The sequence below is a fragment of the Rissa tridactyla genome, chromosome 4 (genome assembly GCF_028500815.1).
Source record: "Rissa tridactyla isolate bRisTri1 chromosome 4, bRisTri1.patW.cur.20221130, whole genome shotgun sequence".
In the NCBI taxonomy this organism is placed as follows: Eukaryota; Metazoa; Chordata; class Aves; order Charadriiformes; family Laridae; genus Rissa; species Rissa tridactyla.
Genome location: NC_071469.1, coordinates 21,685,807 through 21,803,986, shown reverse-complemented (window position 1 = coordinate 21,803,986; position 118,180 = coordinate 21,685,807). Strand labels below are relative to the sequence as shown.

At 39.8% G+C, this 118,180-nt stretch overlaps 2 protein-coding genes across 14 annotated transcripts; both read right to left on the bottom strand.

Annotated features, from left to right (window-relative positions):
- Window positions 1–34,512: 34,512 nt before the first annotated feature.
- On the bottom strand, window positions 34,513–51,505 carry TESMIN (testis expressed metallothionein like protein). Its single transcript, XM_054197899.1, is given in 11 exon segments — window positions 34,513–36,176; window positions 37,574–37,749; window positions 38,210–38,347; window positions 39,837–40,002; window positions 40,537–40,608; window positions 41,269–41,360; window positions 43,417–43,493; window positions 45,185–45,308; window positions 47,350–47,408; window positions 48,252–48,282; window positions 50,277–51,505. Coding segments are annotated over 11 exon segments (1,701 nt in total). The 5' UTR covers window positions 50,820–51,505; the 3' UTR covers window positions 34,513–35,953.
- A 2,339-nt stretch (window positions 51,506–53,844) lies between these two features.
- Window positions 53,845–96,777, bottom strand: CPT1A (carnitine palmitoyltransferase 1A). 13 transcript variants are annotated; one of them, XM_054198557.1, is made up of 22 exons: window positions 94,459–94,604; window positions 92,896–93,099; window positions 91,508–91,671; window positions 86,881–86,960; window positions 86,588–86,742; window positions 85,321–85,460; window positions 84,763–84,934; window positions 81,539–81,640; window positions 80,715–80,852; window positions 79,784–79,861; window positions 78,952–79,059; window positions 77,853–77,940; window positions 73,503–73,698; window positions 71,561–71,749; window positions 70,369–70,474; window positions 68,356–68,472; window positions 67,299–67,463; window positions 65,952–66,086; window positions 62,429–62,581; window positions 61,258–61,362; window positions 59,077–59,169; window positions 53,845–57,556 (listed from the first exon to the last, which is right to left on the bottom strand). In XM_054198557.1, the coding sequence occupies exons 5-22, from the start codon at window positions 86,726–86,728 to the stop codon at window positions 57,470–57,472; spliced, it is 2,313 nt and encodes a 770-aa protein (XP_054054532.1). In that variant the 5' UTR covers window positions 86,729–86,742; window positions 86,881–86,960; window positions 91,508–91,671; window positions 92,896–93,099; window positions 94,459–94,604; the 3' UTR covers window positions 53,845–57,469. The 13 variants fall into 13 exon arrangements, with proteins under 13 accessions (XP_054054532.1, XP_054054531.1, XP_054054526.1 ...); XM_054198556.1 differs by lacking the exons at window positions 91,508–91,671; window positions 94,459–94,604 and adding an exon at window positions 96,631–96,739; XM_054198551.1 differs by lacking the exon at window positions 91,508–91,671.
- Window positions 96,778–118,180: the final 21,403 nt, after the last annotated feature.

The window sequence follows — 118,180 nt, the reverse complement described above, 5'->3', positions numbered from 1 at the left end:
ATCCATCCGTTATATTTTGCTTGTCTCAGCATGCAGATGCTGTAAAGCAGGTTGCTGAAGTAAAGGGACTTGGTGGCTCGGATCACCCCGCCTTGTCAATTCCAAGGGGGTAGAACAGTGTCTTTTGCAGACCACAGCCTCCATCACACACACTCAGCAGCTACATATTGGGACATATTTAAAACTCTAAAAATGAAAAGAAGTGACAGGTTTTGTAGGCTTTTATCTCCATGAATTATACAGCAGCTATTAAAGCTGACAAATAGCTATTACTCGGTGCAAGTGGCAATTCTTGCTTTTCACTTGCTTTGGTCAAATCATTTTAATGTGTGTGATGATTAAGTAACTCCACTGAATTGAATAGCTCCTGGCTTGCATGTGTCACAATCAGAAGCAGCAAGCTTCAAAAAGAATGAAGTTAAACTGGTGCTATAAATGTCACAGGTGCCACAGAAACACAGCAGCAAGGAAGTCATCTAGACCATCTCCTTGCTCTGAGGCCCAATAAGGAAAGCTGGACTACCTCCTTTAGAGCTTTAGCTTGGTCTCTGAATTACCATGTGCAGCAGTGCTCTGCCAGCAGCACGAGGGGGCTTTGACAAAGCCAGCACTGATGAAAAGCAGTGGCCTGGAGAAGTGCTGCTGATATCATGACAATATGCGAACCTGTGGTCGGGGTCACCCGCAAGCAGCACCCTGATTATCCTCTTGAGGTCTCTCATGTGTGACACTGGCTATTTGGGAGCTTCCATCCTTCAAACGATGAATCTCTGAAGATATTCCCAATCCTTAACTATTTTAAAGACTTCCTGTTCTGCTAGTAGTGTCTGTTGACCAGGCTTTTATCCCATTCACCGTCATGCCCCACAGAGGAAGAGGTGGAGTCAGGACACGTACAGGACCCCTTTTGCAGCCTCCGCTGCCAGCGAGCAGCACCTTTTGTCTGACTTGGTGGGTTAGTGCCTCAGCTCTAGCTCACATCGGCTAGCACAACGCTGGCCAGCTAACAGCCAGGCTCTGCAGGGCTAGAAATGCAATCTGGGGCTTGGTAATTTAGCTTGGGGTACTGATGCTTTCATAATTCAACTTACCTTATCCCTTTCTGGGGATCCTCCTTGTGATAGTGTCCTTCAGCAGCTATAAACTCTCTCCCAGCTCAGAGGTTAGCAAACTCGCTCTCAATTGGCACCTTCAGCAGCTACTTTCTGGAAGGTGGAAAAAAGATTGGCAACACCTTTGGGAACTCAGAAAACCTGAGGATCTTCTGCCATAGATTAAAGCTTAGCGTGGCAACACAGGTTGAGACCATCTCAGCTTGTCACAGGAATGTGTCCACACCTCGTAACCAGCAGGAAATTCTCTCTCTGTCCTCACCACACTGCTGTTTCTCAAGCTCCTTCAACATATAAATTCAGAAGTGCTCATGATTTCCCATGTCTGCCCACCTCAGCAGAGTTAGGAACTTGGAAGGGCAGCAAAGACTCAGTAAACTAGATGTAGACAGCAAGACATCCCCACAGTTGGGTTTGGGTTTTTTTGCCAGATAGGGTATACCTCTCCAGTTTCTTCCTGAGGCAGGGAACATGTTTCATTTACACTGACAGTGTAATTCTGCACCTAGACTGCAAACATCCAAGAGAGAGAACTTCATTTCACACACTAGAGTTGGGCTTCATGTGGCTGAACTAATGCTGTAGGGTCTCTACATGTGGATTAGCAGTCATGGTCTGCAGAGAATTAAGGACCTGCAGAGGGTGAGTTGGCTTGTCCTAGAGTGAGCCCCTGTGGTACAGCTGCAGGTACCTGGTTCTCCCCTTTGCCCATCAAGGGAGAAAGGCCTCGGTCTTACAGATATGAGCATTACACAGCCCTCCAGGAGCTCTGCCTCTTTCTATTCATAGTACTGAACAATGCAAAGACACAGAGAAAGTTGAGAATGCAGGAATTTCTATGCAAAGACTATCAGAATGATAGTTCAGAATCAGAATAAAAAGTTCTGTCAAAATCTAGGAGGCAGGGGCAGTGAAATAATTTGTAGTCATCACAGCTACTCCAGAGTCCAGGCTAGAATACCTCTGTTCTTGCTGTTCTGCAGACCAACAGACTGAATTCATCCTTCCCCCAGCTATTACGCCACTAAGGAGACACTGGCTTTGCTGCGTGGCCTTGCAACTACAGGTTATGTGAAGGTCCCATGGATGATTGTGGATGTGTTGGGAGTAACCAGTAGACCCAATATGACTGCATGCATGAAATTCCATTCGGATATGGAAAAGGCGGCTGGTCAGAGGTAAGTGGAGTTCTTCAAGATGGACAGCCATGTGGACTTGAACTCCTGTGCTGCTGCGCTTCCCCCTGTTACTGTGGATCTGGGAATTTTAGTTTGAGAAGAACTGTGGTCACAAGCTGCCCCAATGCAGTGGGAAAGATGGGACCTGAATGCCCTTGAACCAATAGTTCAAGAGCAAAAAAGTCCCTGGTCTTCAGTAACTGCAGTAGATGGTTAGTCAAAGCAGGAATGTACATAGGTCTCCAAATACTGGCATTTCCATAAAACATTGCTACAAAGGCATTGAGCTAAAAACAATACACTGGGGTTACCAAGTTAGTTCACGTTTGTTTTTCTTCTCACTTTTGGTTTTAGATTTGCTTGTAAGTATATTCTCCTTTCCCCAATAAACACTGTCTGTTAAACAGATATAACCTGTTAGAGTTTAACACGTGAAGGGAATATTTCTTTTGATTTTAGTTATAAAACTTCACGTGGGTGAAATTTGGTCCAATAAAGTCTCATTAGTACCTGTTTTCATTAAATTGCCTGATTACAGAAGAAGAAAAGCAGCACGTGTTCGTATAGGACAGGGTGGGAGATTGAAGGGAATCAAGGATCTGCCAAGTGTGACTCTGTTACCACTGCTATGGCTGGTTAAATAAACAAGGAAAAGGATCTGTGTTCATGGGAGCTGCATGTGGATAATAGGACTGGGCGTCAAGAATTCAGTTGGGTTTTTTTTTCAATTAAATAAGCCAAAATAAACAAGGAAGGAAATTCTAAAACAATGAAAATGATGTGGAAACTCATATGGTTAAAAATACTTAAGACTAAATAGAAACAAAATTGCCTCAATACGTAAAAAGTTATACGGACCTTCTTTAATGCGTCTATCATCCTATTAGTATTTTTAAGGGCTAAGAAATTCTCACAGAACTTTAACCATCAAAGATATCTGCTGGGCCTAAAATATATAACAAACAAGCTTAGAAATTATTGTAAGATCTTGCATTAAAACCCTGCTACAGATAGCAGAATTCTCTATTGTGATGAATAAATGTTTGAAAGACATCTTAATAACTACGTAGACTTTGAAATCTGAAAACAAGACTGGCTGTAGACTTCATATGAACATGAGCTTTCTACACCACAAATACCCACAGTGATTCATAGCACATGGTGTATGTCCTGCTTCAAGGCTTGGCCATCACTTTTCTCAAACACAGAGTGAAATGGAGCAAGACACATGAGCTGAAGGAGAATGTGGGGGAGAGACATGATGAGAAGACAGTGACTGCAGTGTATGCTATGAAGAGATGTGAGGGAGGAAAGGCCCCCCGCCCCGTGAACTGATGGCACTGGTGTATTTGGGCAATATGTTTGAGCAGGATGAGCAAGGATGAGGCAAGGGGGTGTGGGGAATGTTTGAGACAATGGTGGATGAAGAGCTAAGGAAGCGTCAGGAAGCACTGAGAACAGATACTGAGAGCAGGACTACAAACTGACCTCAAGACTTGAGAATGCAAATGCATAACAGAGAGTCTGGCAAGGGCAGAGAGGTACAAAGAGATGACAACAGCAAGAAAAAATGGCAAAAAGGTGAGAGATGGCTGATAGATAACTAAAACCTTCATCAACAGGAGTGGGCGTGGAAAGAGTAGAGAAAGCTGGAACTAGGTCTAGAGGGAAACGGTACAAAAAGTGAACTCAAGGGCAAGGAAACAAAGATAACATTCTGTTTTGAAGAACAGAAATGTCTCTAGTGCTGAAGAGGAGAAGTATTAAAGGAAGGAGAGTTGCTGCAGATAAGATGGGCTTGACCAGACTGTGGTAGCTGGTTGCGCTACCTGAACTGTAGGACAGGATCTAGCAAGAAGGCTCCTTTGTTTGCACGTTTCATGCAAAGAGTTTTCTGCTAACGCACCATGTGGTTGTTCTTGGAAGAAGAGATTTTAAGGGCATACCAAAACATTAAAAACACACCAAAACATCAAACACACATTACTCACCCCCTTTAAGCCTCAGCTATCCAGGAGTAAGATACTACTAAGTGGAAACATAAGTAAGAGCAAGTAGCAACAGCAGAGAGATCCTTGTGTCAACGAAGGTACCAAAGCTGCATTCTGGAGTGTACATACTGGTGCCCTCAGCGTATGCTGATTTAAACATTTTGTGCCCTAACTGATGTAGAACTAGTCTACATGGAAGAGCAGCAACTTTACCAGATAGCTGGGAGGTCTAATGGAAACGGAGTACATAAGCTGTACAGTCCTTCTGCTTACACAATGCTGTTAATACTGCTCTCTAAAGCGTATTTGTCTCATTTACTTATGGGCCAAAAAAGCTGTGAGCAAGCTCGAGAGACTAAGGAAACTGAAGGTTACCAACCTTATCTTAATTTTCGATAAATCACAACTAAATCGATACAATGTCTATCCCACCCATCTCGTGTCTGCCTGTTTTCTCCATTTGCCTTTTCATAGAATATCTCGAGTTGGAAGTGACCCATAAGGATCATTGGGTCCAACTCCCTGTTCCTTGCAGGACTACCTAATGCTAAACTGTGCCCAGCGAGTTGTGATTAATGGAGCAAAATCTGGTTGGCGGCCGGTCATCAGTGGTGTCCCTCAGGGCTCAGTTTTGGGGCCAGTCTTGTTCAATATCTTTATTGATGATCTAGACAAGGGGATTGAATGCACCCTCAGTAAGTTTGCGGATGACCAAACTAGGTGGGAGTGTTGATCTGCTTGAGGGTCGGAAGGCTTTACAGAGGGATCTAGACAGGTTGGATCAATGGGCCAAGGCCAATGGGATGAGGTTTAATAAGGCCAAGTGCCGGGTCCTGCATTTTGGTCACAACAACCCCAGGCAACACTACAGGCTTGGGGCTGAGTGGCTGGAAAGCAGCCCGGCAGAAAAGGACCTGGGAGTGTTAGTGGACAGCCGGCTTAACATGAGCCAGCAGTGTGCCCAGGTGGCCAAGAAGGCCAATAGCATTCTGGCTTGTATCAGGAATAGCGTGGCCAGCAGGAGTAGGGAAGTCATCGTGCCTCTGTGCTCGGCACTGGTGAGGCCTCACCTCGAGTACTATGTTCAGTTCTGGGCCCCTCACTACAGGAAAGACATTGAAGTGCTGGAGTGTGTCCAGAGGAGAGCCACCAAGCTGGTGAGGGGTCTGGAGAACAAGTCCTATGAGGAGAGGCTGAGGGAGCTGGGCAGGTTTAGCTTGGAGAAGAGGAGGCTGAGGGGAGACCTCATTGCCCTCCACAACTACCTGAAAGGAAACTGTAGAGAGGCAGGGGTTGGCCTCTTCTCCCAAGGGAATAACGACAGGACCAGAGGAAATGGTCTGAAGTTGTGGCAGGGGAGGTTTAGATTAGATATTAGGAAGAATTACTTTACTGAAAGAGTGGTCAGGCACTGGAACAGCCTGCCCAGGGAGGTGGTTGAGTCACCATCCCTAGAGGTATTTAAGAAACGTGTAGACATGGCTCTTCAGGGCATGCTCTAGTGCCCAAGATTATTGGTTTGTGGTGGAGTGTTGTGTGTGGGGTTGTGGGTGTGGAGTTTAGTTGGTGGGTGCTTTTTTTTTTGTATGGCTTTTTTTTTTTTTATGTGCTTGAACTCTGTGATCTCAAAGGTCCCTTCCAACCACTAAGATTCTGTGATTCTGTGATTCTGTAAACCATATGATTAAGAGCATCACCCAGATGCTCCTTGAACTCTATGAGCAAGCAATCTTTATTCAGAGGATTGCAGTTCTAAAAAAAGTTCCCAAGATTTTTACTTCACAGACTTTTCCCTGATTCTCAGTATTCTACTTTCACTCAGAAATAGCCAAAGGGTCCTACAGGAGCACTCTCAAATTGATTCAGAGTTTTCTCTCTGTATAGAAGGCTGACATGCTGCAGCTGAACATCCCCAGGTAACCAAGAGCTCTGAAACACACAGATCTATGGATTAGGTGTTTTATGGGCTCACAGTGCACGCATGCACACAAATTTCAGGTTTCAAATAACTAGAGAAAAAAATCCTCTTGCAAAGGTGCAGGGAAGCATTTTGCACGGGTTTAACAAGAATGGGATAATTTTGGTCAGATATATTTAAAACAGCAAGGGAACATAGACTTCCACATGCCATAACCTTCGAAATACCCTGCCAAATGGTAAAACAATCAGAGTAGAAGCATTACAAAATGCTCTCTTCAGTCCTTCACAGACATACTTTTCTACTTACTTCTTGCAGAAAACTCCCTCTTCCCTCCAAGGCAAGTCTCTCGAGATGCCTCAGCAGTCCACTGGGGAGCTGTGCTTCTCCAGCTGGAATATCTTTCTCAAACTCTCATGTTCTTGCTTAGCAGTGTGTTTCCAAAGACAAAATATGCTTTACTTGCCATTAATGTGTCTCACACTTTCAGAGCATGACAACTACTGAAAAAAGTGAGTGAGGTGATCTTTGACTTGAAAATTTCTGGGATTTTCATATGGAGAAGGTGCCCACTGGTCCTAGTGTGGTAGCCCAGCTCCATCCTGAATCTGAAAGCAGCCAGCACCTGATGTTGGAGAGGAGTGGGAGCCTCTTATATTTTGCCGGATGGTGTTTTCTTAAAGGAGAGGCTGTTCACCCCTCCCATAAACTCTTATACCATAAATCAAATGCATTAAAACACTATGATATTATATTAATCTATTTGATTCCATAAGCACCTGGTGCAATGAACGTCACCAATAGCTTCATTTTTCCCTTCCTCAGCACTCTCTCCTTTAGCATGACTTTCAAATCACACCATGGGTTGTCACTTGCTTGATTTCTTACACCTGGGAGCCAGGCTCCTTCTCTTTTCCCTTTGTGCAATACACGCTTTTCACAGGCTAATGCCAATGCTTAGACCTATTGCTTTTCCTCCTTCTGGTACGCAACACATGCATTACGTATTTTGGCATAGCCTCACAATTAGAGCTACATAATCCTCAATTATGATAATCTTTGGTTAAAAACATGCAAGTATTTTAACTAGAGCTGATCGGAACAGCATCTGGGAATGATAGAGAGCTGTCGTTAATTTCCACGGCATTCTGTGTTTTGTTTTGGACATGTTTTAGGTTCCTAGTTTCTCTGGAATAATGACATTTTCACCTTCCTATTCTCAGTAAAAACTACTTTCACTCCCTTACCGCTATCCCCGGAAAAACCCCGACAGTCAACAAACTGTCCCTTCCACGGCTTCAGCAGGGGTAAGCACAGGTAGTCTGCCACTGGGTTGCCCGCTCATCCATGTTACTCTTTGATGGGATTCTTCACAATCCTCCACATCAGGACTAACCTCGACTTTGTGTTACACTTCACCAAGTCACATTTCACTGTTTTTAGGACCCAAGTTAGCCTTTTAAGGACTTTCCCTTTTGAGAAGCTTGTTAACAGCAGCTCCCTTTTGTATACTGTTGTCTTCATACTTTTGAAGAAATCCTTGTGATTGGAAAAACACCATTCGGTTTTGCGAAACTTGCCATAGCTTCTCCCAGTCACCTTAGACTCCTGCCAGTCCTATCAAAATCATAATTTTTTCACCGCTTTCCAGCTGATGCCATTCTCTTAGTTCTTATGGCAGCCTCTAATACCAGCTTTGAAGATAGACCTTCACGACCCAGCCTATTTCCTCAGTCTAGCATCCCTTCATAACAATAATTTCATTTGTTATTTTTAGTAACTGACCTATTTGACTCTGCAATGTTATGTCAGGTTAATTCTGCCTGGTACTGGCAATTTGTAAAAATATTCCAAGTTTTCAATCTTGCCTTGAACATCTCCAGTGCTGACAGGATCTGATATTCCATGACTCTGGTGGGCAGAGAAGCAATGATTAGGATAAAATTTTTTTATGAAGCTTACCACAACTGATTCATCCCCCATGAAAAATGCAGAACTACAATTCAAATGCTCTCAGCACAGCGGGATCCATGTTAGCTAGAAAAAAAAATAAAAAAATTGTGTAATCTTTTTTACATCCATTTAGCATCCAGGTTGTAGTCATTTCACATGAACTCAATGATTTCTGGAGCATTTCTTCCATGTTCTGTCTTGAAGTCTTTTACCTTTGGATGAACTTCTAATATGGCCCCAAACATCTGGATGATCAGAAATAATTTCCAAACACATGGTGTTTCTTGATGTGTCATTTTTCTAAGCTAAGTACTAGCCAGTTTTACAATACACTTACACTTGGAACTTCCCTCATTACAGAAAAAAGTAAATTCTATTTTTCAATTCTTCTGGAGATTTTATGTTCTGAACTCAATTAACTGAACTCAGAAAAGGTCTGTTCACTTCATGATCAGCTTCCAAGTGGGAGGAACCGCTGGAGAATATCTAATAGGAAAAATGTTTCCGTGACAATGTGTCTCTCTAATGGACCTGGGCTTCAGATTCCTTGGTAAGGAGATACTCTGTCACTGCAGAGCACGCAACTCCCTAGCGGCAATTGCCAAAGCAGCCATTTCTTTTACTTCAAGCATATACCATCATCATGCAGTGCATGCAACTTTAAGAAAAATTTGTTTCCTCTCGTTAAACATCTTCACTGACTTCAGAGTTTGAGCACGCTGCAGGGAGCGGGTGCTGCCAACAGCACAGCCCTTGGCTTTCCCAGAAACCTGCCGGCTACTTTGCTGCCTCCTTGGGATAGGATCCCCTTCAAAAATCTGTCCTTTAGTAGAAAACGTGGTCTAGAGAATTAAAGAGCCACGTATACAAACCAAGGCACTCCATTATTGAACGACGTTACTTGAAGCGTTACGTCCAGAACCATTCACAGAATTATTTAGCACACGTAATTTGCAGTCTCCAGAGAGCTCACGCCTCGTCAGGAAACACCAGCATCCTACGGCCCTTTGCCAGGCAGAGCTGGGAAAAGCCCGTGTGCCGAATCCTAGGGTCCCTTTTCCCTGGTGCTCAACACATCCCGGTGCACGGCTGGAGCCGGCGGCTCGCCAGCTTGCTGCCGGCACTCCCAATGGCCAGGCTCGGCCACCTGCCCCACGCACAGCCTGTCTCTGTAGCCTTCAAAGTTGTGCAAATCGAAACAGCCGCTATTTCATCACGCTTCCTCTTTTCTTCTCGGAAGGAACGGAGAAGCCGAAAATGGTCTGTCAGCTCTGCCCCCTCCACTTTTCCCTCACAGAAAAGCCTCTCCTGGCAGTCCTGCTGCCTCAGAGCGGCTCCACCTGCCCAGCTCCACCAGCCCAAAGGCGGGAGGACTTTCTGATTTCTGTCTCTCTAAACACAATTGACTTCTCCCCTGTGTTAGCTTTGACACGCAGAAACATCCTTTTATCCTACTGATGACTGCTCTGGACAGCCCAGAAAGGCAAAGAGCAGCTGTGGGCAGGCCTCGCTTTCCCTCCCACCTCACTTCTTACCCGATGGTGGCTCTTGCCTGGAAGACACTGCATCTTTCAAAGAAGGGTTGAGAACAATTAACGAATTGAGCAGACTGCAAAATGACTGCACCTGCCGTGGCAGGACAGGCACCAATACCAAAATTTTGCTTAATGTTCTCAGGAAGGCCCAAGCACCACAGCACTGTGTGCTTCAAAAGTTGTTCCATGCTATAATGTCTGTGTTTAAAATTATCCCGTACTTGAAAGGCACTATGTAAGTATTAAGTACATTTTTATTCAAACTTGTTAGAACTGAGAAAGTAAATAATTGCAAATAACTCGGAAAACAACAAATAAGATGTAAGTGACTGGGCAGGTATTTATAGCAAAAGCAGATGTAGAGTAACTGATGGCTCACAGGTCCATTCCTCAGCAGTCCAGCCTGCAGGGCAATCGAGCACATGCCTCCAAAAAGGAGATGAAACAAGGGAGACACACCAGTCTTCAGTGATCTGGCCAAGAATCCATATTGAGAGGGAATTTCTGGGAGAATTTCCATTTAGCAAAACCACTCAGTATGTTCTAAAATTACTGTATGCCACATAATTTTAAAATTGTTGCACAACTATGGTTCTCAATTAAAATTGCAGAGAAGGCAGAAAGTTCCTTTTGCCATTCTCCCCATGATGAAAGATGAATAATTTCTCTCCATGTATTTTGTTTCAGTCTTTTTTTTTTTATAAGCAGTTTTGTAGTTTCCAGAATGGGATTACTACATACTAGGTAACAAAAACATCCTCAGTTGAATCGGTTTTAACTTTTACTAGATTAAATCAGAACCAGCAAAACAAGTACGTTTTTAAGGATTTAGTCTATTGCAAGAAAAACAGCTTTACGAACATGTAATAGAATTAAAGATACGCATTTGGTCATATATATATAAGTAGACGATGGCACTCTGGACAGAAACATACGAGGAAATTCTTTGCAGATAAATGGATTTTAAAAAGTATATTTCTTTCACATCTATACAAAATTACTTTGCTTTCTATACTGAGCAAAGTTCTTGGAGGCATAAACACGGATTTCTAAGAGACAAAATCCCACATATATCGCTTAGGACGTGGGCTGTCATGCACGCAAGGATGTAATAACACAATTTACACAGCATTCTTATACAATACTTGAGCTTCTTATATGCATACTTAGAAGGCACTTTTGTATGTGAGATGCCACCTTTGCAACTGAAATGGCATCTCCCCTGAAAGGCTGCGTTATTTCCAGTGTTTGTATGGAAGATAAAACAACTTTCAAAAGGCAGCACCACTTGGCTTGCGGAGTCAAGGATCCACTGAGCTGCAGCTGTAGTGAAGGCAGTGGGTAATTACCCTGGCCTCTCTGTGTTTACACAGTCCCAGCACGGAAGGCTGAGATGTGACCCTTGAAGTCTACATGTTTACCTCTATACAGTGTGGCTGTGGCAAGAATTGTTTTTAACAGCTCCATGGCTAAAGCCACACACTTTTGCTCTTCAGCTTTATCATTAAGCTACTTAAGCCAAGTATCTGGTTCTGTCCTTGGCAGAGAAGTTTGGCTTTTCATTATGGTTACTTATCAATAGTGGGTCTGGGTTCAGCGCACGCACATGTGACCTGTGAAAATCTTCTTTAATGTAGGTAGGAGGGGTGCATAGTGCAGCGATGACAGAGGACCCTGCTAAGCTTCTCCTGGAGTGGGGAATGCTCAGCACCTGTGAGAATCAGGTGCCAAGCCTGCCGTGAGATTAGGTCAGGCTTCCACTTTGTTTTAGGCACAACAGCGTCAGAAGAAGGGCTGGGGTTTTGCTCCTTGTTTCTCTTAATCATACTTTGTCCTACTAGAAAACACTGCCTGGAGAACGTTCAGAGCAGCATGCAGGTGGTGCCTTTTAAGACCTGGCACAGTGTTTAGACAAATGCTACCCAGACATCAGCAACACCAAACACACATACTACTAGCTGCATCCGTGGGTTGCACACACCCATACTCATACCAAACCACCTGCTGATCCCCCTGGGGGCCCGATGACCCGGGAGTGATGTTGGAGCTGCTTCCTCTCACGGGCTCCTCCACAGTCCCATTGGTATCAGCAAACATCAGTGATGGGCTGTCATCTTCCAGAATACAGTTCATCTGGGTAACACTCTACTGTAACTTCAGGGATATAACAGGAGAGAATACCTTGGGGAGATGTGATAGCATTACAAGAAAGTTTCTTTGCTTCTCCATTGATTCTCCTCACCTCTCCCAGTCAATATACTGTATATGTCTAAAGTTGCATGTACAATCTAATGAAATGTACCAAAAATCATTACACAAACGGAAATACGATTGCTTGCCCACAACTAACTTGCAAATTTCAAGTCAGACAATTAACCTGTCAGTAAAAGAAAATATACAATGAATATTTCCTGGGGATGGTCCATGCAATCCAAAAATGGTGATGTTTGATCAGCTGCCATTGGACTTACTAGTATGAGGCATGCTCAGAATAGTTAAGGAACATGCTGTCTTCATGAAAAACATGCTGTAACAAGCTCATGGAATTTATTTCTTTATTTTTCTTTGGGGAGTATGTTAAAGCTTAATATATTCATTTCACTAGCATTCCAAATCTTTCTTCCAGTCACAAAACTCATTTTCTAGAAGTGAACACCATCAATGGTAACAGCGCAGCGGAAAGATTTCTATGCTCAACTAAATGTTAAAGCGTTAGGGTTATTTTTAACTTCACTTTAAACTGCTGTTACGCACATTAACATTATAGAATGACTAGTCCTCCAAAACCACGCATGCTTATGAGCAAGCACTGGAAATACTTTATGAGCAATTAATGCAAGTGACCTGGCAGCCTTTAAAACAACAGCTAAGAGTTACAGGATACTTTGATAGGTATTAATATACTTGCAAAAGCTGTGGTAAGTTGGGAGCTGTTGCCTTCATAGCAAGAACAACAGATACCCTGGGGATATACAGTGAAGTAGATCTATTTCCCCTGCCTGTTCTGTGCCTCATGCTATCGGGACATGAATGACTGAGAATCGATTTGAGTGACTGTGAAGGTTCCTGATGGAGAGAAGGACATAAGGAGTAGCAAGAGGGATACAGTGCATCAGTTTCTAACAGAAATCAGTGCAATGAAATCATTGCAGTCTCATTTAAACTGTGCGGACGCTGAAAAGGAACATGGGTCACAGAAAGAATGAAAATGGAGACATGGTCAGGTAGTTACAGACAAAAAAAAATAAATCAAATTTTAAACATTTCTGAAAGCTAAGAATTGTATTTAGGATTATGAGGGAATAGGAGGTATATTTAAATATTGCTCTGAAAATTCAAGGGCCAGAATTTACTGATGTCATAAAATGGTACAGGTCTGTTGATTTCAATACTGTTACCAAGGCATTCACGAAACAGAAACATCTGTTCACTTACACTGTCAATGAATTGTTCTTAAGATATTAACATGCTCGATACTGCACTGCCTCACTACTGCACTGTCTGAGCAATAAAAGACAAATGCCATCTAGAAAACAAACATTTCATTTCTGACAAAGCACTTCAGCATGCAACGTATTCTTGCAGTTATTGAACCAACAGCACGGTGCCAGTCAGCACACAAACAGGCAGCACGGTGAAAGCATCGAGAACTTCTTTCCGCAAGAAAATTTTTCTCTCTCAAATGCACTGATGGTATTTTCAGATTAGGAGATGGTTTTAACAACTGCGTATTTTGCACTTCAATTGAAGACTGCTGTTAGGTTTCATTTCTAATTACAGATTCGGCAGTTGAAAATTGCACAGAGAACTTATCAGTTCACAAATAAAAATACCTGGATCTGAGAATTGATGATATAATCCGAAACCTCGACCACAAGTGTTTGATATTAAAAAGCCCTAGCAGTCCAATACATAGTACTTGCTGTGCATTATCTGCCTGGCTTGCTAATACACCAAAATAAACTAGCAGAGTGCTGCGTGAAACTTAATCTTGCCTTAGTTGTTGGAACTGTTTCATTCATTTTTGCAAGATTCTCTGCAAGTTCCACACGTATGAACAAGGATCTTCTCATCCTTCCATGTTTCCTTATGCCCCTCATCCCCCTGAATCAGCTTTGAACATCTTGACATTGAGAGACATTTTGACATCTGAGATGGGCTATTTAGCTCTGTTTACTTACACTTGGTGGAGGCAACCTGTTGCTCTCTTCCAAAAACCCTTCCAAAGTTACCGTCACACTGCCAGGTTAGGCAGACCGTTGCCTGCCTGCGTAAGGGTGGGATGGAGTACTCTTCTGAGGTGTATCATAAGAGATCAAACCGTTCCTGTGGGAGGAGGACTCACACCTGCTGCTAGGGCTTCGGATGGCAGAAGGGTGAAGAGTGAAGGGTGAAGGCAGAAGAGTGAAAGGGATGGGTGTCTCAGAGCAAGGCTGGTGCCTCTCCGCTTGGCACCATATCTTCGCTGCTGAGGCTCTCGGTTCTACCATGGATATGATCTAAGGAACCTGAGGAGAAGCATAAATACCATTAAAGACACCGCTCTTCCCTCATTTCAGTAGATTTCTCACTGAGGTAGGAACTTCATCACCCAGGGCCATTTCCACACAGGCTGGCTGGCATTTTTGACCTTACTTTCTTCTCCCACAGAACTCAAGGCAGTCAGAGCTTTGAAAAATCAGGACTAGGAAATGTCTTACAGTCTTTAATCCCCTGTGTTAAACAAGCACAACTACTTGTCCAAAGAATTGGAATAACACAGATAGTAAGGGGGCCTCTTTACCATCTCTGTGCCACTATAAGATCTCCCCGCCTTGGCTGTGTGTGACCTGAGAGCCAGAACCTGCCAGTGGGAAAGCAGAAAGTGGATTTTTTCCAGTGTCCTGGCATCCTTCAAGGATGCTCAATTTCAGCAAAAGCAAATCTCCAGAGCACACTGGTTCCATACACAAGCTGCCTACAGAGTTAGAACAGCAGAGACCTGGTGTTGTAAAAGGAGCCTAGGAGTGGCGTGATACTTCCCACAATACGATGCCAGTCAGACTGAAGCAAAACTAGGCTGCCTGCCTTAAAAGCCACCCCTTGCCAGAATCAGCCTTAGAAATACGCTTCTTGCCAGCAGTTTTGATTCCCAAGAGAGCCATGTCCAGATTGCATAACACAACAATTTCAAAACAACAGTCTTCAAATTTAATTGGAAGGAAAGTGGCATTTTGCACAATCCCACAGTTTCATGGGATTTCAATTACCGTTTTTCAGAACTCAGCTGCAAAAGCTTTACCTTTCAAACTGAGAGGTGAACTACTGCTGGAAGTGTTTCTACTGCTCTCTAAACTGCTGGGCCTGGACACTGAAAAACAGAAAACAAGCATTGAACAAACAGATCTTACGTTCCTCTGATTCTCTAAGAGACTTGGCTACAGTCTGCCTTCTGAAAATAGGACCTGTGCAACTAAGTCACTTTGAAAACATTAACAACTTAATATACACAGGATGCCAAAGGCTGGACAGAGTAGAAACCATTTTCCTTTTCCAAGTCAAGTTGCTCAGGATCCACATTGTTTTTCCCACTTACTTTTTGCACAAAGAAATATGTTCTGGGTTTTGCTTTTGCAGCAACTGTAAACAAAGTAATGTAAATACCGAAGAAGTTCAACAAGTTGCTGTCTCTTTCTCAGTTTGTTTCTCTGGAAGGAGCTGGTAACCAGCCTGCAAATTAAGTCTTCCACAAATTTCTAAGCAGGTAGTGCTGCTGCTGCACCAGTGTTCCCACCATGCACCCACTCACTCCCCACACAGTCATCATCCCCCCCTCCCATATCCCCCCGAATTTTTTTTATTGCTGTTTCACTCCCTTAGGGAAGGAATTGAACATTGTCCAGAAAAATCAGCAACAGATCTGCAGGACATGCATTCAACGGGCTGTTGCTGGGGCAAGGCAACTCGTTTCAGTGTCAGCATTGTTTTTGATAATTTATTTTGGGGAAAATGTCCATCAAAAGCTTCTCAATAGAAAAACAGAAGTACTTAGACTCACGTTCCCAAAATGGTGTTGTGTCACTACATCTCATTATATCATGTTAATTTAACTAAAAGGCTCCAGGACAGTTCCCATGGATGCAATGAAAAAAGTCTTAACGTAGAGGTTTAGGGCATTCGTATACGCTACAAGCTTACCATGCTGTCTGGTGCTTGCAAACTCCACCTCAAGGTACTGTTGACATAGATTATTTTCTGAATTATAGCCTGAAAATAACACAAAACTTAAAAGGCAATTAAACACAGGAAGGCTAATCCTTCAGGTCAGTCTCCAATGCGTTCTAGCACTATGCAAGACTGAGGTGATCAAGGGGGTTTTATAGAGACAACACTCTCTATAGAGTAGAAGCAGCCATCTTCTAACCACTGCTGTGAACCATTGTGCAAGGAACCATAATAGAACTGACATCCAAACGTGGTCTGTCAAGTTGATAACATTACAAGAGTAAGGAAACCCTGTATCTGTTCAATTAAACCAGAAAAAAGTAGGAATGAAAATATTAGTGCTCTGTTTTTGTTCTTGAACGCCACCAGAAGCCGTGCATCACCCAAGCAGGAGCTACGAAGTAGCCTGACTGGTACTAACAGCTGGCACACCAAATGCACCGCACGCCTTTTGGTCTGCCCTGAGCCTGGAGATGGGGGTGGAAGTGTGCAGACGAACAGCTGAGGTTGAGGAAGTCCTGGGACCCAGCTCCACACAGCAGCATTTTATCGCAGTCTGCTGAGATTTCAACATTATCGTTGCTGCCTCCGTGATGGGAATTCCTTTTTTGGTTTTGGTCCATTAGCACTGAGGGGGAGAGAGGTAAATAAATGCGAGTCAATGAAAAATAGCATTGGGAGATTTGTGTTTGCCCATACACGCATGACAAGCAGGCACAAAGAAACTACACATCAGAGGCGCTAGTTTTGCAAGCTTTTCCATAAACAGCTCAGTATTGGATAGGAAACTTCTGCCACCAGTTTTTCAATCATGTGTGCTCTCTGTAAAGTGTGGGAGTGACAAGGGCTGCTTAGTGCCAGTGGGAGGGCTGATATTATACATGCAACAATTACCGTGAAAGGAGGAAGAATAGGAGCAAAGACATGAATGCAGAAAAGATAAGTGAGGTGTGAAATTCTCATAACATTATTCCTTGCAGGTACATTTTATAAGCACTTACTTCAGTAATAAAATAGAATAAGGAAAGACTGACAGAAGTCACGCTCTTATTTGAAGAGAAATAATGCTGATTTGGAAATTATCTAGCATCATCTGCACATAAGCTAATTGCTTTCAGTTTTAGATCTTTGCTGTGTTGAGCTCAGTCTCTATGAGGTTAAAACTCTACTGCTCTTACGATGCTCTGGTGCAACGGTTTTTAAGTGGAATTCCTAGGATCTTAGCATGAGAACAACAAAAACTACCTGCTAGAATACTACTTAGATTCAGAAGGCTGAAGACATCTTTCCTAGCCATGAGGTAGGCTAATTCATTTCTTGTAAGGTAAATGTAATTCCTTAAAGCACACATAAAATAGAACAAAATTTAAAGAATTTGCTGTAGGAAACAACCTTAATGAGATGAAGATCCTCTATATTTCTACGGAGTACTTGCTTAACTAATAGTAAGTAAATGGTGAAAACACAGCAGAGTGCAGTGGTCAAAACGAACAACTTGCAGAGACAACGGACAGAGAGTTCAAAGCACGGAGCAGCGGCAAAGCTGTATTAGAGAAATGGACCGAGTTACTGTCATCTTAGATGACTCCTGGAAGGCGACTTCAGAGACAGCGTTTTGTCCCACAGTCTGTGGAGGCTCCATAGCACATGGTTGGCACTTTCTCTTCAGAATTGAAGTTTATGGCACACCCGTAGGGGCAATTAGTAGCTAAAGCTTGCCATGCAAATCTGTGTTTGACTTCGTAGATGCACTTAACGCCCCCCATAGACGCCAGAATTATGAATTGCCCCGGAGACAAACATTGTCTACAAATCCCAAAATGGGCGGTGACAGGCCGCTGTGCCAGTGTCCTTGGTTGTGCTGCAGAAGGACCACTTCTCAGAGTAAGAACGGAGATGAGATCTTTTGGCCTCTCTGCTGAGCTCCCCGTAGCGTATTGCCCGTGCTGCGCGCATTTCTCTAACACTGAGTGGGGACTAGACCCACACATTCATTTCAGAAGCCACCAGGTCGTGACTCGCAGGCAATAAGAATTCTGGGTGATAGATGAAGGTTACTCCTAATCTTAAGAGAACAAATCTACTTTCTTCTTCCAAAAAAACTTGTCAAAACTGAAGCAGCAGAAACAGAAACTTTAGCTCAATTCAAGATGAATTTTCATAGCTGGAAGTGTGAAACCTTGCTAAACAGCAGGTTTGAATGCAAATGTCAAGACACTTGGCACAGAATAATTTTCCCAGTAGCTTCCACTCTATATTCAAAGCTAGACTATTTAAAAGCAAAGATGTTAAAAACCCTGCCAGTTTTAGCATTTAGTGGCACAGAATATTGGAAAAATCTCTAGGATTTGAGACTGCTTATATATTACATTTTTATTTTAGTAGGACTACAACATTGTAGAAAGCATAGCAACAGCAAATCACTGGACACGATGCAAGTACGTGATTGCAAAAAAATACCGAAATGCATAGCAACTTCACTTACTTCTAACATGCACCACAGCCAATATACATACGCAAACTCGATGCCATGAGGCCCCCTAAAAATGTGCCACATCATTGAAGAAATAATCCACAGTGTGCAATAGTGATTCCTCTTCTACAGGAAAACTTAAGTCCGTGTTCACTAAACTGTGGTTGTATTTAGAGTATTTTAATGACATGCTAAGTATTTCTGTCAAGGTGTGTGTTTTTTTAAGCGCATGGGCTTTTTTTTTTATTTGGTTTAAAATATTTGTCAGAAATAAATGAAGATAAATGCTAAAGAGAAGGTGCTAGAAATCTCCCACTTCCAGGAAAGAAAGAAGTTCATTAGGAGAGGATGGGATGTCAGAACAAGATCAGAATAAAAGCCAATTAGAGAGAGTGATGATTTGATGGAGACTCTGGAGACTTTCTTTTATCCTTGATTTTGTTTCTCAAAAAGGCAATCTTTTTGCACTGCGCACCTAAATTGTTATCACCCAAGTATCCCAAAAAGAAGAAAAAAAAAGTAAAAGAACCCTTGTAAATAAAACTTAACGCATCTTAAAACAGATTAAAGACTACATAACCAATAAAACCAAAAAAGGCTCAGCAGACTAACACGTATATTTAGAGGACTGATTAATGCAGTTAATCACTGTTAACCTGACTCAGATTAATGCATAGATTAACACATATACATAAAATATAAACCAGTCCATTGAGAAATTAGTTAGGTCACCTAAAAGGTTTTTACTTAATAAAGTAAAACCAATAGGTGTACATGTTACTTGGTGATACTATACTCAAATTTCCTACATGTCTTCTAGGCTTTAATACTGATGCTCATCATCTCGGCATAAGTGTTTCATACAACATCAAAAAGAATGAAGCCCTAGAGCCCTTCTGTTACCTCTGGCACTCCACAAGGGCTTTGTTCTGCGGAAACCCAAGCCCAAATTCCCAAGCTGAACTTTGGATGCATGTTAAACACTTAACATCTCCCGGAATCACATGGATGATCTGAGACATACATTTTTATTTTAAGTGAATCACCGACCTCAAAGAATTAGAATGGAGAAAGGAAAATATAAAACCCATTGAAAACAAAACCTTCAGTCCTACAGACACTCACAGTGGTTTATAACAAGAGGTCTACCCTCCTCAGTTGCTCTTCTGTTTCCCACACTCCCTAGTGGGAAGACAGGAGTTATTATTTAAGGCTGAATTTCAAAACTGTTTCTTGAAAAGTATTCCTGGAGGAAAACGATCTTTATATAGAAGCTGACAGAAGTGACCTCAATAGAATAAGCAAAGCTTGGGATACATATTACCTTTAATAAAGATCACAGAGTATTTATTTTGAGGAGCTTGCTTTAAAATTTCCCATCATCAGGAACACCTTATTTACTGGATGAACTAACTAAACAGAAAAAGAAATCATTCCATCTTCCTTACGTTTGCCTTAAAGCATTCGAAAACTCATTTAATCAATTTACATTCAGAAATCATTGGTTTGATTCAAAGTCAAGACACGGTATCATCCTCCAAAATAATGAGATTACAATAAATTAGCATTTTCTACGTTATTTCTTTTGCACGTGCGCCATCTCCTGGCTCTGGCTGTAAGACCAGCTATTACCTATTTGAAGAATAGTTGCTAATGAACCATAACATTATTTGGTCCAACTTTAAACTGCTTTGTTGCAAAACCTCAGTAAATGAAGTATTTCCACCAACTTATTCAGGAACATGCAATACATTCAGGCAAACCAAGAAACTATATACAAAAGCCGAAGGGAGAAGAAGTAGGTAAAAGGAACAAACCACACCACAAACAACACAGGCACACACCCAGCCCCCTCACCTTTTAGTTTACTCAGCTTTTTAGTTTAGGGGTTTTTTGCTTACTAAAACTTTTAGTTTACTAAAGAAAGGGATATAAAACATAATGTGCTGGACTATTAACATGCCATATATTTTAAATATTTTAAAAATCTTTTTTAAATAATTTAAAAAATATTTTTAAAATCTTTTTAAGAAATACCGTTCAGCTCATGAATTTAGGCTGGGCGTTCCTTACCTTTGTTGGAAGAACCCCCAGGGTTGTCTCACTCTTCCATAGAGGTTGACCCTTGAGAGGTATTATCCTGAGTTTCTCGATGTTTCAGTTTTTGGGAGGCAGATGGAGAGTTTACTGTCTCCAGGGATTCAGAATGCCGTGGAGGGCTTGCTGCTGCTGCTTTCAGCCGCTCCCTTGTAGTCTCCTTCTTTGGCTTGATCAGTTTGACTGAGGCTTTGGCTCCAATCCAGTGTTTTTTCCTGATAAAGCAGGTTCTGTGAACGGGATTCATAAAACACTATAAGAAATACTCCCTGAAGAATTTACAGCTGTGCTAAACCCACCACGCCATCCTACTGTCTTGTTTACTGCCGTGAATTGGTTGGAAAGAGGCAGCATGAATTTCACAGATCTTGAGATCCACTTCTCTCCCAAAGTCAAAATTATTTTACAGAAATATTTCTTCAGCATGAGAAATGTGAGAAAGACAACTGTTCCCTCTGCTGGAAATCTGAACTACACATACAGACCCACATACGACATTTTAATAGCCTGAAAAGCTCTACCACAGGAACAGACTGAGAAGGAAAGATGAGAAAAGTGATTTAAGGATGAATCCTTTTCTTTGCTGAACTATGTGTGGTGGAATTAGCTTGGATCGTTTTTGTTGTTCTTAATATAATTTTTTTAAGTTCTTTCTCTCCGATGGACTGCTTGTCCCCTTTGAAAGAGCAGCTCTGGAAGCTCCTACTGCTTTTCCAATTAATACTGTTTCAGATTCCAGTGTTAAAACAGAGGGCCCCACATGAAGTACTGTGCTCTACATTAACACAGTCTGCTGTAACACAGCCTGCTGCTTCAGCGTACGGCTTGTGGAGTAAGAGTGGAGAGACAACTGGAGATGACATGTCTCTTATTTCAGCTGAAATTTCTGTTATATCCAGTTACAGAGAGCCCTTTCTCACCCTCACAAACCCATATGACAATAGCAGAACCGAACCCATATAGGGCTTTCGGTTTCAGAGTAGGATCATAAAACTTGTGCTGATCCATTATCTGCTCTTCAAGTGCTTCCTTGTGTCTCCTTAAGGCATTCAATTTATCGCTGTGAGGGGGAAAGGTGCATTCTGAACCATCTGACCATGCCAAAAGTCACCAGCATATTTTTCTGTGACTGTGATAAAAGGATATTGCCCCGAAATATCCCAGGGCAGATACGCCTGTGCCAGTCACAGAGAAATATCCTCCTAAGTAATTTTGAAATAACAACCAGGTGGAAAGTGCAGCATTGCTTGAAAAAGCTAGAGAGAACAAGCATCATCTATCTGCGACACATCCCAGCGGAGATGAATGCAAAGCACAGTTACTCCACGGTCATGAAAACTTCAAAACAAAACCAAAAAGCGGCAGACAGCACCAAATACACTGACTCCTGCCAACTTGTTTTTTCTTTCAGGCTACCAATTCTCTTCATCCCGGGGTCAAATTACAGCCTGTCCCAAATTCCAGGCCATTGAAGTGCCACACAGAAAAGGACCCGTCTCCCAGACAAAAGCTGCTTTTTGCTATTCATTCCCAGTAACAGCAGTGGAGTTTTTTAACCTTATTCATTTGTTTTCGTCCTCCATTCAGCTCCAGGACATTTCAAATTCAATGTCCGTACAACAAATGGAAGAACCCGAAAGCAGAGGGAGGTTTTGCATCCAGCTCCAAGGAGGATTTAAGACAGACTGCGTGCCAATCCAGAGTCTGAGAAGACAAACTCCACAGTCAGTCCCTTGGCAGGGTTACTACGTCCGCCTCTGCAGAAACTCTGTTGTGAATTCTTTTGCCATTTCTGTACGATAGGGCTACACTGTTCATTTTTATCCAAGCCCTCTATTTTTTGAAGAGGCCTACTTAGAGGGAAGCAGTATACGGGGCCATTTTTACCAGCTTGGCCCAGCTCCACACGCTGCCTTTGAGCATGAGAATCCCTGAGGCAGACCACAGCTGCTCCCGAAGATATTAGGTGGAAGATAAGAAAGAAGAGGCTGTCTGCAAAAACGCAAGTGATTCTGCATCTCTGGAGCCCTAATGAAATCCTCAGGCAAAATTTTCTTGTAGTCCGGATTGAGCACGGAGTCTACCATTTAAGCAGGATTTGTGCAACCTGACAAGCTCTACCACTGGGGTCAAGGATACCCATCCTGTAGGCTATTCAACACCCATGGTCACTCAGCTTCTTTAGGCATCAGGCACTTGGAAAGAGGGGGTTTAAAACCATATTTTTATACATGCAAATAAAATCCATTTTGGCTCTGATGCAGTCCATTCCTGGGATTGAACAATCCCATTCCTCTTTACTCCTTTTTGGCTTTCACTCTTCCTGCTGCTTTGTTAGGAGAAATACTGTGGGTAGATAACTCTGACTGAGAGAATTTTAAAAATGCTCAGCTATGATAAAAACCACGTGGCAAAAGGAATCCAGAAAAATAATTAACAGACAGCCTTGGTAACAACATAGTGTATGTCCCTGCAGTATGTAACCCTCCACAGCAGGGATCCTGTTTTTCCAGTGAGATGAGCTTTTCCAGCGTCTCTGCAGGATTAGACTTCTCCAGTGAGACACAAAGAAATACTCTAGGATCTGCTAATCAATTGTAGCTATTAAGTTATTACCTGCCCTTACTGAGACCAGCAGCCAAACACCACAAAGTAAAAAACTGCTATTAATAGTAAATGGTCCTAATATACTAACTAACTCTCCTTTTCTTGCTAACTCAAACCCACGTGTCTGTGGTTTGCTGGGCTATGACAGGCCATTTCACTGCAGTTTCACACAACCATTATTAAATCCCCACTGCAGTGCTAGCACTGTGCAGAGAGAGCTGAGAGAGGATTAATGAAGTTTGCTCAGGTGCAGAAAATATTCTGTGGTTAGAATGCATCAGAGTGAACCCCCCAAACCTGGGGGACCTTGGCTGTGAGGAGTCCACAAGCTAACTAAAGTTGCTGTGGATTTTTTCTAGATGAGCTGCCGCCACAAGATCGTGCAGGAGTGCAATCCTGCCTTAAGCAACAAAACTATGATTACACGGCTGCCACCAACTGAGAAAAAATCAATTACCTTGCAGCTGGGAAAAGAAAAACCCATCTCTTAGATCCTGCACAAGAAAACTTCTCGGCTGCACTGAGCTGCTCAGGGAAAATTTAGCAGGTGGTGCATTCTAGCTGAAATTGGAAGCGAGATATTTCATTTTAGCAGTTAAATGCCTCAGAGTGGCAAAAGAGATCTTTTCTTACAGCTGTTTTTCTAACTGTCTCCCCTCTGCTCCCTCAGCCAGCTGAACTGCACATAGCACATGACGGAAAGAAAACAAAACACACGCACACACAAAGGGACTTGTCTCTTTTTCCTGACAGCCAAATAGAGACACAGGCTGCCTTTGGACAAATCACCTTGATAAGTATCTTTTGAGACCAATCTACTGAGGAGGACACTGCACTCTTAAAACTGCCAAAATCAACCTGCTTAAGAGTATAGAAAAGGCCACCATCTGCTCCCCTGCAACACCTCTCAGTGGCAGTCGCATCTCGGTAAGAGACAGTCCAAATTGTTAATGTTTTCAACGGTGATCTGGGCACTTATCACTAGACATAACCTATTTTTAGAAAACTACTTTTTCCTTAGGCTAGAACTGTTTAATAATTGGTACTCATCAAGGAAAGAAAGAACCCAGGACACTGCCTCCACACGCCACGGTGTGATAATCTCAAGCAAAGCCGGGATCAATGGGAACCATTAATCAGCCTGCGAGAGATTTGGTAAGCAGGAGCAGGGGCTGTGTAATCACTTACAGCTCATTTAGTTGACAGCTAAGCAGCCGTTCTGTCACACAGCCCAGTGTATATTTTAATCAAAATAGATTTATTTCTGTATTTTATCAAAATCTACAGCACATTGTATTGCCAGTCTTTGGGAAAAAAAAGTTTAGTGCCAGCTCGTGGTCCACCCTCAAAGATCACCATTGAATTGCTCTAAACACAAGTCATGGTCTTGCCAGAAATTGAACCTAAATACAGGTATTTTGAGGAAAATCACTGAATTGGATAAGAAAAGTTTTGAGGGGTAGGCAGAGTGGCATTTATGTAGTAATACATTATATAGATATTGTTTGATACATGCACAATTGTCAGAAAATGACAATGACTAGAGACTAAACAATAAACAGATAACTCTTATTTGCCAATTCAATTGAAAGGCCTGAAGCAAAAGCCTTAGATTGTGAGAACTAGAAGAAAATAAATCATACAACACTATCTCATAGGTAGCTCAATATGGCTTCCTTCAGAGAACCTCCTTTGTCATGAGATTGATGGCCCACACAATCTTCAATGCTTTATGACGAGGGGCAATGGTTTTAAACTAGAGCAGGGCAGGTTTAGATCAGACATTAGGAAGAAGTTTTTTACAATGAGGGTGGTGAGACACTGGAACAGGTTGCCCAGAAGGTGGTGGAGGCCCCATCCCTGGAGACATTCAAGGCCAGGTTGGATGAGGCTCTGAGCAACCTGATCTAGTTAAAGATGTCCCTGTTTACTGCAGGAGGGTTGGACTAGATGACCTTTAAAGGTCCCTTCCAAGCCAACACATTCTGTGATTCTATGATTTACATTTCTCAAGATACATACTACTCACACCTGGGTGATTACCTAGGTGACTTTCAGACCTTAATGTATGACTAGAAAAGATACCCCACGCAATAGAACTGGAGAATCTTTTTTAAGGCTACATGTTATTATAGCACAGATTCTTAAATGTTGTAAAGACATTTAAGCCACTTCTGACAAAGCAGCCCCAAGCCCGTGTTTGCTAAATATCATCAGCCATCTCTGGTCTGCCACCTTTAGAGGTCTAAACTCTACAACCTGGCAAATATTTTCATCTCATCTCCTCATGATAGCAAGAATGATAAGACACACTTTCAGGGGAACAACTTACTCAGTAGTTTCCGTTTGTAAGTGGAGACCAACATATAAGGCTAAGATTGTAACCCAGGCACACTCGGGCTACACTACACCCCTGAGCAGTGAGTGTACCTCTCACCCAGACCTTTGTGCTCCAGATACAGGTTTTTGTGTTATGTTTTCAGGCAGCTGTGCTAGTTTATTAGCATTTGATATGCTGCGGACTGTGGTTCATGCAGTGAAGCAAGGTGTTCATGGTCCCGAAGCAGTGACTCATACTCGGCTTTCAGCTGCTCCTTCTGTTTCCGTAGATTTTTCATTCTCATTCTCCTTGGCTGTCTGCTGATTTCGGAGTAAAGCATTCTGGGCCATCAGTGCAGCACTCTGGGAGCTGAGGGTTGAATTTTCTACCTAAAGTTTGTCAAATAAAAAGCGAGCATGACTTATTTACACCTACTGGTACATAGAACAAGCATGTAGTAGCAGCTTATATCTGTATAGAGTTAATCAAGAATGCATCCATTGCTTTGTAGATTTAAGACATTTATGGACAATTTGGCATCATTTTGGTATTGCTGGTAGCATGCACCACATAAAGCCATGCTATCAGCGTTCCGAAAAGTATCAGGATAACCTCCAAACTGAAACGACACTGTTTTACTAGTAGAACCTCTTGAGCCTGAAGACCAAGAGAAGCTGGAATGCTCGCAACTCAGCTCTATCTCTGACAAACATGTACAAAGCCAAAGTTACCCCATGTTTGTGTACAAGTAGTGAAAGCCTAAGTTCACCCAAACTCAACAATATTACCTGTATCACTGTGTCTGGGGACAGCCCTCCTAACAAGTCTGATTTCAGTAGATAGATAGGTAGCGCATTGATTGTATATGTTGCTTATATACTTCAATTGCAGGTGAGAAATAAGTAAAGAGAACCAAAAAAACTGTCTGTGAACATGCAAGAGGAAAAGCTTGAAATGGGAAATTTCGTTCCTGCCCAGAGAGTCTGCTATGATAGATGGAATACAGCAATTATGAACTAAATGAACCTAACAAACTTTTGTGTTTAGAGATAAAAAATATACACAGATACACTGTTTCTGCATATACGTATTTGAAGATTAAAAAAAAAAAGCAGTAGTGATTTGAGCATGACACAAATTGTAAGGAATATGTGGTGGCATGTCCTGGTTAGAGGAGGAGCGGACAGGACATGTGACCCAAAACTGACCAATGGAGTGTTCCATCCCATCTGCATCACACAGTATAAAAGCTGAGGGATCAAAGGGGTCAGGCTCCTTCTTCAATGGCCAGCGTCCAAGGAGGACTCTGTCTGTTCATCTGCCTTTGATCGTGACCCCTACATTCCTGAATCCAGTTCCTGAGTTCGGCTCCTGTCCATCGCTGAGTCTAGTCTGAGACTTTCCCAGTGCCAGCCAGTGACGTGATCATCATCATCCTGGGAGCTGGATGCTAGTTTTGTATATACTGTATCTATTTCATCATTTTCTTTTTAGTTGTAAAGAGACATTAAAGAGAACACCTGTCATTTATCTTAGTGGCTAGCCTAACACAAGCCACGACAGTGGCCAGTCACTGGAACAGGCCCAGGGAAGTGGTTATGGCACCAACCTGTCAGAGTTCAAGGAGTGTCTGGACAATGCTCTTAGCTCTAAAATTTAATTTTCAGCAGTCCTGCAAGGAGCAGCGAGTTGGTCCTTATGGGTTCTTTCCAACTTGAGATGTGCTACAACTCTATGATTCTATCATAATATTCTGAGGGCCATACAAGGCTAGGAAGTTTCATGGTAACCTGGGCCCCAGGGAGGCAGAATCATTCCCCAAAAGGCACGTCTGGTTGGCAGAGCAGGGGAGTAGTGAATGAATTCTTTATTTTGCTTTGCTTAGGCAAGTAGCTCTTGCTTTACCTACTAAACTGTCTCAGCTGAGCCCACAAGTTTTCTCACTTTTTCACTTCAGATTCTCTCCAGCATCCCACTGGGGCAGCAAGGGATTGAGCAGCTGTGTGATGCCAGGCTGCCTACTGGGATTAACCCACACCACCTGGGAAGCCAAAGCCCAGTGAGTCATGAAACCAGAGCCCACTGGCAGCAGCTCTTCTGCAAAACGCCCCCTGACTCTGTGGCAGCTGAGCAGCCAGCACCCTATGCCCGCCTTCCCCGACAAAGTGATGCGCGGCCGCTCACGGACACAGCCTTTGTTCAAACAAGTGATTTATTTACATCTTAGTACGGGCTAAAGTTCCCAGAGGGAATGGACTCTCTCGAAGAGGGAGGGCAGAACCTCATTGCAACATCCTCTTCAGCTTCATTGGTGCTGACTCCCCAGAGCGCGCTTTTGCTGTAGAGGAAAGGTGCAGCATCAATTCCCACTGCCGATTGAGCAGTGTCTTCTCCATGTTCTGCATGCACCAGCTCCATGTCTTGGGAGTCGCCAAGGAAGTCATCATCCACCTCCTCCACCGCCTGACTCCTGTAGGGCAGGTTCTGCTCTGACCACTGGATGCGCTTTGACAAAATCCTGGCCAGTTGCCTCCCATCATCAGAATCTTCCCCTTCACTGGCTTTCTCCTTCTCCTCCTCCTCCTCTTCCTCCTCCTGCTCTGTGTTACTGTTGCTGCAGCTGTCCTCTTCACCGCTGCTGTCTGGCTGGTGGCTCCTTTTACTGAGCCACCAGCAGAGCCTGAAGAGCACTACCAGGAGTCCAAGAGCAACCCAGAACTGCTACTGCTGCAAGGCAGTGAAGAGCAGGGCTTCCCAGTCATTGCCACTCTGCTTCTGGCTCCACTGCTCCTGGCTCCACTGCTCCAGGCTCATCTTCTCCTGGCTCCCCTGCTGCAGCTCCTGCAGCAGTTGAGTCATCTTCTGGCTCAGATATTCTGCATGCTGCTGCATGCGCTCGTGTGTGGCCTCGTCCGGCTCACCACCAACCATCTGGTGGAACTGGAAGATGCTTTGCAGAACAAGGAAGACGAGGAAAACATTGCCAATCATGGCCTGTAGGAGGAGGGAGAGAAGGGGTTCAGTGGGGCTGGGAGGGAGGGAGCTGGCGGTGGGGGGAGTAGGGGCGAGGCAGCGGGGAGGCAGCAAGGTCCGTGCCCAGCCCAAGGGGCTCCCGCCAGTGGCTGGGCCCTCAATGCCGGGTGAGAACCCACCCCCCTGGGGGGCTGGTGTTTCTGCCCCGGCCCTGGTCCAGCCTAGCAGCCCTGCAGAAAGAGATCTGGGGGGTTGGGTTGATGGCAAGTTGAATATGAGTCAAGAGTGTGCCCTGGCAGCCCAAAGGGCCAACCGCGTTTGGGGGTGCACCAGCACCGCATAGCTAGCTGTTGGAGGGAGGTGATTGTCCCACTCGACACCGCACTGGTGCAGCCCCACCTTGAGTTCTGTGTGCAGTTTTGGGTGCCTCAATTTAAGAAGGACATCAAACTATGAGAGTGTGTCCAGAGGAGGGCGAGCAAGATGGTGAAAGGCCTTGAGGGAGACTTAGGAGGAGCACCTGAGGTCACTTGGCTTGTTCAGCTTGGAGAAGAGAAGGCCAAGGGGTGACCTCATGGGAGTCTACACCTTCCTCAAGGGGGGCAGGGGAGGGGAGGTGCTGATCTCCTCTCTCCGGTGACCAGCGATCGGACACGAGGAAATGGAATGAAGCTGCATCAGGGGAAGTTCAGTTTGGTGTCGTGGTTTGGGCTGGCCTGGCCACTAAAACCAATGACAGATGCTCTCTAACTTCTCTCCCAAGAGAGAGAATTATAAGAGAGACTAACAAGTTGAAAAGAAACTAAGCTACTTTTAAGAAATACTAATAATAGAATAATAAAAATAAAAGATAATAGTATTTCTAAGAAAACAATGAACTATATACAATATATACAAAACTGTATCGAGCTCCCAGGATGACGATCATACACTGGGAAAATCCCAGACTGGACTCAGCAACGGATGGCAACTGGGTTCCAGATCTGGATTCAGGAATGCCGGGACTGGGATCAAAGGCACATGGACAGAGTCTTCCTTGGAGGCCAGCCATTGAAGAAGCAGCCCGACCCCTCAGCTTTTACACTGAGCATGATGCGGATGGGATGGAATAATACCCCCTTGGTTGGTTTTGGGTCACCCGTCCTGTCCGCTCCTCCCCACAGGTGCAACCCCTTTACACTCTTCTGCTCCAACCCTCTAACTTGGTACATAATAAAGTGGGCTGACCTTGGTTGTTACAGCAATAAATATAAGCAGGAGCCTCTCTGCATACCATTCCTCAGACCGGCTCGAGAGAAACAGAGCACACTACGAGATATCCTGTAGTTTTGCCTCTGCGACTATGGAGAGGACAAAAGGAAGTGGGATGGACAATCTACCTTAGCCCTACAGGCACGAGTACATGAGTTGCAAAGTAAAACAGACAGAAGAAAGAATTCTTCCAGCAGGATGGCTGCTCCAGTCTACGGTGAGCGATTCTCTGGTCTGGGTAGGAACTCACTTGCTAATTGTGGGTCCTATGCTCAGTATTAGAGGGGCCCTGCCTCCAGCCAGGAGGAGAAGAGGGACAACCAAGTTTATTGGACTGTGTGGATTCGATGGCCTGACACATTAGAGCACAAAAATATAAAGCCCCAATGGACAATGGTGCACAGTGTACCCTATTGCCATCAAATCATGTGCCCAGTACACCTGAAATCCACTGCCCCGGGGGTGGAAACACAGCCCTGCTATTTGCCATTGATTGATCCAGACTGCACTGGAACAGGGTGAAGGCCCAGAACATCTGCAATACATTGATGACATCATCGTTTGGGGCAACACAGCAGAAGAAATTTTTGAGAAAGGGAATGGCCTGTCTGTTCTTCCTCAGCTGTTACATTACACATCTAATTTGTATTAAAGAAAATGTGAAACGTCAGTTTTCCATCAAAGGCATAAAGAAAGGTGAAAATCAAAACACAAATTAAATTCTATAGCATGCCGGCTAATTAGAAGCTGACCCTAGTATTCAGAACAAATTAGTATCTATTTACTTCAGGATAAAGAAAAATCAATACCACCTTCTCTGGACAATCCAGTTCAAAGAAAAATGCATCTTTTGCATAATAAATCTACTTCAAAGACAGACATCTACTACTGTCAAAGTACAGAACACAAACTCATTCACGTATTTCAAACACATTTCCTCCATACCTGTTAAGGAACCTAAACACAAAAGATCTTTTTTCCCCCTTTATGGACTAGGAAGTTGTAGCTTCAAACTTTGATTTTGTTTCCATGCACCTTTCAGATATGAAAACTTCTATGCTCCATCAATAATATAATTATACCTTAATGTTTCTCTTGTTACAAAGAATTGAAGCATTACATTGCCTCATACCAGCTAGGACAGAATACAGAGGGATGTGTTTCTAGCTACAGCAATTACCTTAATTTCGTAGGAACATACGATTGCCGTGTAATCGGCTATTACTAATGCAATTACTCTGAAGAAATGGCTCACAAAGAGATGTTTCAGGGGTGCTTCTACATCAGCACAGATTGAAGTAATTTAATGAGTCACATTTGGTCCCTGAAGCGGGTAATACTGAATGGCAAATACCCGCACTATAATGAACATTTATGAAAGCATTATTTTGGGGTGCGCTTTTAGGATAGCTACTGGGTTTTGCAAATTCACTATACACCTCTTTTTCTCCCAAAAATATTAGCAGTATTTCTATAATGTATATTGTAGTGGAGGCCCCAGCTGGGATGGCGGCCCTGTTCTGCTAGGTACCTGCTCAGGGTCTGATATTCCTTATTCTTTCTAAAGGCCTGACTCAGAGCTTGCGGAAGTAAATGGAGAGACTTTGGATGGGTTATGGGCTGAGCCCTAAATAACTGCCAGACTAAAGGAAAAAAAGAGGGAGGGAGGGGCCTGTCATCCCGCTTCCAAGAGCCTGATTCAAGAAGGTCTTTGACAACATGATTGACTTTATTGTTTAGTATTCACTCAAATATTTTCCTGAATCGAGTCCATGGAAATTCTCTCAAGACCAGCCAGGGAGCATGTAGCAGAGCTTATAAGTAAACTCAGGTCTCCGAACTCCCCCTTTAGCTCCTTAGCCACAAACCACATCATTTCTGTAAATAGAGCCTGTCTGACATAGCTTAATTAGTTATTGACTATGAGTGTAAAAAAGAAGTATAATGAATGAGCAACATAAAGTACACCACAGCAGGTTGCCACACTGCAAAGTTGTAATGAATCACAGAATCACAGAGTGGTAGGGGTTGCAAGGCACCTCTGGAGATCATCTAGTCCAACCCCCTGCCAGAGCAGACTCACCTAGAGCAGGCTGCACAGGAACGCGTCCAGGTGGGTTTTGGATGTCTCCAGAGCTGGAGACTCCACCACCTCTCTGGGCAGCCTGTTCCAGTGCTCTGCCACCCTCAAAGTAAAGAAGTTTCTACTCATGTTGAGATGGAATTTCCTGTGTTCCAGTTTGTGCCCATTGCCCCTTGTCCTGTCACCAGGCACCAGTGAAAAGAGTCTGGCCCCATCCTCTTGCCACCTGCCCTTTAGCTATTGATAAGCATTGATGAGATCCCCTCACAGTCTTCTCTTCTCCAGGATAAACAGACCCAGATCTCCCAGCCTTTCCTCATATGAGAGGTGCTCCAGTCCCTTGATCGTCTTTGTAGCCCTCCACTGGACTCTCTCCAGTAGTTCCCTGTCCTTCTTGAACTGGGGAGCTAGAACTGGACAGAATTTGATGACACCTGCCCTAACGAAACACGGACAAACTCCAAACCTAATAATAGGGAAGGCATGAGGTAGCAACTTTCAATTTTTATGTAAAGATCTCACAGGGTGGATTGTATTGTGTTTTGCTTCTCATCCAATATTTGAGAAATTCAGTTCCCCACATAATTTTTATTCTGTACCAATCCACACCTCTAAATAAGATCTCACATACCAGATTACAATATCCTTCAGTTATCCTTCAGCTGAACTGCATGATTATGAGCCAAGAGAGACCTCTTAGAAGTGTCTGAACTTCTGAATTTCAGAGACTTCTCTGAAATAATTTTAATGTGCTGACTCCTGGTCTCTGCGCTGAAGATCTTGACAACACTTTACCAAGCCTTTAGAGTATTGTCTGATATACCCATAGGTAAAAAATGAAATAGAAAAAAGACATTTGAAGAGAACATTTGCTTTAAGTAACTTTGCAATTGCACCCATAAAAATAATCCCTATCCTTACCTACTTTTAAGATTAGTATTTCTTGTTATTTTCAGATGAGACTGACACATTGCCAGTTTCAAAAAGGTCTTTGTGTTTTATCTGCAAGGTTAAAATGTAATTAGCTCATGGAATTATGAATCCATGAGCTTGCGTGTTTATTCCTGCTTGTTTCCTCAGAAACATGAATAATGTATATTTCTGACAATCATAATTCCATATTCAGAAATTGAACAAATTATAAAATACTGTAAAAAGAAAAGAAGATCAGTTACCAAGAACGGCACAGTAGCTGCTATAAAAAAAGCTACCCAGTCTTCATCTCATAGCTATCCTTTTTATTTATTTATTTGCTGGGGCCAGGATCTCTTTTTCTAGACAAAGCAGCAGTGCCTGAAGGCAATTCTGCTTAGTTCTTCTTGTTCATGTAAAGCCAAGAAGTTCCATTCATCAGTATCTAATTTCCAAGATCCTTGTATGAAACAGAAAGCCAAATTATCAACTTATTTGAAAAGCTATTTCCTCCGTAATAACCCAGATGTTCCAATTCTATTAAGTTAAAGTTTTTCTTCTCAATCTTTTTTGTACAGCTGTCAACGTCTTGACTACTCAGTTTTCACCTTTGTTATGAAACCAAATCTTTCTTTAGTACAAAAGGACTGCACTTCGGTAAGAAAACAGATACATATTTCCTACCTTACTGTTTCAGGAAGAAATCTGTGGCTGTGTCAATGTTGTTCTCAAATAATTTCACCACTGATTGCAAAAAGCATTACTTGTAAGAGCAAAAAGCTAGTTTTAGCTTTCTTTGTTGAAGATATGACCCTCTTTGACAGAGTTTTTCAGTTTCTTAACAATTACAGAAATTGCTTCTGCTAGGCTTGTCTATTGCATTCTATATTACCAACTACTGCTTTGTATTTATTTTTTTGTTTTCAGAATATAATTACAACCCTTGTCACCACGGAGCCTGGGAGTGTTTTTACAGAATGAGTTTATACCCTCTGTAATATAAAAAATGTTAAGTCAAACAGGTTTTACCTTTCTATAATGAAAAAGATAATTAATTTCAACTTTTTACATCTAGCTGTTGGGTTTTTTTGTTGCTTCAGTGTAAACTCTTACATATCCTATTGCCTTGTATTTTTTATTATCAAATTGATATTAATTTCATTTATGCCTGTCTTATTTATACAGTGACTTCAAAATTTGTGTAGAAAAAAATGCAGAAACCTTCCCTCAATGCTTCTTAGCTGGCAGCCTGGGTGAAAGTCTCAGCATTATATATATCACATTTATCAGAGATGAGAGTCTAAGGATGTTGCTCAAAGCTGTAGCTCATGTCTTCTTCATTCATTTCCATTACTATGCTATTTGTATCTCTCCCCTGCACTCCTACCCTTTACTTTTCTTATCTTTCCCACCCTAATTCCATTTCACTTCTCTGTATTATTTCTTTTACATTTTCCCTGTGATTTTTTCCTCTTTCTTTCTTATTTTCCAACCTCTTGACTAGTCAAAATGTTATCATTTTTCTTCCTTATTTTTTCCTCACCATTTGAGCTCACTTCTCTTTTGGGCTTAATAACTTGTCATTTTATATTATGGCATTGTCTCCTGCTGCGTGTATTCAAATTAGGATGCATCTGAAGATGAGAGCGTATTACACTAAATTCAGTTTTTCAAGGATTCTAACAGTTCCTCTTACAATATATTTATCTTTTTTTACTCCTCTGAATAATTTTTAATTTTTTTTTGCATTTATATTCTTAATTGCTATTTTTAATCCATACTTACATCACAAGTCCTAACCTTAGTTTCTTGTTTACTAATGTTAATCCTACTGACCCTCACTCACCTCCACTGGGAATTTTAGTGAGTCGATTTCTGAGATTTGATTTCAAGGCATGATTTAGTAATACAGGCCGGTTTCTTCTTTTCTTCATGCTTTGCGTCCTTATGGAATCTCTATTGACCATACAGCCCTTGTGTGTTCTTCTGATTTATGACCTCACAGTAATTCTATCTGGGGACAAATAATATTTAAGATGATGCCTTTATGTACGTATTAATTCCAAACCCAAGAGAAATCATCTTAGGAACTGGAGAGCCCAGGAAGGGGTGAAGTGTACAGATGGTGTCATATCACTTTTGAGAATCCATTTTTACCTGTAACCTTCATCAACCTCCAGCAACAGTTGTTAAAAAGAAAGATATAAAATGCAATGCATTCTCATATCAATTACCACTAATAAAAGAAGCCCTCCTTCTTATTAAACAAAATTTTAAAATAGCATGCAGTCTCACCAGCAATTTTTCATGGAGAATATCTTTATTCTGTGAAGCATAAATGCCAAAAATATCTAAGCATGTATTATTAACTTAGCATAAAATGTCTAAAACCAAAGAACATTAATTTTTATATAATCTATCAGTTCATTTAGATAACAATTTTTTTTTCTTTTCCAGAAACATGGCATCAAATAGTTTACTCCTGTTACAGAAAACAAAATCTATTATTATACTAACAGTGAGAATGAGAAGAGGATAAAATGTCACAGAGAAAAAGTCCACATAAGAAAAAAAAATAATTAAACAAAAGCTATTCCAAGCTTTAAGAGAAACTGGATTGCAAATGTAGGATTCAGCAAATTTCAATCCTATATGTTATGTGTATAAAAGATTTTCCCACCACAAATTCTTGTACTTTACAAAGAGTAAAAATGGGGTCATCTTCCTCCTATTCTTTATGAGGCTTATCCATCTAACAAATCTAATGTTGAACAAAGTCTGGTGTGGGTTTTTTTTCCCAACAGTAAATACTAAACCTACTGACAACGTTGCTCTGGTTTTTAAAAATAGTACATCTGCAGACAGCAGAAATAAGTTGCCAAAACAGAGAAGACCCAAAGCTAAACTTTGCTGAGGTACTACCACTGGAAATTAAATTGTTTCACAATTCATAAAATAACCAAACTAAGATAGGAAATTCTTACTCAGTTTTTAGTAAATCTCTACTCACATAAACATCCAATAAAGCCTTTTAAATTAAACTTACTTTTAATAAGAGTCTAGGTAAAGACTGAAGAATCATCTCAGAAAGCCCTAACTACAGAGAAAATCTATTTTAGTGGAAAATATAATTAGCTTTCTATAGTATTAAGTTACTCAGAAAAATGCCAGATATGGTGCTGGTTTCACTTACACCAGGATAATTCAGAAATAATTCAGCTGAAGTCAATGAAATTATTCCTATGAAAAATCAAAGTAAGATCATTAAGTAGCAAAGTTGTGGAGACTATAGCAACATATATCAATATTAATACTTACACTTAATGGCTTTATAATGAATTGAACATTATTCAACTTTCAGTCCTTTAAATTTTAATTATGCATGTAGGATCTGGGATAAACATCTCCCAAATTCCTCCATGATCATCTGCTCAGCTAGACAGACAGAGTAACCTCTTTTTTCTGCCTCTTCAGCTTGCACCAGGAGACACGCACATGTGGCTTTCACTTCTTCCAAAGGTATGCATACAGCTCGTTGCCTAACGGGAAAAGAAACTAATTTTAAATACACAAAATAATGTTAAAGACAAACTGCAAAACCCAGTTAATAGCTGGAACGCACAGAGCTGAATCAGAGTACCTGCAATATTACTGTGAAATACATCCTTGTAGGAATTTCACTGATCTACACTGAATAGCTTCTACTTCTAACAGATTGCTTCCAAGATTTTCTAATTTATCACATGGAAGACTGTGTTCACACTGCATAATTAATTTATGTAAATGTTGCCCAACAGGTGCAGACAGAGAAAGGTTATACAACAAGCCTCTTCCTCCATCTGCATGCAATAGTCAGATCCTGCTACATCTACAAGGAAATGCGTTAAAAGGGGATAGTCAGGGTCTAGGAGGTACTAAATGTAAACTCAGTCTACTGCTGCTAAAGAAAACAGCATCAAGCCCCTCAAGGATTCCCTGAATGTCACCTTAACAGCCTTGCTTTGAGTAAACTCTTGAAACTACCAGTCATGAACATCATAACTCATTCTACTATATTAATAATGTACCTCATCCTACTCTGCAATTCAAGCAAAAGCATAGCTTGGCACCATTTACCCCATCAATACACTACCAACGGTGGAAATTATTAAAGCATTTTAAAAGTAGATCATCAGAAAGTATTTTAAAAATGGAATTAAGGTAAGAATTTCAAGGTAATGGTTGATACAAAGAAGCAAAGAAAATAATGTATGCAAACCGAAAGTTTTAGAGCCTGGAGTAAAGCTCCCTAAAATCGATTAAGAGGTGGTTTAATTAATTTTAATTGTTATTAACAGGTGTTTCTATTTATTAGGCAAATTACTATAAACTAATCAAAAATAGAGATTAGGCTACAACTATGTTAGAAAGCATAACATCACAATAGTTCAGCTTTCTTAGAATATTTTACAATCCAAATTGCCAACACAAATAAAATTGACAGGAGGTGGACCAAAGGAAGAAAAGATGGGAAAGAAGCAGTGATATAAACATTAACTGAACATCCCAAACATATTGATAACATAATTTTCTTACTACTTCTTTGGTCAAGGTTTTGTTAGAAATGAATGCTTGAACGTTGGAAAAAAGAATGAACAGAGAAATGAAGGAAAAACATAAAGGGGGAAAAGAGTTGAGAGAATGAAATAAGTGTTTAATTAATAAATAAGTTCTGTTTTGTAAGCAGGACTAATATGCATATCCCTGAACTCTGTAAACTGTATTCTTAAAGAATAGTTATAGCCTCTCCTTTAGATATTTTTTTTATTTATTGAAGCAAGATGGCAAATGTTATGTGAAGTGATTCCTTGTATATAAGCCATCTTTCATTTCAGTCACTATTTCTTAGATGATTATGATAATGGTTATATGAAAAATTAATCAAGTCAAACCAATGGATTATGCATTGCTATTTCCAAATATTCACCTGTCTGTCTTCAATTTTGGTAACGTTTTGAATGTTGATGCTAAAACCAGGCTGTTTCCTTCATTATTCACAGTCTCCATGTAGTTTAGCACATTCAGCTGTTTTTTTTCATCTGGACTTTCTTCATAATTTTTGCAACCAATGCATTTGCAAATAGAGGAACACATAATTTTAGCCTGGCAAATATAGAATACTTAGAATAAAAACTGTATATATCTTACATTAAACATACATTTGAGCAACCATTGGAGCTATTCCACCAGGGACTTATTCTAGATGTGGAGATTTATGTTCTGTGCGTAGACAAATCACTCCTCCGCTGAATTTGTGGATAACTTTGCAAGGTAACAAAATATCACGGATGCAAAAAAACTACCCAGATTAGCAAAAAAACATTCCTCATTTCTTTTTGAGCAAGGAATTAGCTGAGAGCTACTGATTCAGAAAATTTTAGCTGATCAACTTCAGCCAGATTCAGTTTTTTAAAGACATGACAAGAGACTGTGCTTCTTATGTTCAGAAAGTTTTATGATTAAAAATTCAAAGAAAGAAGAAAACTGATTATTTTCAGCAAGCACTAGTTACAGAATATAGTCAATGTTAAGGTAGAAACTAACGAAAGTTCACATGACTCACCTCAAAGCACTCACAATAATTCTTGAGGCATCCTGAGCGCTTGCAATTACATCCTTTATTATGGTGAGGTTTAATTTCTCCTAGGTTCCCTTTCCCAATCTTTGGTAAGAAAGCTTCAGGGTTTCTTTCAAGACAGGCCTAAATCAAAAATTGCTAGATTATGAGAAATTCAAAGAAATGTCTTTGAACACCTGAATGACTGTGATCCAATGTTTAACAAAGAAGTTCTTACTTTTCACTATCACTATCGGTGGTATGAAGCCCATGGATAAAGGAGTCTTCCATGGCATGTGACAGCAGGATTTCAAAGATTCCAGAACAGTAACCTGACTTGGCTGTACCACAGGAAGCAACTTACATTATTTTTATGGAATAACCTAAATGACCCATCTACTACTTAGGTCTTTCACTGCTGACACTACTTTCACCAGAAATAGAAAGTTGCCCGTGAAGAAGGAACCCTTGCATACTTAGTTACATACATCTCAGAAGTTTTAAACATATCGTGTTTTATTAATGGCCCAAGACAAAGACCATTTACTGAAATCAGCATTGGATTGAAACAGCAGGTTTTAATTAGGCCCCAAGACCTCACAATGCCATGGACTACGAAAAGGCAGGTTAAAGAGGTTATATGCTCTTTATGTACAATATTTATGGATGGCGCAGGTATGCTTTCATCAGTGACAAAAAAGATCTATTATGCCGTACAAGATGCCATCTGCGGCAGTGAAAGGAGTGCTTAGACACCAATAACCCCATCAGCTGAACTACAGATGAGCATCTGATTTGAAAACTAGTTGTTCCATATTGAGAGCCGAAACTTCTGTGGCAGTTGGATGTGGCAAAGCTCTAACTCTAGTTAGATCAACATTTTGTACAATCCCAACATGATGTGAATGATACAAAAAGAGTTCTGGAGAGTTGCATACAAGAAGCACAACGCCATTAATATATCCTTAAAGTATCAGCAGTAGAATAAGACTTTACATTATCACTTTTAAACTTACAAAACATAACATATATATTAGATTAAATTATTGCCCATATTGTTGCAATTTGATATACACACAAAAATTAGCCCACATATTATTCTTTATTCCACTAATAAAATCATTCTCCAAATATAGAAGCAACCTGCTTCTCACTAGTGCAAGATTCAGCATCACTGCGAGGAAAGCCAACTTTGCATTGCTGCATGGGTCAACCAGAAAGATTAACACAGACAACTGCAGAAGATCTGACAATGAGAATAATAATTTGGATAGTAATAATTTGTTTTCCTGTAACTACTGTCTGACTTCGCGAATACAATAAATTTTCCTTCAAGTGAAAAAAAATTCTGAAATTAAATTTGTGTTTGAATACTTCCTTGCAAGAATAAAAATTATCATTCAGTTAACGCATCACTAGTTTTAATCCAAAGTATCAGAAGTACTATAAAAGGAAGGAAAAGAAATCCCTAGATTTTCTTATGTAAGAATAATACAGAGGCAACATTTACCTTTAATTAGGTTAAAAATAACATATTTCAAATACTGTAACTAGTTGAAAAAACAATACTGCTATATTTTTCATACATTAAGCTCATCCAATGTGTACTGAATTTTTGTTCTTTTTTTTTTACCTTAATGGCTTTAAATCGCTCACTTTCATGAAGTTGATTGTTGTAACAGTTATTGCAGTTGCAGTTGTTGCAAAACTCACCATTGGCAAAGCAATCACAGTATCTATGATTAACGTGTAAAATTACATAAGAAATGAAAACATTAACTGGTTTAAGTGTAACTTTTTAAATTTAAATTCTATGTCTAGGCAGAATGCTCAGTTTCTACTCATGAAAGATGTTCCTTTTTTTGTAATTTAATCACATCCAAACTTAGGCAAAGAGCTTCTCTCTCTCTTTTAATTTTACGTTTTGTAAAATACACCCAGTCCACCAATGAATCAAACTTTAATTATCATGTATACATCTCTGTGCATATTATTTATATATGAGAGCAGCAGCAAGACAGAGAAATTATATTTTAGTATACAGCATTTACATTCTACGTAGGATTTTCCAGATATTCTTTGAACAATTCTTCTAGCTTCTCTTTTTATTTTTTATACTTGGATTATATGCAATCATCTACACCTGTGCACCAAATTCTGAGCTTGTGTGACACTCATTTACATCAACTGTGGATCTTTCTAACTCAGTATCAGATGAGTAATTTTTGACACGTAAGTACTGTTCATTTTAAAGCACACATTTCTTGTATGTTTGTCCTTTCATCTATACACTGTTATTAGGATTTACTGAGTGTTGATAAATTATTACTTACAATTTAAGACACTGAGATTTTGTGCAGTTACATGGTTTCTTAGACTTTGTGACCCCTGAACCAAAAGGTAAGCTACACAGGTTGAAAAGGGAAAAAAATTAGAAAAAAAATTACAAAATATACAAAATGCTACAATGAAAACTAATTATTCTATAGTTTTGAAAAAATACTGATTTTATTTTTTTACATCAATATCGGTGCTACTTAGTAAGTGTGGCCTCACAGAGCACGTGAGAAAAAGAGAATAAGCATAATCTCCCTCTATCCACCAGATGTCACTACTTGAGACAGGTTTGCCCGTAGTTCTACAACCTGGTAACGGTTGTGGAACTGCAAAGCTCTCTCACCTTTCACACTGGGTTGCATCTGCCTCTTATTTAAAAATGAGCTGCAATTAAATATTATTTTAAAAATCCCATTACTGTTAGAAATACAGACTAAACACATGCTAATTAGATTTGGAAACATATCAATTAACTTAGAAAATTAAATGTTTTTCGGGGAAATGGACAGCACAATTGCACTGACCTGAGAAAACCTGAAACTATGCCACGTAGTCTTGACCACCAGCAACTGGCATCATGACTACCAAGATATATACCCAAAGCATTCATAGAGAACTGCATTTTTTTCACAAGAGAGAAGCAGCTATGCAACATTAAGATGTCTAGGAGTCATTGGAGTTTAAAATTAAAAAGTCATCATGCATGTAAGATGTTTCATGCATCTTACCCCTCTGAGGTCATTGTCACTGGCCCATGCAGATGTGACTCCAGATGGAATGTGGTGGTGCCAGCTACTGGTTGTAAGGGTCCATTTTCAAACTGTTCAAAATAAAATGCTGTTTATGTTAATTTTTTAAAAAAATACTCTTGCAAGTTAACAAAGAAAACACTTCAGGGATAATTTGATTGCTGACGTTACTGACAAAAACTCATGGAAGTAGAGAGTCATGAAAATGGCATGCATCTCCTCTTGGAAACCATTCAGTATGTCAGGAATCACATTTCTCCACATGCAAAGAATGAAAACCAGCTTTCTGTGCTGCAGTGTTGGTGCACTGTTTTAAATTGTCTGATAATTCTAGGTTCAGTTGTTTTAATTCCAGTAGTCAATTGAAACTGGGTAGTGACTTGATGATTTACGTTATGTTCTGCTGCAATATGACAACTAATTGGTTGATGACTACACAAAATTTAAAAAGAGAATCAGCTCACAGGTCAAGAAAACACACTGCAGATCGGTTGTCTCTTCAGACATATGATTAATAAGGGCCTGGTTATGGAGAGAGACAAGGGAAGAACAACTAGTATTATGCTGATATTACCTATTATGGAGGGACAGTGCATAATTGTAAATAACTTATTTTAATAGCTGATTAATCTATCTGACCATAACGAAGAGGAACATTAATACATTTAAAGCAAGAGAAGAAATCCAGGAAATGACTAATTTGGAATAAAGTTACAGAAAAATTACAAACCTGTCTACGTCACTGCTCCAGAATGTTTAGACTACAGTAGAGATGAAAGACTCCCTAGGTCATTGTTCGATCTGGCCCCTGGGTTTTTTCTTCCCTCTTTTATAATAGTAACTGCTATCCACAAACTGTTTGCTATGTTTGTACCAATATCACATATTCACTTCATACAAATCAAAAGTTAACAATTAAAAATTTGTGTGATTTTTGCTACCAGCTCTGTTGGAAATAACACGAGAAGCCAAACATCTGCAAAGACTTTTAGTCTTCTGTTCAATTTTCATTAACAAAAAAAAAAAATTGAAAAAATTTATAAAGACTTAATTACTGTTAAATCCTAATCAAGAGAAAAGACTGTAAAAACTCCTACTGGAAGAAAATATTCCCCTTTTGGTAAAAGTCAATGCGTTTTCCTTCACCCCAAAAGGGTCTTAAAATGGTTGTCAGAAATAACATAATCTATATAATCATAGAATCATAGAATCATTTAGGTTGGAAAACACCCTTGGGATCATCGAGTGCAACCATCATCTCCACTCTACAAAGTTCTCCCCTACACCATATCCCTTAACACCACATCTAAACAAGTCTTAAACACATCCAGGGATGGTGACTCCACCACCTCCCTGGGCAGCCTATTCCAGTGTCTGACCACTCTTTCTGGAAGAATTTTTTCCTTATGTCCAGCCTAAACCTACCCTGTTGCAGCCTGAAGCCATTCCCTCTTGTTCTATCCCTAATTACCTGTGAGAAGAGACCAGCACCAACCTCTCTACAATGGCCTTTCAAGTAGTTGTAGAGAACGATGAGGTCTCCCCTCAGCCTCCTCTTCCTCAAACTAAACAGTCCCAGCTCCTTCAATCGCTCCTCATAAGATTTATTCTCCAGGCCCTTCACCAGCTTCGTTGTCCTCCTCTGCACTTGCTCCAGCACCTCGATATCTCTCTCGTATTGAGGTGCCCAGAACTGGACACAATACTCAAGGTGTGGCCTCACCAGTGCTGAGTACAGGGGGACAATCACCTCCCTCCTTCTGCTGGTCACACTATTTCTAATACAAGCCAGGATGCCATTGGCCCTCTTGGCCACCTGGGCACACTGCTGGCTCATGTTCAGCCTCTTGTCAATTAGAACCCCCAGGTCCTTTTCTGCCAGAAAGGAATAATACCAAATTCAAGGTTTCAAAACTGGAATAATTTTATTTTTCTTATGGAAAACTGTATTTTTAATCCTGGTATTACTTCTAGAAAATGTTGAAATCATAAACTTTTATATGCAGAAAGTACACAGAGTGCAGAACTAATCTGTCCAAATTAGCTAAACTGTCTTTAGAAAATGCTTACAGTGTACGCAAGAGTGTGTATTGTACTTCACAACTTTAAAGAACAAAGCTTCTTTACCTCTTGTTCATTCAGAACAGGTTCACCTGGAATAGGCAAAAACTGCCCCAGTACAGATGTTACACGGTTGTCCACATCTGAAAAGAAGACATTTACCTGAAGACAGCAGAACCGCACTTTCTCCTGCAATTTACTCTGCAATAAATAGTGCCAATGAAGGACCTAGAAGTTTTCTCTCCAGAAATGTTTTTCCCATTGCAAAAAAACCCAAGAACAAAAACCTGACCACACAAAAATAACCCTGATGGAAGAACCCACCACCAATTTGTCATCTAGGAACTTGAGCACATGATGTTTTCAATCTATGCATCCAGTACATTTAAATTCAAATGACACAGACTTAAAATATTTTGATATAATAAGTAAAATGTCATAAACAATTAAATATATTTATCCTGAGTTCTTATTTTACAATTTCCAGAGTTCTGAGAAAGCATCTGGAACATCTGGAACAGAAAAAAAAAAATTGATGAAAAAAATTACGAAAAACTCATGGAGAAAACCATAGCTGGTGAAGAACTGCATGTAAGCCTATATGGAAAAAAGTAAACATCAGTCATAGTAAGATTACGAGATGAATCTTATGCCTGTACTTCCTTCCTTCCCATCTAAAGAAGAAAAAGGAAAAAAAAAAAAAGGGAAGGCAAAGGGCAACTTAATTCAGAAGTTGAAGAGATCAGTCCCCAGAAACTTTTAGATGTAATTTCTAGACCTACTTCTTTTACTTGTTTTGAAGATGAGTAAAACAGAAGAAAGGTCAGGCAAATAAAAACTAAAAAACATATCTGCCAGCACACTCCTCCTCAGCTTTTTCTTCCCTAACATTACAGCAAATGAATGAGAGTTTGAATTTTATAAAGGAACATGACCTTTAAGTTAAATGTGGCTGGTTTACTCTTCTGGTGGCTTCTGACAAATAGAAGTAAACAGGCTTCATACCTGGAGCATCTGCTGAGAGATATTCTCACTCAGCACCTATTGATATCTAGAGCAATATCCATGCTTGTATGGTGCCTAATATTAAAAGGCTTTGGTTTTGCATGGACATCAAAACGCACTACTGTAAAAAAATTATAATTTATAAATATATTTATATTTTATAATACTTTATATAATTTATATATTTGAAATATATAATTTATAAAATATATTTTTAATATTATAATAACGAAATAAACCATGCTAATGTTTCAGAGGAGGCTATATTTAGGTAAATAAATATTTATTTAAATTAAAACTAAATGACACTCAAATACTTTGTTGTCACTCAGAAGAAAATGTGTTACTCCTTCTAAATGGTATTAACTTTAGGTCCTCAGAAACCACTTTCTTTAAAAACTGATGGCATTTCAAGTTCACGTAATTGTGTAAATATTAGTGAGACATTCTGAATCCCAAGGCTGAAGTGCACCGATAGCCCTCAACGCTGCTCTTCATTTCTAGAGAAACAGTGACACTTGGTGGCAAGCTAGGGTAAAGGCAAATGTATGCAGGTGCTCATGCTAACTGTGCTTTATGTGGAAATTAATCTGTATATTAAAAACTTTCCATAAATTCAACATATCCATTACATCATTCTTATTACACCGAAGTGACTGGCAATTTTTTCAGTTATAAAATAAAATAAAATAACGACTGGTGATAGCTACATTAGCTTTGGCTTCTCTCCAACAGCTGCTGCTTAAGAACATAAACACATGCAGTTGCACGTTAACAATCTGTGAAATATTATCTGACAGGCTAGAGATAATTTTCATTTTCATTGTACCTGATTGAAGATAATTATGATGTTGGTCGTGGTACTCAGGAATTAGATGAACTGGTTTTAGTTCTTGTGTGCCACAACTGTTTATACAGAGTATTTGAGTACTTCCTTCCAACTGGCAAATAACCTGGAATGAATAACTAATGATTAGCTTTCATCTAAGAAATTGTAATTCTAAGCATATAGCTATAAAGGTTTTCATAAGAGTAACAGCTGTCTTATAAAGCTTCATAATCACAGGCTGGAATCGCTCAAACAAATGGATCGTTATGCATAAAAATATTTGCTTTTTGACCCTTAATTTCAATTTATTTTCGGAAGCAGCTATTGAGCTGTAGCTCCTCAACCTAGGTGATATGGATTCATGGTTCTCTAAATTGCTCCACGGGGCTTTGCAGAGCGTACTCTAGCTATTTAGTAGTGTGCTGGCTTCAGAGTCAGTTCCCTAACCAGAACATGCCACTGTAATTGTTCATGTTTCATTTCATTTATTTAGCTGTGATTTTAAATAAAGACTTTTCCTTTGGACGAAGTAATCTTCACATTGTTTGGGGTTTTTTTCCAGCTGTTAAATAGAAAATAATATGTTTTATACATATATAAAGTCACACTATAACTAGATAAAATTTAGACTGTGAGTCCAAGGAGGGACTGGCTTATTATTCCTGACACAGCACTTACTAATTGGGAATTCTTGACGCTAGTGTGGTACAAATAAGTTAATTTTCTCTAGCATATAATTTTGTTATCAATTACAGGATATAATTACCACAGGTTTGGAATCATTTCTATGTGAACATCTGGATTCCTCTGGTACACTGTGCAATGTTAATAACTTGCAGCCAGACTGGTCAACATTTGAACTCTGAAAAATTGCTCTGTCTTGGTGATTCTCGATAACATTACTAACTGCCTCTCTTACCTCAGCCTGAAATATAAAGTTTTAAATCTTAGCAGGCATGCTTTAAAATCTACTTTAAATTCCAAGCAAATACAATAAATTTAAAAATTTATCCACATAAATCATATATTTTAAAGCAAAGATTGTGTTCAAATGTAATACCGAGAATAGTTAATTTACTTGTCAATAGCAGAATGACTTTTGCTTATATTTCAAGTAAAAATATTCCTGAAGAGTAACAATGAACAGTAACATACTTCACAGTAACAATGGTGTTCAGTCTCTCCAACACCGTGAAGCATCAACTGATTTCTAGAGCGCCTTGGAGAATTTAGGCAACAGTCACAGCAAATTGTGCAAAACAAAAATTAATCTTGAATTATATAACTTGGTTGGGGATCATTGGGATTTAGTCTAAGCAAGAAGGAGTCATCTGAGACTGGACTGCAAATTCAATTATACCTAAATCAGATTGTTCCAAAATGAACTTTTGTTACAACAATCAACTACTGCATGTCACGGCATTCCATCATAGATGCGGTGCCACTTGCATTTGTTGAAAACCAATTTATCACCTATCTTGCCGATCCATTAACTTATTACAGTGTCATCTTCACAAAAGTCACACTTCCAGATGAAGCCTTGCCCCTTTCAATACACATTTTAAAACACCAAATGGAAAACCTTGAGATTCAGAAATCTCCCTTTCATGAAATACCTACATTTCTATAGTTTGTCTTGCACATATCTAGGAAATTGCATTTGCAAAATTCAAGCATTTTAAGGGAATAATTAAGTTGCAAAGAACATCTCTCCATAGGCAGGCAACGCTCACATTAAAGCCAGATTTTCATCCTCAGCTCTATGCACATGTGATAAAGGCTCAAACACTAATCAGCTGCCCAAGGGTATTTGGCAGAATCCCGCTAGGAAATCTGTGTTCAGGTGGCCTTAGAAGCCCCCTCCCTAACTGGCCTGAGCTGGAATCAGAACGTGCAAGGGGAAGACAGGAGCCAACTAGACTTGATCCAAAAGGAACAGAAACAAGCAAAAAATCCAGATGCTATTCTTCCTTCCTCCACCATGTAGCAGTGTAGGAAATCTACAGAGCAACATTTTTCTTTCCCTCTCTGTTGTGAACAGATCAGATATGACAGTGTTTGAAAGAACCTTTTACCCTCTGGCACTTAGAATAAATCAACACTTTAGACATTCAACACGTGGACAGATTCTTACAAGAATAATAAAATCTTGCATGCATACTTACTATTTCATCATAGACAGAAGCACTAGTCTGAGGTAAGCCACAGATATCACTGGAAGATTCTAGTACATAAAATAAAGCATGTTTTGTTTACAAAAGGATCAGTGTTTTATACCAAGAACTCCTTTACGGCATCAATAAAAGAGATTTTGATGTCACTACAGCATTACATTTTTGTGAAAGAAATATTCTGTTGTAACGGGCTTGCTGAGGAAAAGAGACTTCAGTCTGGGTCTTTTCAATGTCTTCAAAAGGTTTGTTGTGCCCATTTGGTAAAATTCATTTAGCTTTAGGATAAACTACCTTGTAAGATCAATTCTAGGAATCATTTTAACCCTGAATAGGATTGTGAACAAGTTATGGGCAGAACACACCAAACAACTGCTCACAAGCTTACTGTCATCAACAGCGTCAGTGCAAACCACATAGCTTTCATAACCGGTGGTCAAATTTCAAAGTGAAATAAAAAAGCTGGTCAACTCAATAAAAAAAAAAAATAAAAAATTGTGCTGCAAGGAATATCTTCTTCACAGTCCCTTCTCCCACATTCCTCGAAGGAATGGGGAGGTGGTATGAGAAGAAGGGAAAATCAAAAGTAAGACACTGAAGTATGTGGTTGAAGCAACGTGAACTACATGAACAGAGTGGTCCATTCTCCTTTCAAGCATTCTTAGTTATATTAACATTATCAGAAAAGGCTCATACTGCAATTTGCCAAATACAGAAATTAATCTATTTAGCTATTTAAATGCCTCCCTAAGCTTGTAAGAGGAAGGGGAAAAAAAACCCCACTCTCCTCAATCACTTGGGACACTTACCATTAAAGCAATTGATTAAGTTTTGTAACTGTATAGTACTGTTTTGGATTCCTTTAAATTGATCATAACAAATACATTTATTCTCACCTGCAACTGGAGGTATGAATGATCTGAACACCTGAAGGAAAGAATGTTTCATTTTGTAACTATTTTATGCATTAAATGATTCATTTTTAAAAAGCCAAATGATTAAACAAAAAACTGATTTAAAGTGACCTTGAAATTTGGAAATTATTTACATTTTCATGACATAATTAAGCACATAAATGCTGTGGCCTATTCAGCATTACCAGATACTGTTATATACCTTGAATATTATTTCTGCGTTTTCTGCTCAATGTACAGTTATGGTACAGATCTAATGCATTTACAACTATAATAGCATCATACTTACTACCTACATTTGCATTTTCAAATCCAAACCAACAAACAGAAAATGGAACAAAGACAGAAACCAACTATTTTCTAGTTTCAAATTAGAATTGAAATTGTTCAAACTAGACAATTTGCTCTCTATCTGTGTGTGCTGTGCTTCCTCTTTATATAGACAGAAGTTTAAAAGAGTAAGCAAGCAGTGTAGAAACAGCTAATCAGCTTTCTTTATTTCAATAAAATTATTTATAACCTGATCAGAATTTTGTTTTAATACGTTCAAGAAACAGGGTACATTAAGGAAACATGCAGATTGAGTGTGATAAACTGTAAGGATAGTAGGAAGAGAGCCGGTCGGAAAGATTTTTTCTAAATCTCATTTTTAGCTCCTGGTACAGAGACTAACAAATTTTCATTATCTTCAACTTGACTTTGAAGAAAGCAACCGTTACGTATTAATCACATCTTTATTCTCTAGAGGCTTCCACCAGTCTTTTGAATCTGACCGTTCAAAAGATGGACCCTTTCAATTATAAGAACTACTGATAATATTGAGCATGTGTGTAAACAACCTTCCAAGCCAGAGATGATACTTTTAAACTATAACTGTAACCTGAAAACCAAAACATGTAAGGTAACTGTCACGGTAAACCTCAAGCATCTCAGGATGAAATGCCACTGGGAAACACACTGGGCTGGGTAGCGTCAGCAAAGATTTCTGTGGTAGGAAGTTTCCTGCACAGACAGCCCCACAGCTCCTGCCTGGCTTCAGCCTGGAAACTCGGTGGGATACCGCAAGGGAAAATCAGACCTTACTTTCAACCAAGTGATTTTTGTGAGTTTGGGGGTTTTTTGTTTTAATCTGGTTTTTGAATCTGTGAACAGCACTGTTTGTTAAAGTATTTACATGGGAAAAAATATCAGCTGATATGTTCAATTATTTCAAGATAACTTCTCAGAGGAAACCTCAATGCCCCTCTAGAAGCAGCCACAGTGCACACTTAAAATTTGGAGATTTTTTCAGATGATATTCTACAGCCATAAAGAAAGATGCAAGAACACATAAGTATTCTACATATGAATAGTCTGCATTAAGCAGGTGGATTTGGTCCTGTGAGCATCACAAGAAGTTTTATGCTGCATACCTTTCTAGATAGTAATCGATCCAACATAGAAAATGTAACTTCAGACTATACAGAAAAACTGCCAAAAGTGGTAAGCATCTCTCTTACAAACTGCTTTACCCATGGACATTAAACAGTACAGGCTATGGTTTACTGCTGCAAATAAATTACTTTTTCACTCATTCAGACTATAAATTTTAAGAAGGCAAGTGTGTCACCTGTGGAACTAAAGAACCAAAGTTAATATCCTATTTGTACTTTTTGCAATTACCAAATAGTTGCTAATAAAGACAGTAATATATAAGACCAAAGTGGGTACATTTGTGACACGGTAAGATTTTTTTTAATGAGCAAAATAGCCACCTAGGCATTTAAAAATGTGGCTCATAATGTGGACAAAAAAGGAACAGCAGTCAGAACCGTATGTTCATACTGCATGCTATTTCTGGCAATACAAACCAAATTTGTTTCTGTATTTACTACTAAGTTTGTTCTAGTATAAAATTTATGACATAATTTTAAGCATTATGCAGACAAATTTTAATGTGGCAACTCCCCACGTTTAAGTCACAAGTACGCATGGATATATAAAAATTCCTATTTCACTTAATCTTACTGGTAACATTCTGACGTTTTGATGGACTGTTCCTTCTGGAGAGAAAATGCTTGAAGTTGGAACACGGCAATTTTTATGCTGCATCGCTACAGAAGAGAGAAAGTGGAGACCATTTGAAGGCAGATAAGGTGAATGCATATGTTCAGCTTCTTCAGGAAGATTTAATTCCTTGTATTTTTCAAGATCTTCATCATCACAGTTGTTGTTTCCATGTGGCTGTACTTCAACTTTTGCTATTGTATTTTGATTTTCAATGGGAAGTGGATACTTGAAGTGATCTAACAAAGTCTCTCCCACATTTACAGTGCATAAATGATTGTCTTGACTAGATAGCAATCCTTCTTCAATGGGGTTATTAATGACTTTGGTTTCCAGACTAAAGTTTTCAGAACTAACAGGACTATTTTGACTAAATACTTCAGTTACAAGTCCACTGTCTATTACTGATCTTATATCAAGCAATATCTGATTCTCCATAGTCACGGACAGACTGCCAACTGGTTCATATTTATTTTTTTCGTTGAAGGTAATTAAATTTTCCATTTCGGTATTCTTCAGAATAGCTTTTCTATCTAGAAGTGAAGGAAATAGTCATAACCAAAATACCATGTATATATAGCACTGAAGATTAACCCAAATCATATGTACCTGTGAGACTTAAAAACATAACGCTAGAAGAAATCAGGGTTCTGAACCTAACTTTCAGAAAATACAGGTCACCATGCCAACACGAACAAGCTTCTTTTACTATAAGAACACATTCTTTGTGACTTTAAAACACATTAAGGGCATTCAGATGTAAATCCGAATTTTGCTAATTGGCTTTACTACTAGTCAAAAAAAAAATATCAAATTCGACATAGTACACTTAGATAGCTATAATTACACTGTTTTAAGTTTGTGTCAGTAGCATGTTGAGACCAAACCTTATCTGTACTCTCCGTGTAACTATTGCCAGATATAGACAGCGCAGGCCAAAGCACCTCTGCCCAGAGTACCACAAGGCCACCGTTAAAAAGGCATAGGCCAAGATGCACCTGCACCGCCATCACTGCTGCTTCTGGATTTACACCAAGGCAACGCGGGGAAGGTCAAGCTGCCCGTGTCCCCCTGACTTAGACTGAGACAGGGCAACCCTCTGAAAGCTCGAGTTTCTCCGATCCACGCACATCGACCACTGCCAGCTCTGGGACACCCCTGGCATAGGGTGGGGATGGGAGACCGGCCCTTCACAGAAGCTCCAGCTGCCCCCGTCCCCGCCCCCGCTATCCCCACGCTGGCTTCCAGGGCAGAAGGGAGAGGGACAGGCCCCCACCCCCATCCGCCCCGCGTCCTCAGCGGAGGGACGTGTCTCTGTCTCTTCCCCCCGGCAATTCACCTTCCTCCATGGCCGGCGCCCGCCCTTCAGCCAGAGGCGGGTTAACCGACAGCGCGTGTGCCCTTTACGGCCGGGCACGCGCCAGAGCGCCGCTTCCAGCCGCCCCTCCCCGCCTTCCCGAGGCGGCAGCGAGCCCACACAGCATTCGGTTGGGGCTTTGGGGGTGGGTTTGTTTTTTTCATTTGTTTGTTCTGTATTTGAAGTATAATTTCCCTTGGAAGTTACCTCGCGTTACAAGGAGTCAAAGGTTAACCAGGGGCCCAGTGCTAAGAGGTTATTTGACATAAACCACGCATAAGGGCGCTGTCAGCACTGGTGAGGCGGCACCCAGAGTACTGGGTCCAGTGCTGGGCTCTCCAGGACAAGACAGACACGGACGTACTGTTGAGAGTCCAACAAAGGGCCATGGAGATGACTAAGGGACTGGAGCAGGTCTCTATGAGGAAAGGCTAGGAAAAAGCCCTCGAAACCAAAAGTAGTTTAGAGAGGAGATACTGCTTTATTTGACATCAGGTGCTAGGGGAAAAACCCACACATCTAGCACACCTTACCAGAGATATTCACCCATTATTTATACACAAAATAGGCTCATAATCTTGCCTACCTAATACATAACTCCACCTAGGCTTACGTATTCATTAGGATGACTGAATAGTCTTTCTGCACATGTGTATCAAATTTTGCTGCATCAGCAAAACACTTCTGCACAAGTGTGAGTGTCTCGGTGGTCATTTGGGTAAGGAGACCCTTCCTCACATTATCCTCTTAAGGTATTGAGTCATCTCAGAACAGGTAAAAGTTTACTGTAAGTTTGCCAACTTCTTGAAGATAATAAGGATGTTCTTTGAAGTAGCCATAACTCTATCCTAATTGGTACAGGAGTACATACTTGATGTATAGATTAACTACTTTAACTACTTCTTGTTACTCCATCCTTGGTAATTAACTACTTCTGGTTGTCTCCTCATTATCACTACCTGTAACATCAGCTCAGTGACTTTTTTTTTTTTTAAACACAGTAAGAAGGTCACTAATTAGCTATTTTCTCACACCGTAAGAAGGTTTGTAAGAAACAATCATTTTAGAAACAAAGCAGAGGCCCGTCTTTGGTAACACAGAGACAACAGAGCCAGGCTCTTTTCCATGGTGCCCAGTGACAGGACCAGCGTCAATGGGCACAAGCTGAAACACGGGAGGTTCTCTCTGAATATCAGGAACACTTTTTCCACCGTGTGGGTGAGCAAGCACTGGCAGAGGTGGCCCAGATGACCTCCAGAGGTCCTTTCCAACCTCAACCATTCCATTCCAACCTCAACCAATTCTGCTGTTAGAGCCCTTTCTACAACTCACTCTGTAAATCTTGGAATTGACACACTGGTGCCACTAAGATCGCAGAGTTTAGAAAACGCTACAAACTTACCAGGTTTGTAAAACCTGTGGCTATTTAAGATAAAAGATGGTTTCCTTTAAAGCAGAAATTGAACCTGAACTTTTAATTTTATGTATTAATGTCTTCATTTTAAGGAAATTTTGTGTGTTAAAAAAACCCCACAGCAACTAAAAGCACCCCAAAAATTTTCAAGCTATCTTTCATCCATAAGGTGCCATACAATTAATCCAAGAAGAAACTGGAATCAATTTTTTCCTTACACTTTTGGTTACAAATTTCCACCCTGCTGGTGGAAGTTAGGGAAAAAAACAGAACAAAACAAAGAAACACCACACTTTCTCCTCCCTTTTCAAAGGTTTCATCTAACAGCTGTTTTTTCCCACTACTTCCCAAGAGGAGTTCATTAATCTCAGCCAGAGCCAATTAATCCCATGCATCATGTACAACTACAGCAACATCTTCTGAGTATAAAATGCATCTTCTAATTGCCACCCTTAAAAACAAGCAAAGGAAAGAGGGGAAAATACAACAAAAAAATAGAATCAGTATTTCTGTGCCTATAAAGTTTCCATACAGTATTTCTGTTCAGATTGAACATACCAATTTACAACTTCAGTATCCAGCCTCTGTGGGAGATGTCTGAAATACAACCAGGAACTAGCAGTTTCTAAGAGAGGAAGCGTGAAATTGGAATAACTGTCTTCTTTCATGTAGTGAAGGCTGCAACATCCAGAAAAGCAGCAAGCTAAACGACTGTGAAAATGGTCTACCACATAAGTCTATTTGGTGGGTTTTGTATGTTTTTTTTTATTGTTGTTTGGTTTTTTTTTAATTAAACGGCAATTCAAAAAACAGCACATGAACCTTTAAAAAGTGAAAAAAAAAAATCAACCCATAACAAAAACTTCTTTAACTGTCTGAAAGTAGTCCCCAGTCTTAATGCAATTTCAAAGGTGTTTTCAAGTATTGGGAATCTTCAGATAAAGCACATCACATTTTAACAATGTTAGCTTTCTGTGCCTGAACTATCTCTCTACTGCCTTACCATTCATATTCTATTGATTATTCACTGTAAACATCAAACCAGTGCAGACAGACCGTTTCACAGGAACATTTCAGCACTTACTTGGATCTCATGAAAAAACCTCATCTAAAGTAAGACCTATTGTTTCTTCTTTCGACTGAACGTGGAAAATTGTTCATTAACACATTCCCTATTAACTAGTAAGAAATGTATATGTCACTGCTAAAATAAACTGCTACTACCATTCCTAACTGGATTTAATAGTAATGATTTCACAAGTCCCAAAACAGCAGCAAGGGAGCTGGGAAGAAGATAAAAAAAGATATTAAACATTGTACGAAGTAGTGTTAATTGTGAAATTTTATTTTATTTTTTGAAGTCACAGAAGATGGTAGAAAATAGAGACAGAGTGTTGGATGTAAATAACCAATCATAGATGTAGAGTAATTGAACAAGATAAAAAAACTAACTTAAATTAATATATTTTATACGAGAAAACAATTGGTACAAAGGCTGAATTAGAACCACAGTTTTCAAGGTCAGGCACACACTTCCTTAGTGCCTCAAAAAAACCCAACCCTAAAAGGAATATTTAGTTTGGAATGGTGTTAATCCTGGACAATGGTAGCCTCTAAATGCACTTAATGCGCTCTCAATTTCTGGCATCAAATAGCTGAAATAAGAAGTTTTGAAAACGCAGTCAAGGTATTCCACCAATTCCACATTGCTATTTAATAAACAGGTCAATTTGTTATCATCCAACCTGACTTTTACCACCTACTCAACCCTAACTTTGAGCTCTCAAATCACTAATTGAGAATAAGTGGTTCAAGGTTTTAGTAGTAAATTGATAGTTTTTCTGGAATATGAACATTTTACTTTATAAGTACACCATACTAGAAGGTTCATTCAAATCTAGGTAATTGCAGTTACATTCCTATGGCTTCTGAGCAAAAAGGAAGCAGTTTTACTGCATGTACACAATATTAAACACTAAGATTTAAATTAATTATTTATTAATAGCCTACATTCACTGTGGATTTCAAAGATTTACATCCAAAAAGCATATTTTATTTACATGCTGTTGACATTTTAAAGTAAATGAAATAAAGTCTTATTTGTTTAGGAATTATGATATATCCCAAATTTAAAAAAGAGATACATTTAACACCACTATATGTTTAAAACATTGACAATAAACAAAACAGCTTTCTGTGCCAATTATACTTACTCTCTAAGAATGTAAAATTGCATTGATAACTGCACTAACTACAATTAAACTTGAAACATTTAAAACCTGAGTGTCAAATCTAAGCTTTTTTTTTTTTTTTTTTTAAAGAAAACCCTATAAGCTAATATGCCCTAATGTTAATTTAAGCACAGATTGGTCAGTGGTCAATAAAAAAAAACTCCGCAAAAACAGTGCATTATTTCTGCAGCTCCAAAAGAACAGATCACTATAAAATTGTTGCAGTAGTTTGATAAATGCCAGGCCTCCCAGCCGCAATAAGGCTTATTTCCAAGATTCCTTTCCCACACACTGTACCTAATCAAATAACGAGTGTCTTTGGCCAATTCTTGTGATGGTCCCCTACACTTATGTAAGCACGCATTTGCTTGAGTATGCATCTGGGATCTTTGAGGTTTCCCACCTCAAACATACATATGCAGGTGTTTTAATATAGCTTGATCAGAGTTTAAAAAAACCAACACAAACATGAAGAGGCATAGACAGTTAGAAATACTGGCCAGAAAACATTCAAAGTCTAATGAGAAGTTTTACATCAGCGCCCAAAGACCTTTTAAAATCAGCATAGCTCTGGAGCAGCATTCACCATATTACTAAACACCATGTACCTTGTATCTAAAAAATAATAAAAAAACAAAACAAAAAACCAAACTGTTGCGCTGACAGGTACACTTTACTGCACTGCAGGATGTAAAACACAACCACACCTATAACGCCTGGGGAAGAGAAGCATCACACACAAAGTTACTCCATTTTGTAGAAGACATTTTATTTCTGCACTTGGAAACATTATGCTCCATTTCAAGTGCATTATCTTTCGCCTTCCTCCTTGTATCCTTCAGAAACTGTGCTTGACCAAGAGTGTCTCCCAGGAGGGATCTGAGAAGGACAGGATTTTCCCATTCTGGAGTTATTTTCCACAGCTTTAACAGTTTGCCCTTCTCATGCAGATGGTTGGCAATGTAGTAGTCGGTCCTTCCAGGCTGAAAGCAGGCAAACTGCCATTGATCAGCCTTTACAGGCAGCCTTGCTTTGTACACTCTCCAGGAGGTTGCATTTAAATAAATTGACGTTCCCTGGGACCCAGAAACTCTTATCTCAAATGACCACCAATAACGATTCACCAAAATAAAGACATGAGTATCTGTAGGCCTGAAACAAAGTTACTCCTGCATTTCATGGGGACTGATCTTTGCCATTTAAGATGGGAGCATTTCATTAGAGCTTTAAACCGAACTGCACCACATGGCAACATATTCAAGTCTACTTCTGCCACATCACCCTAACTTACAGTTTGAAAACTAGATCTGCATTATTAATACTTCACCTCCTTCACCACTAAGACAATGTAAAACCAACTCCCAGCATAAGCTTTTTTTCCCTGGGTTTAGGATCTTTCTTGTCTAAGGCACTTGCATGAACAAGCACACAGGTCTATTTATTTAGATGAAACTAAAATCAACGATGTGGCAAAAATGCTTATAAGTAATAAGAAAAATGCAGCACATTTTATTACCTAATGTAGCACTACCCAGTGGTTTTTTTTCCCCGAGAAACAAAAATTTCTACAACTTGGTATGTTATGGTGGGTTATATCAGGGTGGGGTTTTTTGGTATGTTTTACAGAAATTACCTTTGAAAAAAAAAAAAAAAAACACAACCCCAAAAACCAATGAAGGTAAACAGCCACAAGTTTTGTCATTCATTGACGTAAAGCAGCAAATACATTGAAGAACATTCTGCTATTAATACATAGCAAATCAAACTTTTTCTAGTATTTAAGATGGTGTGTTTTATCCCTTGGATTCTGAAATACAAGTAGACTAATTTTAAGTAAAAAAAGAGCAAGTGTATACAAATTAAGAGAAAACTGCAGGAGTTAGAATATACATGACTTCATGCATGATACTATATGTCATCCCTAGAAACATAAAAGATTTCAAAAGTCATCCTTTGTGGAAATAAACTCTTCCAAACTACTGAAAAAAAAATAATGAAACATTCGATACACTGCTAAGGTTTTCATAGGTGATCAAGGTGGTATTGACTCAGTTTCTTTGCCAGCTACTGTTTGACAAACCTTGCTCTCATTCACTGTTCAGAAGAGTTCTCATCCCAACAACAGGAGATTCCTTGGCACCAGTAAGGCAAATCAGTTGGTACAGTTTTTACTAACGTTAAATAAACCCATGATGTCAGCCATTGCTTTATGGATGTTTTTTCCAAAACGATGAGAATCCTTTAAAAACAAATAAACACAACACAAAACCAAAGACTTGTACAGTCAATCAACACTTATCTTTTAGGCAAAAGAAGGAACCTTTTAACATTTTGTTATTTTCGAACTTACAGAATTAGGGCATGTATTTTACCATAAAATGGGAATTTTAAACCACAAAAATTTTAATGCCACACAAATTAATCCAGGTTTATGCTATTACTGACTAATGAATTTTTCATTATGCATTTACTTTCCCAGAGAGAGAACTGAGATCATCTCCTTTTGAAATCAGATGCTTCTATAGCATTCTGTTACTTAAAATAATGAGCTTTGGTATTGTTCTGTTTATACAAGATCTTGCAAAAGCTAATTTTCAGAAAACAAAAGAGTTCAGAAAGTGTATTACTAATGACCTAGAAGTACTCAAAGAGCAAAGAAAAACATTTTGTATTTGAGTTCCTATCAGAATCCTGAATCTTTTGCCATTGAAAAATTACATGAAGTATTGAAAATAAAAGTCACAATTATCTAAGTATAAACAAACTATGAACTTGTTCTGTTCATTCTAAGCATCAGATGAGTGGTACAAGGAAAAAATTAAGATTAAAAATACAAATTATTAGCTCCATTACAGGACTTACTATAAAGACCCTACTAATATCAAGGCCATGCACACAAAATGCTGCTTTTTCTGTATGGACATTTGTCTTGACTAATAAGTAAAAAATACTGGGAAATTTAACTTACAAGCTGACAGGCATCTGAAGAACAACTTGAACTATGAGACAACAAAGTTTTATTTCCTAATCTTTAATGATTAACCAAAGGCACCAAGATATCTCGGACAAGTTAAGGTCAAATGAGGAAAACTAGTTCAGCTATGTAATTCTGAACAAACTCAGCATGTTTATTAAATCATAAAAGTCTAAAGGGGAAGGATGAACTGAAGCTCTCTCAAAGCAGGTCTCCGCAACAGCAGGACACTGAATAGATGACATCTTCTCCATTCTAATAACAGGTGTTACTCTAATAAGTTTTTGATTAATTATGTTTCTCAAGCACCGATTACAACTTATGGACCAGCTCCTTTCAGTGTTACTTAAAGCAAGAAGATTTAAATAATAGGGAGCATACATTTTACTCTGTCTTTACAACTGCAGCCAGACACAAACCAAAGTAAAACTGCAATAAAAACAGGAGACACCCATCTTGCTGTTTATGGGACAGATATGAGTCATTTTACATGAGTTACAGGAAACTACACCTGTGTAAAGATGACCTTGGGCCTCATGCTTTCTGTATGCTTGAAAGGATAAGTGAAATATAACATTTCACTTGTTTCCTTGGTTCATAAAGCTATTAAATTTATAGAAATGGAGACAAAAAAACCCACAAAACCAAAAAAGCATACGTTGAGATAGAAAAAACATAACTGTATGCTGCAAGTGCTACTACACTTTTTAGATAACGGCTGGATCAGTTTTATAAACTGATATCAAAGCAGATTTATTAAACCATAGGAAAGGACCGACTCTTACCGTCTCAGAACAAGATATTTTGCTGGAGACATGGAAATGGATGGCATTTTCACCCACGATAATATAAGAGACACCATAACCATCATCAGCCACCTAGAGGAAGGAAGAAGAGAAAAAACAAGTTCTAAACCTTTTATTTTTCTTTCCATTCCTAAATTATCTTATATATATAATTACACGATTCTTACTATGTGGTTTTTAAAATCAGTTGCAATTTCTCCTCCAGCAAAAATTAAGCTTCCACATTTAATGCATCATTTCTGAAGATTCCACTTAAGGGAACAGTACTAGTCTCATCTAAAGTTCACGGAATTAACATTTTCTGAATATATGTCTGTAATATTTCCCAGCTTTAGTATTTTGAAATAGAATACTTGTTCAAAGACCTTCTCTTATCAAGGTCTGGTCCTAAGCAGCTACAGTAGAAAGTGCTTAAGTAGAAAGGAATAAAATAATTCAGTTGTATACCTAAACATCCTATTTCACGGGATCACTGAAGATCTAAAGAAACACAAATACAGACTATACGAGTCTTGTATTATGAAAACCTGCCCTAAGGCAGTCATCCAACTCTACAGCAAGAGTATGATTCTGAACACCTGTATCATGAGCAGAGCTCTGGTCTGATTTCAACATTAGCAGCACTACCTGTCCCAAGTTTCAGTCTGATGTTATATTTAAAGTATGCCTAGTAAATACAGGCTAACCTGCTGCCACCTTCCTTCTTCTCTTTCCTAACTCAAAGGATTATAACCTCTTTGCTGCCACTGCTGCTAAGCAGACTGATAGTCTTCTCTCCATTAGTGCTACAGGGCTAAATTCTACAGCGTGTTTAAAAAAAACCCAAACAAAACCAGTAACACATACACATAAAAAGCATGATGTACTGAATCTCTGGGCTACTTCAGCAAACTGAAGCACAGCTTTTGTAAAGATACAAGAAATTATGAAGGGAAATGTAAGCAGGGTTATTTGGAAAGGCAGACCACTGAAGGAAGGAAATTAGAGGACTAAAGAAATAATAAGAAGGGAGCAGTTAATGTAGCATTAGCAAAAACAAAAGGAAAAAAAAGTGTTAGAAATTTCCACAGCCAAAAACTATCCTATTACAAAATCACACTTTTTTGGGGGATTCTAAATATTGACTTTATAATCTGCTGGAGCAAGCCAGTTTCTCATGAATGAGCAGCATTGCAATAGCCAGGCTTCCTTGATACTGCAATTAAAACTCATTCCAACTTCAAGAACTACCGAAAGGTGCATTAGAAACATGAATAAATAAATTAAAGAGAGAGAAGAAACCACCAAAAAAAGTAACTTGCAGCTTGACAAACCAGGCAAAATACGTTGTACTTGTCATCACAATTTCTGTGTGGCAAAGAGCAGTCCTGTGACCCCTCTCATTGTTCTTTCAATAGGAATGCTTTTTCAAAACAGATTAATCTAGTCGATAGCCCCATAAAGTCTGCTTACCAGATCTTGTTAATAACAATATCATTATCGATGGCCATGTTCAAATCCCAGTGAAATACTACAGCAAGTCAGAAGCTTGTAAAATCTCTAACAATACACTAGTCTCTTGAAAGTCTACAGAAGCTGCAGAATGTGGTTTTATTCTTGACTCAGCCACTATTCACACTTAGGCAGGCAAGCAGAACAATGTAAGTAGCTTAATTTGGAGAAAAGCATGAACACATCTTTTAATTAATCAGGAAATATGAAGAACAAGTCAAGTATAACTACTTTTACAAATCCCAACCCAAAAGTCTACTTTAAGTAATAAGGCATTTGTCACTGTAATAACAGCCTGATGCACAGAAGTTCTGTGCATAACTAATGTGATAAAAGCCCCCACTGTATCAGATCTCTTTGCCACAGAACCCCTGTACCACATTTGAAAACTGTGTGTTTCCTTAAGAATAATCAATTCTTGTAGTGGGATATGAGAAAGAGGTGATGCAAATTTTCCTGAGCACATCCACGTCATGGGAAAGCATTAAACACGTGCATTTAAAAGCATGTGTTGCACCTTTGATGTGCAATTACAGATGATTTTTTGATTGCGTATTACAGATCTGAGAATGTTAGACTGGCACATTCAAAATGAAACTGTTTTTAAAGGGGTACTTAGCTTAAAGGGGTTTTTAAAGGGGTACTTAAAGGGGTATTTAGCAAACATACTGGTCCAAATCCTCCGCCACAGCATATCATCTCAGGGTTCTTCTTTAGATCAATGTGTTGCTGTGGTGTCTGACTCGTTGACAGCCTCCAAGGCTCTGACAAAACCTTTATTAGATATGAAAAAGATGCAAACAAGTATAATATACTGTTTAAGAAGATGCAACTTTCTCAAAAACCAGTCAAGTTAGAAAGCACTTAATAAAGGAATAAGAAGGATAACTCCAGTTCCCATTTCAATGGAATGAACAATTAAGAAGGTTAAAAGAAACAGCTAAACTTGTCCTGATACGCAAACCTTTAACATATGAGGTCATGACATCAATTCCTCAAAGAGAATAAAAGTTCTTTCAATAGAAATGCTATTTCAAAACAAGATTAATCTGGTCTACAGCCTGTAAATTCTGCATGAGAGGTGTTAACAACAAGATAATTAATGGCTATATTCCAATTCCAGTAACATACTACATTAAGTTAGAAGCTTGTAAGATGTCTAACAATAAACATGGATCTTGAAAGTCTACAGAAGCTGCAGAAAGTTGTTTTATTCTTGACTTAGCCGCTACTCGCATTTAGGAGGGCAAGCAGACAAATGTGAATAGCTTAATTCGGAGGCAAGCTTGAACACATTTTATATTAAATCAGAAAACATGAATAAGTACCTTAAAATATAGTTTAAGCAATAAAGCATTTGTCACAGTAATAAACTGTGACAATAATGTTGTGCATTAAAAAAAGTAATAAGTCCCAATACACAGCTCCTTTAACTCACAGTAACTTAAAAGAAAGTGATTTTGTCACAGTTCCAAAGGAACATTCTTGAGAGAAAACACCCAGCCTCTGTTGTGCTGCCTTGAAAATACACAAAAACCACAAGCAGCCAATACACTTTTCTCGTAATACTGACTACATCTGTCTTGCAATCCTTAATAACATGTAGTATACTACAAAGCTCACAGAAAGCATTACTACAGGACTATTAATAAGTGTATACATAAAGTGAAATGAAACTAACTTGTAATCTACCAGCAGACATTAAGCAATGCTAGCTAAACTCTTATCTTTTTTCTTAGGAAAACTAGAGTTCTACGAGCATGTAAGCAGCTACCACAAAACACTAAGTAAACAAAGGATTATTTACTGTAATTAATAGTTATCAATAAGAGTCACTTACTTCCTTAAGGAAAGGAGAATCTACAGCCAGATACTTGGACACAACATAAAGGCAAAACAGATGCCGGTCAATGCCAGCACCAGTCATGGCGAGACGATATAAGTGCTGATGTTTGGTAGCAGCAAGCTGAAACAACTTAAGCTTATTTTCACTCTAACAATGAAAAAAAAAAAAGTTGAAGAAAAATCAGCTAAGTGAACGGGGTAGTGGATCAAGGTGCAGAAACTAAGTTACAGCAACTAACACCAAATACTAGCATCCTCTGGCTTTTCAACCTCAGGTATTCAATTTCAGGTATTACAAAGTATCAACTATTACCTGCTGTAAACGGTGCATAATGCGTGATCTAACCCTAGAATCAAACAGGATTACAACTGAAGTTTAGCACATTATATATTTAGTTTCTAGAGAAACTGGTCTTAAAAAGGTACAGAAGAGCAAATCTCAACATGATTTAAGAAAAGCTGGAACTGCAGGAGCCATTTCAGAAGGCAAACTGACAATGCTGAAGGCATTGGGGTCCATGAATGCTGGTCATTTTTCAAAAGCCTTCTCTTAGGAGCCTGGGAGCAGGCAAATCGCAAGTGACAGAAGTCAAGCAAGCAGGGAAGAAGGCCTGCTTGGCTTAGCAGGGATCTTCTCCTAGAACTTAGAAGGAAATGGAAATGGTATGGACATTGGAATCAAGGACAGGCAATGCAGGAGGACTACAGAGATGCTCTTTGCCACTGTAGGGGCAAAAATTCATGCAGCCAAAGCTTGATTAGGGTTCAAGCTGGTAAGTAATGTGAAGGACAACAAAAAGGGCTCCTCACAAATAGGGTCATAGACAAAGCAGAGATATCTTCACCTCTGTCTTTAACACTGATGAATGGCCCTGGGACACCTGGAGCCCAGTGTTGGAAGACTGTGACTTGGGGGGATGAGAAACTCCCAGCTGGCTCTGAACTTGTTTGAGACTGGCTGCTCCAGCTGGAGGCACATAAGCCTAGGGGCTCAGCAGGATTCATCCCAGGGTACTAAAGCAGCTGGCGACGTTATCATGGGACCTCTCCCCATATTGTTCAATGGTCTTGGGAATCTGGAAAGGTTCCAGTCAAGTGGAAGCTGACAAATGTTGTCCCAGTTTTCAAGAAAGTTAAGAAAGAAGACCCTGGTAATTACAGCCTACCGGTCTCAATTCAGTGCCTGGCAAAATTACGGAGACAGTTGGTCTGGGAGTTACTGAAACACAATTGAGAGATAATGTAGTCATCAGTCATAGCCAACACATGTTCATGAAGGGAAGGTCTTAACTAACTTAATTTCCTTTTATGACAAGGTCACTCATCTAGTTGGCCAAGGGAAGCCAGTAGATGTGGGGTTTCTTTTTTTATTTTAGCAAAGCTTTTGATAACTGTCTCTCACAGGATCCTTCTGGACAAAAGACTAGACAAGTCCATAATACATCAGGTGAACAACTGGCTGACAGGTTGGGCTCAGAGAATTCTAGTAAATGAGGTTACATCATTTTAGGGCCTGTGCTCTGTACTGTTTTTATAAAGGATCTGAATGCAGGAGTCAAAGGTGCATTAAGTTTCCCAATGATACTAAATGACGAGGAACTGTGGACTCCCTCAAGGGTAGAGAGGCCTTACAGAGAGATCTGGATAAACTAGAGAGCTGGGCAATCATCACCATATGAAATTTAACAAGAGCAAGTGCCAGACTCTGCACCTGGGGTGGGGTAATCCTGCTTATACCTACAAACTGGGGGACTATAGGCTGGAGAGCAGCCCTACGGAAAGAGATCTGTGTATTTGGCTTGATGGCAAGTTGAATATGAGTCAAGAGTGTGCCCTGGCAGCCGAAAGGGACAACCACGTCCTGGAGTGCATCCAGCACAGCATAGCTAGCTGGTTGAGGGACATGATTGTCCCACTCTACACTGCTCTGTTGTGGCCCCACTTCGAATACTGTGTGCAGTTTTGGGTGCCATAATATAAGGAGGACATTGAACTATTGGAGTGTGTCCAGGGGAGGGCAACCAGGATGGTGATACGTCTTGAGGGCAAGACTTACGAGGAGCAGCTGAGGTCACTTGGCTTGTTCAGCTTAGAGAAGAGAAGGCTGAGTGGTGACCTCATCACAGTCTGCAACTTTCTCAAGAGGAGCAGTGGAGGTGCTGATCTCCTCTCTCTGGTGACCAGTGATAGGACACCAGGCAATGGAATGAAGTTGCATCACGGGATATTCAGATTGGACATTAGGGAAAAAGTTCTTCACTGAAAGGGCAGTCAGCCGTTGGAACAGGCACCCCAGGGAAGTGGTCAGGGCAGCAAGCCTGTCACAGTTCAAGGACCATCTGGACAGTGCTCTTAGTCATATGGTTTAGGTAGTCCTGCAGGGAGTTGGACTTGATGATCCTTATGGATCCCTTCCTACTTGAGATATTCTGTGATTCTATGAACACTGTATGAATGTTGCAAGGGCTGAAAGAAAGCGTGAAATTTTATAGTGTGGAATGCAAAGAAAAAGTGTGTTCAAAACAAATAGCTATTCTGTTAAAATTTTATAGTGTGGAATGCAACACACTGAGTATATGTGAACCTGTCGCTTCTTGTGTCCTCAAACCAGGACACTTCTTATCTCCAGCATCACTGTATTTTATACCACTTATTTGGGACACAGTGAGCAGCCTATTTGCCTCCAGCATGAGAAACTAATAAATCACTTACTAATAAATCACTTGTAGTCATGCTAAGCATGCCTACCAGTGGTATTCAGGAGTAAAGATTTGTGGGTAGTCCATAGAGGATACAAATGCTCAGGAAAAATTCTAAGGAAAAACCCATAAAAAATAGAAGCAAGCAGTAAAGGCAGACAATTCTTTTTAAAATAATATATAAATGCATATAGTATAATCTTCATAACACGTAAAAATTGCATTATGAAGGCAGGGTTCCTCTGCTCTGCAGCTGATCATTCCTGATGAATGTGAACCTGCTCTGGCAGGGGGGTGGACTAGATCTCCAGAGGTCCCTTCCAACCCCTATCATTCTCCAATTCTGTGAATCAACAAGTCTGAAAAAAACATCATATTTGTAGTAACCATATAAAAAAAAAAAAAACACAAAACAACACACCAACACCCACAAGAAGTGAGCAGAATGAAGTCTGCTATATATGTGATCTTGCCATGTACGGGGCAGCCTTACTCCTTTAACAAAAATGCAGAGATGTAATAGCAGTTAATTCTGCCATTAGGACTATGTCAAAATTACTTTCTATACACAGGGTAGTCATACAGTAGCTGTGCCACACAGTTATGTATGACATGCTGACACGGCTGGATTTCCAGACTTGGGCTGGGTCTGATCACAGCTCCTAGGCACAGCATATTGAGAAACCCAGGGGGATTTTACCTAAATAGAACTTCCAGGAAGAGGAGGGAGAAAAAAACTTTCTCTCTTTCTCTGTGCATTTATTTTCTTGCAGATTCACAGATCATGGATTGTATAAGGCAATACCACCGTGAACTTACACTTTCAGTTGGGTCTTCCATGCTTCGAACAAAATTACATGATTCAACAGTACACGAACGAACAGTTTCGGTCCTGCCTTCTCTGAACAGGCGTGTCATAGAGGCTTCATACGTTAAACAGAATTTTCCCATGTCCTTGAAAAGGGAAAAATAAGAACTAAAAAGTTTAGCCAGACTTAGTCCCTCTTAATCAACAGTTTAACGTAAGCACAAGTAATCACTCCACAAATTAAACTCAACATTAAGTTTTTAGTGGCCCACCATTAGCAGTCTTACCTAAAGATAATAAAGGCAAAAATTAAATTAGTAGCAGGATTTGATAAATGCTAATAGGACAACTAAACTAGCAAGGACTACCCTCTGCATTTTATATAGTCTTTTTCAGTTTACAACAGAAGCTGAGAGGCTATCAAAACCCCATGTGAAAGTTCAGTGGCTTCCTAATTAACACAGCTGTGGTAAGTAATCAAGAAAACTGTAACATCCTTAAAAATATTTTCAGTTGAAAGTTTAATAGCATGGAGACGCATACCAGTGTGGATATTTTCAAGAATGTGAGAACTGAACAGTCTGCAAAATCCAGAAAGTATGGCTTCCGTATTTCCTATAGATGTGCACAATCTACAGATTAAAAATTGCCAAACAATAGAATTTTATCTAATACACTTAGCAATTCTACCTAAGATATACATCAGAACAAATTGTGAAGGTCTGTTCAGTTTTAGATTAAGAGGATGGGTGTTCAAAATAGAAGAGGTGGGCTGGTAATCAAACTATTTGCAATGTAGCTACCCTAACCAATGGTAAGAAAGACTGTAAGTGGTGATAGCAGCCAGGAAATCTGGATGCTTGTAAAAACAAAAACAACAAAAAAAAAAATATAGAACAGCATCTCAACAGTGACAACTAGAAAGCAAAATGAAAAACACACAAGTTGCTACACTGGCATTTTTCTGAAAGCATGTTATAGAAAAGATGAACAAACAAGAAAACACAGGCAGGCATTTCTGTTAATACATCTGTTATGAGTTTAATATTGATCCCATTATAAACAGAGCTACTAGAAGTTTCATACCTACTTGTTTCAAGTTCAAAAATGCCTAGGGACAGACCAACTAAGCAGAAGAGAAAAATTTGCACAAACATCAATAGGCCAACCTTGGAACAATTAATTTCCAGGTAGTAAACTGTTTAGAGTTTCTACCAATTTCCACGGATTGTCTTTAATAATCTTGCACAGCAGAGCAAGATTACTCTAAAGTACTTTACACAGTTGCATGTTTTAAGCACAAACATGCTATACCCAGTTTAATGAGATTCTATAAGCCAGAAACAGTATGTTCTTACCTTATAGTGAGCAAGCTGCAAGGCAAGTTGCACGAAGGCATCAGGGCTGGTTTTTGCTTTCTTTATTAGCCCCTTCCCAAAAGCATCAAAGTAAAATGAGCAGAAGTCCACATCATCTGCCAGAGCTGTGGCAGTGCTCAGAGACCTCTCAATCACTTCCTGACACTAAAATAAACAAAGAAATAAATATCTATATGCACATATATGCACATGCGTGCAGTTGATGGCATTTGAGAGAACTATTGAAAAAATGCATGTATTTTTAATTGATAAATAAGAAATGCCGCCTTTATGCATGCCAGGAACATCATTATCTAAACAATCTTCCTTTAGAGAAAGGGGAGAAGCTGTCTTTGCCAGAAAGTTAAAATTCAAAAAGCTAATACAAAATGAGTTTTACGCCAATACACATTGGGAGTCCAAAAATTACACTTTAAGAAGACACCAGCATTAAGACTGTTCAGATCACTAGAACATAAAATAATGACCCACAGAGATAAAATGGCAAGAGTTTTGTGGCTTCCAATCTGCCATACATGCTTAATTAAATGTATCACCAACCACTACCTTTTTATTCAAAATTAAAATCCAAATAAGTAATGGAAGTTTGTCTTGAACTCAGGAAAAAAAAATTTAAAAAAAAATCAAACCATATTAGACAAGTATACAGAATTTTAAACACAAAAAAGACAGCTGATCTCAAGGAACTGTTACACAGTAGCATTTGTTTTGACAATAGTAATGAAATGTCAGCAACTTAATCTTCATTTTAATTACTATTTAAAACAGGTGGCAACTTATTTTCAACATGTTGCCAACCAAGAAAATTTCTAGTAAAAAGACGGCATTTCCCAGCCAGAATTTTTGAAGAGTGATGTTAAAAACATCTGGTATCTTTTTAAGTAAACTGAGTAATATCCACACATGAAATACACATCCTACAGGACTCAAATGAATTTAAAGCTGATTTATAGGGTTACCAGTAATTACTTAAAAGATTTGACTGCTCAAGAAAAGAGGAGCTTCTTCCTCAAACCACTAGCTGTTCTGTACTTACTTCTTCTGGAATTTCCCACTGTAGTTTGGTAGGAATAGGAATATTTTGATTGGTATCCCCTTTGCAATGCCCATCTTCTGAATAGCCCAGTTCAAGATACTCAGTTGTCATTACATTCTGCAAAGAATAACACTTCTTCAGAATTGCAACACATTCAATGCAGAATTAGGATTTCATTGTGAAATCAATATAACACATTTTCGGTATACAGCGAAATACAACATACAATCCATTTCCAAATACTGAAAACGGATGCAAGTGAAGCCCTCGGTTTTACCTCTTATTTTAAGGCATTTTTACTTGTGTTCTGAGTGGGAAGAACACCAGATACGCACAAAGACCTATTCAATCGCACTGGTGCATTTTGTTAGATGCTACTGAATTAATCAAAATGTTCCAATTAAAAACCCACCTCAGACTTTACTAGTAGTAAAAAAAGAAGTCAGTCTTAGAGTCTTAGATTTCACAACCTTTGTTCAATTTAGATTCTAGACAATTTCTGCAAGTTTGTTACCTGTCAAAACTTCATTGAGAAATAGTTTATTTCAGAGTAAGTGTATATCCCTGCAAGAATTTAATAATTTTAAGATTTGCATTCCACTCAAAATTGCTTTTTATATGTGCACTAGAGCTCTTGGGTGGGGAAGTAGAATGTTTCCAAGATGAACAATACAATTTGAACAACAGAAAGAAAAGGCTCTGTCTTACAAGATTTCAAACAATATCCTCAACTGAAAAAAAAAATTAGAAAATACAGAATCATCAAAAGTGATTTGAATCTGCTCAGTATGGAAAGAAAAAGCTTGACAAAAACACTATTGCATTTTCTACATATGTATTTCTAATCTCTTATTTTAATTTAGTTTGCTCACTAGCGGTCAGAACATGCCAACTATGAAAGAAAGTTTAATCTATTCTATTCTAAAAATAGACAATGTACAAAGAAATCAGAATAACATTTTAGGAAACGAAACTTCTAGCTACTTAGTTTATTTTAGCCATCTTAATTGAAAGTGAACCAACTAATAGTAAGTACAGAGATATGAATTAAAGCATATAACATTATTCATTAAAAGAAAGTAACTCTCTTCCATTGAGCTAGTCTAAACTGCAATGCCAAATCAATCTTACATCAGTTTGGCCTTCTTCCTTCCCTGGTTAGGGAACACAATGAGGATTTTTTGTTCTTACACATGGAAACACTCATATAATAAAATTAGGAAGTTACTTGGGGTAGCAGTCAGACCTGAGACCCATTTGCACAAATACACAATGAAATCACAATTAGCCAATGTTTCTGATATAGTTTTGAGTGATTGAGTCATGTAACTGTTTACAGGTTTAAGCTTCAAAAAGAAAAAAAATCAAATAGGATTTCAAGTAATAAACTAAATTCATGATTAACAAACCTGAAAAAGTGCATTTATTCCATTAATTGCAAATAAATACAAAAGATAAACAGCATATCATTCTGCAGCTCATTAAACAATGACTTAGAGGAAAAGTTAAAGCCTGTATCATTTCTTTACATTCTCAAAGGGTACTCTTAAAGTATTTTCAAAGATTTTTATAGCACAAGAAAACTTAAGTGCTTCAGGAGCGTGTATATATGCAAAAAACAATGCCCTATCAAAGAGGCAACAACCTATTGATTTAGAATATTATAAACAAGTTAGGTGGAGAGCTGTATCATTTTTCTATGAAGACGTCTATGCTCATTAAAATGCAAGAGAGACATTTAATTTAAAGGACAGCAATGTTTTCTTTTAAGCAAGGGGTTTTGAGGGGTTTTGTTGTGGGGTGTTTTTTTGTTTGTTTGTTGCTTTTTAGGTTTTTTGTTGGTTTATTTTGGTTTTGTTTTTTTTAAATTCTGCAGTTGCTGTAGATGCAGGCCCATAATCACTCATCAGCAACATGAATACAGGGGACTGAAAGTAACTGCTGATCTTCAGGACTGTTGCATGGACCATATCACATTATCTTCTGCATTAACTTTTTGTACTAAATACCTACCTCCCACAGGTGCCCAACAATAGGAGCATCTGCCCAAGAGTGCTCTGCATTCAGACCCATTTTGCCATTTTTGAATATTACAAGAGTGAATGTTTTATCAAACCACCTACAAAAGAAATTAAGATTGCTTTATGGTTTTGTACATTTCAAAAGCATTTTTATATGGTAACTTCATCTCTCAAAAGAATCACATTCAAATGCACTAGTTCTTGGCTTTTTTTTTATAGTATTATTTTTAATTAAAGAAATATATGTAAATTTTAACTTCACGGAGTTCAACAACGTGAACCTCATGAAGTTCAACAAGGCCAAGTGCAAGGTCCTGCACTTAAATCAGGGTAATCCCCAATATCAATAGGTTGGTGGATGAATAGATTGAACAGTCCAGCAGAGAAGGGCTTGGGGCATTGGTGGATGAAAAATTGGACGAGTCAGCAATGTGTGCTTGCAACCCAGAAATCCAATCATGTCCTGGGCTGCATAAGAAGCCACGTGGCTGGCAGGTCAAGGAGAGGGGATTCTCACCCTCTACTCTGCTTTTATGAGACCCCACTTGGAATACTGTGTCCAGCTCTGGGGTTCCCAGTACAAGAAAGATATGGATCAGTTAGAGGGGGTCCAGGTGAGGGCCACAAAAATGGTCAGAGGGCTGGAATACCTCTCCCATGAAGAAAAGCTGAGAGTTGGGTTTGTTCAGTCTGGAGAGAAGGCGGCTCTGGGACACCTTCTTGCAGCCTTTCAATATATAAAGAGGACTTATAAGACTGAGAAAGACTTTTTAACAGGGCCTGTAGTGACCGGACAAGAGGCAACAGTTATAAACTGAAAGAGATTAGATTTAGATTTGTCATATGGGAGAATTTTTTTTTTTTTTTTTTTTTTTTTTTTTTTTTTTTACAGCGAGGCTGGTGAGACACTGGAACACATTTCCAAGAGAAGCTGTGGATAACTCATCATCGGAAGTGTTCAAGGTCAGGTCGGACAGGGCTTTGAACAATCTGATGTAGTGAAAGATGTCCCTGTCCGTGGCAAGGGGGATGGACTGGATGATTTTTGAAGGTCCCTTCCAACCAAACCATTCTGTGATTCCACAAAATTTATCAGCTTATAAGTCAATAATTCATATGTATTAGCCACGTGAATTAGTGGAATTCTAAAAGAGAAGGCATTTTCCACAGAGTCAATACTGTACCTGTCATAACATCTGCCATGCATTAAGGATTTTGCATAAGCATCCAGTGACTTCACTGGATCTTCTTTCCTGTACCCTTGATCGGTGTCATCCAATGTCACAAAAAATGCTGCTTTTTCAATAGCATCTAAGGACTGTTTGTTCTTTCCACGGCTGAAATAAGCCTGTCGAGCTTTAGCCCATGGTACTCTGCAAAAAGAATTTGGTTTGTAGCCAGATTACATGAATTTGTCAAAGTTTTATCACCCTTATGACCACTATGAGACATTCCTCCTACTTTTATCAAATTTGAGGCAACTACTTTCATTGCATTTAAACTATATCAGCAGTGAAACGTTCTGAAAATACACGTACAGTGTAATCCTAGGAATCAATTCAACATATCATCACGCATGTGTGAAGCTTAATGCTCAGAAATTCAACGTTTCTGTGGCATGCAATACGTATAATATAGATCATCTACGTTTATAACTGAACAAAAGAAAATGTCTATTATATGGAAGGAGAAAAGAGCATATATCACTAAAAACAATCAACAGATATTAATATCCATTGTTGTAACACCCAAACCTAAGAGTCTGGACAATTGCCCATAGTAAATGCCTGAAACGCATCTGAAGTTAGTCCTGAACAATGTAATTTCTGTATGGTTGCACCATGTTTATTTGTAAATTTATGCGGTTTTCTCAATGAAAAAATATTTCATTTGTTTTAATCCAGGAAGTGAGAGAAAGGAAGAACTGCTAGTAATAAAGTACATTAAAGCGCACAGCTTGCTCTCTCCTTTGTCCAGAATCAACTACACAGAGATTGAACCAAGTTTGTCACAATTTCATTGAACTCAATCATCTTGCACCTAGAACCAAGCAAGTACATACTGCTTGTTATGGTTTGAGAAACCCGTAACAATTTATTGTCATTTACACAATTATTCTATCACTCAATGACCCCTCCCCACGTGGGAAGGCGAATCAGGGAGAACAATGAAACACGAGGGTTGAAATATAAATAGAATTAATAGGATAAGACTAAATAATTAACAATAATACTAAAGAACCAGTATTGATCCCAACACTAATATAAAATATACAAGGATTATACTCAGCCAAGTCTATCAGTAGGAAGCTGTGCACTCCCAGCAGTGGACAGCAAATGTTGGACACTGCGAGTGCTATGGCTTCGGGAGGAAGGGAAGGGCTCAGGGGTCCCACACCAGGGCAAGGTGTTCTCTGGACCACCGCCATCGAGGGAGAGAGAAAACTATGCAGCAAACTTTCTGATTTATATCAAAAGTGACGTCACAGTATAAAATAATCCTGTTGGCCAGCGTGAGTCAAGGACCCAGGCCTCACTCCTCCTTATCCCTGCACCTTGCAAGGCCTGAAAACACTGAGACCTTGAATCCCACATAGCCTAGCTGCCTATAAAGTAAATATTTTCACAAATTCCAACACTAGAGTCTTCCAAAAGTGGAGTTCTCCCCAGCATTAGAAGTGAAGTTAGTCCTGTGTCACTCAACCCAGGACATTGCTTTATTTTGTTGGTGCAAGTCATGAATACAGAGTAAGTTACTGAAGCCACGTTCTCAATTTTAATTTTTAAGTTATTCTTTTAAATGCCAGTGAACCCCAGAGTAGATAAAAATCAAGTAGTTCAATATGCGTAATACTGTAAAGCTTCCAATTACTACTCTTACGATAACCACAATCAAACCAATTGTCATAGGTAATCTGTATACAGGGTTGCCCTGCAAAATTACTTTTAACTCCATGTAGTTAAACGACTGAAGAGCTGTTACATGTTAGCAATATACAAAATCAGTGATGAAGGTATAATCAACTGACTGCAGACTATTTTAAAATTCCAAAGCCATTACTCAATTAATATGTTTGCTACTATTTCTAAATATTAACATTAATTTAAAAAATAATAACCACGATACCTGTCTCCTGCAGTAAGAGCTGCTAGCTTCTCTTCACCAGCCTGAGGCTCTGAATCATCATCAAGAATTCTTTGCATCTGCTGTTCAATTTCTCGGGGTCTCAACAGTCTACCATCATGGTACAGCCACACTTTGAAGTAACGGCCCTTGTGATACACAACAATGTGTTTGCTGTCTTTCACATGCTGGAGAGTATCTAGAATTACAATAACTTACGTGAAAACAAAGCTTAAATCTCAAAATAATAATGCACTAAACGTCAAAAGCCTGCTGCATGCACTGCCAGTTAGCCACAGCTTACTTATTTTAACAAAATAATAAATAGTGTGGAATAAACTGCTCCCCCACGTTATTTCAGCACAAAGATTCCTGCATGAAACAGTCAAATATGCAGATTTGATAGTCATTTGCATACACAGCACCACCAATTTCCAGACTGTAGGCCAATATTAAGAAACTAAATCTGTATTTCTGTATCTGAAAAGTAAGCACTAGTAGTGTGGTCTGACTAAGCGGTCAGCAAAAGAACACGCTAGACGAGTCTGAGGGAAGGTACTTTTAAATCATCTGCATTCAAATGCTAGACAACTCATAGTACAAGCTCTGGGGAGTCTTAAGAGTGCCCAAATTTAGTACCATAAGCTTTTGTTCAGATTTACTCTGGCAGATGCAAAGTGAATACTCCATCTATGGCCAAAAACTGTAGTGTTATAAAAGTCAATGAAGCAGAAACCTAGGCCACAATTTCTTCCTCACTTTATGATTTATATGGCTTAATTGGGATAAGCCTGAACTTCTTGAACTTTACTGAAACCTTCAACCACATATGAAGGTTTCTACAGCAGCCAGGAAAAGCCCCCAGTTGATAAAAACTGTTAACTGAATCCCTTCAGTACTCCAAAGAACTGTTATATTCCTGTGAATCTGAAAAAACCCATTACTGAAGTGGTGAAGAACGATGATGTCAGAAGTAAGGGGCGCGAGTAAAAGTCATGATTCTGAGATATCTGAGAAGCTTTATACCAGGAGAGAGTACTGTACTTTGAGTGCTCTCAGCTATCCATAACATTTTGGCAGGTATCTACTGATCAGAAGTAGCTTTATGCTAATCATGCCTTTTGCTGTCCACTTCACATTTCAGCCAAAGATAGGATGCCTGTAATAGAAGTGTTAGGATTGGCAGAAGCATCACTCCAACCGTCAAGTAATTAATAACTTGTAATTAATACAATGGGTTGTGACTTGAGGAGAAACCCCACAGAGGGGGAAAAGCAGCAGCCATCAGCTAGTGATGCAATTTTTTCTATATTCCCAACCTGAGTCAGGACACCTTAAGTATTTGTCTCACATACATGATGTGTCCATACAAAAAAAGACAGCTTCTTGAGTGGAAAAAGCAAAAGTGAGATCATTAGTCATTTACATCAATGACTGACTTCAGAACAGTTGTTGAGCCCTTGCAATTACCTTTCAGACACCTTATTTATGAGCCTAAGTACAGATTTGCTGTAATAGAAAAAATCCTTTCCTTTTTCTTGGCAGTTCAAGAAATCATTTATGTAACATGCTGCATGGGTTTTCTATTAAAAAAAAAGGAAAAAAGGGTATTGAAAAACATAAAGGCTCTTCCCTACTTAAAAAGAAGTGGTTTACTCCATAGATGTGTTTTGTTAAAAGACATGAAGCTTGAACAACTGCTAAACTGACAAGATACAATGTTCATTAAGATTTTACCACCATTTAACATGAAAACATGCCACAGATTATTTCTTTTTATTTTTTTAAAAATATGCTGCTCCTTTAGGAACTGTAACATACATAAAATACTTAAAATATAACTGAAATCGGGGGCAAGAAATCAAGCTACTCATGAGAATTTGGGAAAAATGTCTTTAAAACTCACTCACAAACAGAATGACAAAAGTTGTTTTTTCCTTTAGAAAAATAGAAACAACTAAAAATTGAAAGTGTAAACTAGGAAATGTGAAGTGCTTACAAGGAAAATACAGTAATTTTATGATGCTGACTGCACTTTAATTTGAAAGACTTTAAGCAGGAAAAACTGAGGAGAACCACTAAGATATATAGGATATATTTTAATCGGGTGTTACAGTTAGAATGGGCCTCTTCTACACTTCTCTGCAAAACTCATTCAGACTGAGAGAACACCAAACCCAAAGCTAAATGCAAGCAGTTCATACCTTTTATTTTATTTAGGAGAGAAAAGGCGAGAATAGCACTTCCAGTACTTGAAATAACATTAGCTCATACACCACAGTTTTCTAATAGAGACTTTAAAACTTGCTAGTCTAGTTAAGCTACTAGTTCATCATCAGGGAGTGATCATATCAGGAATATGTTTTTCTCCATTTCACAGATAAAGGAAGCTGAGGCATAGCTAGGAAATAATTCCTCAATAATCCACCAAAGGCCAACAGCAGAACTGAGTGTAAAATCCTTATCTGACACATGCAACTACTGCTTTATCCACTAGCCAATGCCACTTCCCCCCACCGCTTATCCAACCGCATACAGCAAATATCAGACCTCCAGCAGGGAGGAATGGGCACATCCCTGTGTCTGTTTAGAAACTCTTTATGTTTTTCATTCTACAGTTGAGTGGGACTAACATGCTCAAAGGCAGCTTGAAATGTAAGGTGAGTTACAGATCTCAAAGAAAATAAAAGAAAATCCTGACTTCAAGTGACAGCCCATACATACACTCCAAATGGAGATGACTAACCAATAACCCTTGCATCCCAAATTCCTAGTGATTGTCCCCCATGCTAATCATGACTGTTAGGATAACTCTGCCAAATGCCATATTTCATTCTGATGCTGACACAATGATACTGTGTTGGATAAACACGCAAACTTGGGTCTAAGGGGCTCTTCAGCATATAATCAGACCAGAGAAAACTAGATACAGCCTAAGCTTTTGTAGAAAGCGCAACAACAACAGAAGTCTCTACTGAAATGTGCTGTGAAATTGTAAGTTTGCTTCTCAAAGAACAAGAAAATGGATAGCAACATTTTTCTCCCACCTGTTGACTACAAACGTTAGTATTTCTAGATGCAGTCTGTCTCCTTTTACAGTGACAGATCTCAGAAAAAAAGCCAAACACCACCAAAAACGCCACTTAATATTAAGATCATAAAAACCCTCTTGAGCCTGGAAAATTTAGGATAAGCTGATGGAGATCTTTGGAGGCTACCTTGGGAAGAAATCCATGATGAACCTTTAGGGATACATTACCTTTAGAAAAATAACACCTAATGTGAAGAGTTAGCCTCAAGATATTGGATGATGTATTGATCATCAAAAAAAAGATGATATTTTTATGGTGAGATAAAACAACAAACAATTTATCAAAGGTCTACCATTGTCTAAAGTGAAATGCTTTTATGTTTATAGACAGTGTTAATGAGTGCATGCAATAAGAGCATATGTACACTGACAGTGAGAAAGTGTATATGAACTATCACTTACCGATACAATTCTATTTTACTGAGCTAACATGACTGCTTGAGATCATGTAAACATATCCTTAGTCTCCCACAATAAGCAGAAGGTGCAGAAACAGACTCGGGTGAAAGTGACCCTACTGTAAGTCAACGGGTACACACCCCTCTATTTAACATTAAACTGTGAAAACTTAGTTACTCATAGCTTAGGATAATCAGACCATTGCTGGGAGTTAGGGCAGGGGAGGAACCAACAAAACTCAGAGTATGTATTTCTTAATGTGTTACAGAGAAAGTTTTTGACACCGTCCTTATTACAGGTGATTTGACTTAGCTGATGTCTTACAGTGCATACAAAAGGTCAAGGTAACAGCGGCATTGAGAACCTTGACAGGACTAAGACTGTACCTGCCTCCAAACAAGGTAAACAACTAGTGTTAAGAAGAACACATTGGGATGTTGTGAATCATAAGCCGAGAGGAAAAAGGGAAAGTCAAGCAAGCAAATGGTTTTTAAATGGTTGAGATAAGAAAACACAACTTTTACAAAGATAAAAACATGCACATCAAAGGATCCTGAAAGAGCACAATGGAGAAAAACAAAGGTATTTATAAAGTAAAAACACAGAGCAGACAACAGTTCCATGAAGTTTGTTTTTAATTTAAGGAAGAGACAAAAATCATTGAAGAAGCTTCAAAAATCACCCTAAAAGAAAAAACATCTATGCACTCTATAGCAATTCATTACTTTCTGAGTATCAGAACACAGTATTGGTGTGTCCTTGTGGCTGTCAGATCCTTATCTGCAAAAACAGAATTTTAGCAGAAAATACCACAAAACCTGAATTCCATTAAGGTGTTTATTCTCCTTGGCTGGCCTGCTTACCTGATTCCTCTCCTGGGATACGAGAGGTATTAAACATCCGTTCCCACTGAGCTGAGCAGAGTGGAACAGTAGATCCCATCAGAAGAATCTGTGCCACAGAAGTACATGAAAGTGTAATTTTGCATATACAATTAGGAAATTAAAAAGGAAAGAAAAAACAGGATCTGGTTAAAGACAAAGTATAGAACAGTAAGATTTATAATACATCAACACAGGTTGGTTTTTTTCCCCCCTTTTTCTTTCCTTAAACTACATGTGGAAAATTCCACTAACATTCCAGTAGCTATATTTTTTCTTTCCATCCTACCAAAAGCTCACCCTTCAGGAGGGATGACTGAAGCTAGCTAGCATCTGAAATTCAAGGAGCTCTCAATGGCCAGTCCAGGTGCAAAACTTAAAGGTGCAGCATGCATTACACCTTAATTTTTTCTTCTAAAGCTATTTCTGACATTTTAGGAACAAAAGTTCACATTTCTCAGATTTGTAGTTACATACAACTAATCCCATTCCTGCCGTGACCTTCAACAAAACAACATTTCATCGCTACAACAGACAGCCGCTAGACAGAACAGAAATTCACAATGGGATTCACCTTGCCTATCTTTGCTACCTAGAAATTGTGCAACACAGGATTTTATCACTATCTATAGATAGGCTGCCACTGGCCCACGCTTGGCCTCAAGGTCCAGTCCTTTGTCCTAACCACCCCTTGTGCTCACACTACACGATTCCACAGACTTTTCAGACTTCAATGGCTCAAAAGTACCATTACATGCTTAGCCCATACCAATAACATGTGTTATACAGAATACTTAACTTACTCAAATACAAGCCTCTACTTGTCTTTTGGGCAAATACATATCTTAATTTCACATACTGCAATTAGTTGTCATGACAGAATCCTGTATTTTTGATTGTTAGTTTCTGCCCATGTGCAATTCAAATGATAACCAAGATGTTTGGGACCACAAGTTTAGTTACATCTTACAAGTAGTTCTGACAATAAGACATTCCTCTTCTCTCCCATTCTGAAAACTTATCAACTTCTTACAGACTGTACTGGAAAAAGATCAAAAGCCATTTAAACTTATATACATACTGGCTTGATTTCTTGTCTGTCCAGTTTTTTCCGATAGAGTAGGACGGCATGGATAACATTACCAGCTCTAGCTGCCTGCAGGGTTGTGGGAGATAAATAAAGGAAATCCTGTAAAGTACATAAGAATCATAAGTTAATGATTACCAGACTACATTAAAAAAAAAAAAACACCAAACAAACAAACCCACAACCAAAACCAAAAAAAACCAACTGATAGTAAGTCTCATCCATGTTCTTAGAGTTTATTCTGGTCAATATAGAAAAGGCTTTAAAACATATGAAGTGCACTTGTGCAGCGAGTTGATGACTTGAAACTAAAATTTCTCCAAAAGTCACAATCTCCTTAAACAGCATCAGCCCTAAAACAAACATGATAGCTGTTAAATCATCCCAATAGAAAAGACAATGCTACCTAAAACTTGAATCCAAGATGACTATGTATTTCCTCTTTTTGTTTTTAATTTTAGGGTCTTTTACAATTTTACTTCTCATACAGACATTTGCAATTATAAGCACACACCTTGTTGAATTGTGTTACCTATGAAATTTTTTTTACGTAGAGCTTTTGAAAGATTGCTTGCTGCAGTAAGCACAAAACTGCGTAAATCATTACTGCATGAGTCTGCCTAAGTGGCAGATGTACTAAGTTTATTATTAAGATAGCACTGCACTTGAAGACATTGGCTGCAGGTTATACTAGAAGAAAGAAAAGCAAAGGTCATATACTCAGCAGCAACGGACTTCTAAACAGAAAGATATCGCGAAATAAGATACTTGGCAGAAATTTTACAGTGTTTCTTTGACACATAAGGTGTTTATAGTCTTTACCTACCATTGCAAAATAGTTACTATTAACCATAATTGGTCCACGTCCTCTAAGGTAGATATATTCTTCCCACCAATCACTAACCTGTAGCAGGAAGTAAAACAAAAGCATTAAAACCTCATAATTTCCAGTTTGTCTTCAATGTTAATGACTCCACAACATAACATTCCATAAAGAAGCAGGAAGGAAACAGCTAGCTTGCCCCCCAGCTTAAAAGAAGACAAACAAGAAACCCTAATTTGTGTTAAACTCTAGGTAAAACAGCAAAAAAGGGGTGAGAGAATTAAATTAAATTCAGCTGTAGCTCTCTGGTCAACTTCTGAAGAAGTCATCATCTTCAGATAGTATCTAAAATCTATAAGATCTCCTGAATGTTTTGCAGCCTTTGCCAGGACACCATAGCTCAGCTTAGGCTACTGGATACAGCTAGATGTTAGATAATATATCAGGAAGGAATTATATTATAGTTCTTACTATGATGTCGGGGTTCGGGTTTTCTTTTTGGTAAAAAAACACTTATTGTTACAATTCTTTATTTCTCTTCCATATGCTCTAGTTGTTCTATGTAAAAAAATTGTACTAAATCAGTCTTCTAAACTGCCTGGGTGGCCAAGCCCATTGTTAAGTTATTAAGCTTAACAAGCAAATAAACAGACCTCAAAAGCGATCGTAACAGCAAAAGCTAAATCACCTGCTCCAGAATAACAAACACAAAATGAGGATTCATTATTTCAAGTTCTATTCACCACACTGTCTGTTTACCAAATCACACAAATTATTTCTGTGCAAATCAGGTGGTCTTCAATGCACTTTACAAAAATATTAGGCAGTTTCAATTACCTTCTTTTATATTTCAGAAAGAATGAAAGCGAAGCCAAAAAGGCAACAAATTAAATTGTGTCATTTGAATGATTGAGCCTCCTATTTATCTACTCACATAGTTTGTGGCCCACCAGGATTTTAGCTTTAAATACCACTGAAGCCTTGGTCCCAAATTAAATGCGAAATCTTTGGCAAGACCCTCCATTCTTCTGAACCCTTCATCATCCATAAGTGGCCGAACTGATTCCAGATACTAGAATACAGGAAAACAATCAGCATCAGTACAGTAACTAATATGTAGCTTCTTGCCATTCCTACATAAAGCATTTGGATAGTAGACAAAGACTATCCAGACTCAATTTATAAAGTTGCAAAAACTATGTTCTTAAAATAAGAGTATACACTTTTCTAAACATTTGCCTGCAAACTACAAAAATGAGATCTTTTTCCAGACGTTCGTCAGCAAATCACAAGTGGATGAGGCTACTTTTCTAAAGACACATTTTCAACTCAAAAGGGAAATCAAGCAGAGATTATTTTTTTTTCCCCTCTCAAACAAAAAATCAAATCTTCAGCTTCTGTGACATACTGTCCTACTTACAAACTTTGCCAGAACATTTTGTGTCATAAAATACACATTTATACATTCAAGCTGTGGAAGATAACAAAACCGGTATGTTTCAAAAGCCCTGGAAATCACACTTCTTTGTATAGTCTTATATCAACGGACATCACATCATCCAATATGAATTACACCAGCTTCAAATTGTCACCAGTTTTGGTGGTTTGTCATAGCCTATATTTTAATTTCTATGCAGAAGTTTTAATACCTTACACCATATTAATACCACCATGCAAGACATGACCAAAAAAACCCACAAGGGCATCTAAATATAGATTCATTGTTACTGAAGAAAATGAATTAATGAATGTACACACCCTATTGACTGTGTCTTTAACAGCTGGAACTGGCAATCGTGGTAAAGATGTCTGGAAACTGTATAACATGGGCTTACGTCCTGAGAAGAGTTTTACAAGCGTCTGAAGAAAAACAAAAACAAAATACACACCTCAAATTATTACGTTCAACAAAAGAAAAGTGACAGAGTACTAAAGTGTAATGTAACTCGTAGTTCTTTTCACTGGTAAATTATACTGTACTCAAATTAGCAAACTATCGTATTTATCACTGTTTCACAAACAAAAAAGGCACTGACATGAACTAACTTCCTAAAGGTTAAACAACATGTCAGTGGAAGAGAAAGACAGTCATAGCCGTTCCTGACATCCCAGAAAATCTTCTGGTCATTGGGCAGTATTGTTGTTTATGAATGGCAACCTTGATGCCAACAGAAAATAAAGACAGAGTTACTTAGCACTTCTTCATACACTTCCCTCTGTAAAGATTATAAGAGCAAGTCTGCCTGTTGATCCTTTTGCTATGTAGTAGATACTACAAAAATATCTATATCATGCTTCAAAACAGGAATCATTATCAAGCCCATCACTCAGCTAAGGATTCTAGATAATCCTTCAAGCGTGAATCTATCTCAGGTGGTCTACTGCATCATTTGAACATACTAAATTATGCAAGCATGCCAGTGTTCTATTCAGTGCTTGTGCCACCAAAAAACCCAACAAAACAAAAGAGCCAGAGATGACAGTTCCCACCTTAGCTTCAGATATTACAGCATCTCCTGTTTTCCATGGGAGACTAAAGACAGGAGCAGCATTTCTGCCTACAACTACTTCTCAGCTGTGACACGCACTAGGCTGAAAGTCTAAACCATGCAACTTCTAGGCTACATATGAAAGGATTTTGACCTTATCACCCTATTTCAGCATTAAAGTAAGGTCAAGTATTACACCAATGATCTGGTGGAACCTTTATTGTCAAAATCCAATCTTGGTCCAATATACTATACTGTATATTGTACATAGGCCCATAGACTAAAGACAAAAGAAAACAAAGGATGTCATTTCAGTACTGAATTCCTATAAATACTCCCTTCTCTCCTCCCTGTATCTGACAAAACTTGTTAAAATGTGGAGTTTCTTCCCCACCCCTCAATTTCCTTCATCAGCACAGCTAGAGGAGGTTGTTTTAGGCAGCACAAAACTTTCAAGAGTTGCAGAGTATTACCAGCGTCTTCCTGCAAACAGCTCTGTATCAGAGTTGTCAGGTGCACATGGATGCACCACAGTAATCAGCCCAATGAAATCTAGTTGTGCTTCGTGACAAGATAAATTTGAAGCCAGGTAAGAAAAAAAAAAGCTAATCTTTTCATAAGAAAATCTAATTCCATACTTGGAGACAATTTTATCCTAGAACTCTTAAGCCAGAAAAGGTAGAAATTACCTTCAGAGAGAGAGTACCTGCTCACCTGACAAAAACTTCACAGTATTTATCTCTTAAGTAAACTTGTAGTAGAGAATTTATAACAGCTTGAGACTATTAAAGTGATCTGACACACACATACTTAGTTACATCTCTGATTTCATATGCAGACACAGCAAGTAATCTCATTCTAGCATACATTGCATCTGTGTTATTTTTTATTTTATTTTTTAAAACTGTAATTAGTACTTGGATTTTTCCACTAACCCCGATACAGGGCATTTGACTTTAGAAGATGAAATATGTTAATTAGAAGTACCACCAGACTTCCAACCAGTCTGAAAGTCACTTTGTACTGTGCCTGAAATCAGAGTTCAGGTTTTTTATCTGCATGACTATTTGAACAGAAGACAGTGTATTAACAATAGCGTTTTTCATGCTGTTAATCAGCAAAAAAAACCCCAAACAAACACCACAACAGGAAAACCCCTCCAGAAAATTGAAGTATTAAAGGATAATAAAAATCTAGAAAACTAAGGTAGTTGGTACTGTTTTACTAGGGAAACCAGTCTTCTCTTTTGTTGGGACTAGCTAAAGAAATAATAAGGTATTAAAATAGAGCTTCATATTAAGTATAGATGAGACACTGTTGGGCATACACCTTTATAGTGTTCTGTATTTTAAAACATGTATAATATACAACAAAATATGTATGCAACATACAACAAACAAAAATTTACAAATACAATATGCAACAAAGCATGGTAAGTAGCGTTACAGTTCATAGTGTTTAAGGTTGATAATGCAATATTAACAGCTTTAAAATATCTATCTGGTAGGACATGCTGAAAACCCAGACAACTACAGCTTCAAGCAATTGACAGAAAGCCTTACCATTCAGAGCCTGTACTGTACAAATTCGAGTCATGAGGCTCCTGATACCGCTTCCAGGAGAAACTATCAATTAGAAATTTCATTTGTAACAGATGAAGATTAAATTCTATTTTAGTGTACCATTCTGGATACCTGTTCTTGAACATATTTCATAATAAATTATGACATGTTGTTATCTAAAGCACGTCAGTTAATTTTTGAGGCTGCAGAGACTAATTTTATCGCGCTTAAGTTATTTCTACAACAATACTGGTAAAAGTGAGTTGAAACAACTAAGTAACAAAAACCCACTTTATCTCTTGGACCACCTACACGTACATTTTCCTCACTTAACATCTATCACATCCTTTAAGGATCCTTTTCCAAAGCACCACAATAATCAACAGGAGACGGGTCATTCCCACCTTATCCTCATGTGAAAACTGCATAACAAGCTACCTACCTTAAGCTTTTTCTCCAAGTCATTTTGGAGGCATACCACTAAATCAATTGAAAGGACATTCAGTATTATTTTCTTCAAGCATAAGATTAATTTCATAACGGATGACTAGAAATCCTAATATTTCAACAAAGAATTAGGGTAGCACTTTCTGGGGACGACAAGATTCTTTGGTGCTGCAGCCCAAGTTCTTTAAGTTGTAGTTGTGCACACAGAGAAAAAGCAGGAATTTGACTCACACAGTCCCAAGGCATTGGCAAATTTAGACGTTCTTCTTGAAGTGTTTACTCTTCCTTCTACAAGGCCATCCTGAATAGTTTAATTATAGCATCAGAAGGATGACAGTAATTAGTAGAAACATCTACCTAACAGCCTCCTGTCCCATGACACAGAAAACACAAGCAAGGAAAAACCTGCAAAACTTTTCTTTTATGGCTTTGAATACAGATCACATAGAAGTTAAGACAAAAGAGGAAGACAATATATCCTTACCATCCAAAACTTGGTGCCCGCAGAAAGTTTGCCATGTTCAGCGAACATCCAACCATGATAGGAAAGCAGCATTTTTAGGGAGTAACGCATTGTGACAATAAGGGCAACCCAAAGCCCTGTGCCAAAAAGTATTCCACTCACAATGTTCTGCGTTTGGTTTGACATATAGCCACTATTAAAAACAAAAGCCAGCACGTACCAGTTAATGTCAGTTTAAGTTTTAAAGAGAACCTAATATTGCAAATCAAAATCTAATGGTACTACAGGCAGGCATTACACAAGGTTCATGCCTGTTTAGTCCTTTTTCATAAACTGCTTTCCAAATACCCTCTCATGCAACAAGCTCAAAGGCCACAGAAGTTGGCAAGTGTGCTTCCTAAATACTCAGAAAACAGTGTAGTAATACCTATTCATCCCCTGATACATCTGCTTATTGGGCTTACTCTGTCACAAGCATACTGTTCAAAAACTGATATACTTTAACAGGATTAGCTTTAAGAGTAGCTGCAAATGAAACTGATTTCCTTTAGAGGAACAGAAACTTTTCAGTCTACTTACGTTGTATCAAGTGTTCGGTTGATTTTAGCTATTATTCCTAAAGAAGGATCAATTTTGGCATACATTGTTGACATCACACCCACAACTACAATAAGCCAGCTAGATGGGCTAGCAGGATAAACGCCAGTGATAATTCCATTCTGGAAAGAAAAGCCTTCACATAATTTTTTCATACCAAAGTGGCTGACTTCATATTACCATGGAAAGAAACAAAAAATCAACACATTTAAGCCATTTAGTTTAAACAAGAAGTTAAGATTATCCAACATTTTCTTACATATGCTTAACTCAGCAGTAGGGAATGGATTTAGTTATGTTGGACTGCTACAGAAAATTGTCACAATGCTATTAAGAACTAAAGGAACTTTTCAGTTCTGTTGTAGACACTGATCCACATGCAAGTCTTACTAAAAATATTGAAATTAGCAAACTACTTTGGAACAAATGACACTTCAAATAATTCCCACTTACACTGAGTTAGGCCTCTCTAAATGAACATACGGCAAAAATATTCTGCTGAACAAAACACTGAAAACCGGAATCAAGTGGTGGGTTTGTTGGTTTGATTTGGTTTTTTTTTTATATACATCATTTAAATAGTCTCTCATAGCGTTATAAGGAGATATTATTAAGACTACTGTTAAAAGTATGTTTTACAAAGATGTTGAAGATAGTCCGTAACTTATCTAGTTTGCTACTAAAAAAATAGATACTTATTATTTATGATCACATGAACAAAACAATAAATTCACAACAATCTATATCAAATACCTCATCAGAAACATTACTACTTAGCATAACTTGAACAACACAGATGTTCAGGTAACTTTTTGAAAACAGCAAACATTCCCCTTAATTTTAAAATTTAATTTTGGCAGAGAATACATAAAATCAAGACTGTAGGCTTGTACCTCTAAGTGATATGACACTAAAGATCACGAGTTATATTTCTAATTTATGCTAAAAGATTAGTTAATTACACAATGTATTATGAAAATAATGAAGTAAACTAAATCTATTGAATTTCTACATGTTTCACCTTGCTTCCATAGAATAAATCAGAAAGTTCTACCCTTTTACAGCATCACCCAGTGCTATCTTCCTCAGTATCCTTTGTCTTAACTAAAAACCACACAAGTCTTTCACAATAAGGAACCCGATTCACTATAAAGGCCAAAAAACTAAGTTTTGCCTGAACAAAACTTTGATAAATCTATAAAACAATAAATAACCCTGAAGTATGGTGGACTTGACTAATTTAAAATACCTTGAATCTGATGAACTTTTTCTTCCATGAATGGACACCAGACAGGTAAATTTGTTTGAGTGCCTCATGGCTCATTCGCAGGTCAATGCCATCTGGAGTTACTGTAAATTGAAAAGCTACTGCTTGATGAGCTTCTGCCATTTTCAGAGAGAGTTCTGTAAAAAAGCAAATTTAAAAAGTTATTTCCTTTTTGTTCAAAGGACCTAGGAGCTAGTCCATTTCTAACAAGATATCTTCTACACAATAACTTTGGGAAATATTCAAAGTATGCAAAGTTTACAAACAGTACTTGCCTCTTCCTTACAGGTTTATGCTTGCACTTCAGTCTGAGCGTCCAGTATGTTAATTAAGATACGTCTTCTAACCACAACAGCTGAAAATGGAAGCAAAAGACTCTCATGTAACTTAGGTCTTTTGGCAGGATTGCAGCAAGCTCAATATCATGCATACATGCAATATATAAAAATTCAGAGCACAGCAGAAAATTGAAGCCATAATATTTAGAAAAAGCATATCACAGGTACATAACATCTCACTCTGCAATGATAAAGGAGACTCAGACTTTTTTTTTTTTTCATCATTTTGAAACAAAAGGTACTTGAAGTCTTTACCTCAGCTAGCAAACCAAAGCTGCTTCTGGCCATACCTTCCTCTGAATTTTTTTCCATATCTTAATTAAGTTAAGTTAAATTATCAATGATAACTTCCTCCTCTAAGTGACAGAGTAGTCAATGAGGAAAGGTGCCATGCTGGACCTTGTTCCCATCAACAAAGAGGGGCTGGTGGGGAATGGGAAGGTCAAGGGCAGCCTCGGCTGCAGTGACCATGAGATGATGGAGTTCAAGATCCTTATGGCAGTGAGGAGGGGTGTGCCACAAGCTCACTATCCTGGACTTCAGGAGAGCAGACTTAGGCCTCTTCAGGGACCTGCTTAGTAGGTTACTGTGGGATAAAGCCCTGGAAGGAAGAGGGGCTGAAGAAAGCTGGTTAATATTCAAGGACCACCTCCTCCACGCTCAGGCACCATGCATCCCAACAAAGAGGAAGTCGGGCAAAAGCACCAGGAGTCCTGCATGGATGAACAAGGAGGTCCTGGACAATCTCAAACTCAAGAAAGAAGCCTGCAGAGGGTGGAAGCAAGAACAGGTAGCCTGGGAGGAACACAGAGAAATTGTTTGAGCAGACAGGGATCAAGTTAGGCAAGCTAAAACCCAGACAGAGTCAAATCTGTCCAGGGACATCAAGGGCAACAAGAACAGCTTCTATAGGTATGTTAGTGACAAAGGAAGACTAGCGAAGATGTAGGCCCACTCTGAAAGGAAACAGGAGACCTGGTCACATAGGATATGGACAAGGCTGAGGGACTCAATGACTTTTTTGCCTCAGTCTTCACTGGCAAGGGCTCTAGCCACACCACCCAAGTTGCAGAAGGCAAAAGCAGGGACCAGAAGAATGAGGAACCACCCACCGTAGGAGAAGATCAAGTACAAGACCATCTAAGGAAACCGAAGGTGCACAATTCCACGGGACCTGATGAGATACATCCACAGGTTCTGAGGGAACTAGCAAATGAAGTTGCCAAGCCACTATCCATCATATTTAAGAAGTCATGGCAGTCTTGGGAAGTTCCTGCTGACTGGAAAAGGGAAAATGTAACCCCCATTTTTGAAAAGGAAAAAAAGGAGGACCCGGAGAACTACAGGCCAGTGAGTCTCACCTCTGTGCCTGGCAAGATCAAGGAGGACATTCTCCTGAAAACTATGCTAAGGCACATGGAAAATAAGGAGGTGACTGGTGACGGCCAACATGGCTTCACTAAGGGCAAATTATGCCCTTACAAATTTGGTGGCCTTCTATGACAGCATTACAGCACTGGTGGGATGAGGGAAGAACAACTGACATCATCTACCTGGACTTGTGCAAAGCATTTGATGCTGTCCCACTTGACATCCTTGTCTCTAAATTGCAGAGACATGATGGACCAGTCAATAAAGAATTGGCTGGATGGCAGCAATCAAAGAGTTGCAGTCAACAGCTTGGTGTCCAAGTGGTGACCAGTGATGAGTGGCGTTCCTCAGGGGTCAGTACGAGGACTGGTGTTGTTTAACATCTTTGTTGGCGACATGGACAGTGGGACTGGGTGGACTCTCAGCAAGCTAACCAACGACACCAAGCTGTCTGGAGCAGTCAAGACGCTGGAGTGAGGAGATGCCATCCAGAGGGAACTTGACAGACTTGATAGGTGGGCCTTTGCAAACCTCATGAAGTTCAACAACGCCAAGTGCAAGGTTCTGCATGTGGGTCAAGGCAATCCCATGCACAAATACAGACAGGGCAGAGAATGGACTGAGAGCAGCCCAGAGAAGAAGGACTTGGGGGTGTTGTTTGATGAGAAGCTCAACAGGACCCAGCAGTGTGCACTTGCAGCCCAGAAAGCCAACCACATCTTGGGTTTTATCAAAAGAAGCACAGCCAGCACATCAAGGGAGGTGATTCTCCCCCCTCTACTCTGCTCTCGTGAGACCCCACCTGGAGTACTGCATCCAGCCCTGGGGCCCCCAACATAAGGGCATGGACCTGTTGGAGGAAGTCCACAGAAAAGCTGCAAGATGATCAGAGGGCTGGAGCGCCTCTCCTATGAAGACATGCAGAGAGAGTTGGGGCTGTTCAGCCTGGAGAAGAGAAGGCTCCAGGGACACCTTATAGCAGATTTCCAGTAGGTAAAGGGGGCCTACAAAAAAGGTGGAGAGGGACTTTTTACAAGGGCATGTAGTGATAGGATGAGGGACAATGGTTTTAAACTGAAGAGGTTGATTTAGATTAGATATTAGGAAGAAATTCTTTACTGTGAGCGTGGTGAGACACTGAACAGGTTGCCCAGGGAAGTTGTGGATGCCTCATCCCTGGAAGTGTTCAAGAGCAGGCTGGATGGGGCTTTGATCAGCCTGGTCTACCGGGAGGTGTCCCTGCCCATGGCAGGGGGGTTGGAACTAGATGATCTTTATGGTCCCTTTCAACTCTAATAATTCTATGATTCTATTATAATTTCAAGCTGATTAGTCACAGCAATAAAATACTAGAGCCCCTGTGGCTCTGCGTTCTGACTGGTAAATAAGTGCAAAATCAAAACTATGTAGAGTTGAGGAAGTCAAATTACAATGGTCAGAAAAATGACCTTCACATAAACAAACGTGAAATTAAGAGGAAATTTAATTGAAATGCAGCTCAGTTTAACTACCCAAATAAGTATCAACAGCAGTGCCAATACAGACAAAAGACCATCATAATGGGCAGGCATAACAGCCTCAAATAAAAACCAATGGAAGCTAAAACAGAAAAGTAACTGTGATTCTGTTTACATATTTATGTCTCAACTCTGAGGATACAGCCAATTCAAACTGAAGTGTATGCTTATATTTATCAGCTCATCTTCATAGCTTCTTTCTTTCCATAACCAGCATTTCTATATAAATATCCTGGAAGTTCCCCCTACTCATCATTAATTCAGAGTAATGTTGTTTGAGCACTTACAATCAGAACATAGATTTTTGCAGACAGGCTCTATGTATAACACTGAAATTGTCCAAACTACATATTCCTGAGGAGACCACTGTGATTCCAAAGTCTTTTGTCCACATTCATTTATTAGCTTGCCAAAATTTCTGTGCATAATCCTAAAAACAACATCCTCTTAGAAGTATGTCAAAAAGGTAGAGGAATCCATAATACCGCCTGTAGGTCAGGATTCAAGGACAAGTTTTAATTTCACATTTTTACTGGTACAAAACATGTTATCAATACTAAGTGTTTTAAGGTGGCACTGGCATTTCTATTTAAGCAAAATCAGAAGGAAGTACAATTACTTCATGCCTTTTGAATCCCAAAGGCTGAAATTTACATTTCTTTTGCAAACCTGAAGCTTAGACTTTGTAATTAAACTTAAATTCTGATAGATGTTCATCCCCCGTTGAACGGCATGTGAGAGCTAACCAGCGCAGTTTAGCTGGGCACTTCAAAAACAGTTTATTATGACTGTATTGATGCTCCTCTAGTCTGCAAATATTCTACTATGTCAAAGTCATCTGGAGAACAAAGAAGAGGTGCAAAGGTGCATGAGTAGACAACTAGGGAATGTAAGTACTGGAAATGCTGCAGTAATAGTAGGCTTAGGAAATAAATAAACAATACAGGAAGAGAGGGAACATTAGACAGAGATGAACAAGATAAGTGCTGTTGTGCAGCATCTAGTAAGATTGCTGACTATTGGTAGTGACTGTTTACAATATTTAAACTGCCTATCCCTAGACCAGCTTGCAATGATCAACCTCTGCAATACAACTACTGCTACAGTGGCTGATGGTAATTCATAAATCTCCCAAATCCATCAGCCACTGCTCAAGTTTTAGAAGCTGATTCCTGGGTGAATCAGGCTTCTGGGTATCCAGAAGGATGGCTAAAACTCACAGTGTCATACAGATAGTATGCAACTTGATCTAAGCATGTACAGTGTCTAATTAGGACAACAAAGAAACCAAATCTGCTTTGAACACCAGTTTCAAAACCTTTAAGACAAGCCCTGTATGCCCTAGTAACAACTGCAATTTGTAGTACTTAATGACTCTGTCACTAACAACTGCTTATTCATAGGGGCCTTGCTGTAGACAAGTATCAGGAAGTTGTAAGTCAGCTGCGCATTCATTCATTTAAATTGTGCATCACCAGCTCAACACTGAGACCAAAACTACAAAAGAGCAACAAAATAGAGACAGGCAGCAGTAATACATGGAAGTCTCCAAACGAGGAAAGCACTCAAAGTTAAAATTCATCATATGTTTAGCAGTACTATTAAGGCTGGGATGAAAAAACAACACACCAAACCACAGCAAAACCAACCATATTCCCATACAGAGAATCAGGCACCTGGATTTTTCTCAAGGAGGGCCAATAGGTTCTCCAGTTCACTCATGGAATTTTGTGTTCTGGAATACCAGTGTCTTAAGTACCTGGTCAACTAGTTTCTGTTACCCTTCAACTCCCCTGTGACTTCTCAGCCTGGGAATTTGTAACTATCCTCCTCTCTGTTTCTGAAAAGAAAGAATTTCAGGGACCCTTCCCTTTTCAGGCAACTGTGTGTCTACTGTCCAAGGTAGAAAAAGATCATACATTGTATTAATCATAAACAGTCAACCCGATATTTTAATAAATTAAAACTTAGCACAATCATAAAATTAAATAAGCTTAAATAAGGAAAATATTCCTTATTCCCAAATGAAGAAAATTAAGACAGAAAGAATTAATCCTGAATCAAGTAAACAAGCCCAGAAAACAAAGACAAGTCTACCTCCAGGACTGTATTACTTGACTCTAAGACGTGAAACAATCAAATGGCTTGTTGCTTTTCATATCCTTTTCCTTTACTTAAGAAAACTGCAAGCCTTTAAGACTGTTCTGAATTATGATGGCTGAACACCAAAGATTTCCTGAAGTCCCTTTCTTTGAACATTTATTTTCCTCCTTAAAAGCTAATTTAATCATAAGCTGCTGTACACTTCCCCTCCTTTGCATTCCTCTGCTGTCACGTGTTTGCTAGCAAAGTAGGTAAAAGGGCACAGGCCAGAGGAGCATGCGTTAGACTTACAAAATTGACTTGCCAATGTTAGGAAGGCAGCACCCACATCAATCAGCTAACTAACACTGAAACAATAACTTCTAACTTCAGGCATTTTGGTCAGCAAAATATTTCTGTACAGCATATATTAATTAACCTCATTCCCAACGGAGAGCCATAAACAAGAGCTTTTGATTTTCTCAGCAGTTTGGCCAAGTCTTAAAGGGGAAAAAAAGAGCACAATAATTTCTAAAAGTAATCCGAAATGGCTATTTTCATTCCTTTCAGTGTTCTCTCATAGTATTAATTTATCTTAAAAAACAGACTTGCCCCTTAAAACTTGGTTTCTTTTTTTTTTTTGGCTTTAATCAAAGGAAAAGCTGCCCGTTCCTTGCTCTTTTCTGGTTTTACTTCAAACATAGCGTAACAGCTGCAGACATTTTTCCTCTTTCCCTCTCACATCTCTGCTTGAGCCAATCGAAACTTATCACAATTTTTTCCTATTGTTATAAACAAGTACTGCTAGGTTGGATGTCATTTTTAAGTCAAGAAAACACACGTAAGGACTAAGCCCTGATGGTCTGAAAAAACTACGCAGCTATGCCTACTATGCATAAAGTCTCCTCAGACTGCTATTTTTGCACTTGGAGGACATTTACACTATGAAGCCTGAGGTTTAACTCTCAGACTGCTCACAGACCTTATGATTTCAGGTTGCAGACACTGAACAGGCAACTCTGTATTAGGGCTTGCATGTTCCTACAGCCATGGAAGGAATGAGGGCCTCAGCTCTGGAAAATGTGAAGTTAAAAGAGATCCCATGTGCAGGATGCTTCCATTTAGTCAGGCATGCAAGAAGTCACTTGTGGCTGGTAATCGCTCTCTGAAGCACATAACACAATGTCTAAAAGACAGTGGAAAAAAATTACCACGTGCATCTTAAAAAGCACCAAGCCATGATACAAAAATTAAATGTATTACAGTACACTGCACAAAACAAGGTATTAATTCCTGAAGCAGTTACTTTGGAAATGCTATTGAGCATGTTTCTGTAGATTTCATAAGTTTTATATGGGTAAAATGATAATGCTAAAAAACTAAAGTCACCACCTCTACCTCACAAAAAGCAACTCCTCTGCTTTAAGGGGATACCCATGTCACCTCTTATCTCAGAACTCTGCCATTTGCTTCCCATACATTGCTTGGCTCCTGCAATCCGTTTTTCCCCATTTCCTATTCCTCTTGGAATAGAGAAAACCCTACCATTTCTCCTTGGCAGGAGTCCAAGCATCCACTGGAAAGAGACTTATTTTTAAAATGTAGTTTTCACATCTACAGCTCCTTTTCCTGCAAAGGAAGCAAGTTAACAAATGCAGAGGAAAACTGGAGAGAAGTCCTATTCCCATGAGCCAGAATAGCTAAAACCTTGGTGAAAGACTTAATTCTATGACTCTCACTTGCAAGCTACCTCAACAATTTAGATGTCAAAAAATCTGTGATGAAACCCTCAAACTATTTATAGGTTAGCTTTTCTATACAGAGCATACACCTGTCACTAACCAAACTAAGCTCACAAAACAATTCTCTCCAATTCTTCTACTTTGACCACCAATGGTTGACAGTTTTCATGGGAAAGCAATGACTGCTGCATACACCTTCTCTGAGAACACTGCTATGTACCGCCCCACACAGGTTTCGTACTGTTAGAACCTTCAGATAGACATCTTTGGCACCCAAACCAGTCTGTTCATAGATGGTCGGCAGACTACATGACCCTGCGCTAGGAGCTAGAACATGCTGCATCTTGAAGCATGATGACAGTTCTGAATTTAGAAGTACCTGGAAGCCCTCATGACTCCATGCAGATGCAAGGTACCACCAGTAAAGCAACGAGAAGCATCTTATCATGTAGGTGCTGTCTTCTGATTCCTGCCAAGCTCCTACTAGCAAGCTTAAAAGTAAAAAAAAAAACAAACCCAACAAACCAACCAGAAAAACTGATCTTGAAGAATTATTCGCTCCTTTGTTAAAATAAACTTACAACTTCAAAATTTAGCTTAGCGCTCAAGTTTCAAATAGGAATAGAGAGGGGTGAGGAGAAAAGAGTGATACTAAATCATTTACAATTACATTGTTTAAGGAATGTTTAAGCCACAACTGAAGTGGCTTGGAAAGAGACAGAAGCCTCTCCTCCAACACGACAATTTCAAGTTCTCATCTCTGGTTACTGCTAGCCATGGGCTCCAACCCTTCCCACCCTCACCTACAGCCGGCAGCTGCGCTCCCTTGGGATTACGAATGTCTTCAAGGACTTCTCACGTGTGGAAAGTGAACAAATGCCGTGGTTCACGCCAAGGTGGAGAACTGGATACGCGTATTTGAGCGGATACAGCAGCGCCGGGACCTTCCCCGCCCCGAGGCGCCCCGCCCCTCACCGGCATCGCTCACGTGACCTCTCCCGAGAAGTGGGTGAAAGGTCACGCCGCCGCAGCGCCATCAATGGCCAGGCCCGGGTGGGGGGGAAGGAGGCGGCGCCCCCGCCCCGGGCTGCCGGTACCCCCCAACCACCGCAGGTTTTTCTTGGGGGGGAGCCGTGAAAGCGCTGCCGACCCCATACACCAGTTTCCATTGCTCGCGGTCCTTCTCTTTGAAAGCAGCAAAGTGCATCTCAAAGCGAAGAGAAAAAGGAAAAGAAAAAAAAAAGAAGGGGGTGCGCTTAGCTCGTGCAACTGAACAGTTTCTGTTCTCGTTCTCAGTGCTAAAAAGCCTCAGTTGTTTGACATTACAGTTTTCTTTAACCAAGGGCAATGTTTTCTTCCTAGAAGAGGCTCTTGAATCAAATCAAAATTTTAAAGAGCCCTCAGACCAACTTAACTTTCAAACCAAATCACAGCTATGACAGAGCCCGATACTTGTGTCATCATGTAAATTTACATTTCCTAAACTAATAGATATCTACATCATACTTACCTACAATATCACCTGTACTACTATAAACTGATAATTATTAATTTATATCACTAGACCAATATGCTCACACCAGGACAAGAATCTACTACTTACTACCGAAGACTACAGTAATTTTTTTATACACCATCTGTTCACAATGGTCAGAACACACATAGAAGAGCTTGTAGATCTAGAAATTGAACAGGTCAGACACTTAGAAAAACATAACTGTTTAAGGAAAGGCAAACGAAGGCATTAGATCTTCCCCCATTCTCAGTGCTACACTCCTACAAACGTGGTAAGGAAGCAACTTGTTTTCTGTACAGTAATCTCTAGACTGCAGAGTTTCAATACAATCGTCCTCCAAGTGCTGACAAATTGCCAGATAAGAAGAATGAGATGTTTGTCTCGATCCCACTTTGCACTTTTCCCTCCCCGGAAAAGGTGCTTCCTGTTACAGTTCCATCAACACTATATAGATCTGTTATAAATAAAGTCACGGTTTAGGTTGATTTTTCTATTTAAACCAGAAAACATATGCAAAGTAAGAAAGTTGTGCGAAAACAAGGCAAGAAAATGGAGCTCCGAGATGCTGCAGAGATCTTAATCTACCTTTTGCAACAAGCCTAATTAGCATTCTCATGCAGTAAACCTGCCATGCCGTGAACAAAGTGTAACATTTTCAGTCCCTGTGTATCTCAAGAGCAGTTTGCAGCGACTGCGTTTTTTATAGGTTTCGCAGCCTGCGATCCCATGAGCATACCGGCTAGTCTGTCTCTCTCACACACATACGCACAATATTAAGTATTTATTTAGTTTACGCACATTTGAACACCCACCACTGACACCAAGCCGCCTGTGCGCTTCTTTCTACAGGGCTGAAACTCGCCCTGGCGATGGGTCAAAGCAGCCGGTCGCCCGTGTCCTCTTCGTTAACGCGGGGCACATTTAGTGACCCTCCCCGTGTAACACCGCTCCCCCTCCATCCACCCCCCCCCCATCTGCGGCAGTAACGCACTCTCAACCCTCAAGACACAGGGAAGCGCACGCAGGATGCCAAGGGCACCTTGCCTCTCCAGGCCTCTCCCGCCCCCGCCCGGGCAGACCCGGCCCCGCTCCCACCACCCTCCCCTCCCCACCACACCGCACAACTTCATGCTCGCCCTAATGACAATAATAATTAAGCCAAAACCAGACCAACCGAGCCCGTCCGCTTTAACCCCAGTCCCGTCCGTCCGTCCTCCCTCAGCCGCATCGCGGGCGGCTGTGCGCTGCGGGAGCGTTCCGGCCGGTGGGGAGCGGAGCGGCGGCCCGCAGTGAATCAGCCGGACCCAGGGGAACGCGGCCCGTCGCTGCCCCCTACCCCCTTCCCCTGGGACCCCCAGAGCTAAACAGAACCGCGCCGGGAAAGCCGGTAATCGAGGACCTGCGCCCCACATCTGCCTGGGGTCCGCTGCCGGCGACCGGGCCCCCCCCTCCCGCTCACCTGCTGAGAGAACGGCGGTTACCGGGGCTCAGGCGGGGCCGGCCGGGCCGAGGCGAGCGGCGGCACAAGCGAGGAGTGAGTGAAGCAGCTGCCGCTCCCTCACGCACCCTGCGGGAGCCGGGCTTGCCGCCGGCTCGCCCATTGGCTGCCGCCGGCAGGGGGGCGGGACCGGGCTGGGGCAGGGGAGGGGGTGTAGGGCGCGGCCCATGTGAGCGGAGCGGAGGCGGGAAGGGAGGTGGGCACCGATAGGCGGGGCGGGGGTAGGGGCGGAGACAGGGGCGGGGCGGGCTCTGTGATTGGCGCGGAGCTCGGGGCGGGGCCAAAGGGAGGCCCAGTGGCACCTGAGGGGAAGTCGTGGGGGGAGGTTGAGGTGTTGGAGGTCGGCTGCTGGAGTCGCCGCCAGACACGGTCTTCCGTGATCTTACAGCCGTCTCGGGGAAAAAAGTTTCAGGGATTGCGAGGAGAGGCCCTGGGGGTGTAAATGTGTAGGGGAAAAGGCACATCTTGGGGAAGTGCTGTGTGTGTGGGACCTGTTCGGGGTGCAACCGTGGAGCCAAGATGGCTTCCCTGGGAGGGTCCAGCCAGCCCACTCCGCTCCAGCAAATACTAGAATTTGAAGGAAGTAAGTACACTCCATACATCTCAGCAAAAGTAATTGCATTCTTTTAAAAAGTGCAAAATCATTAAAGTAATTCAAACAAAAGCATATGTGTCAGTCTTAGGGAGAATGGCCCTGAGACTCATAAAACTACTCATTTAAAATGAATACTTTTAAAATTTGTAATGGGCTGGTCGCTGTCAAGAGCTCAGAGCTTGAATATTTGATGCTTTGTTTGATTTCAGTATGATAACAGCAGGAAGACTGCTCTGTCCCAAAAGGAGTTCATGGCCTGTCGCACTGCAGTGGTGTCACTATGAAGTCTCTTTTTTGAACTGGTACAAGTTGGGCTTCGTACATTTTTCCCTTGTGGGCAGACCCGCCCAGCCACACACTCCTGCTTGCTGCAATTTCCAGGATGTGGCTGAAGCTCCAAAGCACACAAACGTATGACCAAATCGAGAAGCATGGATACTACAGACTAAGCCTCTCCCTTACCCTTAAGACTACGCAATGTCAATGAAAAAAAAACAAACACCCGCCTGTGGTCAGAACTCTTCCTTCTAGTGTTCTGTGCCTAGTGATGCAATTTTAAGATGTTATTCTTTCAGAAGGAAACATAAAGCCTAGAAGAAAGCAAGGGGAGGAAGAGAAAAAGAAGAGGGATTTAGATCTATTAAATTAGCAGGGTGAGAAAGAAAACAAAAAAATAAACAACTACAAACACAGCTACACCCCCAGATTCAGCAGCATTTCTATCTACATATTTTAGCCATAGCAGATAGGAATGTAATTTGGACAGTTACAAGAAGGTAATTAACAGCTTAAAAAGGAAAAAAATCGTGTATGTTTTTCATTATGCACAAAGGCAACCTAAAATATCTTGTTAGGTCTTTTTTTTTTTTTTCTTCCATATGCGTTTCACCTTTGAAATATTAGAAAAATAAACCAAATCTGCTTTCACTCGTTCTGCCAGGAGTTGCGTACATATCTTAGTCCCCAGGCAATATTTTCATCTATGCAGTAATCAGGAGGGAATCAGTCAGGAGGGAAGAGATGTTGGTGTTAATTAATTTGTTCTCCAAATAATTGTACAAGCTGTCATGAATTAGGGAGCATCAAGGTAGAGTGCTTACTTTAACATGACTCTAAGCCCCCTGTAGCTAACATTAGTAAAGACATGAAAAGTATTGCATTACCTAAGGCTGCAATGATTGCAACTTAGCCAAATCTGACTTGGCTTTGTTTAGCTGGCAAATGTAAACCTTACAGATAATCCTGTGACTAGTTCCTAGTGGGCCTGATGCTGACACCTAGGTCAGGCTCTATTCACCCGTTACCCCACAAGGGCCTTGCAGCACAGCTTCCCCCAGCAGCTAATTTCAAGCCAAACACTTGCACCCTGTGTCTAAGCAGGCCCAGAGATCTGGCAGCCAAAAGCCCAGGAGGGAGGATATCCTCAGGGCCCTGACAATGTACACTCATACACGTGTGCAGGCTCACAAAATGGCCACATTTACCTTTCCGTGAGATGATGCAGGAAAGTGAAGGTCCTTACGGAATGCAATGTCCAAAAGGGTTTAGGATTTTTTTGTCAAGAACAAAATGTTGCAAAAGTGTATGGTGCACATTACTGACCAGTGAAAATCACTGAGTGATTTTGCATACCATGAATAATGCGTATGCCTTGCTGCATCCTCCTTTTCTTACATGTTGCAGACTACTCCTGTCTTCCAAGCCCTTGTTGTTATGAGTCAACCATCCCAGTCACTGTTGTTGTACTGAGTAACACCACACTCTGCCAGCACAGTAATGTCTCTAACTGTGATCTAGCTTCATCTTTGTGCATTCTTAAATACTTTCTCATGAAGATACAATAGCAATTCAACAATTACTTACACAGAACAGGATGAGTTGCCATGTCTTGCCCTGCCTTTTTTAATGGATACTACTAACCTCACTTGACTGAGTGGTCGACAGTTATCAGCTTATCCTGTGGCTGTCAGACCTAGCAGAGAACATACAGTGTGCATCAGCGGAATGTTTTGGGAAAATAAATATGCCCCTCTTCTCCTAAACAATATCATTTTTAGAACTGATTATTCACATTTAACGTATTAATTTTTCTGGAGTGGGACAAGCATTTTGTTTTTTAATTCATTGATTAAGGAATTGCAAAATGTTCACTCAGAATATGCCACAGGTTTTGCGTAGAGTTTATAAATCAAAATAAAACAAGCATACCTTTCCAGTGCTCTGTCAAACTAGCTGGACTTCACAGTCTCCTTGTAAACACTAGTAAGTGCCATTTAATCAGTAAGTAATATATTATTGCTTAAGAAATGACACAATGACAATTTTTCAGGTGGTGAAAACCCACCTAACTTCCCCAGATCTGATGCAGTGTCTGGTATTACTATTTTGTACACGTGAGATAATCTTACCTATTGTAACATTATCACTGAAGAGATGACTAGGGGACCAAGTGAACAGAAGGATTAATCAATGTCCGTTGAGAAGTGGATAGGTATAAGTCTAATATGCTGCTGACTAAAATGTGCATAAACTTAGCAGGTACCTAAGTTTTTCAGGAAAGGTTAAATTTACAATCAAGTAACCATGGTTAGACCTCACTGAGATTTTCTAAAAGTTCCTGAGCGTCTTTGGCAGAAGAGTCCAAAAGAAATTAAGTGACATCTGCATACTCAAAACACTATGTTCCAACCAATTCACTGTCTCTCCAAGTTATTTTTAATACATATTGACCAGTAAGAGCGAAATGAATAGTACTACCATGGCATATAGATGAGATGGTCCTTCCAGGCAAGCTTGTAGGGAATCCTCCACTCAGAAAAATATGTCAAGAGACCATTCGGTAGGAACATTCACAGCAAGTGCACAGATCTGCCCCACACACAGATTTTTAGATCTCCTGGTTTTCATTTCTCTTCTGATGTTTCACTTGTTTTCTCTTACTTTGCATACTTATGACTCCTGGCTTCATCCTTCACAGTCACACTGGGTGAGGAATATGGATCTCCTGAAACCATCCTGGATGTGAGAAGGTGGATGACATCCCGGGTGCGAAGGGCATTACTTACAAGACTCACAGCATATACCTGAGGTTATGTTAACAGTAGCAAAATGGAGCCTGGCCAAGCTTTGAAAGGAAAGTACGTAGTTGGAAGTTTTCTAAGGTAAGGGAACAAGTAAAAAATACAATACTAAAGGTCAATGTATATTAGAAAAAGCCACAGTAAATGTTGCAACCTAATAGTGGTTGTGTTTGTGACACTGCCTAAACTCTGCAAAATTTTGAGAAAGAAAATCCTCTGGCCTGAAAATACACACCATCATTTCTAGCAAAAAGTAGAGTTTTATTTAGAGATTATTTGGAAGGTTATTTAGAGGTTTTTTTGTTCAGATTGAAGGATCTGTCTTTTGGGAAGACACTGTCATGTCCGTCGTAAAATATTTAAAATAATCCACTGTCAATAGAAAATCTGTCACTCAGACTAAGAGTTCCTCAGATATTGATAGCATAGTTTCCCTTAACAGTTTCAAAGGTGAGGCATAACTAAAGGGGTTTGTACTGCAGATTTTTTTGCTCATTGGGCAACAGATATTGTATGTACTATTTCCTACTGCAATCTACTGGATGGAAGAAGAATTGTTTGTTTGCTACCCACATAGGTCTGTAAGGACAATGGTATTAACTATTTGTGACTATTTGTTTGATTTCTAGAATACCAATTATGTGCCTTACAGTAATTCTCAGACTGTGCCCAGAGATTAAAGTGCTGTTTAGAGACCAAGCCTAAAATGAAGGAAGTGAGTTCAATTCCTTGCTACTCTACTTTAGGGACAAAGTATATTAGCTGAGTTCCTCAATTCCTGGTATTCATAGTTCAAGATAAGCAGAGCACATGGGAAGGCCATGCAGAAACCAATCTGTGCAGGTGGAGAGTAAGGAGGAGAAGCTTCCCTTTATTTCACACAATTTTGCCATTTTAGACAGAACGAAAAAATGCACAGGATAAGACTACGTGCCTCCTGATCGGTGGATTAAAAGATTCTCCTTCCACTTTCTTCATAGCTTTTGAACAAGTAAAATAAATCCCCAAAGCATCACAACACTCACTAGGACTGCTGTTGGTTATGTAGTGTTGCTGTGTCAGTGTAGTCTTTTCCCTTCGAATGCCAGCAGCTCATCCATAGGTGACTGAAGCACATCCACACTTCATTATCACATTTTCCTTATTAATTGTCATACTCACTCAGATAGGCCTTAGTGATGACTGCAGCTGTTTGAGGACATATTTAATTCTGCCTAGCGCTTTGTGATTTTCTTGTCTACATTTCAAAATACCTCACAGAAAATAAAGAAAATTTGGATCAGACCAACGCTGCTCTCATCAAACTTCTCTTGGCATCTCACATCAGTGCTATTTCCAAACTAAGCCAGATAAAGGATCCAGTACTGAACACCATCAAACTCAGATCCACAGTGCTACTCTTTACAAAGACTGTTCCCCAACCACTGTTTCATGAAAGAGAAGGGTATTCTAACTACGCAAAATCATGAAAGAGGGCTCATTTTCATTATAATGTTCACGCCAAAGTAAAAACTGTCTGTGCTGTAGTTGTTCTCTTATTGCACCAGTAGATTTCCATAAACAGGCTGCCATATGAGCTCAATTCCATAGACTTTTTTTCAGATGTATAATCCATAATGAAGAGATTTTAAGGCTCTGTAGATCTGCAGTGTATGCAAGTCTCATCTTAGTCAGAGTTGAATGTGCACATATGATTAAAATCTACCTTTGTACCTTTTCTATTGAATTTCCTTATCTTTCTATATCTGCAGCCATAATAAAGCATAATTTATTTGCAATGCATTTCCTTTAACTTCTGTAGTACCACCAACTCAAATAAAGCAGAATGCTGAGTGGGTAAGAAGAAGGGAAGATCCTCCAGAAATTGTATCAGGACATGAGAAAGCAAGTGTGAGGCGGCCTGGGCATGGTCGATGTTTGCACAGGAAGAAAAGCAGTTTAAAATCTCCCTGCATAGTTATACAGCATATCCAGGTTACTGATGCAGCTCCTCACCTGCAGCAGCGGCGTGTAGGCTGTTGCTGGGGACAGGTCCAGTGTGGCATGATGCTCTGTGTGTTGTCCTTGCCATGACTGTTGGGCCTCACCCTCTGTGCACTCAGCATCTGATTGTCTTCCTCGTCAGGTACTCTGGCACACTTGTGTGCTTGTTGTGGCAAGAAACATCACAGCTCTTTTGTGGATTCATGGTGCTAACCCTTGCATAAAGATATTTTAATTCCCCAGTCTGCCCGTATTAATTCCGTTGCAGGATTCCGACATTCGCTTTCCTCCCTTTCAGCTCCTGTTGTGCCCTGTTGCCTTTGCTGGCCCTGATGACACTTTGAATCTTCTTGCATCCTTACTGGAAAGAGAGGAAACGTGCCTTTAAAAGGCAGGCAAACGTTGCCATAACCTCTTAAGTGGCCTCTAGGATCATTGTGGGGATGAGGGGGGCAGCACAGCTGTCAAAGCAGTGCCAGATGCTCACAAATAGTACCCAAAATGGGCAGCATCCACAGTTATGCTGAGATTCCGTAACAACCTAAGACAGCTATGAAGCAATGGGAACACCCTGAACAGCCCTGGTTCTCCAAGGGTGAAGCAGTATGGTGTGATGAACTAGTTAGCAGACTGTCCAGTAATGTGCTTTAAATACAGTGTTACAACAGATGGATCCCAACTACAATGGTCAAAGTGGAAGCTGCAAAATCAGGATCTTGGTTAATGCTCACGAATGTTTAAATTGGAAGCCCAAATCTTCCTTTCATCTGCCGTGGAATCTCTGACATCAAGCCAGATTTTTTTGGCCTTTTTTTCTCCCCATCAGAAACTGACACCAACACCAACAAAGTCAATGGCTAGTTTTCAGCGCTACGGCCTTACTAGAGAGGAAAATTGTTTAAAGGCCAGAGAATTGCTAGGTTCATAGTTAGTTTGGGGGCTGTTTTATTCTATAGTCTTGTGTTCTGCTGTTTGTATTTATTCTTCTACTTGCATGAGGAAGCCTCCTCCAGAACAAACGGTTTGTCATGTTAGTCTTTCTTCCTCACTTAATTGGCAGAATATATTGCCTTTATATTTTTATAATTTAATATTTCCTGAGTGCATTGATGTATCTACATATATAAAAGCAAAGCAAGTCTGGAAAAAGTGATTTATGCTTGGTGCAGGAGGCAGTGAAGTTTGTGGTACTCTTCACCAAAATATAAGCAGGTGAAAGATTATCTCTGTGGGTAAATAGCTAAGAAAAGCACCATAATGTTTTTCGGTTTCTGTAGAAATAGAAGTATTTAGTCATGTTTCATGACCTCGTGTTTATCAAACCATCCTAATGAGTAATAAAAATTGTTACAGAAAGCAAAATGTTTGACTAACCTATTTAGCAACATTAACTTCAGCTCCTATCAAGATGGGCAGCAGAAAGCAAACCAAGCAGTGCACAGGTACTTTTGTGCTGTTTGGCTGATTCTTTGAAGTGACGTAAGCATCCAGTGAACTTTGTCCATATTTTTGATGGAATAGTTCAATTCAGTGTAATTCTGCTCAGTTTTGTGGTCGTACACCAAGCACAAATTCTACCCACACGTATATAAAGCACAAGTCAACACCACATAAAGAGCTGAGAACAGATAAGGAAAGGTGACTGGAAGCACAGGTCATCAACATGTTTCACAAACAAGTTTTCCTGAACCTGAAGAAATATAATATAGATGACCCTCTGGGCTATTTACTAACCTATAGGCAGGTCAGCTTCCTAGCTAAGCTGTATCTGCCAGGCTGCTTGTCAAAATATTGTCAGCCAGGGAACGACTATTGCAAAGCCTCATGTTCTGCGTGCTGGAGCTTTACGCTCTCATTGTCTGTGAGAATAAGTGTAGTTTACATTTGTGCCTGGGAAGCTAATGAATTTAAGAATTGCACAGATGGCCTGCTGTATTACTAGAATACCACCACACATAAATATGTTCCTGCAGTTTAATGAAGGAACAGAAGGATCTAGGGAAAAATGGCTAAGATAGGAATGCCATCATTATGTGGAATTATAGGGCATATAGGGCATTATAGGCATACAGGGCCAAGAAGTCTCAGTGTTCTTCTATATGACAATATAGAAGAAATTGAGTTGGTCGGAGGAGGGACTGAAATTGCACCTCTCCTTCAAAGACTATACCTTTCTGAATGATTTAAAATGAAGAATAGTGGAGAAAAGCAATATTGTGAAACATCACAGAATGCAAGGAAATACTGTTTTTTACCAAAGTCCATGAAAATAGTAAAACAGCGTTTCTCGGGATATCTTAATGCAGGCTTAATGTTTGTAGCAAAGTGTTAATGACTCTGACAGCGACTTTATGTGGCTTTTCTAGGAAGCTAATATGATTTGAATCATGAACTTGATGCAGGCAGATTTTGGTTTTAGAAAAAAAACCATGAAAATAACTTTGTATAAAGAATACATGTAGAAAAATTACATGCTCTAGGATAATGCTGTTTTGAAAAGGCCATAATAATAGGTACCTAATGAATGTTCTTATTTTCATGAATCCTGAATCTGATACACTTTGAAAACTTGGTGAGGTACTGCACTGTCTCACATTAGGTCCTTAGTGTGCAAATGTCAGCTGCATACATTATTGACCTTTGTGCAACATGGTCAGAACCTGAAGGAAAAAAATATTTCCTTCAGTAGAAAATGGGGCTTACTGCCCTCGTGTGGCTATTGCTAAAAAAAAGGAAAAAAAAGGCCTTGGAAAATTTACACTTTGGGATTTAATCCAACATAGCTACTAGGAACGGGCACTCACAAAGCATAGATTGCACATTTTCCTCATTGTGAAACTTCGTCTTCTTGCCTTTGAAGCAGCTGCGCCTTATACTTCAGCCCTTGAATAAAAGACACAGTGATCTTATATTGTTGACTATTTCTGGGCTCTTCTAAATCTGAGGAGGTATTTTAGCTCTTCTGTTTGGAGGCAGGAAGGAAATTATGGATTCATTTTTTCATCCTATAATTTTTGTGACTGATCACATTATTAGCCCTGTGAGCTCATGATTGACCTTCCCACATCATACCTGCAGCCTCCAAGTGGAAATGTCACCCTCTAATGTAATGAGAAGCCAGCGTTGCATGAGGGCCATTTCCCACCAAAGATATCCTTGCCTGGAGTTCCCTGTGTACAGTACTGTCAGTTGCCCACACCTCTTACCTCAACTAGGCCTGTTAAGTAATGCATATGGCATGTGTAGTTGCACATGTGGTATGGATACGGCAGTATATGTGTAGGATAAATTCAGATATACAACCTGACTTTACTGGGAAAATCTAGGTGTGCTCTCCATTCCTGCCCATCCCTCCCAGACATTCTTGCTGCAGTCAAGAGACAGTGGAGACCTTTGAGTCTGCCTTTAAAAACAAATGTTGGGAACAAATAGAGGGAGGGAGTCTTTCTTAAACAGCCTGTCCTTTCAAAAGAAGGCCGCAGGCACAAAAACACTTGGCACCCTTGCCCAAAATGGACTCTTGAACTGGACAAGATATATGGTTTGAGATTTAGCAACTTATTTATTTCTCTCTCTGTAAATACTGGTGCTAGGACACTATCAACTACTCTGGTGTTTACACTCCAGCCTGCTGACAGACAAGGTGGACGAGTGTGGCTCAATCGCATCTTGTTCAGCAGAATCCCGCCAAATACCAACCAGACATGGTGGAAGTGGTTTAACAACTAGTGAAGTTGTTATTACAAGTCAAAAGAAAAAGAAACCCAAGCAACATGTTTGGTTGGTAAAATAACAAGAGAAAGTGTCATTGCTGGTGGCCCAGCTCTCAGGGGCTCTCCAAGGTGGCACAGGTTTTTCACATGGCCCCACACCCTAGTCTGCACTGGTTACGCAGGGCACTGGTGGCTTCATGTACATGGGGAGCTTATGATTACTGCTATGAAAGGAGAAAGCACAGTTTATTCAGGAGGCTAAAGTGGGAAGCCTGATAATAAAAAGAGGGGCATGTAAAACCAAGGTGTTGCTTTTCAGCCCCAGCAACTCAGCTTAATGAAAATGTTACATCATCCATCAGTTGCCCCAAATAAATCTGCCATCAAGACAGAGTTTGTCTTACCTCATGGTGGCTCTCTGAATACTTAGTTTACTAAATCTCATCCCAAGTCCCTCTGTGAGCAGTGACAACATATCATCTTCCAGGCAGCTGGAGCACATCTTACAGGCATCTTGCCATCACTCCAGGGCTAAGAAAGGTGCCCGCAACATTGCCTTACACATACATAATCAATTCTTAGACACCTAAAATTGTGAGATGGATTCCTTCACAAATAAGTTGGTCCAGTGATGTTTATTATGGCCAAATACTGCCTGCTGGCTCCCACTGATGACCACAATACTGTACAGTTACCCCCATTTCTTCCAATGTGAGTGAAATGTTAGGCTGTGGGAACTAGAGCTACAAATCTGGTCCTCTGACTATAATCCGTGTTGTAGCTATATGGCAATTAGAACAATGAAAAGTTGCAGTGACTCATTTTGGCTTCATTAAAATGACAGGTCTTGAACTTACTGCACCTACATCCTGGTTACCTTTAAATAACCGTAGTCCTGTCTGACTTTTGGGGCAGGCCCTTACCAGTGGGACCTGGTATAATTCTATGATTTGTAATGATGGATTCTTATCAAGACCAGAACCAAAGTCATAGAATCATAGAGTAGTTTGGGTTGGAAGGTCATCTAGTCCAACCTCCCTGCAATGAGAAGGGACATCTTCAACTAGATGAGGTTGCTCAGAGTCCCATCCAACCTGACCTTGAACACTTCCAGGGATGGGGCATCTACCACCTCTCTGTGCAACCTGATCCAGTGTTTCACCACCCTCATTGTAAAAAATGTCTTCCTTCTATCTAGTCTAAATCTTCCCTCTTTCAGTTTAAAACCATTACCCCTTATCCTATCATAACAGGCCCTGCTAAAAAGTTGTTCCTTTTTTTCTTATAAGCCCCCTTTAAGTACTGAAAGGCCACAATAAGGTCTCCCGGAGCCTTCTGTTCTCCAGGTTGAACTACCCCAACTCTCTCAGCCTGCCTTCATAGGAGAGGTGTTCCATCCCTCTGATCATTTTTGTGGCCCTCCTCTAGACTTGCTCGAACAGGTCCATCTCCTTCTTATGCTGGGTGCCCCAGAGCTGGATGCAATACTCCAGGTGGGGGTCTCACCAGAGCAGAGCAGAGGGGCAGAATCACCTGTCTTGACCTGCTTGCCATGCTTCTTTTGATGCAGCCCAAGATGTGGTTGGCTTTCTGGGCTGCAAGCGCACATTGTTGACTCACGTCCAGCTTTTGATCCACCAGTACCCCCAAGTCTTTCTCGGCAGGGCTGCTCTCAATCCCTTCATCCCCCTGTATTGATACTGGGGGTTGCCCTGATACAGATGCAGGACTCTGCACTTGGCCTTGTTGAACCTCATGATGTTCACATGGGTTCACTTCTCAAGCCTTCTCAGACTTCTCAGGTCCCTCTGGAAGGTATCCTTTCCCTCAGGCATGTCAGCTGCACCACTCAGTGTGGTGTCATCTGCAAACTTGCTGAGGGTGCACTCGATCCCGCTGTCTATGTCATTGATGAAGATATTAAACAGTACTTGTCCCAGTACAGACCCCTGAGGGACACCTGTCACCGATCTCCATCTGGACATTGAGCCATTGACCACTACCCTCTGGATGTGACAATCCAACCAGTTCCTCTTCCACCAAACAGTCCACCCATCAAATCCATATTTCTCCAATTTAGTGAGAAGGATATTTTGGGGGATCATGTCAAAGGCCTTACAGAAGTCCAGATAGACGACATCCATAGCTCTTCCCTTGTCCACTGATGTAGTCACTCTATCACAGAAGGCCACTAGGTTGGTCAGGTAGGTCTTGCCCTTGGTGAAGCCATGCTGGCTAACTCAAATCAACTCTCTGTTGTCCACGTGCCTCAGCATAGCTCTAGGAGGATCTGTTCCATGATCTTCCCAGGCCCAGAGGTGAGGCTGATAGGTTGGTAGTTCCCAGGGTCCTCCTTCTACCCTTTTTAAAAATGGGTGCACTTTTTCCCTTTTTCCACTCACCAGGGACTTCACCTGACTGCTGTGACTCTTCAAATATCATGGAGAGTGGCTTTGCAACTGCATCACCCAATTCCCTTAGGACTCTGGGATGCATCTCGTCCGGCCCGTACACTTCTGTATGTTCAGGTTCCTCAGGTGGTCACAAACCTGATCTTCTCTTACAGTGGGAGGGACTTTGTTCAACTAGTCCCCAGGTGGCCAAGAAAGCCAACAGCATCCTGGCCAGTATCAGGAACAGTGTGGTTCCATTTTGATGGCTGCTGGAGAGGACGCCAAGTCCTTAACACGCTGTGTAATGTTTAACACCAAGAGTAGCATTAACACAAAATACTGTATTTGAACTTCTCACTTTATCTAAATGACAGTGCTGAACTTTATCAAACAACTCATTCACCTCAAACATTCAACTCATTCAGCTCAAACAACTACATTCACCAGTCATTTTTATATTAAAGTCAGCTTTTAGGTTTTGCAATCTAGATTTTTCCACAACTGCAGAGAATGGGACCTAGGGTTCAACTTCCAAGATGACCAGCCCCACTAACCAGAGTAACAAACAAGACACAAAGAGTCAAAGAGTGTGTATTTCTGATACATGTCTAGTATTTGAAATACCCTTCTCTGCTAGATGCCACTACCAGTTAATTTTCAGACATAATTTTCACAAAAATATATGTATTTAAGGTATGGGGAAAATAAGTAACACGGTGTGAGATACAGAACAAGTTGCTGTGAGACATGCAGACTCAGCACCAATGGCAGAAAATTGTGCAAGAATCTCCTGTAACTGTTGACTTATTAAACTAAGGTGTGCTTATGGACTACAGGGGTTGGTTAGTTATCTACTTCCTGGAAGCACTTAAGTGTTCCCAGAAATATTTAGTTCACTTTAATTGAACAAAGTTGACTATAACACAGAAAAATCCCACAGGTTAAAGACAAAACCTCGCAAGGTTTGAAAAAGGGGAGAGCAAGACTGGCATGTGAAGCAAACAACCAGAGCCAGCTCTTGTGGCAGTCTCAAGCTGTTGTAATTTATTTGCTGCATGCCTGGCATGTCTTCACAAGCAGCCCGAGCTCTTGGTGCTTTCTATTCAACAACCTTGTCCTAGGAAACGCTGAGTGAGGATCCTGGGTCATACAGAAAGGCACTCAGAGGCACTGGAGTGCACAGAAAGTCACTCAGAGGAGCACAGGAGCATTCAGGCATCCATGGGGTGCAAAGAAGGGCATTCAGAGGCCCCAGGACTGCATAGAATGACACTCAGGGGCTTCTGGGAATCCAAGAATGGCACTGGGAGGTACCTCATGTGCACCAGAAGGCACTTGGAGGCCCAAAAGTCTCACTGAGATGTACACACTCGCCCGTGGGGCACACAGAAAGGCCCAAGGAGGCTTGTGGGTCTAAATTAAAGTTATTTGGAGGTCCTGGCGACACAAAGGAAGTGCCACAAAGGGCTCACATATGAACAGAAAGGTCCTTGGAGACCCCTGGACTGCAAAGAAAGGCACTTGGAAGCCTCAGCAATGCACCAAAACACGCTCAAAGGTGCCTGGGGTGCACAAAAAAGGATGTTATGGCCCCTGGACAACATGGAAAGGCACAGGATGCTGTGCAGGTCTCACTGGAAGGTACTAGGATGTCTCTGGGCCACATAGAAAGGCACTTGGAGGCCCCATGGGCACAACAAAATGCCCTGTCAAGAGAATAATGAACTTTAGGCCTAGTCAGGAAACCGAGAAAACCAGCTGGAACTGCCAGGATTGGAGAAGTAGGTAAAAGGCAATTTCAGCAGAGGGAGATCACGACCACTGACTCGTTGACCACCTACCCAAATGATACCACCTACTCAAAAGAGAACAATGGTCCATATGGTTGTACTTCTTCAAGCATAGTCCTTTTTGTCCAAGAAGTCAATGTGACCAGGTTTTACATTAGGGCCTTCACTGTTCCGTTTCAGTGGACCCAATGCTGGGCTTTAGCTGCAAATCTAATGCAAACTAGATAGACTAGGAAAGCAAAAGTAGTTTTTAATCCATCTTCTTATCCCTCTGATTATGGACTGACTACATGCTCTTGGCCTGCACTTGTTTTCTGCCAGCACAGGTTCTAAAACATGGAGAAGATAGAACTTGCTGCAATTCCATAAAGCTATTCTGTCACCTGGAATAATTGTGTAAGAATCATTTGCTACTCATCTTGCCTTTCACTGTTCCAGTGAAAGAGAGGCAACTGGAATATGGCATAATGATATCTCAACGCTAGCCAAAGGTTATCCTACTTTGAAGAATAACCCTGTGACTGGTTAAATTCACCTTGGCCTAATGCATCTCCAAAGTGCTTTGATTTCAAGATCCCAAGATCTTCAAGATCATTCTAGTAACGTCTCAACCTAGAATAAAAATTCTTAGGCAAGGCTGAATTCAGAAATTAGATACCAGAGGGCATATAGTATTATAGCAGTGACTCCTGGGTCACCAATCACTCTTTTAAATTGTTCCTGAGTTATTGTACATAAATCCTAAAGTCAAGAGTAGGTCAGATATAGTCCACAATGTCTACAGCAAACGCCACCTGAATAACATCTGAAGACATTGAGTAGGTGTACCATTCTCTGTTCTTTAAGTACCTTATTAATTCAAGTGTCTTGTTTTCAAAGATATTTGTAGAGGGACTGCCTACTCAGTGACATTCTGTTGTCAAACAGAAGTAAACTTCACATTCCACTCAATCATTACTCACAAACACTTGTTTTTTTCCAGTTATTTGACATAAGATGATGATTGCATACCATGTAGGTTCAAAGATATGTTTTAACCACGTGCCATCAAGCTACCACATGAATTAAGGATCTTGTAATTCCGCAAAAACTGCTGGACACTTTCTCCATGGGAGGCACGTGTAAAATAAGTATGTATCTGAATAAATAATACATGTATCTGAATACATAATACATGGCCTAAACATAAAAAAAAAAAACTGCTAAAAGCTGTTTAAACATAATACAAATATGCTTATAAGAACTTTCCTGTGGCCACTTCCTAATAGAATATATTGATTTGCATAACTTCATTTAGCATAGGTGTAATATCATAAACAATTTGACTAACATGCTTTGATTTTCTGTGACAGTTTAAGTATCTATTAACATATTTAACGTCTTATTCTGAATAAGCATATATTTTCAATGTTCCCAGGACAAGTTTTTGAATATAACTTACAGCATCCTTTGAGATATAGCATTGATTGTGGGCCCCAGCTTCTCAGTAGGGCTTTACTTTGCAAGTAACAGAAAGAAAGTAGGTATTATTTCACCAGAAATGAACCCTCTCTTTTGATGAAGATATTTTTAGCACAGTGTTTACCTTTGGAGTACACCGGGTTTCAGTTATAAGAAAAATCATGAAGATGGCACAGGCACAAAGCACATCAGTTTTAGTTTCCTGAAAGAAAATAACAATAATTCTATTTTTTTTTCCTAATGCAGTTAACGAAAAGGATCAGTGAGTATGAAAAACAGTTGCATGCATACACTATAATCTTACCATTCTATCATGGCTGCTCTCAGAGTATTTGGATATTGTCATCCAAATACTATCAAAGGTTTGCTTTTCAACTCTTTCACCTGTGAAGAGCTGAAGTAGCTGAAGATCATAAAATATACAAATCTCAGTTCAGTTGGTCATGGTCCTTTCCAGCTGTCTTACAGGCATGTTTGCATGCAGATTACTTTGTGAGAATTAGGTATGAAGTATTTACCTTCTTTTCAGATTAAAGCTAGAAAATTATGTGTCAGGCTCCTTTATATCAGGGTAGTTAATGATAGTTGGACCCAGGAGATCTGGAAACAACCTGTACCTGAAAGAAAAAAAAACACAACCAGTTTTTGACTAAATGTTAAGTATTCTCAGTAGGTAGCGCATACATGTAATCTTCATCTTCAGTCCTGTCTTCTACTACAACAAACAACTGACTATAAAAAGATTTAAAAGAAATGTCTCCTTCCTTAGCTGACTTGATTTATTATGTGTGGATTTTTCTGTCACATTCTTAGAAATGTCTTCTTTCTTAAATGACCCTATTTATTATATGTGGATTTTTCTGTCCCATTCTTATTTTCAGTTTTTATTAGTTATGCAGTATTATAGCATTCATGTGTCTGTAAAGATTTTATTTTACTTTCAAGTATTTTTCAATGCATTCATTGCAGCCATTATTTATGTTTATATTGCTCCCTGGCTTGTTATATAAAAATACATTCTTATTTCACTTTTTTGATATTCCTGCTTCAGGCCTTTGGTAATTTGATTGCAAAAGCAATGACTGTATGCATTTAAGTGACTATTATAATAGTAGGATTCATCAGGAAAGTAGCTTGTTTCTGTTAAAAGTGCCCCATTGATCACATAGGATCAATAATGGTAACTGTATTGTTATTGTTATGATTTCTAGATTTAATAATGATGAGACAAAAAAAGGCAAAAACTTATTTAACATCTCACTCTTACAGAAGTCTCCAAAATTAAAATGCGTTTCAACCACAAAGGAAAGGTTCCTTTATTATACACACACGTATGAAAATGAAGCTAAGGGTCATAGAAAAATATTTTGTCCAGAGTGAAACTAAGGGACAAGGAAGTTATAGTACATCCAATATTCCTGCTTTGCTGTTCAGTATATTTAGAAGCATTGCCTGAAAGAATGAGATTTGGTTATGACCGCATGAACATGTTTTCCTCTCTAGTTCCCCAGTTGCTAAGCACCATTGTCTATGCCTCGTTTGCAGAAAGGCCACTTCTCACTTTTCTGACCTTACAAAAGGCTTCCCAATGGATGTAAGTTCCAGTTCCCTCTTTTTAACTTTTTTTGTGGTGCCACAATGGTTTGAAGGACTGTTTTTATTATAAGATGAAGAGGATAGAATCTGATTTTGTGTTGCTTTTCTCAGATTAAAGTTCCCATTGTAGTTAAATGGAATTTAGGAAAGGGCTGAAAGAATAAAGGGAAGACAGGCCAATTTTTGCTCCAGATTTTAACTTGCACAGTATTGAAGTAACCAGTTGTATACCTTGTGGAAACCAACACTGAAACAGAGCCCTAGGATCTCAGAAGCTGTGTTACCAAGCAGTGGCTCATCAACCAGTCAACTTAGAGATTCACTGTGTTTGTGACTAGACACAGATAAAGAAATTATGTGAAGTCTCACTGTACATGGTATTTAGGCATTTCTCTGCTCAAGGCTGCCTTTTGCCTCTATTGGATTGCATTATTCAGGACAATGAGGGAGAGAGAGATGAGGTGAGCATATTCGGCAAACAGACTTCCACTGCAGTTGCATGCAGGGATGTGACAACCCAAAAGCTTCAGTAGCACCTGTGTGCCTGCTCTGCAGCTGGGTTAGTGGCTTGTGTGTCCACATGACCTGGCTAGCACTCAGAAAACTACCCCAGCGTTTGCGTTTAGCAACCAACAGTGTTCTTGAACCCTCACAGAGACTCTCTTGTAATGTGGAGTTGAGCTAGCTGTCTGTTCCTCTTCTGTTCCTCGCTTCGTCACATATTCTCCAGGTCCAGAAAACAAAGGCAGATGCATCCCTATGCAGCAGAAACCAGGTTTAAATATAATCTCTTGTGGTGAGGAAGGGGAGTGTTATTTTCAAATCTGTATCTGCTCAAAGACTGAATGTATCGATACATGTGTTCTTTCATTCTCAAACTGGCAATGTTTTATCAAATTATAGCTGATGTTATTTTTGTGTACAAGTGATTACAGTGGTTTTTAGGCTTTAATCAAATTATTTTATTTATTATATATGTTCAGTTACAGTCTCAGAGAGTTATTATCCACTGTGTGATAAATAACTTACTGAAAGTGTTCTAAGACAAATGTGTAGAGTGTTACAACTGTTTACCAGTTCAAACCAATGATTTCATGTGAGAAGATCTAATTGCTTTATGGCTTCACCTCTTGCCTTAAAATTTTAAAGATATGTAGTTTAAGGTGTTTTCCTTTGCAATTACGAGTAATACTTTAAACATATGCAAATCGTTGAACTTAAATCTGAGCTGCTCATATATTTCATGAAAAACTTTGACTCTTGTGTTCTCAGGACAGAAATTTGGAGTCATCTTGCGCACTATCCTGTGCTTTACAATGGCTAGTTGCAGATATTTATGGAAAACTGCAAGGAAAAAATATATTTATGAAACATGACTTCCCTCTATCCTCTAAGACTCAGGAGATCACCAGAGTTAAAGAATGCATCTAGAAAAGCACATTTACTAATCCCTGACGGAATCTGTCTAATTGCATTTTAATCTGCTTATATATTTGCTGCAGTCTCTTGTAATGAGTTCTGTGGTGTGCTGTGTGATTTTTTTTTCCATTAGCTTGATTCTAACTTGCCCTTCCCAAATTTTGCATTATGAGAAATGTGTGTTATTTCCTATCCAACTATCTTCCTCACAAAAATGCCACAAAAGTGTTCTCTAGCTGATGTTCTGAAAATGAAGAACTTATTTTTTCCAAAGCTTGTCTGCCCATCCTTAGTGGCAATATGAATTTGGAAAATTTGTAAGAGAAAAATCATATCCCTGAGGGAAACTTTGGTTCATTTTAACCAACGAGAATGATTTACAGAGTTCCAGAAGTTGGGGTATAGACAATAAACGTAAACAGACTGCCCCATTTCTATTGTGTCTATTGTATTGCAGCTACTGAGCAGTTCTTTCTTTATTGAACAAACCTGGGATGATATTTCGTGAACCCGTCCTTGAAGAACTCCTCGAAGAGATGAAGTCTAGCCTCTGACAAGTCTTTCCTGTATTATGGGTGATAAAATGAAGATTTGCAGGTGGCTTGTCAAAGACCGCTGTTTCTTAAGGGAGAAATAATGTCAGTTTGGAAGCAGATGTTACTTGTCTTATAAGGTGATGTGAGAGCCAGAAACACAGGAATGTGTTTTGCATAAATCTGCTGTGAGTTGAATCATTAAAACTACAGGCAATTTATGTCAGTAAGTCTGTTTTGCCTGTGATGGTAATTTGTCAGTGATGTCCCTGTCCTTATCTCGACCCACAAGCTTTGCAGCCTGTCTTTCTCCCCCTGTCCTATGAGAAGGGGGAAGGATCGAGTGGCTTGGTGGGCACCTGGCAGTCAGCCAAGGTCAACTCACCACAGTGTGGTACTGCACAAAGCCCTCTCTCCCTGAGAAAGAGTTCTTGAATCGGCATCCTGTTACATCACTGCTCCTTTTATCTTCCCATGCATGTTTTAAATAAGTTTTCCACACACCTCCTCCTGGGTTTCAGCCTGGAATAGACGCACTGTTGTTACAAACAGTCCCAAAACTCTTTTCCTTTTCCATCTATTCCTAAGCAAACTGTTACTGATCTGTAACAATTTGCCCAAGCAAGCTCGCCCAGTGCCATTTCGGTCATAGCTCTGATAATTTATTAAAAACTTAAACCCATTCACATCCACCCCATGCACTAATACTAGCCTAATTTTAAAATGGAATTGGCAGGATTTTCGACAGTACCCACTCATAAATTCTTTTCTGCCTTGTTGAGTTTTGTCTTCTTAATGGTGGATTGAAGGGATTTTGATTATCTTTATGATGAATACAAAAGGAACATCAGATGAGTTATGACAAAGGAAGATGGTAACTTTTTATATTGGTTTCTGTGAACTGTCTACTTCAGAACAAATGCGTTGTGATGACCATTCAGAACAATAAGAACTCTAATAGCACTAATAATAGCACTAATTATATTCACTGCACAGAAGAGAGATGTCATTTGCCTATGCAGTATATGCTTTTTATAAGGAAAGACCTGAGGGCACCCACATCTCCTTTAATCTCTGTCAGAAATGTCATGTCTTGAATGAACTCTGCAGAGCTGTTTAACCTTTTCCTAGCTGATTTAACCTTTTCCAGGTAGTCTATCTTGAGCATGTGTAGCCATAGTAAGGAATAACGTGTAGGCAGCTCTGTCCATGTAGGTTCTGCGTTCATCTGTGTACAGCACTGATTCCAGGGGGCATAGCTAATTCTAGTTATTGCCTTAGCATGTTGAAATCTTTGAGCTGAGAAGCAGGGCCAATTCACCTGTAAGGAACAGATGTCTCTGTATAGCACTTCATTGTATAGTGCAGACAAACCTGTAGTACAACAGGAGATCAAGACCCCTACAGAGTGTCAGTGCTCAGAGTGCACACCCCCCACTCCTGTGGATTTGGCTCTTTGGGCTGAAGGCAGCTTAATTACGGTGTGGGTACTCTTTGCTCAAGAGTAGCTTTTCATCTGAGGCCTTCATACATGGCCCCTGCCTAATCTGTGCTTGTGCCTGGATGATACAGGCCCTGACTTTGACCCATGATCTTGACTTCCTGGGTTGATCTCAGACCTGCTTCATCGCTCTGAGCTTCTCTGGCAATGTGGACTGTTGGCTGAACCTGGTTACCATGACTATACCTGCTCTGCCCTTCTTGCTGAGGTACTGTGGGACTGTGCCCTTTTCAGTGTGGAGACTGCCTCTGCCTGCCTTCTTGTCACCCTTACCTCCCAATTGGTTTCTGCTGAGGCTCAGCCTGCCCGTGTTGCTCGCTGACACAGAGCTGTTGGAAAGTGAGTAATTTTCCAACATGACAAGACTGAAGATTTTACCTACCCTGACAGTGCCTTCATATGCTAGGAAAAAATCCATCTTATTAACAAGCATCTGATACTTTGCTAGGTAGCAAAGGGTTTATATAATCTGGTTGCTAACAATAGCAAAGGACTGAACTTGATGGGCCAAGAGATTTGTGTTTTCTACCATCCCTGAAAGCAAATCCTTTAACCTTGCTGTGCAATTCTGCATGCTTATGGCCCAGTACTAATGTTTGACTCTGCCTTGGCCTATTTAAAAGCTGTTTATTCTTGCTGCAACTGGCTCTGGTGAGAACTAGAGGCCGTTGTTCTGAGGATCAGTCACAGAGTTCAAATCCAAGTGTGGGGCAGCACATAGGTAATCTAATCTAGTTTCTCCCTGTTCACCTGCTGAAAGGCCACTGCACTGTTACCTATTTTACAGGAAAAGGCATTGTAAACCTTAGAGTGGTTAAAACCAAGATCTCTAAATGGGTCGATAAGGTCAGGAGAAGGGAAACAACAAAGTTACAGAATGATTATTAAATCTTAAGAGAGAAAAATATGATTGAAGAGAAACAGCATATATGAGTTCTTTTTAAGGAGAAGAGGGGAAAAAAAGAAAGCCTTGTGAAAAAGTACACTAGATTCTCTCCTGTAATATGCTTAAGTGAGAATCTCTTTGTACCAAGACAAAAGGAAATTGCTGGGAGCCAAGGTAGGGTGATTCATATTTATTTTTTTTCACTGATCTGCTACCTTCTGAAGAGATGACAAGCATCAAAATCACATCATTACACAATCTGTTTCTTCAGACTGAACTCACACATGAATAGGGAGTGATTTATGAGTTGAGTCCTCATGGTGAGGAGTGCATGAAGAGCACTCATTAACCATGAATTAGATAGCTAGAAGATGAGTGAACTATTACTCACATGATTCAATCATCTAATTATCACAGAAAACTGATGCAATCATTCTACTTCATTTGGCCAAGGATAAAAGGCCTGATTCTGATACTTTTAATGGAGGTAATCTTTACTTGTACAAATAGTACCTTGACTTTGCAGGGGTTGATTTCCAAGTCTGGACTAAGAGGTGGTGA

Coding starts and splice junctions, on each gene's coding strand:
- CPT1A (XM_054198550.1), bottom strand. CDS start 86,728: ATGGCAGAAGCTCATCAAGCAGTAGCTTTTCAATTTACAGTAACTCCA. Junction 80,853..81,538: donor TTAAAGACACAGTCAATAGG/GTGTGTACATTC, acceptor CCTGTATTCTAG/TATCTGGAATCAGTTCGGCC. Junction 71,750..73,502: donor GCTCTTACTGCAGGAGACAG/GTATCGTGGTTA, acceptor TTCTTTTTGCAG/AGTACCATGGGCTAAAGCTC.